Consider the following 115,702-nt stretch of genomic DNA (forward strand, 5'->3'; position numbering starts at 1 on the left):
TACACCCTTCTCCCTGGCAATCCAATTTGCCATTAGAAAGCTAGCAAGATTGAGGTGCCAGGGTGGTTCATTCCATTGGGTGTCTGACTCCTGATTTTGGCTCAGGTCATGATCTTGGTCATGATCGGGGCTGTAAGTTTGAGCCCCACATGGGGCTTTGCACTCAATGTGGAATCTGCTTGAGATTCTCTCTCTCCCTCTTCTCCTCCCCCCAACACTGTCTCTAAAATAAATAATCTTAAAAAAAAAAAAACAACTAGGCAGATCAAATCATGTTGTACACTTTGAACTTACACCAGTGCTGTATGTCAATTATATCTCAATAAAACTAGGGGGAAAAATTGGCCAGAAAAGATGGTGGATTGAATTCATCATCTACATTTGCTGCCTCTGTAAGTCCACTAGAACTATGACAAGAGGATTTTCGGGCCTCTAAGTAAGAATGGAGACAATGAGAGGAAGAAGTAGCAACACGAATGTGGAAGGTGGAAAGTGAGTAGATCCAGTGTCACTGATTTGGGAGACACAAGAAATGGCAGCTGAGAATCAATCCCATTTACTCCAGTCAGCTATCAGTAGCAGCATGGTAGGGCTAAATCAAAGGAGGGAGGGTGAACATCTAAGAAGTTGTTCAGAGTGCCCATCTCTCCCAAGGCCCATCTCTCCCAAGGCCCATCTCTCCCAAGGCCTGACCGCCATGGCCCATGGCTGTACTCCTCCCAACCCAAGCAGAAGTCTGCAGGGGTTTTCTCTAGAAAAGTTAAAATATATAGTCTGGAATGGGCCACACCAAGCCTGGCTGCAGGAAAAGAAAGAAATGTAAAAATTTCTAGAGGAAGCAGAGACATGTCCTGTCTGCCCAAGCCAGCACTGCTCTTCCTCAGCTCCCAGGATATGGGCAGCCAAGTCCTTACCCCCAGACCAGGGGAATTCTCTGAGAACCCCCAGCAGCCAAATCCCAGAGATTCTCTTCCCCCACCCTAAGCCTGATCACACTGAGCAAGTCACCCAGCATCCCAAGAGTTTGGTGGGCCCCCGTTACATAGGTGCAGGCAACCAGAAAACAGGATCCCAGGAAAGCCACTAACCTCCAAAAGAGAGCCCAAGACAGCAGAAAAAAAGAGGTCCAGAGAGACTAGGCAGCCAGACAAAAACTTAACTATGGCATTAACATCTTCAGAGATTCAAAAACTATATCATGGGTGGCTGGGGTGGCTCAGCGGTTTAGTGCCTGCCTTCAGCCCAGGGTGTGATCCTGGAGTCCCGGGATCAAGTCCCACGTCGGGCTCCCTCCATGGAGCCTGCTTCTCCCTCTTGCCTGTGTCTCTGCCTCTCTCTCCCTCTCTCTCTCTCTCTCTCTGTCTCTCATGAGTAAATAAATAAAATCTTAAAAAAAAAAAACTATATCATGACTATGAAACCCAATAGGATACTGTTTTTTAACAAAAAACATTTGAGGACAGAAAAGAACTTGACATGAAAAATGTGATAGCAGAAATGAAAAACCAACAGAAGTGTTGGAAAATCAAGCTGAATAAAAAGTCGGAGATGGAGAATAGGGTAGAGAAGATAAGAAAAACTAGACGATCCATCCAGGAGACTCAGTATCAGAATAATTGTGGAGTCCAGAGAACACAGAAAGGAAGAAAAAAGTAAGGATTCCAGATTTCCCAGTAACATGGGACATGTGGCGCCAGATAGAAAGGATCCATACCACCAAGGGCCCCATACAATAGGCAAAAACAGACACACACACCCTTTTTCTCAACAGTGACATTTCAGAATCCTGGGAACCAAAAAGCAGATCCAAAAAGTTTCAAGAGGAATAAAAAAGAAATAGGTTACAATTAACTTTTCTTGCAACATGAGACCAATGAAGCAATGCTTTCAAATTCTGAAGGAAAAATGTTCTCCAACCCAGAATTTTGTGTCCAGCAAAACTATCATTTGAGCATCAATGAAGAACAGACCATTTCAGAGGTTTACAGCTTACACCTCCTTTCCCAGGGAGCTCCTGGGACTGGGCACTGATGAGAGAGCTTCTTGATGAAAGAGGGAAGTGTGGGGATGCAGAGAGCAGGAGCCTCCCCGGGGGTGGGGAGGTGCAGAGAGAGCAGAGTGGTGCATGTGCACCAGGTGTGGCTGGGCAGGAGCTCCAGGAGAGGCGCCTCTGACAAGATGGAAGTGATGAGATACCCGAGCACCTGAGCATTTGCATAGTCTTAGAGATGGCAACAATTAAGGGTGAGTTACTAAAACATGGCGGGGATGAGGTACCTCCATGAAGGAGGGCACGTGATGTGCATATAGCACCCAGCACCCAGTGCCCATGCTAATGCTATATGCTAATGAGTCACTGAACTTTACCTCTGAAACTAATAGACTATGTTAATTGAATTATATAAAACTAAAAAAAAAGTACTTGAAAAACTAACAAAAGCAAATGAAAAAAACTTGTGCAGAGAAATAAAGGAATCTTTTTTTTTTAAAATTATATTTGAGAGAGGAAACACAAGCAGAGGGAGGGGCAGAGGGAGAGGGAGAAGCAGACTTTCTGCTGAGCAGGGAGCCCAATGCAGAGCTTGATCCCAGGACCCTGAGATCATGACCTGAGCAGAAAGCAGATGCTTAACCGACTGAGCCACCCGGGTGCCCCAAGAAATCTTTATTATACAGCTCATCTGATAAGAGCAGCATCTACCCAGTCATAATGATGTAAATGCTGAATACTGCACAAAAACAAAATCCAATGTAATTCTATTGGAGGCATAGAAGGAGTTCAGGGGTGGTAAGAAGTCAAAACATTTTTTTTTTTTTTCAAATACGCTCCACACCCAGCGTGGAGCTCAAAGCAGGGCCTGAACCTACAACCCTGAGATCAAGACCTGAGCTAAGAATCAGACTAACCGACTGAGCCACCAACTGAACCAGCCAGGTGCCCCTCTAATGCCACTTCTTGATTTTCAGTTCTTGAAATTATGTTTTGGGGCACCTGGCTGGCTCAGTTGGGGGAGCCTGGGACTCTTGATCTCAGGGTGTGAGTTCAAGCCCTACGTGGGGAATAGGAATAACTTTTAAAAATTAAAAATCTTAAAAAAAAATCTTAATAAATGGCAGTATAGGTATATGATTTAGAGACATCGAGGTAAACACTCCACCCACCCAAAACCACCTAAAGTTGGAAGTGGCTGCCTCAGGACAGGGAGAAGGCAGAGGGAAAGGATGGGAGACAGACTCTTAGAACTATTTGACTTTATGACAAAACTGCGGCTCTGCCCCCGTCCACCGGCTCTTCACGCCCTTGGCAGGACCCAGCCCAAGCCCCCGGGGCCCCTCCAGCCCAGCCCGCCTGGCAGCCTTGTTCACACCTGTCTCCACAGGCCACTCCTGTGCACCCTTTCCCCTTACCTTCTATGTTCCTGTAGAGATGTCTTGCCTACTTATGTGAAAGCACCATTTTCCTGGAGTTTAAAAAACAAAGATGCATGATAATGCCCCTTACAACTATTTTGAGTCCTTGTGCAAAGCCACATTCCTGAAGATACCTGCTGGGTGATTTAAGTACAAAAATGGTTTGCATTTGTGCAGGGGTGAGGCAATAGCTCTTTTGAAAATTGATACACCATTTAAACAGGCCACCTGATACTTTTAACCCTCTCCTGTTTCATGTTATGTTGGCATTAAACCTTGACATTTTTCTAATGGGTTTCTCTTCAACATTTTAATCTCATGTTTTCAGACAGGAGTCGGTTACTTGCTTTAGAAACACACACATACATACACACAGACACACACACACACAAATTTATACTATTTCCTAAATGGATTATTTCACGGATGAGTTTGTTTGGGTCTTCTAAACGGTTTCTTAGACAAAAAGTATAAAATGTTTTACTTAAAAGGTGAAAAAAGTTCCCAATTTAAAAGTCAAACCTAACCTGGTAAATATAAAACATCTTGTAACAGACTTTTCTGGGCACTAACGAATAGAAATTACAGCAGAAATTCTACAATCATATAATGAAAGCCTAGGAAAGTTATTTCAAGGGAAACATCTAAAAAAACCATCACAATGTTTCTTAGGATTAGGGAGATCGCTTTCTGGAATTTCTCACAGCCACTTTTTATCCTCTCTTTTTCCAAAAAAATTTTCCAGATTTCCCAATGAAATTCAAGGCAGCTCTCTGCTCTGACCCAAATAACTGGCTCCTCCTCACCAGTTCCCTCTCTATGCTCAACATCCGCGTCATCCTACTTCAAGACAGATAACTTACTTTTAGAGAGAGTTTTGGTTGTTACTGCTTGCAGTTATTGGAGGATCATAAAACTAAAATACCAAGTTTCAGGGGAAAGGTGGTGGAGAGTGATCAGTAACTGGGCGTTTTAAAAATTATTTTTGTCAAGAGCAACATTTTCTAAAAAAGTTTCAGATGACCATGTTGTGTTTACATTTCAATCTTAGCAAAAGTCTCATAGATATATTTATTAAAGCAATTCATGAAAACTCACCTAAAAGAAGATAAAACTGGGGGAAAAAACTTTCTCTGAAAACTCAGTTGAGAAGGAGAAGTGCCATCAAATAGCAATACTTTATTATTTTTTAAATATTTTATTTTATTTATTTATTCATGAGACACACACACAGAAAGGTAGAGACATAGGCAGAGGGAGAAGAAGGCCCCATGCAGGGAGCCCAATGCAGGACTCGATCCCAGGACCGGGATCACACCCTGAGCTGAAGGCTGAAGCTCAACCGCTGAGCCACCCAGGCATCCCTAAATAGCAATACTTTACATGTTAGTTAACTGAAGCTACTTGCAAGCGGAAGTCAGCATCCTAAAAAGGAATGAAATAGATCTGCTCTGTACTGACAGGGTGAGAGCTCTCTAGAGGGTGGGGGTGGGGGTGGGGGTACAGAGTACCGCGGTATGATACCACTCAGGTAAAAGGGCAAAAGACCCCCTGACATTATGTATGTGCAGGTGTTTATGGATGTAAATGCATTAAAAAAAAAATCTAGGCAGCTACATCCCAAAATATAAAAGTGGTTGGCTCTGGGGAGCTAGGTGAGATGAGAGGGTAAAGGGCAACCAGATCCCTTCATTTAGATATTTAGGTATTATTTACACTTCTTCACAATTAGTTGAGAAATTTAAGTAAATTCACTGTGTCTGGGCAGATGGACAAAATTATCCTGTATATTCAGTTCGTTCTCTATTTTACTGTTTAAGAAACTTCTGGAATGCTAACAGGATATTTTGATTGTACCTTTTTTTTTTTTTTTTTAATAACATTTCCAGTCAATATGCAAGAAGAGACCAGGCCAGAGGGGCAGGCTGGCTTTACCAGCCAGTTGTCTATAAACTGCTGAGCTACTCTTCCCTCCAACTCGGCTTGTGATGATCTTGAAGCAAACTATCCAGGGTTTTCTTCACTACCACTCAGCTGGGTTCCAGGCAAGCACCATCCGTCCAAGTCCTAGGACTGCCACTCCTCCCTCAGGAAAACATGCTCTGGTTGCACTTGGTTATGAACTCAGCTTCTCTGTTCTTTGGAGAACCATTTTCATTATTCTATTGTAAGAGTGTGCACAACTTGTCGATCCACAAAACCTATGGTCAAGTATTTCAACTTCTTAGGACGGCAAGCATAACCCTTTGCATTAAAGCAAAGGATAGAACTAGGTTGGTATTTGGGAATAACAGACTATAGGGGATTGGTTTCATTCCCGCAGTGGCTACGGAGGAAGCAAAGGCTATTATCGTTGGCTAGGACCCGGGCAAGAGAAATACAGCATCTCCCACTCCACTACTGGCTTTAAAAAGGCTAAAAACGCACAGAAATGCTACGTACAGGAAAAAAAAAAAAACCTCTCATCAGTTTTAAGAGGGCCACCTTTAGAATTACAAGATAATTTTTTTAATAGCCACTCAAGTTTTACATAAAGGTTCAAACCAGAGGTTCTGAAGATAAATGAAAGCACAAAGCCTTTATTGAATCGCAGATTATGAATAATAAGCCCAATGGTAAGCCCTGGGGGCAGATGTGCGTAGAAATGCAATTTATAAAATTTTCGAGGCAAACAATTGACATCTTTGAAGAAAGTGTCATTAGCTTAAAAAAAAAAAAAAAAAAGCTTCCAGGTGTGCAATTCATTCATAGTATTGATAACTGGTGCCCAGGATATGACCTCAGGAAATGTCGAGATTTCATATATCATTTGTATCAAATCTCTTTTTCTGGTAAATTCCTTAGTGCCTCTGCAGCGGTAACTAGACAAGATTGGAAAGCTTTCAAGATGATTCAAACCTCCAGCACCTCACAGGAGTCCGCATTTCTTAACACAGAAGGCAATGCTAATCAAAGAAGGAAATAAATGAAAAAGTTATTACAAACAAACACTAGCTCACCAGACTTCTAAATATATACATCTATGTATATTCCACTAAAAAATGTTTACCTCAATTGCCCTTCACATTTTATATCCAGAAACTACGCTTTCACTATTCATACCATGCGGTAAGACAGTGTTTTTTAGTGGTGAGTGCAGTGAAGACTCTGATACTTGTCATAAATCTTCGGATTATTTTCAGATTACAGGACTTTGGAAAGACTTTTTTTTTTTTTTTAAGTGACTCCTTTACATTTAAATATATAAAAATCAGAGAGGGATCTTAAATTTTAGAGATTGCGGTTTTTAGGGACCAAGAGACAGGACTAGGAGAAACTGTAACCACATATAAAAGGTAATTAAGAAACGATGTAGGGAACAGCCATGGACTGCACAGAACCCAAATGGAGAGGTGAGATAAATTTAAATTCTAAAAAATCTGGCTAATGACCAGTAATCTCACTCCCTTCAGAAGGTACGGCTGACTCATCCATGAGAGGTGAGGGCTAAATTAGCTTCACCAAGTTACTGATTTAGATCATGCTTCTCCTAGGCCTGTCTCCCCCACCCACCCCACCCCACGATCCTGGTAATGACCAGCTTGTGATACTTCGTAATCTGTCATTACTACAGCATCTTTAAGGTTGAACACCACTCCTAACAAATTCATCCAGACTGTCTCCTTAGCGGAGCCCTGGCCTTGTAGCCACATGGAAGCTTCTGCAACAAGTAGCCAAGGCCGTATAGAAGCACAAGGACTTACACTGAAATGCAAAATAAACACTTGTGCTGAAATACACAAATTAAGAGATTGCCTGTTATCGTCTGTTCTTAGTGATGTGGCTAACATCCCTTTCAGTAAACCCAGGAGATACCTCAAGTTCCTAACTACAAATGGGATGCGTTCTCTCCTCTCTCCCTCTCTCTCTGTCTCAATCTCTCCTACAGCGTTACCTCTTCCTGCCTAGCAGACTATGGACTAGGTTACATTTAATAAGGCATATACTTAAGTAGAAAATGTAAAGGCCAAACACTTAAAATCACAAAACCTGCGTAAGAGTAAAACAAACATTAGCAGCATATGAACTAAAAACTGCTCTTAGATAAATATTTAATTCTGGGCATCAAATAGATCAGCAGAGCTTATACTTGGAGAATTCTCCAGGTTAATAATTCTGTCAACATTTGATTTATACAGATATTTAGGTCATTATCTTTGATTAAAAAAAAAAAAACAGTTGCCCAAGGCGTCAAGTTAAAACAGCTCCCAAGAAGATGGTAGAGAAAAGTTGGCCTCTTGGGTTACATCGTTTTTGAGTCACACAAGTAACTTCCATGGTAAAATCGGACTTGTCTCTTAGTTATGTTAAATATCATGTAGCATATTATAAATTTGTTCTTGTAACATTTTCTCCGCCCATAAATGTATTGGCAAAATAGTCTTGAAGTTCAGAAGCTGAGGCACGAGACAGACACTTTTCCAAGGAACAGCTTTTACATATCTTTGTTTCCACTGTGATGCTACATCATTCTCTAAGTATTTCGCTACATGAATTATGCCACTGGTGAAAACTAGAATAAAGAGGGACTATTAAGTATAACTTTCTACTCAATTAAGCTCAATAGAGCCATTTATGGAATACTTTGCTGACGAAATAGTTGATGAAGATGTTGCTCACTGCTAATCAAAGCAGTTTAATGAGCTTGGAGAGCAAGAACTGATGGATAGGAATACACTTTTCTGATCGTTAATTTAACGCTTCCGTATTTATCACAGCAAAATCGGGAATGTCTTTATTATATGTTACCACTTAATTTTTGAAAAGTTAACTGAGAAGCAACTGATCCCCTAATCAACATTCCCAGTTTGTGACTGAGACGTTACGAAATCAACAGCATGTTTTAACTGAAGGAACCGAACAGTTTCAAACCGTATGTCAACATTAAAATAAAACAGACACATAGCCATGAACAGTACGAATATCAACACAATTTATCAGTAATACCTGATAATGGTGACTTCTAGAGATTTCTACAGAGTAACCTTGGTAACTACATCCTAGCCAATGGAGAGGTCTTTGCATTGAGGACAGTGCAGAAGCAAGAGGGTCTGCAGCTCACCGTGGCCTCTCCTGGCCCACCTATAGCTCTGGAAACCCCAGACACCAGTCCATAGTTTAAGACAAACACAGCTCACACTTACCAGGATGCGGGGAAGGGAATGAGAAAACACTTGGAGGTACAAGACTTTAGAGGAAAAAAAAGGACTATTAGTAATGCTCTCCCTAGCACGTATGTTTTTACCCTGTGAAGACTTTAAACCCAGGGCTATCTGGAGCCATAAAGCAAAGAACCCAAGTTTGAATGACGGGCTCAAAATGCAAGTAAAGGTAAAACACACTGAAGTTAGGACAAAAAAATAGTATGATCAGCTGTTGAAGCTTGGAAGGCAACGCCACATAAAACCGGGAGATCCCAAGATCAAAGCTAGATTTGAAAACCACATCCAACATCTCCAAACAAGACAAAGACACTAAAAACCAGTCACCTTCGGTGGACACCTTAAAACTCGAGGGCAGAAATGCATTTTTACCTTCATCATCAAAACCTAACCACTCAGGTTTGGTGCTGACATGTCCACGACCCAACAGCACTTCTAAAACCAGTACTGAAATGTTTTTTATGACTCTTCAAGGAGCTTCGACACCAACCAGGCACAATTATATGACTGCCAGAGGAAATGTCGCCACAGCGAGGCAGCATTTGTAAGGTCCCGTTCTATAAGTACGAGCAAAGGAAGGTTATGACTCATGAATATGGATGGACTGTAATATTTAAATGACACGTTTCTGATATATTCACAAAATCTTTATAGAAAGTGTTGGAACTCAAAAAAGAAAAAAGACAGGAGTCAAATACAGAGATGAAATGTACAAAAACAAATGAGCAGGCAAACTAGATGTTCTTGAAAGTATTTTTACTTCAGATTGAAAAATGAACAGCTTCCACACTGTTCATTGCAAGATACACAGTATTCACGAATACAATGCTGGTCATTTGAGGATATGTACACACCTCAATTTCTCCTTCATGCTTTTTCTTTTAGAAAGATACTGTTTACCAAAAAGAAACTTCAGCAGTACAGGAAAAACTATTTTCCCAATAAATTTACGAAAACCTAAGATTCCCAATGGAATCAAGATTATCTTCCCGCTACCACCACCTTAATATAATCACATGCTTATTGGAACGCTAATATCTGCACCCTAAGAGTACATTTACTTTCAACAATGAGGGTGATTCTTGAAACAAAACAAAACAAAACAACAAAAAAGAACTTCAGTGTGGTAAATGTAACAATGGATCTCTGCAAGTATTAAGTGTCTGAAATAGGCAGCTAATACTGGATTTAATATTATTTTATAAATAATTGTTCCCTTAGCGGTAAACATCAGTCTACATGTTCGCAATAGTCCTAGAAATAAATACTGTGATTATGCACAATATGTTATGACAAACTAGTTTCAAAGAACAAAAGCTCAACATCTTGATAAAAATTCTAATCAGAATAAAATGTGACTCGAAAATTTAAAACATTGTCAAAATAACATCACATTTAAAATTTTCCACGGTTTACACAAGTATTAGGAGTTTCCAGTTGTGGAACATATTTTTCTGTTGTGAATTAAAATACGAACATATTGAAAACTGTTAATTTCAGTGATGACATCAGTTTTGATCTTACTTTAGCATTATTTTCTTTATAAAAAGTTGCACTAAGTGTCCATTAATGATCTGATTGGTCTTCAGTATTTCATAAATGTATACAAAAGAAATTCCTAAAAGCCAATAGTACTTTATATGTGTGTATATATATATATGTGTGTGTGTGTATATATATATATATGTATATAAAAAGAATCTCATTTCAGAAATGGCTATAATTAACAGAGCCACACACACTGATGCTAAAACATAAGAGCTTTCACATTGAAAGAAAGCATTTTCAGAAATGTCACTTACATCCTATTATATTCAATATTCCCGAGTTTCAAACTCAACACGTGATGGATAACAGAATTATACATCTCATTTGCGCTCAAAGCTGACCACAACCAAAATTTACAGTATGATTGAAACAAGCCAATGTTTTAAAAAGTTTTAATTAAAGATAACAATTCCATGGAAGGAGAGGATAAAGAATGGGATGACAAGAAGTATTTGGTCTTAATAAGGCAATACAAAATAGATCCATTATCAAAGACCATTTAATTTTTAAAGATCAACAATACCAAAAGCATAAAGTGGAGTATAAGAAAATAGTTTTTTATAAGTATGATTTAATTAAAGCTGTTTACAGTTATTCTCTCCCACAGTAGTTAAGCATGAATTTAAAAAAGAATAAGAGATGAGAAAACAAGCACACACAGCACGCAGGGTTAGAAGAGCCAGCATGCAAAGTCTGTGGAACTCGGGGATTCACTGCAACAGGAATGGGACTGGACGCGGGTGGCTTTTTTTTTTTTTTTTTCCTATTAGGAAGAAAAACAAAACAAAACAAAAGACTGCAAAGGAAACAAACACAAAGTCATGTAATTGCCCATTGCCCAAGACGACAGCACTATAGAAAACAGTTGCAAGGTAATTCTTAGAGAGGACTAGAGATTTTTCAGTGTTTACACAAAAGTACATAGTACATTTTTTTTTCTTTTTTTTTCCTTTTTTCCTTTTTTCCTTTTTTTCTTTTCTTTTTTTTTTTTTTTTACAAAATAAAACATCATTTGCCACCATAAACCTTTTCTTTAGAGAGGAAAAATTTTTGCAGCAGGTCACAAGGGTTCTAGTAAGTCATTTCAATGCTGAGGAAAACAAATTGAGTAATAGAACTAATCACTTCCCTATATATGGATGTTAAGATGACAAGTCAGATTATTTTTCAAACTAATCCTGAGAAAAATCTGTTTACAATTTAAACAGTAATGTTATGTAAAAAGTATTAACAAATCCACTATTACAAATATCAATTTCCTATATGGTCATCTATATATACACACAATAAAATGGTAAATATATGCAAAAATATTAAAAAAAAAAAAAAAGAAAACATGCACAGATCACTTTCCCCTTTGGAGTCTGGACTTCCTATGAGATAGTTTTGTTTTCTTTCCCCACCCCATCCTCTGAAATCGATTTTTGTTTCTATCACCCTACCCACACTGAATACTATCCCCTAGAACTCTGCATAAAGCCAATGAGAAATAGATTTATTTTACATTCAAGCTTTAAATCTTAAAATGACCCTGTTGTAGCATAGGACTTATCAAATGAGCAGCCTTTTTTTTTTTTTCCCTCTTTTTTGCTTGCTTTTTGTTTTTGCAGTTGTCAGTCTTCATGATCCATTCCGTGGCGAGCTGGGAAAAAACGCAGTTGCTAAATCAGAGTCTGAACAGTGTAAGGCTCCCGAATGCCAGGAGTCCCTATCCAACTGTCCTGAGCATGAGATCATTGCACACAGAAGACAGTCCATCGTACGATGCCGACTATCTACAAAGGTCTGAGAGGGGGGCATCCCTCTTGTGTTTCCTCTTTTTGCCATGGTAATACTGATTATTTGATTTGCCTTGATGCTGTTTGTTTGTCATCAAGGAACCATGGCTTGTTTGAGTTGTACCTTGGAAGCCTTTGCTGGAAGAACGAAAGAGCCTTGCTGATCCATGCTGCAGAGAAAGAGAGTGGTCAAAGAGACATTAGTATTGTGGATGCAACAGAGCGCTTGATAAAACCTCACTTGGGGACCCCACAAAACTAGGAATATGCTGACTTATCTGGCAGGCAGAAAACAATGCCCCAGGGGTTCACCCTCTTGAGCTCTAAAACTTTTCCATTCTTTTTTAATGGAAATATTGGAATACTGCCTTGACTTAACAGAGGACATGGAATGTAAAACTTTTTTCAAGGAACCTATGCACCAGTGTACCACATAATAAATGGCATTACTGGAAGAAGTGCCTAAACCCACAGGTGCGCTGCCAGGTCAGGGGTCATCATGACTCGCTGCTCCTTCCCCTTCTCTGTCCCTTTCATTGTCATTTCTAAATGGATCTGTGTGTGGTGCACCTGACGAAAGCTGTATAGGTAAAGTGGATTCTGCGAGTCAAGTCAGACACGAGGTGACCAACAACATTAAGAGACCATCTCTACTGCCAAGAGGCCTTCTGCGGGGTCTGAGAGTCAGAGCCTAGTACGAAATGGCTTCTTTCCTCGTTTTGATTCATTATTCATGATTAAGAAAATTTTAGGCAACCATAAAACTGAAAACAGAGTATTCTCTGTGGCCTTTTCAAGTCAAAGCTGATACGAATCGGCTAACCATGGTGGACCACTCACTTCCTGATCATTTCAATAAAGCAACTGAATACTGAACATTAAAACATAAACAAGGATCTGTTACTTGCAGATACATACAATGTTGCCATGAGGTCATGCACCAAGCTTCATGTGAGCTTAATTCAAAGACAACTGAATCTTTTTAGAACTCAATGAGATTTTTTTATTTTTATTTTTATTTTTTTATTATTTATGATAGTCACACAGAGAGAGAGAGAGGCAGAGACACAGGTAGAGGGAGAAGCAGGCTCCATGCACCGGGAGCCTGACGTGGGATTCGATCCCGGGTCTCCAGGATCGCGCCCTGGGCCAAAGGCAGGCGCCAAACCGCTGCGCCACCCAGGGATCCACTCAATGAGATTTTTTTAAATGCTGAATCTGTAATCAGGTGGGTTTGGCTGGGACACCTGATAAGGACCAATCATTAAATTCCCACAAAGGTTTAGGTTACAATGGTGTCTCATAACAATCTCCAGGACATCCTGTTACTAGAATCACTGTGCTTTGGAACCTCTTAGAAAAAACAGGTTTGTTCTTTAAACCCAGAGTTTTCTTCAAACCCATGTATGTATGTATACATATTCATGTGTAAGAAATTGTAAATATTTTGTATTGAATACTATCAAAACACACATTCCACACACCTGAGATTTGTTGGTGCTGTTGGAGGTGTTACTGGTTTGGGTGCTCTGCATTTTCCCAACTGCCTGAGAGGACTCCAAGGACACATCTTGTGACCCTACTCGGTTCCCAGTGGATGGACGGCAGAGCAGCTGTTTCGGGGTTTTGCATGGTGTCGCATCGGAATCCTAACACAAGTCACATGAGTTATAATGTGACATATTAATAATTTAGAAATTCAGTATCAAGAAAGGGAAAACAACTTCACCTAAGTACTCTCTGGACTAAATTTAAACATCTGGGAGTTAAAGAAAGCACCCCAAGGAATTTATAAAATTAACTGCTTAAGCTTTCCTTCACAAATTTTCCTCCAAACATTCAAAGTGGCTTTCAAAGCCATAGGTCTCTGTTCGTTACATCTATTGCCCATGCCCGGACCTTGTTCATTGGCCTTGACGGGGCTCATGGAGGTCCAAGTTTATCTGCACATCTATTTACAGGAAATGAACCATGGTACAGTGGAAGAGCATGGCAAAGACCCTTGGTCCCTGACTCAATCAAAACCGAAAGGATTGGCTCAAAGGGCTCGATTTCTCCAAGTCTGTGATAACTAATCAGTGAGCCCTCCAACCAGACACCCCACATGGTTAAGGAGTTCCTAGAGACAATGGGCCGAGCCCCACCTGTTTCTGAGCTACCAGGGCCATGACTGGGCTACATCTCCCTTCAGGTCTACCCTTCACTGTTACACTCTACCCAGCGTCTCAGAGGTACAAGCTCTTAGGCCCTTCCAGCTCCCTCTTGAGGCCATCACTATTCCTGCCCCACTGTGTCTGTGACATCTAGCTCAGTTATGTCCTCTACCATAGCTCTGCTCTAGGAATCAAAAAGGCATACAGCTAGATTGTGCCAAATGAGGACTCCATTATGACACATGGTCATCATCAACAACATAAAATTATGTTCCTTCCATAGATTACTCTTTATGTCATACACTTAATAAAGTCAAAATTCAAATAACGGTAAGCCTATGTTATTTCTCAATTAAGTAAACTCAAAATCAACCCTGATAAGGAAAAATAACTGCAGGTATACCTTACACTAAAAATTCATCAGGGCTAGGGTCAGACAGACAGCAAAAGCGAGGCTGCCAGGGGCCTTGGGGAATGAGGACTTGTTAAGGTCTGCTAATAGGTTTCTTTCTGGAGTCCTGGGACTCAGACAGTGATGATGGCTGCGTAACAACGTGAAGACACTGAAAACCACTTGACTGCACATTCTAAAATAGTGAACTTTATGATACGTGAATTATATATCTCAATCTTTAAAACTTCAATCAAGAAGCTCAAAAACATTATTGAGTGGAAGAAACCTTATGCAAAAGGTTATGCATACTAAGTCCACTTATGTGAAATTCTGGAACAGGCAAAACTAACCTGTAGGCATCAGAAAATCATAACAGTGGTTACCTCTGGGGTAGAATTCGGGACTGACGGGAAAGCATCATGAAGGACTTCTCTGGGATGAAGGTAACAGTCTATATCTTGTTGGGGTTACACACATGCATACAGTTGTTAAAATTTAGTGATGCATCACTAAGATTTCCTTGTATTTCAATTTTATATCAAAAGGAAAAACTAAATACTGAACCCTGGTTAATGAACCCTGCTTAATGAGGAGCACATTGCAATACTTTGGAGGAAGTGCACTGATGCCTGTAATTTACTTTGAAATGTTTCGAAGAATAAGATGAATTAGCAGACACAGGGATGGGTGAATGGCTAGCTATAGGATAAGCAAGCAACAGGTTAATGGTAAAATCTGATGGTGATATATATGGATGCTCACTAAAATTCTTTCATTTTTGTTGTATGCTTGAAAATTTTAACCCAGTGTTAGAGACATGTACAATCAGTGCAGTCACTAAAATTTCCCAGTAACAAATGAGAAAAGAGTTAGGCCTAGCCCCTCTATACATAGTTACCCCCCCAAGAGAACTCCTCAGGGTGTAGGTTCAGAAAAGCCATGTCCTCATACTTACGACATCACTAGAGCTGGACTGTGTGGCAGAAGAGGAAGACACTGGACCTGATGAAGAGTTTGAAGAGTGTTTACTAAGAGATTCCGAAGTTTTACTTCTACATTTTCCAAGGGCTTCATTTTCTTCAGATAGATTATTATTACATTTATCTAACTGCTGAGTATCTACTATCAAGGTAACACCATTTCCTGAAAGAGTGGCAAAAGATTGGAAAACGTTTCTTCCCATTAAACGCACACAACACAGAAAAGCCGCTGATGCTCGGTCGATCGATCAAGGAGAGACTTACCATTGCACGAGGGCTCGGGCCCGCTCTGCAAGCCCCACTGCTTTGATATCCAATCCCTGTACGTGGCAACTTCGTCCGTTACTCTAATTATTCTGCCTAATATGCTGCATGCATTTAAAGAAAAGAGAGGGGGTATGTTAATTTGGAGACAAGAAGCCACACGCAATTCTGACCCAACAGGCTGAAGTAAGTGAAGCCTTTACCTCTCCGTTTCGTTGTTGGGATAATACTTGGCTATTGGTGATACAGCATGACTCAACACAACATAGGCATAATCAAAGGCCTGTTTCACCTGCATGGCCCCATATGAACTCCTTCCAACATCATTACCTTTAAAAGAAACACATATGGATGAGCGTAGGCATGACCACTGCTTAATGAGAACTAAATGCTCATGGGCCCTCTTCTGGAAGAACAAGGGCAATTACTTTCCTGCTACAGTTGCACAGAGAGTCTGGGCAGGCAGTCATCCCCACGACTCCCCAGGCTCTGAACATGTGTACCATGCAGTAAGTACGTCATAGCATATAAATTGTCTAAATGAATCTTGGCCCAACAGGGACTATCCCACACACAGTCACGCAAACAAAGGGAGTTAACTGCCTGCCCAGTCTCCTACGAGTGAAACCAAAAAAATGAGACATCCCTATCTTTTGTTTCTATTAGCTACCTGAATAGAAAATTTCTGGCATGAAATTATGAGCTCCTGAAGAGCAAGGACCATCTTGGTGAAAATCGTTGTGCCCTTTATGTAGAGAAGCCACTCGATAAAAATTTCCACAATGAATAAACATGCCGAACTATCAATGTTTGTAATATGGTACAATAAGCCTGCAAAGAGCCCTAGACAACTACTCTCTTTCATAACTCCCTTTCCTTATCCATTTTCAAAGTTAACAGTTAAGCAAATGACTCAAAGCATCTCCTTTCAAGTCTGGTAACATAGAATTTAAATATTTTACAATTACAGCAAGAAACAATATTGCTCAGGGAAACTAGGGTACAAGCAAACAAACATAACCCCCTAAAAGCAAGGAAGGGCTCTGCTGTTCCCTTTAACGCCAATGGGAAGCTGGGGAAAGGCATAGGGAGACATAAAATTAAAAGAGGAAAGAAAAAAAATTTAAAAAAATAAAAGAGGAAAGAAGGGGGCCCAAAAAGAAAATAAATGGTCTCTCTGAACCCTTTCACTCATCCTTTCTGAGCTGGCTTATTACCATGCTCACTGCCTTGGAGGACTTCAGAAACCTCACTGAAACCCTGGTTGACAACTGGCTGGACTCAGGGGCAACGAGGACACAAGAAAACACAATGACCTTCAAACTGGAGACGGGCCCAAATCCATCCAACAGCTAACACCTTTGCTCCTTTGCCTCTCGGGGTCAAATGGACTCTACTCCCAACTCCCCAGAACTTCTGGCATGTGTGTGCTTTCATATGTTTTCTTACAAAATATTTTGATGAAAAAGAGTAAGTACAATTAGAAGTTTCATTCATCATCTAAAGAAAGAGGTGGTTTTTTTTTTTTTTTTTTTTTTTTTTAAGATTTATGTATTTATTTAAGTAATCTCTACACCTCCAACCTCGGGCCCGAACTCACAACCCCGAGGATCAAGAGTCACACGCTCCAACGAATGAGCCAGCCAAGTGTCCCTCCTCTAAAGAGAGTTTGTAAAAGGACAATACTGACAGTGCCCTTTCTTTGAATGCCCACAAATTTACCTAATTTCAATACCTGGTTGTAAAGGATCTTCAATATAAAGCATCGATGGCCTGTAGCCATCGAGCATATTTTTCTGTACTTCATCTTTGGCCACATATGAACCACCATCCTTTATCCGGATGCCAGTCTTTAAATAATTGAAGTGTCGTCCATATAATTCAAAAAATTCTATTAAGAGAACACCATAGTTTGTATTGGGGATGCAAGCATCTTCCCTGGGATGTAACTAAAACCAGGAAAAAAAAAAAAAAAAAAGAAATTATATTGGATTTTCTCTAAATTATCAAGGTGGGGATAATAAGTGACATCCTAACTTCTATAAAAACAGTACTATTATGATTTTGATTAAGATGCCCCAGGATGCTGACATGGCTGATGAGGTCCAACACACCAGGGAAGTCATTCTGATGAGCAGAGTCAGGCAGCTGGCAACACCGTGCTTCATAAACACATTCAAGACAATATTAAGACTTCAAACTCATTCTACCCAGATAGCAGACTTCAATTCCAGCTGAACTTCCAGGATTAGTTGCTTAAAAGATATTCTTATTTTTGGCATTTATACTACTATTTATCTTATGAAAATCATGTCATACCTATGCGTGTCAAAATTTGAGTGAAAATTCTCAAAACTACTAGAACGTATGAGATTAAAAATATTCTTTCCTGGGATTTAAAAATACTTATTTGTTAAATTATAAACAGGTACTCAGCTTAAAGAGAAAAGTCATAAGTAATTAAAGGAAGTATTCCAATTAGAGCTTGACTTAAATTTTTTCCAAAATGATTCTGAATTGATTTTTAAAAATTTTATTTTAGTGTACACTAAACATGGTATAATCAAACAACTTACCTGAAGGAAACTGACTGCCATTAAAAAGAGACTATAAGAACCAATTCCACCTGTAAATACTTCATTAAGGTCCCTCTGTAATAAGAATTGCTTCAATACTAAAACCAAGTATGGTAATACAGGATATTTCTGAAAAAAGAAAATTATATTTTCAGTGAATCCCTATTTCAGTAATTGTGCTAATAAGCATTAACAGGAGCATAAGCTGGTCCTAACATTACAAACTTTAGTGGAGATATCCAATACATTTAATTTTCTATTTTAAGAGCAAGATAGAAAAAAAAGTGTAAGTTATCAGTAATTAAAGATTTTCTCCTCACATCTAAAAATCTACAACATGTAGACATAAACCATGGCATCCTAGCACTCACCATGGGACAGAAACACCAGCGATATATTTTTGATGACACTTCTTTACAGCCATTACCATATGCTATTCACCTGTAAACAGGTAACAGAGTACAGGACAAATTCTCAACCCGTAAAGCACTAAATCAGTGGGATTTTGAGGAATCCTTTTTCTTAGGTGGCACTCCACCAAGTAGATCAGGGTCCTTCAGATGACTGTGCACAGCCCAGGAACTTTCCTGCCTGCTGTCTTCCCTGTGGGCAGATGACCACACACAGACTCAACTTCCACGATTTACAGAGATCGGTGAGAACACCCAAGCTGGCAAACATGGGCCAGTGTGAGTCCATCTTTCATTCATGCATGTACTCATTAAGTATTCTCCACAAAAAAAAAAAAAAAAAAAAAAAGTATTCTCCACAAGCCAGGCCCTAGGCTAAGGATGCTGAGGAAACACAGCAGACCCAACATCTAGAGAGAAGTCTTAATAGTCATTACCTAGGAGTGGGAGAATTACTAGTAATTTCTAGTTTGTTCTTGACATCTAGAATGAACACATTCTGTTTCCATAAGAAAGTAAAAAGTCTATACTTTTGCAAATCATGTCAAAGCAAGCAAGCCTGAGGAATAACAAATCTATGGAGAAATAATCATTTTTAAACATTATGGCTGAAGCCATAAACAGATGGTCTCTTTAAAGAACAATAAGGTAAATTTCCAAAAGAATCTGATCTGTATTATACTCTTTTTTTTTTTTTTTTTTTTTTTTAATTTTTATTTATTTATGATAGTCACAGAGAGAGAGAGAGAGGCAGAGACACAGGCAGAGGGAGAAGCAGGCTCCATGCACCGGGAGCCTGACGTGGGATTCGATTCCGGGTCTCCAGGATCGCGCCCTGGGCCAAAGGCAGGCGCTAAACCACTGCGCCACCCAGGGATCCCTGTATTATACTCTTTGACCCTGAAACTCCACTTCCAGAATCTTCCAACAATTTTACAAGTGTAAAGAAAGATGCACATATAGAAGGATGCTCTTTTAAGCACTTTCTGTAATAGTAAAAAAACCCTAGAAACATCACCAGGGGAGAGCTACACAAAGCATGGTATTTTCTGAGAAAGGACTGTTATGTCATCAATGAAAAGAATGAAGGAAACCTGTCTGTGCTGATATGAAAACCTCCATAAAAAAATAATAATAATAAATAATAAATAAATAAATAAATAAATAAGTAAAAGAAAACCTCCAAAAAGTATGAGACGATGTGTACATAGCATGCTATTCTGTTTGTTAAAAATTTCAAGGGGAAAAAAAAAAAAAAATTTCAAGGGGATAAACAAGCCAAAAAGAAAGGTTGGTGATGGCAAGTCCCATGAAACTGATCTAAGCATAAGGTATCTTTTGTTTTCCTTTGATATTAATAAACTATCATGCATATCGTTCTCAATTTTAAAAAGATTTCTTTTCTGGGAGAAAAAAATTTACACATACTCAACACCTCCAAAAGAGTAGGATAATGGATAATCTCTTTCTTTCTCTGTTTTCCTATACTCTGCACATTTCTAGGAGAATCTAATGTTTACAACATGATAAAGTAGCTCAATTTTTTTCTTACAAAGAAAAGAAAAAGGTGAATCTGTAGAGTTGATAAAGAAAAGTACTGTTCTGAATGGACAGAAAAGATATTCTACATGAGCCAAAGCAGTTAACAGTGTTCAGCTTAAGGCGAAAAATGTTCAGCTTAGGCTGACATGTCTAAGCACGTAAATGTTCTGAAGATGCTGAAAAATTCTTCCCTGTCTTGGAAGAACACCTAACAAAGGAAAATAGATACTAAATCACCTCATGACAAAGTAGGGAAATCTGCAGGAACTACCTTACAACTGCCTGGGGGGCCTTGGAAAAGTTTTTAACCTAAACTCTTAAGAGATTAAAAGCAGACAAGAATGATTACTCAGCATTTCAGCCCTTATCTCCCATAAAAGGAATGATCTAGAGCAAAGAAGTTCTTCAAAAGCTTTCCGAACCCTAACCCTTGAGCTTTCCGAACCCTATAATCACATTATAAATTACTGATTATTACAAGCAGATTCAAGGAAAGGCAGGCCACTGGACAGAAAAGAAGCACTTGTCGGCAAAACATCCGTAAAAATAGTTTAGCAAAGCGAATCAGAACACTATCACAACAGAATCTCAAAACAAAACTCCATTTCTAACAGTCTCACTGAATAAACACTATGAATTCTCTGACCTTGGTAAAATCTTTGATGAGGTCAGCTGCTCTCACGCCATTCTGTACATTAAAGCTGATATCAACTTTCACTTCAGTAAAAGAATCTGTTAATTTAATAATAGGTACCTAGAAAGAGAAGAAAGACAAAATTAAAATACTTGAACCAAATTAAACAATACAATCGGGATAGAAAGGTTACTTGACTTGAGGCCTCGACCTCCTCCTGAGGACATAAAAACTCTTGAGTGTCCTCAATACTACATACCATAGTCACTTGGCCTTTTAGATACTTATGTATTTAGCATTGAACTTCATACAGTGTACTTTTTTTATTTCTATTGGTTGAGAGTTTTTTTTTTTTTTGAAATATTTTATTTTTTTTTAAAGATTTTATTTACCTACTCATGATAGTCACAGAGAGAGAGAGAGAGAGGCAGAGACACAGGCAGAGGGAGAAGCAGGTTCCATGCAGGGAGCCTGATGTGGGATTCGATCCTGAGTCTCCAGGATCGCGCCCTGGGCCAAAGGCAGGCGCCAAACCGCTGCGCCACCCAGGGATCCCGGTTGAGAGTTTTTAAATCAGGAACAAAAACCTCTCTCAATATTTTGTACTTTGGAGAACAGTTTCCAATTCAGTGTAACATCAAGAATTACGAATGTCAGGCCTTTCAGCAAACTGTTCCTAATTAGAAAGTTGCTAGATTAGGTCAAACACAATAATTCACTGGTATTTATTGGTCAGTTTTGCAAACAGCCCATAAAACAACCTAGAGAAGACATAAGAATTATTCTCAAAAAAATGACTGAATGATTTACATGAGATATTAGAAATTCTTTAAAAAAAAAAAAAGGCAAACCAATAGATATTCTTAACTCTCGGAAACAAAATAACGGTTGCTGAAGGAGAGGTAGGGGGATGGGATAACTGGGTGATGGGCATTAAGGAGGGCATGTGATATAACACCGGGTGTTGTGTGCAACTGATGAATCATTAAATTCTACCCCTGAAACGAATAACATAAAACTAATATTATAGTATACGTTAACTAAATTGAATTTAAATTGGAAAAAAAAGAAAAAAGGCTCTGAGGCACCTGGCTCAGTCAGAAGAGCACGTGACTCTTGATCTCAGGATTGTGAGTTTGAGCCTGGTTATAGAGATTACTTAAATTAAAAAAAATTTTTAAAGGCTCTATTCTATTTGCACCATGTATTAGAAAAAGGCCAGCAAACACTATGTGCAGAACTGGTTTTTCAAATTAATAGCTTTTTATAAGAAATAGTAGGAGTTCTTTTGTTCTAAGAAAACCTAACATCAAAATTCCAAACCTTTTTTTTTTTTTTTTTAATATTTTACTTATGTATTTGAGAGGAAGCAAGCAAGAGACAGAGAGAAAGAATGTCAGCATGGGGAGAGGCAGAGGAAGAGGGAGAAGCAGACTCTCCACTGAGCAGAGAGCCGGATGCAGGGCTCAATCCCAGGACCCCAGGATCATGACCTGAGCCTAAGGCAGACACTTCACCTGAGCCACCCAGGCACCCCCAAAACTCCAAACTTATAAAATAGATAAATTCATTTCTATAATGAGCGTCCGTGAAGGTTCTTTAATGGCCATTCTAGATAGAATTAAAATATCAAGTTATTTGATCTACAAAATTTCAATTTACATTTGACCCTTGAACAACACAAGTTAAAACTGTGTGGTTCCACTTTTACACAATTTTACACAATGCTGTAAGTGCATTTTCCTTATGATTTTCTTAACATTTTCTTTCCTCTAGCTTACTTTATAAGAATATAGTATATAATACTTATAAATACAAAATATGTGCTAATTGTTTATGTTATCAGTAATCCTTCCAGTCAACAGAAGGCTCCTAGTAATCTTTAGGGTGTCCCAAGTTACAGGTGGATTTTCAACTGTGTAGCAGGACCCCCGTGTTGTTCAGGACTCAACAGTACATACAACTTCTCAAGGACATAAAGATAGAAGAGCAACATCTTCTGTGTAAACTGTTTATTTTTTTTAACTGTTTAATAGATATCCATATTTCTATTTATTCTTAATATCTTTTTAAAGATTTTATTTATCTGACAGAGACAGAGAGAGAGAAAGAGAAAGAGAGAGAGCATGAGCAGGGTGAAGGGCAGAGGAAGAGGGAGAAGCAGACTCCCCGCTGAGCAGGGACCTCCATGTGGGGCTGATCCCAGGACCCTGGGATCATGACCTGAGCTGGAAGCCAACCGAGCCATCCAGGCGCCTCTAAACTTTTTTATATTTAAAAACTCTACAGTGAGTATTATGCATGATAAAATTGAGTGTTTTTTTATTTATTTATTTATTCGTGAGCAACAGAGAGAGAGAGGCAGAGACACAGGAAGAGGGAGAAGCAGGCTCCCTGCAAGAAGCCCAACGTGGGACTCAATCCCGGGTCTCCAGGATCACGCCCTGAGCCAAAGGCAGGCACTAAACCACTGAGCCACCCAGGAATCCCCGAGTATTATTTTTTTTTATTTTTATTTATTTATGATAGTCACACACACAGAGAGAGAGAGAGAGGCAGAGACACAGGCAGAGGGAGGAGCAGGCTCCATGCACCGGGAGCCCGATGTGGGATTCGATCCCGGGTCTCCAGGATCGCGCCCTGGGCCAAAGGCAGGCGCTAAACCACTGCGCCACCCAGGGATCCCCCGAGTATTATTTTTTAAAGAACTATGTAACCACAAGTTCCTTTGTTTCACAGATCAAATTTATATATGAGGACTGTGATCACTAATGGAAGGAAAGAATCTTTTAGTGAGAAGCCAACTATGCTCACCAAAATTAAATTTGAATTTTTAAGTTTCATGCATAAGTAACTGGAGATGTGATGAAATGTTGGAAGAACTTACTGTTGCTTTGTCTAGAACTTTCACCGAATCCTCATCTGCAACTTTGTGTTTCCGCAGGGCTTCTTCCAGGGTCCAGAGGGGAAGGTTCTCCCACTTCCCAAATACCACAAGATCAATGTCACTGAACACAGAACACAAACACACAAGTTGTTTGAAGAAGAAACTGTACTTGTATCCACTTACATTCAGGCTTCCAGACTTCAAAGTAGTGCACTTAAAACCCACTGGTCACAATGCCTAGTGAAGACCCAACATGTCTTTAGAGGGGAAGTGGAGGCTGGTGACTTTTAACAACCATCTCCTCCTAGTCATTTCACGAAGTCAGGCCTCAGGAAACAAGGTGATTTTGAAAGAAGTAAACCCTCAAAAAAACAACACTGAACGTTTCTTGTTCATAAAGTTTCTGGAACTCGAACACTTAAGATGTGCCTATATGGATGAGATTCACTGATTAACTCTGATTTAAATAATTAAATGTAAAAAGTAAGTTGCAAACAATGCAGGTAGGATGCCACCACTTGGGTGAAAGGGGGAGAAGACACACACACATTTCCTTTCATATGTATAGAATGTTCCTGCAAGGATGTACGAGAAACTGGGACCAGTGCCTCCCCCAAGGAGCAGGGGACACAGGTGGGGTCTGCACTTTTCACTGTAATTATTGTCATACCCTTTCCATTTGAACTATGTGAAAGTACCTACATATTCAGAAAATTCAATTAAATTTTTTTAGAGTGACTCAGGGTTTTGTTGAAACTCAGAATCTAAATAAGGAAAAACATTAATGAACTCACAGTTGGATACTTTATGGCTTTTATAGGCCTATGATAGCAATGGGCAGAACAGAAATTGCTAGGTTCTCTCCACATCAATACATTTTAAGTTTGGGTAAAGTAGATCAAATCAAGCTCAAATCAAAAACATGATGGATGCCTATAGTTAAAATCATACTGTACAGTGCAGTCAAAACTTTGTTAGAAGAGTAAATCTCACAGTAAATTTCTTAACCACAATAAAAGCAAAAACAAACACATGCTGAAATTTCAGTTTATAGAAAACAGGTATTCACCCCTTGGGCAAATCTCATCATCCCTCAAAAGGCCTGCCCTGCCCCAGGCAGTGGGCCATGACTGCCCTCATTTAAGAAGATTAAAACTAGTAAGAGGCCTTCCTCAGAGAAGTCTATACCCTGAAGCTTGGGGTCAGGATGCTGAAACAACTGCTAATAGTATGAATTCTTAAAAAGAAACGACAGCCCTGGCATTCCAGAGTATACACAGCTCTACCGTATAGCCAGGTGTTCTGCCATAATATGACATCAACATCTGCATTAGTGGGTTAAGTTATGGAGATGAACAGTTCTCTGCAGGCAAGTAGTCAATTGCTGAAATTGTTATCTGAGTCCATTGCTACATCTCTCCCAGATGATACAGGTGTCAGTTTGAGAGGATCATCTGAAGTGATGTTCCACCCTCAAGGTAATTCAAATATAAAGTGAATTTTCATTTCATAAATTTATTTTGTTTCTACTCTTCCACCTTCAATAGTCAAAATATAGAAAAAGGCACAACAACCCCCTGAAAGCTTCATAAATGTACTAACCTAGTAGGCAAATACAGGCCAGTTTTAAAACTTCCAAATATCTGGACCTGAAATACAAAAAATCATTACAACATTAAAGTATCTATCAGATGAAAAGCCACCATGCTATAGATAAATATCAGGGTTTTGCTACCCTCTGTTGGTAGTTTTTAGTACTACAAGAGCATTTTTTTTTTTTTTATAATATCATTTTCCTGAAGCAGAGATGGGATGCTGGCTCTCATATGCAGACAGTAGGAATATAGTTTAAACTTACCAGGTTAAAACATCAAATGCACAGATTGAAATAGAAAACTTTCAAAAGTAATATTTAAGCCACTCCTGTTCCTTATAAGCTAGAGATGTGTTCAACAAAGGCTTAATTTTGGTTCCCTGAGCAGGAATTTTTTCATGGGTCCCTGAGTTAGGGTCATACTACTCCAGCAGCAGACCAGCTCCACAAAAACAGCATCCTAACATCGTGGTGAGGCATAAAACCAGACCCATCCTATCTCAGCCAGTGAGCACAGTGGAAGACTTGAGGTAGGTGAGGAAATGCAGTAAAAACTAGTGAATGACCAAAATGCTCAGCCTCGGAAATGAGATGGACCCAGGAACAGAATCGCAGCTACATGTCTCTCTTCTGGGAACAAAAATATGGATAAAACCTCCCACCTCCAAAGGAGGATGATTAATTTAAATCAGAGTTTCTCAACCCCAGCATGACCGACATTCACAGCAGACAGCTGTCTGCCAGGGGCTGTCCTGTGCATTGTAGGATGTTTAGGAACATCCTTGGCTTCTACCCACTATAAGCTAAGAGCACCTTACCAGTTAACGATAATCAAAAATGTCTCCGACATTGCCAAGGGACCCCTGGGCGGCTAACGCCCCTGCCACTGAAAGCCATGGATTTGGATCACACAGGAGAATCAATGTCACCACACAACTGCTCAATAAAACAGCAGTTCCCCACCCTCGCCCCCAACATTTCCCCTACAGTATCTTATTGGAAGCCTTTCTGTTTTGCCAACTGGACAAAAGGAACTTCCCCAGCTCCCTCATCACCATCCTACAACAAAGTCTCAAGAAAAGCCATTAACACAGAGTAATGGATTCTAACTTCTTTGAATTGCAGAACAGACTCTCATTAAAAAAAAAAAAAAAAAAAAAAAAAAGCCCAAAAAAGTATTCACTTAGTTTCAACAACAGGAACCACAAATAAGCAAAGAGGAATTCTCAGGCCAAGGTTCTGTTCACTGGGTAGGACTGCACAGGGAGACGAGGAAGAGCCAGAAAGGAGGAAACAGCAACGTTAAGAAAGGAAAACAGACTTAGGCCTGCATTAGCCTAAGAAACTAAACTCCTTTTTTTTTTTTTTTTAAATTTTATTTTTATTTATTTATTTATTTTTTTTAATTTATGATAGTCGCACACAGAGAGAGAGAGGCAGAGAAACTGAACTTCTAATGACACAAGAAACGCCTACTTGACATTTTCATTCAGCTATAAAGAATGACATAACATTTACACTGGCAGGGTGAAACAAAACAGTTATGGGATTTTCATACATCAGATCCAGAACATACTACTATAAGAAAGCCTGGTCTTTCTGTCTTCTCTGTAAACTAATGATTCCTAAATATAGTTACCTCTAGTATTGCTATTCAGCACTGCAAAGAAATAGTTTTAACTAAGTCATCCCATTCATCACAAAAAATTAGGATGCTCCAGATTCTAAAGTCTAGAGAAAACGGTTTAAAATTCAACTGGACCCTGAGTGTTCAGATGCAGAGAGACCTGTGTGTGAGGACTCTTGAGATGCTCTCCATCCTGTGGTCAGGCACATTACCCTCAGCAGCCTACCATCCACACAGGTACTCACGTCAGCGCTGGGCCAGAGCTCCTTAATCACACTCTCGATCCTGTTCACCACTTCCATCCGCATCTTCTCCTCCTCCGGTCTTGGAGACATATATTCATAAAAATCACTGATTTCTTCATGCAGACTGAAGGAAAAAAAAAAGTCAGAAAAGTTAATACAGGCAAGGCCGGTCTAATGAGAAATCACTATCTTAAATAACCTTATCTAATTAAGTCTTTTAACTTCACTGAAGACTTTATGTTCCTGGATTTCTACCTTAATTTTAATGTTACAACTGATGCTAGGCTAAAATGGGAATATACAGAATTTAATAACTTAAAAAATGCCAAAACAGGTAAATAAGAAATTCCAAGCAGTCTTAATGGAGGTGGACTAGCAGCTCTCATGGCAGGTCAGCCTGTACAGAACACTTGCCGGGTGGACATGTGCTGCTGACTTTTTAATTCTTAAATTTTAATACATTAGGCTGGGCCTCTGCCTTTACACTTCCAATCCAGTAGACACAAACACAGAAAGATAGAGTCCAGATGACATAGGTGAGCTTCCTGGCCACAGAGACCTGACTCTCTTACACCCTGTATACTCCACTCCTCAGGCACAAAACAGCATGTCTTTTTTAATATTTGCTTAGTGAACTGAGCGTCAGATGAAAGAGTGGGAGAGCCAGTGACCATCAGCAAAGACCTGAAAAGAATGGCTGGCAGACAAGGCTCCAGGAAGGAGCTAAAGACTTTGAGACTAGGAGGAACAAGGGTGACCCAGGAAGCACTAAGCCGATGACACGGGCTGCAGCCCATAGAGGAGAGAGAGAAGTAGCCAAGGAAAGCAGGCACCTGCCCACAGTGGGCTCCGAATGAGGAGCTGAAAAGTTTAGACTTTCCTAGGAGAACGAGGAGCTAATTCGATGTTTTTGAGATGGACCAGGGATGCCTGACTTCAAAAATGCAGCATTTGAAGAAGCTTCGTCTGGCAACTGTGCCAACAATGGACTGGCAGGGAGACAAGATGGATACAGGCAGAGAAGTCCATAAATCACTGCAACTGCAGAAGGGCTGGGTGAAGGCCTGGGGATGGTGCAGGAAAGGAACGGGCTCCACAAACACTGCGCACACACATACACATACACATACACATACAATGGCTGTGCTCGCAAAACTCACCCGGCAGTGGAAAGAAGGGAGGGAGGATGCTTGCAAGGGCTGAAGCCTGAGAGGCTGGGGAATCAATGAACAAGATGAAAGGAAAAACCCACCAGGCTGGCTACTGAGTTGAGCGTGGTCGATTATTACCGGAGGACAGAAGGAACCTGGAGGTAGCAGGTGCAGCTGTGAGGAGCTACCTTTGGGAGGGCAAATGAGGGGGAAATGGATGGAAATCTGCTAAACTTGCACTGAATGCTGGCAACCCGGGGGGCCGGCTGCAGGCAGCTGTGGGTGGCCATGTGAGGGTGGCTCTGACAGGGTGTCCTCGGACAACGGTGGTGGAGCAGGAGGCCAGGAGAAGAGCATAATCAATCAGCCCTGGCTGCCAAGTGCCTGGAAGCCAGAGGGGCGCACTGGGTGGGCGGCCGAGGGGCACGCAGGGTGGCCTCGCAGGAACATGGTCCTGAGGGACCCTGGCTTAGAGCAGCTACAGTAATGGCAGGAAGCGGGAAGCACCAGGAAATGAAAAATGATTTTGAGGAAGGAAAAAAAAAAAAAAAGCCTAATTCCCAACCCCCACTTGGCTGTAACATTTAAAATGTGGCCAAGTACACAATCAACAGTCTCTGCCTCTTCTAATGTTTTATTTTTAGACTAAGTAAAAAAACTTGAGTTCTAGACTCAGGTTCTGCCTGAGGGCATCTGTGTTCCTTCAGAAAGTGACTGGTGCTTTAGAGCCTCAGTGTCCTTAAGCACAAACTAGGGGCTGCCAACCAGGATCCTTTTCAGGCCCTTAGTGTCAAACCCTGAGCCATTTGGTAAGGAATGATTTGTAGCAATGTTCAGCTGGTATACCACATAATACTGCAAAAAAAAAAAACAACAAAAAACAAAACAAAAAAAAAAAAACCCTGGGATTTTAAAACCCCAGAGAGTTCTGCACATGAATCCAGACACTCTCAGTGGGGGCAAGTCTTCCTGGGTATACCTCTGGGTACATAGGATCACCACTTTCTGAGTTTTCTTTGTCTTAAAGTTTCCCAGGGTTTTTTCCTAAGGGCATCCCCCAACTACTCCTTCAGCTTCTTGAAGACAACAAGTAAAATGATTAGTATAGGAAGTTCATAGCTTGTGCTGCTCTTTCAGAAGGATGAGGTCCACAAATAAAAAGGAAAACAGATTTCTTCTTATCTAACAGGATCATTTGCTATGAATGCTCAAAGTGTATTTGTGGTCCGAAAGCACTGGGGAATTACTTCCATTTTAACCAATGGGGAAAACCCGTAATCATGACTATCTATTCCACAAAGGCCCATTTACACTGTTTCTAATTCAAATACAGGCAAAATAATATTTAGCCCAACTTCCAGTTAATCATAAAATCACAAGAAACTGAGTTAGAATTTATTTCCTAAACATTATTGAGTGCCTATGTTCAATGCACTAGAAGGAAAGTAGGTTAGTCAAACGTGATCCCTGCCCTGGGTAATTTCCATCTAATGAAAAGAAATACTCATTTAAAATAGTTGAGTCATGAAAAAAAAATAGCTTAGTCATGGGTGACATATAAGTTCCACACTGTTCCACCACAGGCAGGCCAGAAGGAGAGCTTTCCAATGATCATAGCTACAGGGATTAGAATGGGCTGCCTTAGAGTGTAGTGAGGTCCCTATCATGACAAGTGTAAAGAAAGAAAATAAATGACCATGAGGCAAAGACCTAATAAGACCTTTCTCTTTTTTTAAAGATTTGAGGGGTCCCTGGGTGGTTCAGTCAGTTAAGTGTCCAACTCTTGATTTCACCTCAGATCATGATGTCAGGGGTCGAGCTTCATGGGTTCAGCACTCTCCCTCTGCTCCTCACCATCTGTATTCTCTCTCTCTCTTTAAAAAAGAGACACTCAGTGGTTGAGCATCTGTCTTTGGCTCAGGTCATGATCCTAGGGTCCCAGGATTGAGTCCCACATTGGGCTCCTTCCAAGGAGCCGGCTTCTCCTTCTGCCTGTGCCTCTGCCTCTCTCTGTCTCTCTCTCACAAATAAAATCTTAAAAATAAATAAAGGTTTTATTTAGAAGTAATCTCTACACCCAACATGGGGCTCAAACCTAAAACCCCAAGATCAGAGTTGTATTCTTCACCAACAGAGCCAGCCAGGTACATGGATGACACTTCTGAACTTGGTAAAAAAAAAAAAAAAAAAAAAAAGGAAAAGATTCTAAAATTCCATTTATCACTAGGATTCTAGGTTTCTTCTTTTTCTTAAAAAAAAAAAAATTATTTATTCATCAAAGACAGAGAGAGGCAGAGACACAGGCCATGGGAGAAGCAGGCTCCCTATGAGGAGCCCAATGCGGAACTCGATCCCAGGACCCTGGGATCATGACCTGAGCTGAAGGCAGACACTCAGCCACTGAGCCATCCAGGTGCCCCAGAATCTAGGTTTCTAATTAGCAGCACATTAAGTCAGATAAGCTTTTAAAATAAGACCACCTTACACATTAATACTCTATGGAACCATCTCCCTATGTAGGAAAAACTGGTTCCAGAGGTTATCCTAATTCTTTTGCTGATTTGCATGTGTGATAGTGGAAGAGGGGAAGAGGAGCAGGGGAGGAGGGCTACTGGAAGCTAAAACATACCTGAACAGAAAGAACCCAACAATTTATCTCACATCGGTCAGGGCCATCTCCTTCCCCCACGGGTGAACATAAATATCACCACCACTCTCGCCTATATACATGCAAAATATATCAAGAATTGAGTGAGAAATCTTCGTACATTGAGGGAAAGAACTTCCAGTATAGATTTTTAAATAATCTTGAGGTAGCTCTCTCTCCGTGCACTGTGTAATTTTACTGGCACGGTGCCATGTATATCTAGGTGCTTAAAGGATCCCGAAGGAACAGGCTTTTGGAGTGCCCACTATACGCCTGGCATACTTTATTAGGTCAGCATGATGACCTATAAAGCTTGGAGACTAGAGAAATTTTGTAAGCTTGCTTTCACAAATTAATGTAACTTATACCCCTGAAATCCTCTAACTACACAGGGAAAATTTCAGTTTCTCCTAACATCTAGATCAAAACTCATTATGATTAATTAGTAAATAGGGCTGAATGTCTCCTACTCAGGCTTACAGATTCTCATTTGAATTTGAAAACATAACTCTTGATCAAAACTCAAGTGTGTACCAAAACACAGTGCCTTATCTTAGGGCATCAGTGTTTTTCTTTCCTTTTTTTTTTTTTTTTTTTTTTTTTTTTTAAGATTTTATTTGGGCAGCCCCGGTGGCGCAGCAGTTTAGCTGGGGTGTGATCCTGGAGACCCAGGATCGAGTCCCATGTTGGGCCCCCTGCATGGAGCCTGCTTCTCTCTCTGTCTGGGTCTCTGCCTCTCTTTTTCTCTCTGTGTCTCTATGAATAAATAAAATCGTAAAAATTTTTAAAAATAAATATTTTATTTATTCATGAGAGACACAGAGAGAGAGAGGCAGAGACCCAGGCAGAGGGAAAAGCAGGCCCGATGTGGGACTCGATCTGGGGTCTCCAGGATCATGCCCTGAGCCCAATTGCCGAGCCACCCAGGCGTCCCAGTGTTTTTCTTTTTAAAAGAAAAAGTGGGGATCCCTGGGTGGCACAGCGGTTTGGCGCCTGCCTTTGGCCCAGGGCGCGATCCTGGAGACCCGGGATCGAGTCCCACATCAGGCTCCGGTGCATGGAGCCTGCTTCTCCCTCTGCCTTTGTCTCTGCCTCTCTCTCTCTCTGTGTGTGACTATCATAAATAAATAAAAATTAAAAAAAAAAAATTAAAAAAAAAAAAAAAGAAAAAGTGAGCAAGAAAGCACATCACTCTCTGTTTATAAAGGAAAAGTATATAAAAGCAATATGATAAAATAAGTGCCACTGTGTAACTGGAAAGTATGCCCCCCCAAAAGAATGCAAATCAGAATTAATCTGCTGGGATAAAATATACATTAACCTCAAAATTAACGATACTACAACAATTAAATGTGACAAGGAAGAGATATAAACAAAAGCTTCTGCATTTTAAAAAGTATAATGCACAGATCATTCAAATCAAATCAGAGAAGTGAAAAAAATAACTTTTGGTCTGAGATAAGCTCTACCAGTGAAGTGCGCTAGCCTTTCAAAATTATACAAATTTCATAATGCTCATCATAAGGGGGGAAAGAATGTAAAGAAATGGCCCCAGAAGGCTCAACTTCTCTGGCTATATAAGAAGGAAAAACTTGGGATGCCTGGGTAGCTCAGCGGTTAAGCATCTGCCTTCAGCTCAGGGCGTGATCCCGGGTCTGGGGATGGAGTCTCTCATCAGGCTCCCTGCAGGAAGCCCACTTCTCCCTCTGCCTTATGTCTCTGCCCCTCTCTATGTATCTCTCATGAATAAATAAAATCTTTTTTTTAAAAAAGGAAAAACGTGTTTCCCAACTTTTCAGCTGGGCTGCCCAGGGGGTAGATATGAGGAACTAAAGAGGTGGGCATCCTTAAAGCCACAGGCAGCCTCCCTGATGCCTCCCACGTCAAGGCAGACAGGTAAGCCCCTGCTGGCCTCACTGAGGTTCACCCAGCATCTGTTCTGAGGCTAACACCCTCTTCTTCCTCAGGGACATCTGCCAGGCCTGCAAATTGTCTGGGTCACCTCTATGCCAAGGTCAAGCTTTCTGGTTTTCATAACTGAAGTCCTCACTGCCAGTGACTTCAGACTCACATGAAGGCACCTACAATGTTCTATTCGATGACTGTCCAAAACAAGATATTTCCTCACAAAAATGTTAAGATTAATAATAACCAATTTTGACAAAGATATATGGAAAAGGCATTTGCATGCTATGTGTGAAAGTATAATTACTACAACCTCTCTGATGGTGGTTGTCTGAATAAATAATAAACATCTGTATGAATAATTTTTAAAATTCTCTTTTCCTTAAAGATTTTATTTAGAGAGAGAGCTAGAACAAGTGAGTGCACATGCAAGCAGGAAGAGGGGCAGAGGGAAGAGGAGAGAGAGAATCCCAAGCAGAATCTGCACTGAGGGGATCCCTGGGTGGCACAGCGGTTTGGCGCCTGCCTTTGGCCCAGGGCGCGATCCTGGAGACCCAGGATCGAATCCCACATCAGGCTCCCGGTGCATGGAGCCTGCTTCTCCCTCTGCCTGTGTCTCTGCCTCTCTCTCTCTCTCTCACTGTGTGCCTATCATAAAAAAAAAAAAAAAAAAAAAGAATCTGCACTGAGCATGGAGCCCAATGCAGGGCTTGATCTTGCAACACAACAAAAGCCAAAACCAAAAGTGGGACACTGAACTGACTGAACCACCAGGAACTCTTTAAATTCCCCTTCTTTCATTAAAATCAGGATCTTAAAGAGACACCTGCACTCCCATGTTCCCTGCATTATTCACAATAGCCAAGATATGGAAACAACCCAAATATCCACCAACAGATGAATGGATAAAGAAAATGTGGTATATGTGATATGACATTATTCAGCCTTAAAAAGGAAATCTCTGAAATTTGCAATATAGTTGAACCTGGAGGGCACTGTGCTAAATGAAATAAACCAGTCCAAGACACTATCTAAAACAGTCAAACTCATAGAAGGAAAGAGTAGGATGGTGGTTGCCAGGGGCTGGGGCTGGGGTGCTGGGGAGATATTCTATGGGTATAAAGTTTCAGTAAAGTAAGATGAATAAGCTCTAGAGATCTGCTGTACAACACAGCACCTATAGGCAACAACACTATGTTTATTCACTTAAAAATGTCTTAAGAGGGTCGGTTTTATGTTTTATTCTTACCACAAAAAGGGGGAGATAGACACATGGAAACTTTTGGAGGTGTGGGATATGTCTATTACCTTTTTTTCCCCTAAAGATTTTATTTATTTATTTATTTGAGAAAGAGAGAGAGAGAGCACAAGTGGAGGAGAGGGGCAGAGGCAGAAGCAGACTTCCTTTTTTTTTTTAGAAGCAGACTTCCCAACTAAGCAGGGAACCTTATGCGGGGCTCAATCCCAGGACCCCAGGATCATGACCTGAGCCAAGGTAGACACTTAAGCAATTGAACCACCCAGGCAGGAGCCCCCATCTATTACCTTGATTGTGGTGATGGTTTCAAGGGTGTATACATATATCCAAGCTCATCAGGCTGAATATTTGCATTAACTATGTACAGTGTTTTGTATACTAATTATTCTTCAATAAAACTGTTTTTTTAAAAAGTCCCTTTCTTGTCATCCTTCAAAAGTATTGAGGGAACAAAGATATTCACCACAGGATTATCTGGAATACTAAAAATTAAGAAACAGCCTCAAAAAAAAAAAAAAAGAAACAGCCTCAATGTCCATCAATGGAATCCAATGAAATAATCACAGCGGCACTGACCTTCCCTTAAATTATAGCCAATAACCCATTAAAAAGAAGGAAGCAGAGCTATATGAGCTGATGAGAAAGATCTAAGATTTGTTCAGTTTAAAAGAAAAAACACAATGTATTTAACAACATCCATTTCAGGTGCATTAAAAAGACACAACACACACATACACACACACACACAGAGTTTCTATTTTCTGGAAGGAGAACTTAACAGTGATTACCTTCAGGACAGGAAACGACAGGAGAGTTAGGGAGACCAACACTTTATTTTACATCATGCTGTGCTAGTATAGAATTCTTTTAAAACCATCAGCGTGTATTTGTTTGTTCGCTTTTTTTCTTTGTTCGCTTTTCTAAAGAGGTTATTATCTATTTAAAGAAATTACAGGCCATTTGTCATTTTCTTTATATTTTTCCACATAAAAGTGTGTTTGTGTATTTCTCCCAACCCTCAGAACAGGGTCTATGTACCATACTGTTTACAGTGATTAAATGTAGTGAGTGAATTGGGGGTGGGTGGGGACTGAATTTTTAAAACTGTGTATATTTAGGGGTGCTGGAGTAGCACAGTTGGCTAAACTTCCAACTCTTGGTTTTGGCTTAGGTCGTGATCTCAGGGTCATGAGATTAAGCCCTGTGTCATGCTCCATGCTCAGGAGTCTGCTTGAGATTCTCTCTCCTCTCATTTCGCCTCTCCACCCCCACCCTCTTGTTCTCTCTCTAAAATAAATAAATCTTTAAAAAAAAATGTATGTATTTATTCATTCTACCTTTTAAAAATGCATGCATGTCAGGGCTGCCTGGGTGGCACAGTCGGTTGAGCATCTGACTTGATTGTGGTTCAAGTCATGATCTCAGGGTTATAAGATCAAGACTCATGTCAAGCTCTGCACTCAGCATGAGGTCGGCTTGAGAGTCTCTCTCCCTCTGCCCCTCTCACTTGTGGCCTCTCTCTCAAATAAATCTTTTTTAAAAATGCATACAGGGGTGCGTGGGTGGCTTAGTCGGTTAAGCATCTGCCTTCAGCTCAGGTCATAATCCCAGGGTCCTGGGATCGAGCCCCATATGAGGCTCCCTGCTCAGCGGGGAGCCTGCTTCTCCCTGTCCCTCTGCTGTTCCCCCTGCTTGTCCTTGAGCGCTCTGTCAAATAAAGAAAATCTTTTTTAAAAATGCATACATGTTAATCACCATAGTTAACCATTTTTTTAAAAGTAAGCTCTATGCCCAATGTGGGACTTGAACTCACACCCCTGAGATCATGCTCTACTGTGAGCCAGCCAGGTAGTCCACCTTTGTATATTTTTATAACAAGATCTTTATAACAACAATGAATACTCTCTGAAGAAAACTAACATTTAAAGAAGAAAAAGACTCAAGCACCTAGCCTCACAGACTGAAAAGTTACATAGTTGGCCCCTAGAGAACCCGAGCAACTATAAAAGGAACTCAGGGTCAGCCTGTGAAGAGCACGGACCCCTCAGGACATAGAGGGACTCCAAGCCCACACTCACAGCAACAGACACACGACACAACATTTGGAAAGTTCCTGCGTGCCTGACACGCTATATGTACTGAGTTTCTGTTGGTGTCTGACTCACCCTTTCCAGAGATTCATGGACTTGGACACATATGTACATGCAAGACAAATTTCTGGAAGCATATATAAAAACTGCTGGCAACAATTTCCTCTGGGGAGTAGGACTGAGGTCTGAGGTGCTGGGATTTCTACCCTTCTGTACTGTTTGATTTTTTTCTCAAATGCACGTATACACCAAGAGAAGTGAGTAACAACAAGCCCTGGGGCCGCCCTGGTGCAGTCTATACAACATCTTCAGGAGGCTCTACAATTCAATTTTTACAAAGAAATTCATGCACACATAAACACACACACCCGTGCTCTTGTATGTTCAGCTGCCAACTAGACACCTCTACCTAGATGTTACCTCAAAATCAATAAATCCGAACTAAATTTCTTATCTTTCTCCAAAACCTATTCCTTCTTCTGTTTCCTCCCTGAATTACTGTTTCCCCAAATGGTAATTTTAGTCTCCCTTGGTTCAGCCTCCTTACTCATCCTCAGGAGCTAACAGATCTCCATATTGTGTCCCTCCTACAAACGAAAATAAAAAACAAAAAACTGCCAAATCAGACCATGTCCTGCCTGAGAGCTCCAGTCTTTCATCCTTCTCTCCTCTCTCTCAGTATGACACTGCAGTGGCCTCCAGACTGGCCTGCCTGGCCCTGGCTTCTCCCTTTTCTAGGTCATCTTTCACCTCCTCAACCAACATGTGTCACTTGCAAACTCCTTATCAGGGCACTCCCTACCTTTAGGCTCTTCACCCCAGGATAGCCACCAGACCTGTGCCAGCACTGCCAGGCCTTCTCAAGAACCCAGGTCCCGCAAGGGCAGGCCTGTGCCTTGAATACCTTCTCTCTCAGCCTTTGGGGTCTCAAATATTACCTCCTCAATAAACTTTGCAGATGCAGAACTCCTTTAGACCCTCTTCGGTGCTCCTGAACCACTCTGGTCCAAGTCCTGCCTCCCGCGCCTAGTGGTCAATCCCAGAGCCATTTCCCACCTACAGGCCTCCCCACTCAGACTTGGTTCTCTCAGGTTCAGCTGTGTGCCCAGATCAAGGATGCAGCCCAGAAGCGCTTCTTCAGGAAGAGACCCTCAGATCACAGGTGTCCATCTAGCCACACCCATATCTACAGGGGACGCCTGGGTGGCTCAGTGTTTAAGCATCTGCCTTAGACTCCGGGCATGATTCCGGGGTCCTGAGATCTAGTCCCACATCGGGCTTCCTACATGGAGCCTGCTTCTCCCTCTGCCTATGTCTCTGCCTCTCTCTCTGTCTCTCATGAATAGATAAATAAAATCTTTTTTTTAAAAAAAGAAAACAACAAAAGGGAGGTTACATCTTTAAAATGAGCTCAGTACCAGGATACAAGGAAATGGACACTCACACATTGTGGGTAAACGTGTCAGGACCAGAAAGGAGGGCAATTTGGCCCAAGAGCTAGAGCTGCCCATCAGAGTTAAAGATGGCTCTTCCACTTCTTATTTTCTAGCCTAAGAAAATAAGACTGCATGTGTATAGAGATATGGCTGTTAAGAAAATATCCACAGTTAGCATGTAATTTTTTTTAAGATTTTATTTATTCATAGAGACAGAGACAGAGAGAGAGAGAGAGAGAGGCAGAGACACAGGCAGAGGGAGAAGCAGGCACCACACAGAGAGCCTGACGTGGGACTCGATCCTGGGTCTCCAGGATCACGCCCTGGGCTGCAGGCGGCGCTAAACCGCTGCGCCACCGGGGCTGCCCAGCATGTAATTTTTTTAAAGATTTTATTTATTTGAAAGAGAGAGAGCACAAGCAGTGAGCAGAGGGAGAGGGAGAAGCAGATTCAATGATGAGCAGGGAGCCTGATGCAGGACTCAATCCCAGGACCCGGGGATCATGATCTGAGCCGAAGATGGACACTTTAACTGAGCCATCTAGGTGCCCAGCATGTAATTTTTTAAAAAGCCAAGATTTAGAAATATTTCAAAAATAGAATGCCTTATTATCTTTATATTTAAAGGTCTGTACCATGTGTATAATTTTCTATAGTACTGATAAAGATACAGTAAGCTCATTTGAAAAAAAGCCATGCCTAACTGAATTAGGGAGATCACTAGTATCAAAGCTAAAGGAGAAAGCTTCCTACTTTTCTTCAATGTACAGACAAGAAACATACACCCCCAAATAATTCTAACTGTAACCTAAGATTTAAAAGTAAAGAGAAAATATGGATGATGACATAAAAATTAAAAGGAAAAACAGACTACAACCTTACTTCTGCAAATTCTGTAAGCATTTAAAACTGTTATTCATAGTTAAGGAATGTTTTGTTTGCTATGCCAACCCTTCCTTGGTTAGGACACAAGAGTACAAGTGCAGAGAGTAGATCCTGTCTCTGGGTCCTAGATTATAAAGTCTTCATTTTCTTCTTTTCTGAGGTGCTAATACTCGCTTTCCTAGAAATGAGAACATTCCTTTTCAAAGCCATCGTCTGTTGCTCTCAGTTTCTGGACCACTGCCTTATTATTAAGCCAGTGTTTCAGAAGGATGACTTTTTCATTTTATTTCCTCTCTGTCCCTTTGCCCTTTACTGCTCTGAAGAGAGATAATGCAAACCATCTGACTTCTTTCCCCAAGACTCTTACTTTTGACACCCAACCCAGACACTACTTTCAAGCAATTATAAGGTAAAGCAGAAGAAAGAAAAGAGGAAAGAAACTGCTTTATCTAATTCTAGTCATTAATTCTTTTCCCTTCAGGTAAAAATTCTGAACTCCTTTGTGACTCTGAGTACATCTAAGAAAATCTGGATAACCCCAGGAAGCTCAAAGAACAGTTGACAGCATTCCCCAACTGAGATCAAATATCTAGAAATAAAGGCTTAGTTATTAAGTTTACTCCCCAAAGGGGAGGTCCTCAAATATTTGCTGAGTGGAAAACACAAATAAATGAGGCTGAATCTTTCCTTATCAACAAGGTCCAAATGCCAATAAAAAAAGTTCACTCTAAAGTTTGTTATAGGGATCCCTGGGTGGCGCAGCGGTTTGGCACCTGCCTTTGGCCCAGAGCGCGATCCTGGAGACCCGGGATTGAATCCCACATCGGGCTCCCGGTGCATGGAGCCTGCTTCTCCCTCTGTCTGTGTCTCTGCCTCTCCCTCTCTCTCCTCTGTGTATGTGTGTGTGTGTGTGACTATCATAAATAAACAAAAATTAAAAAAAAATAAAGTTTGTTATATTCTTAAATAGGACAACAAAATGGGGATGTGTTTAATCTATATAACTCTACTACCAAAATCTTATTTTTTATTTATTCGTTTACATATTTATCTTTGGTGGAGGGGCTGTTAAGACCAAACACTGCTCTATATAAATACACAAGCATTTGGAATGTCCTCTTTCCCTGTGTTGAGGTTCTGGTAAAAGAGGCACAGAACCAACACAGGGATACCAAGGACCACTACTCACGAAAATCCAGACATCCAAAACATAGTAGAAGTGACTATTTGCTTAACAAATAATTTATACTAAATAGGGTAAACTCTCAATGTGTATTTAAAATACTTTATAACTACTGATAATGATTACCTTGGATAACGAAAGGGAACGAGCCTAACTTGGAGAGAGAGAGGCTTTTGTAACCTACTGCTTTTTCCCTGGGCCATTGAGATCTTTCAGATAAGTGCTGGTATTGTTTACAGAACTTTTTAAAAAAGATTTTATTTATTTGAAAGAGATAGAGATAGAGAGAGACAGAGAGAAAATGAATGCAGAGGAAGGGGCAGAAGAAGAGGGAGAAGCAGACTCCCCACTGAGCAGAGAGCCTGACGTGGGGCTCGATCCCAGGAACCTGGGATCATGACCTGAGCCGGAGGCAGCAGGCAGTCGCTTGACAGAATGAGTCACCCAGGCACCTGTTTACAGAATTTTTAAAGCTGAAGTGAAAGAATGGAAAACAGATTCACAAAAAATTTTACACATTCACAAAATACATAGTTCGTTAACCTAGGATGACTTTATGAGGTCCTATATTCTTTCAGAATGAACATCATAAACTCTGAAAGAAATATGGAAATTTACAGCTGTTTGGAAAAGTGCATGGGGGGGGGGGAACTCTGTAAAAATCACCCATAGCTCCACCTCCTCTAACAGCAGGAAGCACAGCCAGGGGTGCATATGTGCCAGACACACACACTGTCCAACACCTGCTGCCAACTGCTTTCTTCAACATAGTATTTTAGAGTCAGTGGACAAACACAGTGGCTATATACTGGTCATCTGATACCATAAAAATGAATTTTCAATGATTACATATTATTCCAGCATATGAATATACCATAATTTATTCTACCAATCCTTTATTGTTGGGCATTCAGGTTGCTTCCCATTTTTCAGTACTATAATTAACATGACAACGCTATCTTTGCTCATAAGTCTGTAATCAACTATAATTTTTCTCTTAGAATAAATTCTTATTAGTGGAATCCTTTAGTGAAAAGTTATGAACAGTTAATACTTCTGAAAATAAATTCCCAAAATGGTCTCCACCAGAATGGATGCTGACATGGCCTCCCACAGTAATGTATGAAGATCCTTCCCCAACCTCCACACCAATGAGAGGCATTTTTTTATTCTTTCCATTCTTTTGTTCCTGATATGGTTAGAAATTTTCTCCATGTTTACTGGACATTTGTAAGTCTTTCTTTTTCAACTCATTTCAATAAGCTATTTGATGGAATATATAATATAAATATGTATTTTATACACACACACACACACACACACACACACACGTATGAAATACAGTATAAAGAGCATGAGCTGGAATCAATGCTCTGCATCACCACCACTTACTTACTGGATATACCTGACTGGGTGCTTTATCTCTCCAGGCCCATTTCCCACCTGGGCAATGAGGATCATAGTACTTATCCTGGAGGGTTTCTGGACGGATTAAATGAGAGTATGGGAGGGATTTAGCAGGGTTTACTGCTTACTTAGCACACAGTAAACCCTCAATACATATCATCTATCGTTAATTATTATGAGCAAATATTTACTGAATACTACAAAGTGTGAGGCACTAAGCTAGGCCCTAAGACACCACACTGAACAGGGCAGACATGGTCCCTGTCATCAGAAAGCTGATGACCTACTCGGAATTAATCTCTCTCTCTCTCTCTCTCTTTTTTTCAGTATTTATTCTTATTTCTTGTGTTTATTTTCTTCCTGGTTCATTAGCATTCTTTCTATATTATGGCTATTAACCTTTTGCCATAGACAGTAAATATACTTTCCTGTTAGTTTTTCCATTTTGTGAAGTTGTTTCGACGTGCATAGATTCTTTCTGTATTTAGATGGACTTATATTTAGGAATCATTGCCTAAAAGGAACAGACAGCTAAGGTAAAAGAATGTAACTCTAACAAGACAGAGCAACTCAACATGCAGCTTCGCTGCTGGGATGCATAAGGGAGCAGCAGAGGAGGCAGTACCTGATAGCCCCAGACCCCATCTAAATAAGTGGCTGCCCCTTAACACCAGCTAGTTGCTGCCATGTAGGAATCCAAGTCCAATGTTGCCAACATTTCCCATTTTTGCAAGATAAATAAAAAACCTAGACTTATAGGTAAACTTTCTATTTTAAAATTCTAGCACAATTTTCAAAAGATAAATTAAACAAGACAAAACCGTGTAGGTGAAATAGAGCGCTTGTGCAGGTCTGCTCCAGCCAATAGGCCATCTGCCTGCAGTCTCTGCTTTTAAGTCCTCCCTTTTCATAGGTCCCAAAAGACTTTTTTACCTTGAGGTTAGAAAAACAGCTGTCAGGAGAATGAGAGGACAAGCTACAGACTGGGAGAAAATATTTGCAAAACATACAACGTGATAAAGGTAAGGTATCTAAAATACACAATACAAAACTCTTAAAACTCAAGTATAAGAAAACAAACAATCCAATAAAAACAAAAAACGATACCAGATGCCAAAGGAGCATATGAAAAGATACTCGAAGTACATCATCAGGGAAATGCAAATTCAAACAAGATACCACTAGACACCCAACAGAATGGCCAAAATCCAGAACTCTGATACCACCAAATGCTGGTGGGCATGTGGAGCAACAGGAACTCTCGTTCACTGCTGGTGGAATGCAAAATGGTGTGGCTACTCTGGAAAGCAGTTCGGCAGTTTCTTACAAAACTAAACACTCTAACCGTTAAGATCCAGCAACCATGCTCCTTGGTATTTACCCAAAGGAGCTGAAAACTTCCATTCACACAAAAACCTACACACAGATGCTTACAGAAGCTTTATTTGACAATATGACAACTGTCAAAACTTAGAAGCAACCAAGATGTCTTTCAGTTAGATAACCAGATAAACAAATGGTGCTATATCCCGTTAATATTAATCCAGTGCAAAAAAGAAATGAGCTATCAAAGCTGTGTAAAGACCTTCAGTGCATATTACTACGTGAAAAAAGACATTCTGAAAAGGCTACCTGCTGTATGATTCCAACTTCATGACATTTTGGAAAAGGCAAAACTATGGAGACAGTAAAAGGATTAGTGGTTGCCGAAGGCTGGGGATGAGGAAGGGATGAAGAGGCAGAGCAAAAGATTTTTAGGGCAGTGAAACTATTCCGTATGGTATTAAAATGGTGGATACATATCATTCTACATTTATCCAACCCAGAAGATGTACAATACCAACAGTGAATGCTAATGTAAACCATGCACTTTGGGTGGGTGATAATGATGTACCAGATTCACTGATTTTAACAAATGTATTACATGCTGGGGGGATATGGGAAGAAATTGCTGTACTTCCTGCTCCATTTTGCTGTAAACCTAAAACTGCTCAAAATATAAAGTCTATAAAAAAATCTGTTGATATTTCTTCTAGTTAATTTCTTTTTCTATTTATCAAGCATTTATTCATTTGGAATTTAACTGAATATGGTAAAAGTCAGGGATGTAACTTTTTTTTCAAATAGTTAACCAAGTGTCCAGTACCCTTTATTGAATACCCTAGTAATTCTATCACTTCCCTGCATCCTCCCACCCCTCATTCTTGGGAACAACTCCTCTCGGACTATTCCATGTGATTCCAGTGAGGCTGCATAGCACAGCCAGCTGGAGTCCTGACAGGAGCAGCCATGGGGGGACCCTGTTAGCGCAGCATCTTATGGTCATGGCCGAGGGATGGACACATGACCCCAGCACCCCGCATGGTGTCCTTCCTTAAGACTTTACATACTAACACACCAGGGAAGGGCATTTTCTTCTTTGACCCTAAGCTATAAAACTAGAAGGCTGGAAGTATCAACAACCACACCTCCTTTTCCTCTAGCTACAGAAAGGAAGCCCATGAGCAATAGGAGAGACAAGAGCCAATCTTGAGAAAGAAGCAAAGTCAGGAGAGATGGGGCATTTGAGCTTCCCCTAGAGTCATTGAAGCAAATATCACCAAGGGTACTATTCCAGGTACTTGACAAAATAACTGCCTTTGTTTTCTGCTTGAACCAAGATGATTGTGGTTTTTTTTTCTTTTTCTTTTTTCTTTCTTTTTTTTTTTTTTTTTTAAGATGAAACACAGAGAGAGAGACAGAGACAGAGACACAGGTAGAGGGAGAAGCAGGCTCCATGCAGGGATGAGGGACTCAATCCTGGAGCTCCCAGGATCACATCCTGAGATGAAGGTGGCACTAAACCACTGAGCCACCGGGGCTGCCCTGATTTCCTTTTACTTGCACTTGAAGAAATCCTGATTTATATACAACGCCTTTGCCTATATATTTAACTCTTATGCACAGCTGAGTCAGGTGTTCGGCTTTCTTTTCAGATCTACTGCTATTTCTATCTATTCTAGGACTCAGATTACTCTTTAAAACTCTTGTATAAATCTATAAATAGTAGATAGTACAAAACCAAACTCCCCCAAACTCATCTTTAGTTTTCAAAATGTTCTTGGCCATTTATTCTGCCTGTTTATTCTTCTAGATGCTCTTTAAAATCACTGTAACAAGACACTTACCCTCTCTGAAAAAATTCACTGGAATTTTTATTTGAACCGCATTAATTAAAAAGTTAATGGGTTGATTTAACCTCTTCAAGTCTTTTATGCCACACACTATAACATATTTTGTTTTCTTCACATTTCTGGCTTTGTTTTCAATTATTTTGGGAGTTTTGATGTGTTAGTAAAATCTTTTTTTTTTTAAAGATTTATTTATTTATTTATTTATTTATTTATTTATTTATTTATTTATTCATTCATGATAGACATAGAGAGGGGGGGGGGGCAGAGACACAGGAGGAAGGAGAAGCAGGCTCCATGCTGGGAGTCTGACGTGGGACTCCATCCCGGGACTCCAGGATCGCGCCCTGGGCCAAAGGCACTAAACCACTGAGCCACCCAGGGATCCCCTCTCCTTTTTTTTTTTTTTTTTTTTTTAAGATTTATTTATTTATTCAGAGAGAGAGAGAGAGAGAGAAGAGAGAGGCAGAGACACAGGCAGAGGGAGAAGCAGGCTCCATGCAGGAAGCCTGATGCGGGACTTGATCCCGGGTCCCCAGGATCACACCCCGGGCTGCAGGCGGCAGCGCTAAACTGCTGCAGCCCCACCGGGGCTGCCCTCTTTCTCCTTTTTTAAATTGTATTTTGTTACACAGAAAAGCTATTGACTTTTGTATGTTTATTTCATAGCCAATCAGATAATTTTCTAGCCCTACTTCATTGTCTAGAAGTACCAAGGTAAGGCCAAATAATACAAATCACTAACAGATTTCATTTTAAGGCTTCTCTCGATAAAGTTATTTTCAACGACCATGTGTTATACATTTTGCCAGAATAAAGCAACACGATAGCTTCTTTTTTTCATGATGATAAAGATGATGACTAAAGTAAAAACCACAACTCTAAGTATGTGGCCTCCCTCTAAACAAATTTCGTGAACAAGCCAGTAAAATATAGTAACAAACAAAAATGTTTAAAATCAAATTGACACCCACAAATCTAATTTTAAAAAAATAAAAATAAATAAAAAGTTGGTTTACCACCATTCCCCCCCTTTCCCAACTAGGTATTCTTAACAGAATAGCAAACAAAACAAAATAGAAACAATACATCTGATACTTTCATTGAGTAGCCAATTAGCATATCACAGGAAGATAGATTTTTCTGGATGTGCACAAAATTTAAAACACTGATTATGGGCAGCCTGGGTGGCTCAGCGGTTTAGCGCCGCCTTCTGCCCAGGGTGTGATCCTGGAGACCTGGGATCGAGTCCCATGTCAGGCTCCCTGCATAGAGCCTGCTTCTCCCTCTGCCTGTGTCTGTGCCTCTCTCTCTCTCTGTATCTCTCATGAATAAATAAATAAAATCTTTAAAAAAAAATAAAAATAAACAAAAAATAAAACATTGATTATAAAAATGATCTGGACCGTATACTGTTTCATGATGTTAAATCTCTCAGACCAAATTGATTTTAAATACATGAGTCTCATTTACCACCTAACTTCTTAAAAACCTGCATAAGTCATTAGCAGTCACATCTCTCTGCAATGTACTGTGAAATTCTTCCACACTACTTCTCCACTCCAAAGTGAGGCCTGAGACGATTACTATTTTAGGAGTATTTCTAATATGTCTATACTGGGCCACACAGACTTTATAATAATAATGCTTACTCACCAACCTTCTAAAGACTCTCACTAAATTTATCTCTAATCCCTGAAAAATAGTTTAGCATTTTTAAGACCTACAGACCAAATAAGCAATCTATTAGCCTATGAAACTAGAATATCTATATTACATACACTTTTCACATATACACATATTTTGAAAGACACTGTGAGCACTTTGATCATTTTGAAGAGGGCCTGAGTATAATAATAAAATAATGCTTTATTTAGTTGTCACTAATAGAAGATGAAATATGTAAGTATTAGCAGACTCTCCTCTCTACATGTTAAAAGTTTAATAATGATAAAAATATGCTATGGTACCATACCAGACATAAATTAGAGCTTTCTTTTTTAAAAGAAAAGCTCTGGGCCATCACATGCACACCCATAGCTGTCCAGCAACCTCTGGAGCAGCATGGAGTCTGAACGTGGGCTCTGCTGCTCTGCTATCAGCCCATTCTTATCTTCTCTTTTAGCTCCTATTCCACTTACTACGGGCACGAAAAAAAAAAAAGTGAACTCACCAAGAGCTTAAGGGCTTCTCCAAAGAATCAAGTTCCCAGGTCTGAGAGCTACACTGTCAGGACAAGAGGGCCATCTGGAGGGGGCTGGCCTCAAAAAAGCATCTTACTTCTGTATGGTACTTCATATTTTTCAAAGATCTCTTATCTATTCCCTAATTCAATCATCTACAATAATTCTGTGAGACAGGCTTGGTAGAAGTTACTCTCGAACTACAAGAAATTTTTTTTTTCTTAATGGAGAATAATTTCCCTAAGCTCACACAGAAAGTCAACAGTAGAACCATATCTGAAAAACAGATCTCCTCACTGGACCATGCCAACCATTGGGATCACAGAGGTAAAATTACTTTCAAATACCAGCTATGAGTTTTCCAGCTGAGTGACCTTTCAAGAGTTACCAACTTCCCCCAGCCTTAGTGCCTATATCTGTAAAACACGGACAGTAATGCCCACCTGGCAGCTCTGTGAGGCCCCCAGCCTGCTCCCCAGCATCTGGTACACTTTAGGATTCTACTGACCCCAGATTCGAGCTGCCTCGGGTCTTTTTTTTTTTTTTTTTAAGATTTTATTTGTTTATTCATAGAGACACAGAGAGAGAGAGAGGCAGAGACACAGGCAGAGGGAGAAGCAGGCTCCATGCAGAGAGCCATGATCGATTCAGGGTCTCCAGGATCACGCCCCGGGCTGCGGGCGGCGCTAAACCACTGAGCCACCCGTTTTTTTTTGTTTTGTTTTGTTTTTAAGATTTTTATCTATTTATTCATGAGACAGAGAGAGAGGCAGACAAACAGGCAGAGGGAGAAGCAGGCTCTCCGAGGGGAACCCAGTGTGGGACTCGATCGACCTGAGCCAAAGGCAGATGCTCAACCACTGAGCCACCCAGGCGTCCCACACCTCAGGTCTTCATGAACACACACACACACACACACACACAAAGGTGATGAGAGGATGTGACTAGTCACTTCCCTAAGACAGATCTACCCAAACACCATAGCCACTTGATATGGCAGCCACCAGCCACCCTACCCCCATCTTCAGATCTCCCTTCACCCTCCTCAGCTTCCATTCCCACAGACGCTTATGGAAGGTGATGATGTGCCAAGAACTGTGCCAGAAGTTAGTCAAACCACTTAATCTTTGTTACATAAGACACATATCCCATCTGGAATTCCAGGATCTGCTACTCTGAGCTTACTACTCCTCTTTTCCAGAAGCCTGACTCCCTCAGCCCTTGGCCCTTTGCCTGGACCAAGAGCTGACTCCAAAGTATTTCACAACAAACAACCCAAGTATCACACAGGTTCCACACCACCGCTATTATCCACTAACTCCTCCATACCACAGATCCACAAACCATACAAACAGGCCAAACACAGCCTACTCACTTCCTACTTTTGTACAGCCCACAAGGTAAGAATATTTTTATATTCTTTAAATGGTTTCAAGTCAAAAGATGAACAACATTTTGGAACAGCTTTAAGTTACATGTAATTCAAATTACAATATACATACACAAAATTTTATTAGAACTAGCCATGGTCATTCATTTACATATTGCAATGGCTGCCTTCAGTCATTACAACAGCAGAGCTCTGTGGTTGAGACAAAGACCTAAGAACCAACAAAGCTTAAAATAGTTACTCTCTTTACAGGAAAACTTTGCTGACCCCTGCTCTATATGTAAGCTCCATATAATCTCCAAGAGTAACTTGATCAAGTCTACCAACTAATATAATGTGTGTTGCTGTGCATTACCTTGTCCATGACTTGGGGGTAAATAAATCTGTACAGTTAGACCTATAATTTTTAGAAGTACTATAGTAACAACTGTCTCCTCAACATCTTCCATGCTCCCATCCCAATTCATATCAAAGGGTCAATTAAGGTCGTACTTGTTACAACACAAAAAAGACTTAATGATAACTATGTGCCTATGTGTACACTGAAATTTAGACATATTATAATTTAAAATACATTTTTTAAGTTGTCATTAGGATGGCACTTATCCAAAAAAAAAAAAAAAAAAACCCAGAAAATAAGTGTTGGCAAGGATGTGGAAAAACTAGAACTCATATTGCTTGGGTATTGCTGGTGGGAATGTAAAATGGTGCAGCTGCTATAGAAAACAGAATGGCGGGTAGCCCGGGTAGCCCAGGTGGCTCAGCGGTTTAGTGCCTGCCTTCAGCCGGGGCATGATCCTGGAGACCCAGGATCAAGTCCCACATCAGGCTCCCTGCATGGAGTCTGCTTCTCCCTCTGCCTGTGTCTCTGCCTGCCTTTCTCTGTGTGTGTCTTTTGTGAATAAATAAATAAAATCTTAAAAAAAAAAAAAAACAGTATGGCAGTTTCTCAAAAAGTTAGATATAGATGGGGCACCTGGTAGCTCAGTGGTTGAGTGTCTGCCTTCAGCTCAGGTCATGATACCAGGGGTCCTGGGATCAAGTCCCACAGTGGGCTCCCCATAGGGAGCCTGCTTCTCCCTCTGCCTATTTCTCTGCCCCCTCTCTCTGTATCTCTCATGACTAAATAAATAAAATCTTTTTTTTAAAAAGAAGGTAGATATAGATTTACCATATGGCCAGCAATTTCACCTCTGGGTATACAGACAAAAGAACTGGAAGCAGGGACTCAAACAGATACCTGTACATTCATGTCCCTAACAGCGTTATTAGCCATATTCCAAAAGGTAGAAGCAACCCAAGTGTCCATTAATGGATGAATGGAAAAACAACACATAGTGTATACATGCGATGGAATATTCCTCAACAGCTAAAAAGGAAGAAAAATCTAACACATGCTGTAACATGGATGATCCTTGAGGACTTAATGCTAAGTGAAATAAGACAGGCACAAAAGGGCAAATACTATAGGATTCTACTTTTCTTAAGGATCTAGAGTAGCCTCTATCATAGAGACAGTAAAATGGTGCTTACCAGGGACTGGGGGCAGGGAGAACAGAATAGGAAGTTAGTATTTAATAGGTACAAAGTTTCAGTTAGAAAAGATGATAAAATTCTAGAGACAGACAGTAGTGGTGAAGACTGCACAACAGTGAGTACACTGAATGCCACCTGAACTATACATGCTTAAAAATGGTTAAAATGGTAAATTTAATGATGTGTATTTTAACATAATTTTTAAAAATTTAGCTAACTGGGGGCTCCTGAGTAGCTCAGTGGTTAAGCATATGCCTTTGGCTCAGATCATGATCCGAGGGTTCTGGGATCAAGTCCTGCATCAGACTCCCTGCTCAGCAGGGAGCCTGTGTCTTCCTCTCCCTCTGCCTGCCACTCTTCCTGCTTGTATTCTCTCTCTCAAATAAATACATAAAATCTTTATATATATAATTTACCTAACTGAAAGCTTGTCATTAGTAAGATATATTCAATACAACAGATATAAAAAGTAATGAAGTACTGATTTATGTTACAACATGGATGAACTCTGAAAACACTGTGCTCAGTGAAAGAAGCCAGTCACAAAAGACCACGTGTTGTATGATTCCATTTATATGAAATGTCCAGAACAGGTAAACTCATAGAGACAGAAATCAGGTTATTGGTTGCCAGAGGCTGGGGGCGAGGAGGGCAAAGGGAGTGACGACTTCATGAGTATGGGGTTTGTTTGGGGGATAAAATGTTCTGACATAAATAAATAAATAAATAAATAAATAAATAAATGTATGTATGTTCTGACATCTGGCAATCATTGAACATTGTGAATTATATACCACTGAACTATACCCTTAAAAAGGTTAATGATAGTGAATTTTATTTTTGTGTATTTTACCACTATTTTTTAAAAAAAACATTAAAAACTGCACTGTTCAGAAAAAAAAAAATAGTCAACAGCTCACCTAGACATCATGTAGTTAATCAGCAGAGACATGTCACTGAGAACTAGGCCTTACCCTACTACCAAGCACAGCAATGTTATTTCATATAAATGCTATTAATCTGGCCAAAAAAAAAAAAAAAAAAAAAAGACAAAACCAAAAAAAAAAGGGGGGGGGCTTTTCCCCAATAAATATAATTCCCTGGTTATTTCTTGACATGAATTTAGAAAACGATTACATTTTTAATAGAAATATTTCATCATGTCTTGGAATAGATCAAGGTACTACTTCATGTCATGCATAGAAGAGAACAGTTTGATTTTTAAGTGCTATATATAGGAGTTCACACTAATAAGAAACACACTACACCCGGGAACATTGGAGAGAGAGCATGAAGATGATCTCCTGACAGGAGGCAGCCCAGGGCCTCAGTTCAAATCTTAGCCAGTTGCCCCCAGATCTGTCTGAAGAAGGGAGAGGGTCTTTTCCTCAAAAAAGGCATTAGGAAAATGTGATCTCCAAGTAGAAAGAAATGCCAAAGGCACTTATAATCAAAGGAACATGAAGGTTGTTTCTTTGCAGCTTTGTCTCACCATAACTCACTTCCAGTATTTTAAAATCAAACTGGCAGTGTCACACTTTAAATAGGGACAACTCAGTGGAGAATTTCACAGTCAGAAGACTCGGTATTCAAGGGTCGTGTTAACCACATCAAACAAAACTAATGTAGTAAAAGCCAACTTAACATATTCTTGGCAGTAAAATTATTTGTAAACACATATATCATGATCTAAGATAAAGAATTTAAGCTTTGATTTTGGTTGCATTTAAGGGAAAAAGCAGTAAGATAAACACACTAAAAATATGCAAGAAGAGAAACTGGTTACAATGAGAATAATTAAGGCTGGGGTGGCTGGGTGGCTCAGTTGGTTAAGTGTTTTTCTTAGGCTCAGGTTGTGATTCTGGGGTCCTGGGATCGAACTCTGTATGGGGCTCCCTGCTCATTGGAGAGCCTGCTTTTCCCTCTCCCTCTCCCTCTGCTGCTCCGCCTGCTTGTGGTCTCAAATAGATAAATAAAATCTTAAAAAAAATAAATAAAGTTAATGCGATTAAGAAAAAGAGGCAGACCCCCAGCCAAAAGGAAGGAACCTAACCACTACCATGTAGGACAGCAGAGGCATTTCAGAAAGCAGATGGCAGTGAGATGCCCTCTAAAAGGTTCCTACAGGAAAAGGAAAACAAAGAGGCAAAACAAGCTCCTCCTGCCAAACTTGAATGTCAGCATCCCTACCTTAATTGTTTGAACTTGAGGGGGAAAAATTAAATTTACAAGCAGCAGAGGAAATAAAGCAATGTTTGTCAAACACTGGGAAATGTGTTTTAAATCGGGTCTGTGGATGCTTCTTCCAGTCCATACATTCTCTACGACAATTTTTAAATTGTGTTTTCATTTCAATATTACTCTAAAAACATGAACATAAGCCTGTTCTGGATCATCCAGATGCTTCCCTGGAAACAGTGCTGCCCAGGGATTTCCCAGCCCACGTGTGTGCTGTTGTGTTTACCATCAGGCTAAGGCCAAATAATAGGATTCTAATCAGTCTGTACTAACAGTCAAGAACACTTAAGAAATATAAGTGTGTAAAATACATATGCCATGTAATGGTCAAATGTCACCCCTGTGTAGTTGTACTGTTTTCAGAATGGATAAACGAGGTGAGAGAACAGAGCAGCCACTAGGTCAGGTAATACAGGCATTCCCAAAGAGCTCCCAACACCACAACAGACAGTATTACTATATTCACACTAGCGTATAAGTTGAGTAAAACATCATTTGTCCCATAAAATAAATTTTAATTTTACTGGGTTTGTCATTTTATCGGTAATTTGTTAATCTGTCTTGTTTTTATCTTCCTTTAAGCATAAGAAATGTATCTTTGTGTGCATTCTTACACTGCAATAAAAACAACTGAAGATCCTGTACCAAGGGCCACCTATGGGGGAAGGACAGTCTTTCCAACAAACAGCGCTGGGGAAAAATTGGAGTGGACATTTATTTCTTCAAAGAAGATACATGGATGACCAGTAAGCATATGGAAAGATGCTCAGCACCATTAGTTATTGAAGAAAAGCAAATTAGAAACCACAAGATATTATTTCAACCCATTAGGATGGCTGATATCAAAAAGAAAAAGAAAAAAGAAACAGAGTAACAAGTGTTGGTGAGGATGTGAAAAATCAGAACTTCCTGCACCGCTGGTGAGAATAAAAAAGGATTTAGCTGTGGTGGAAAATTGTCTGGCAGTTCCCCAAAAAGTTAAACACAGAATTATCATATGATCCAGCAATTCCACTCCAAGGTATAAATCCAAAAGAACTGAAAGCAGAAACTCAAGATACTCATACACCAATGTTCAAAGCATTGTTCACAATAGCCCAAAGGTGAAAACAACACAAATGCCCATCAACAGATGAATGGATAAACGAAATGTGGTGTAACTATACCACAGAAGATTAGTCGGCTGTAAAAAGGAAATTCTAATACATACTACAGCACAGATAAACCTTAAAAACACTATGCTACTGGAATAAGCCACCTACAAAAGGACAAATATCATATGATTCTCCTTATATGAGGTACCAAGGATAGGCAAATTCATAGAAAAAGTAGCATAGATGGTGCACCTGGGTGGCTCAATTGGTTAAGCTTCTGCCTTCAGCTCAAGTCATGATCCCTGGATACTAGGATGGAGCCCCACAACTGACTCTCTACTCAGCCTCAGCAGGGAGTCTGCTTCTTCTCCCTCTGCCCTCCCCCACCTGCTTGTGCTCACACTCTATCAAACAAACAAACAAATAAATAAATAAATAAACAAACTTACTTTAAAAAGGGGGGGGGGGGTGCCTGGGTGGCTCAGTGGTTGAGCATCTGCCTTTGGCTCAGGTTGTGATCCCAGGGTCCTGGGATAGAGTCCTACATCAGGCTCCCTGCAGGGAGCCTGCTTCATACTCTGCCTGTGTCTATGCCTCTCATTCATTCATGAATGAATGAATAAATAAATACATAAATCTTAAAAAACAAACAAACATAGAATAAATGTTAGTTACCAGGGGTGGGGGAGGCAGAAATGGGGAATAATTGTTTCATGGGTACAGAGTTTCCACTTGGATGCTAAGAAAGTTCTGGAAACAGATAATGGTGATGGCTGCACAACAATGTGAATGTACTTAATGCTACTGAATTGTATGCCTGAAAATGGTTAAAATGTAAATTTTATGTTATGCATATTTTATCACAGTAAGAAAAACTTAGTAATGCTGGATATCATATCTGCCAAAAATATTTTATGAAGTTCGTAATTTCAGAGACATTGCTACAGAGTTAGAATTAAAAACTAAACTATTTACATAATGTTTAAAAATACGGACATAAATGATATATATTGCTATGGACATAAACAAAGAAGCATAAAAGTGTGGATGGAGAGGACGTATATTTATCTGCCCTGCAAGAGTGGTTACCCCTGGGAAAGGAGGGAGGTAAGTGACAGATGTACCAAAGGGTGTTCAAGTGTATCCGAAAAGCTGTATTCCTTAAATTAAAAGGGATGCCTGGGTGGCTCAGCAGTTGAGCATCTGCTTTCGGCTTAGGGCGTGATCCCAGAATCCAGGTATCAAGTTCCGCATTGGGTTCCCTGCGAGGAACCTACTTCTCCCTCTGCCTATGTCTCTGCCTCTCTCATGAATAAATAAATAAAATCTTAAAAAAAAAAAAAAAAAAAAAGGAAAGAGAGGAGGAGGGAGGGAGAAAAAAGAAAATAAGTCAAATTTGTTAATCCAAGTACTCTGGAGTTCATTATGGCACTTGGTATCCTCTCCAGACCTTTAAAGTAGTCACTGGTAAAAACCTGAAATGACTAAGAATCAAAAGTTTACCTAATGAAGAGTTAAAACTTTCTTTAGCCATCCTGCACACTGATTAGCCCACTGACAGGCCTTGCTCCCCAACATACCATACGAGCATCTCTACTTCCCTCCTCTCTCCCCACACATGTAAGATGCTGCCGACTGTCAGCACTCAACTAGCCAGCCTGACCTCTCACTAAGAATACAATGGGTTCTACAATTTTTGCTTGCCTTCAAGTTGCAAGTTATTTTTTTAAGATTTTATTTATTTATTTATTTATTTGACAGCGAGAGAGAGGGAGGGAGTGCATGCACAAGCAGGGGGAAGAGAGGGAGAAGCAGATTCCCTGCTGAACAGTGACTTGATCCCAGGACCCCAGGATCATCGCCTGAGCTGAAGGTAGATGCTTAACCAACTGAGCCACCCAGGCACCCCCAAGTTGCAAGTCAAATAAAGACTAGTTCCCATTAGAATTCATGTCAAAACTGTAGCACTTTACCAATGAACAAGGAAATTCGTATCAGACTAACAATACAGTTAAGACTGTTTTAGGGCGCCTGGGTGGCTGAGCTGGTTAAGCATCTGACTCTTCATCTCAGCTCAGGTCTTGATCTCAGAGTCCTGAGTTCAAGCCCGGTGTTGGGTATGGAGCCTACTTTAAAAAAAAAAAAAAAGCTTTCATCATCACTTACTGCAGGTAACTGAAAATAGTCATTAATAAAAACCTGAAAGCAACTGTAACTTTGCCAGTTTATATCAAGACTGTACAAATAAGATCAGGGTGGAAATAACCAAGTCATCCCCCTACACACACACTTGAGAGTAGGTCGTTTCTTCTTTTTAGCTGAAACACTATTTCTAGTTCACTAATAACCCTATTTCTCATACTATGTAAGTATGGGAGATGTGAAAGCATACCAGGTCAAAATGATACTAAGAACCAAAAGGGGAAAACTCCTAGATGTCTACCCAAGAGAACTGAAAATGCAGCCCACACAAAAACTGTTCATAGCAGCATTATTCACAGTAACAAAAAAGTGGAAACCCATGTCCACCGGCTGATGAATGGATAAACACAATGTGGTACATCCATACAATGGAATGTTATTCAGCCACATACAGGAACAAAGCTCTAATACATGCTACAACATGGATAAACCTTGAAAAACACATGCTACAACATGGATAAACCTTGAAAAACATTATGCTAAGTGAAAGAAGGCAGACACCACATACACCGTAGGATTCCATTTATAGGATGTGTCCAGAAAAGGCAAATCCATAGAGACAGAATGTAGACTGCAGATTGCCTAGCGAGTTCTGGGGAAAGATCAAAATAACTGCTAATGGTATGAGCTTTCTTTTTGGGGTGATAAAAATGTTCTAAAACTTATTCTGGTGATGGCTGCACAACTCTCTCTGTGAATGCACTAAAAGCTAGTTGAACTGTACATCTTAAATGGGTGAACTATATGATTGTGATTTTTAGCTCAATAAGGCTGTTATCTAAAAAAAAAAAAAAAAAAGGGCAGGATGAGCTGCCATCACAGCCCTAAAAAGATTCTACCTTAATCTGTATGCTACCACAAGGCAACATAAGAGGAACAGAAGAGTCTGTAAGTCAATAAAAAGAAGATTTATATAGATCCAGGTAATGAATGACTTATTCAAACCAAACCAAAACAAAACAACCTGACATTTTAGTTAGCATGTGGACCAAGAGAACAAATTGTTACATCCTTTTTGAAATACTGAAAACCCTTGCAGACCACATTATATTAGGACTCAAAGTGTCTAGGAATCCCAGGGTCGACATCTAAGGCCAGTCAGAGGTTTTTTGTTTTTGTTTTTAAAGATTTTATTTATTTATTCAAGAGACACAGAGAGAGAGAGAGAGAGAGAGAGAGAGAGAGAGAGGCAGAGACCTAGGCAGAGGGAGGAGAAGGCTGTGGGGAGCCCAATGAGGGATCGATCCCAGGATGCCGGGATCACAACCTGAGCCTAAGGCAGACATTCAACCACTAAGCCACACAGGTGCCCCCATTCAGAGGTTTTAATGTAAAAACAATCTAATGGGGATCCCTGGGTGGCACAGCGGTTTAGCGCCTGCCTTTGGCCCAGGGCGCGATCCTGGAGACCTGGGTTCGAATCCCACGTCAGGCTCCCGGTGCATGGAGCCTGCTTCTCCCTCTGCCTATGTCTCTGCCTCTCTCTCTCTCTCTCTCACTGTGTGCCTATCATAAATAAATAAAATTAAAAAAAAAAAACAATCTAATGCTAGAGTCCCAGTAGCTTCTCCACATCACTGGAGAGTCCACTTATCTGCCTCTGCCCATCTCAGCTCCATCCTGGGCACTGCTGGTTTCATAAGACAATCTTCAAGCATCCACAAAGGTAAAACAACAAAACAAAACAAAACAAAACAAACAACAAAATAGGACAAAAAAAAAAAAAACAAAAAACTTTTTACCGCGAACTTCCTTACCAATGAGCACATATCACACATCCTTAAGTTTACATTACTTAGGGAGCCTTGTCACATTCCATGGAAAAGTACATAGACCCATATAATTCTTTGGCATTCTTCTCCACTGCACGATACAACCACCCATTTCTGGAACTGCTGAATCCATCACCTTACCTCGCTCCTGGTCATATGATCTTCTGCCAAGGACAAACAGCCACTGTTCTAAGTCAATGGTGCCAAGTCCACCATCACCTCACTTTCAGATAAGAGGGTGATAAGCGTGAGAAAAATGAAAACATTAACACACTAGTGTGACTTCAGAGTAGAACAGCAAAACAACACACACAGATAACAAAACACCAACACTCGTATCACAAGCCCATGGGGCAAAAATCTCATAACCACCATACCAAGATAAAAATAAATAAAATGATAAAGCCTAATCCACTTTGGGGGGAAAAAGAAGAGTCTGGGCAGCCTTCAGAAAAGTGGTGAAGTTGCCCTCCTTTACTGTTAGCCTCATAATCTTCCTGGCAACATATACGAAGAAACCCGGTGTGAGGCGCCTGGCTGGCTCTGTCAGTAGGCATGCGACTCTTGATACCAGGGTCATGAGTTCAAACCCCACAATGCGCAAAGAGGAGGAAGATGACAAAGACGAAGAAGAAACAAACCCAGTGTCTGATTTTGAGGAACACAGATGGAGACAGTGCCTGAAACGCAAACAATACTTTCCATAAGTATGCTTCCAGTGCTTTCTTCACAATAGAAAATAAAAAGTGATTTTAATGTCTAACAACATGGGAGAGCTTAAGTAAACCCTGGTATAGTTGCATAGAAAAATATATTTATCCCCCTCCAAAAAAAGGCTACATTTGTAGACTATGGATATATATGGAAAAGACCATGAAAAATGTAAACTAGGGGAAGCACTAAGATCATTCATGTTGATGGAAAAAAAAATGTTTTAAGGGGTGGAGGGGTAGAGGAAGAGGGAGAGAATTCTAAGCAGGCTCCATTCCCAGCACGGAGACCAACCCAAGGTTTGATCCCACCACCCTGAAATCATGACTTGAGCCAAAATAAAGAGTCGGAAGCTTAACTGACTAAGCCACCCAGGCGCCCCAATGAGAATTATTTTTTAAAATGAATCTTTACAATGACACAAATAAGAGCTTATGGAGACTAATAAACAGTTGATACTTTATAATGAAAAACTCCTTTGAGATGGCCATGTTTGTTATTTTATAGCCAAACAGATCAAATATACAAGAAAAATCATTATAGACATAATCTAAAGTTTCTAACACTGTTAAAACAGGCAAGCACCAAAGAAAATGCAGAACACATCAAATTCTCTTGGTATTTCTTGCTGTTTTGACACAATTATTCTGGCTACCATTATCTGTTAATCATCTTCACATCACTAACCTAATTCAGCATTTTTTACAGAATGTTTCGAAGTCAGCACCCAGCACGCTGGCACTGGGCACACAGTTATTAGCAGACATTATCAGGAGGTGGGAGGTCTGATAGCAAACCCAAGAGACTCCTCATATTTATGACAATTACAAACAAATAGTGGACATTTGCTCTATTTCATGTCTTCACTCAAATACCTGCAAGTTCAGTGACACCCAGTAAATTCTCCTGAGTCAATTCTATCAGCTCCTGCAGCTCTGCCTGGCTGGAGGACAATTTAGTGCTCAACTGTACACCCCACCACCCCCACTCCCACACCAGCAATCACAGAGCACATGTGTACACGAAGCCTTGCACCAGAATGCTTACTACCGCCCTAGAACACCCTCTGTGTTCATCAATAGGAAAATGGCTTCAAAAATTATGGTACCAAAAGTAAATTATGGTACAGCTTTACAGCTGAATTCTACATAGCACTTACACAGATGTGAACACATTTCTAAGAAAAAAGCAAAAGTTAAAAAAAAAAAAAAAAAAAAGCAAAAGTTACAAAACAATAGGTATTTTCTTTTCTTTTTTTTTTATTTTTTATTGTTTCATTTATTTATGATAGTCACAGAGAGAGAGAGAGAGAGAGAGAGAGAGAGAGAGAGGCAGAGACACAGGCAGAGGGAGAAGCAAGCTCCATGCACCGGGAGCCTGACGTGGGATTCGATCCCAGGTCTCCAGGATCGCGCCCTGGGCCAAAGGCAGGCACTAAACCGCTGCGCCACCCAGGGATCCCACAATAGGTATTTTCTTTGGTCAGTCTACCCAATTAGGAAAAGTTCGCGGAGGATCCACAGGACCCTGGAAACAATCACTACCTCCGAGGAAGAGCTGGCATTAAGAAGGGCGGTCACAGGAGACTCTGGACATTTCTGTAATGTTTTCAGTTTTTATAAGGAGAATAAATGCATGTCTTACTTATATAATTACAATTTAAGAAAAATCTAAGTTGTAAAATGCATCTCGCATTCCGTTAAGGGAATGCACACATCTATATGAACATAGGTGGTTTGAATCGAAGGAAAGGCACACCGTCTTCACATTTAAATACGCAAACATTCCCCCTCTGTACCTCTCCAACAATATACTCTTCCACGCTTAAAAGCAAATGCAGACCCCTTCCTCTTCCACAAAAAATATGGGGGAAAAGTGCTTTTAGTACAAAACCAAATATTTTTTTTAAGATTTTATTTATTTATTCATGAGAGACAGAGAGACAGGCAGACAAGGGCAGAGAGGGGATCCCTGAGTGGCTCAGCGGTCTAGCACCTGCCTTGGGCCCAGGGCATGGTCCTGGAGACCCAGGATCGAGTCCCACATCGGGCTCCCTGCATGGAGCCTGCTTCTCCCTGCTTCTCTGCCTATTTCTCTGACTCTCTGTCTCTCATGAATAAATAAAATCTTTAAAAAAAAAAAAAGACAAGGGCAGAGGGAGGAGAAACAGGTTCCATGCAGGAAGCCCAATGTGGAACTAGATCCTGGGACTCCAGGATCACACCCTGAGCCAAAGGCAGATAGATATCTGCTCAACCACTGAGCTACCCAGGAGTCCCAGCAACTTCTTAAAAGACCTTACACATCATCTCAAATTCTTTAATAAGCATTTTTACTTTTATTAAGATTTTATTTATTTATTCATGAGACACACAGAGAGAGGCAGAGACACAGGCAGAGGGAGAAGCAGGCTCCCTGCAGAGCGCCCAGTGTGGGACTCGATCCTGGGATACCGGGATCATGACTATAGCCAAAGGTAGATAGATGCTCAACCACCGAGCCACCCAGGTGCCCAAGCATTTTTACTTTTAATCCAAAAAATAACAGCATTACAAGGCCTGAGCCAACAACCTTCACTTCACTAAAATGATGTCTTTTGCCCATGTAACTATTTTGAAATTGTTTCACTTGGTCTGGTTTTAATCACCACAGAAAAATCAGGGGGCACCCCCCACTAATTTCACCTTTAGTGCAGCTGCAGACCACTTCCAGGACCCTGTCTCCCTCCAGGACCAGGAGTCCCTCCACAGCACTGGGGCCTTAGGGTTCTGAGCCCCCAAGAGACTTGGGGCATTAGCCAGGTTTGAGAACCCATGCTTTAAAGATGCTTTAAGCAGTACTTCTCAACCTGTGCTGCATAGGATTATTATTTTTTTAAAAAGACTTTTTTACTTATTTGGACAGGCTCCCTGCTGAGCAGCAAGGACTCCGATGCAGGGGCTTGATCCCAGGACCCTGAGATCAAGACCTGAGCCGAAGGTAGATGCTTAACTGACTGAGCCACCCATGTCCAGATTATTATTTCTTAAAGTAGGATAGGAAAGCCACCCCTCCCCCCTTCAGACCTATTAAATCAGAATCTCTGAAGAACAGGTTCTAGTCATCAAATTTTTTTTTTTAATTTCCTCAGATTGAGAATGCTGCTTTAAAGTAACTGGTTTAGGAGTTCCTCTTACAGAGCTCATTAAGCAGAACAGCTCTGTCTGCATGGGCTGTAGGAAACAGAGGCATGCGAGAGCAGGAGGTAAGATACCAACATTGGTTTTATCTGAAATCACACAGTCTGGACTGATAGGGTACAGACTCTCAATACACTGAGACCCATTACAATGTAGGGCTAAGCAGTTCTGATTTCAGGTAAAGGTAAAGACATTCCATTAGCTGGGAAACTTTGTGAAGTCATTTAACCTGAGGTTCAAATGATCAAATTTTCTAAAAAGGACTGGAATCAATGACCTCTGAAGATCCTTTGATCTCAAATCCCACAATGATTGTAACCACATGGCTACAAATCAGTCAAGTCCATAAGCAGAGTGATCCTTAAATAAATGCATGAATATCTTCTACAAGTATCAGACTCATCAGATACACATTTTTCTGTGCTTGTCTACGTAAAAATCTTATTCTTCATCATACCATAAGAAATCCTGACTGGGTGTTATTCTGTATGTTGGTAAATTGAACACCAATAAAAAATAAATTTATTTAAAAAAAAAAAAGAAAAGAAAGAAATCCTAACTCTCCTAACTGAACACAATTACATTCTATCAGATCAATCATAAATGAAAATTAAGGGGGATCCCAGGGTAGCTCAGCGGTTTAGCGCTTGCCTTCGGCCCAGGGTGTGATCCTGGAGTCCCGGGATCAAGTCCCACGTCGGGCTCCCTGCATGGAGCCTGCTTCTCCCTCTGCCTATGTCTTTGCCTCTCTCTCTCTCTCTCTCTCTCGAATAAATAAATAAAAATATTTTAAATAAATAAATAATAAATGAAAATTAAACTAGCCAAATAAGTCCCAAGATAAATAAAAACATTTGGCATAAAAGAAAAACTTCAAATAACATTCACCTTTTCCTTGGGAACATTCTAATTTAAAAAAATTTTTTTCCATTTGGAATCCCTGAGCAGCTCAGTTGGTTAAGCGTCTACCTTCAGCTCGGGTCTTTCATTATCCCTGGGTCCTGAGATCGAGTTCCACATTGGGTTCCTTGCTCAGTGAGGAGCCTGCCTTTCCCTCTCCCTCTGCCTGCTGCTCCTGCTGCTTGTGCTCTTGCTCACTCTCTGACAAATAAATAAAATCTTTTAAAATAAATAGTTTCTATTTTTTTAAATTGTAGTAAAATATACAGTAACATAAAATTTACTATTTGTACCATTTTTAAGTGTATAGTTCTATGGCATTAAGTACATTCACAATGTTGTATAACCATCACCATTATCCATCTATAGAACTTTTTAAAAAACCACCTTATTAATTATATTTAATTGACATAAAATATTTACTATACAACTGGATGAGTCTCGGGAAAGTACATACTTGTGAAACTGTAACCATGATCAAGGCGAGGAACATCCATCCACCACTTTCCCCAATTTCTTTCTGCCCCCTTTATTTACTTGCTACTTAACTTTCTAAGTGTGTGATAAGAATACTTAATGTAAGATCTACTCTCCTAGCCAGTTTTAAGTATATGTAAGTATACTTATATGTTATATACAGTATAATATGTATACAGTATTATAACTTATAGGCACTATGCTGTACAGATTTCCAGAACTTATATTCATACTGCACAACTCTAAGTTTACATCAGATCTGTAATCTTCCCCAAATGAAAGTCTGTACCATTAACACTAAAATTCCCCACTCTCTTGTGGCAATCACAATTCAACTTTCTGTCTCTCTGAATGACTACTCTCTAGGCACCTCACAGAAGGTGAATCATCCAAAATCTGTCCTTTGTGACTGGGTTTTTCTCACTTGGCATGTCATCAAGGCTCATCTGCGTTGTAGTACATGTCAGAATTTCCTTCCTTTTTAAGGCTAAATAATATTACATTGTATATATATGCCACATTGTATTTATCCATTCTTCTATCAACAAACACTTGAGTTGTTTCATTCTGATTTTTCTAACCAGGTGGTATTTTGAAGTCACATACAATAAAGAAGACTAAACCTAGTATCACCAGCATTTCTTATGAACAAATAAATATGCAAGCAGACCACATTCTGGAACATAAAACATATCTTAAGAAATCTAGAAGACTAGAAATCATACAAAGTATGCTCTCAAATTAAACTAGACATCAGTAACATAAAGATAGATGAAAAATCCCAAAATACAATATATGAAGATTAACACAATACTTGGAGATTAAATAAAACATAGGTCAAAGAAGTTTCAAGAGTTATCTCTAACTAAATGAAAATACAAATTAACAAAAGTTGTGAAATTTACAGAAAGCACGACTTATTAAAACCTTTACAGGGACACCTGGGTAGCTCAGTGATTGAGTGTCTGCCTTCGTCTCAGGACCTGATCCAGGTCCAGGGATCAAGTCCCACATCAGGCTCCTTGTGGGGAGCCTGCTTCTCTCTCTGCCTGTGTCTCTACCTCTCTCTGTCTCTCATGAATAAATAAGTAAAATTAAATTTTAAAAAATTTATAGCAGTGAAAGCAAATACTGGAAAAGACATATAAAAATCAATTATCTAAGTCTCTATATACCTTATAGAACTAGAAAAAAATGAACAAATTAAATTCAAAGTAAGAACAGGAGGATAAAGTTAGAGCAGAAATCAGTAAAAATAAGATCAATAGAGAAAAAAATCAATGAAACCAAAAGGTGATTCCTTGGAAAGATCAGTAAAACTGATAAATTTCTAGCCAGATTAACTGAAGAAGAAAAAGAGAAGACACAAATTACTGTATCAGAAATAAAAGAGGGGGTGCCTGGTAGCTCAGTAGGTTGAGCATCTGACTTTTTTTTTTTTTAAGAAAGTATTTATTTACTTACTTATTTGAGAGAGAGTGAGTGAACACACAGAGAGAGAGGGAGAGGCAGACTCTGCTGAACAGGGAGCCCGACATGGGGCTCCATTCCAGGACCCTGGGATCATGACCTGAGGCAAAGGCAGACACTTATCCAACTGAGCCACCCAGAAGCCCCAGTGTCTGACTCTTGATTTCAGCTCAGGTCATGAACTCAGGGTCATGAGATTAAGTTCTATATCAGGCTCCATGCTCAGTGGGGAGTCTGCTTGAGATTCTCTCCCTCTGCCTACCCCCAACCTGCTTGTGTGCTCAATGTCTCTCAAATAAATAAATAAATCTTAAAAAAAATAAAAAATAAAAAATAAAAAATAAATAAATCTTAAAAAAAAAATGAGGGGCATTTGGGTAGCTCAGTCAGTTAAGCATCTGCCTTCAGCTCAGGTCATGATCCTAGGGATCTGGGATCGAGCCCTGTATCAGGCTTCCTGCTCATCAGGGAATCTGCTTCTCCCTCTCACTGTAACTATCTCTGTCTTTCTGTCTCTCTCTCAATTAAATAAATAAAATGTTTGAAAATAAAAAGTTTTTTTTTTTTAATGAAAGAAGGACCATCACTACTATACCTAAGGACACTAAGAGGATAATAAAGGATTATTATGAACTACTCTTTTTGATAATTTAGAGGAAACATACCAATTCCTTGAAAGAGACAATCTATCAGAATTTGCACAAGATGAGAGGTGCCTGGGTAGGTCAGTTGGTTAAGTGTCTGACTCTTGGTTTTAGCTCAAGTCATGATCTCAGGATCTGGGGATCAAGTGCTGTGTGAAGCTCCCTGCTCAGTGAGGAGTCTGCTTGTCTCTGCCTCTTTCTGCACCCACCCCTGCAAGCAAACTCTCTCTCTCTCTCTCTCTAAAATAAACCTTTAAAAAATTTAATAGAGGGGATAATCCCTGGGTGGCTCAGCGGTTTAGTGCCTGCCTTTGGCCCAGGGCATGATCCTGGAGTCCTGGGATTAAGTCCCACATTGGGCTCCCTGTATGGAGCCTGCTTCTCTCTCTGCCTGTGTCTCTGCCTCTCTCTCTCAGTGTCTCTCATGAATAAATAAATAAAATCTTTAAAAAAAAATTTAATAGAAAAAAAGGAATTTACATAAGGTGAAAAGAACCTGAATAGGCCTGTATCTACTAAGGAAACTAAATCAATAACTAATAACCTTTCATATATATATATATATTTTAATTTTTATTTATTTATGATAGTCACAGAGAGAGAGAGAGAGAGAGAGAGAGAGAGAGAGAGGCAGAGGGAGAAGCAGGCTCCATGCACTGGGAGCCCGACGTGGGATTCGATCCCGGGTCTCCAGGATCGCGCCCTGGGCCAAAGGCAGGCGCTAAACCGCTACGCCACCCAGGGATCCCTTTCATATATTTTTTAAGATTTTTATTTATTTATTCACAAGAGACACAGAGAGAGAGAGAGGCAGAGACACAGGCAGAGGGAGAAGCAGGCTTCATGCGGAGAGCCCAACGTGGGACTCGATCCTGGGACTCCAGGATCATGCCTTGGGCCAAAGGCAGGCTCTAAACCGTTAAGCCACCCAGGGATCCCCCTAATAACCTTTTAAAACTGAAAACAGATGGGTTCACTGGTGAAATCTACCAAAAGTTTGAGGATAAAGTTATCTCAGTTCTCTACAATCTCTTCCAGAAAATAGAAGAAATATTGTCAACTCATTCTATGAGGCCAGCATTACCCTAATCCCCAAACCAGACAAAGACATTAGAAGAAAGAAAAACTAGACGTATCTCTCATGAACACAGATGTAAAAATCCTCAACAAAATACTGGAGAACTAAATCCAACAAGGTACCAAAAAAATAAAAAATAAAAAAGATACATCATGACCAAATAGGAATTATTTCAGGTACATAAGACTGGTTCAAGATTCAAAAATAAATATATATATAATCCATCACATAAACAGGCTAAAGAAAAAAAATCTATGATCATATCAACAGATACAGAGAAAACATTTGAAAAAATCCAACACCTAATCAAAAATTCTCGGGAAACTGGAAACAGAGGGGAAGTTTCTCAACTTGATAAAGAACATATACAAAAAAAACCCAAAATACAAACAAACAAAAGAACATATACAAAAATCCTCCAGCTAACATCATACTTAACAAGGAGAAATTAGATGCTTTCCCACTAAGATTAGGAATAGGCAAGATGTCCACTCTCACCCGCTTATTCAACATATTACAAGCCTTGGCAGAGGGGCGCCTCGGTGGCTCAGTTGGTTAAGTGTCTGCCTTTGGCTCAGGTCATGATCTTGCCACATGAGGCTCCCTGTTCAGCAGGGAGCTGGCTTCTCCCTTTTCCTCTGCTCCTCCCCTCTGCTCCTGCTCTCTTGCGCTCTCTCATTCATAAATAAACAAATAAATAAATAAATAAATAAAATCTTAAAAAAAAAAAAAAGCCGTCTTAGCAGATGCAGTAATACAAAGAAAAAAGTGTACAGACTGGCAAGGATAAAATAAAACTTCCTTAAAAATAATAATAATAATAATAATAATATATAAATAAAAATGCCTTTGATTGATGACATGATTATCTACATAGAAAATCCCAAACAACAAAAAAAAAATTCCTGGAATTAATAAACACAAAGTTGCAGGATACAAAGTTAATAAACAAAAGTCAACTGCTCTGTTACATGCCAACAATAAACAACAGGAATTTGAAATTTAAAATGCAATACCATTTATATTAGCATCAAAAAAGGGAGAAATACTTAGGTGTAAGTCTAACAATGTATGTATAAGGCCTTTATGAAGAAAATCACAAAACTCTAATGAAAGAAATCAAAGAAGATCTAAAGAAACGGAAGGTGGTCCCAGGTTCATGGATTGGAAGATTCAATGTTGTCACGATGTCACTGTCATTTTTTGCCAACTATATCTACAGATTCAGTGAAGTCCCAATCAAAATTCCACCAAGATGTTGTGTAGGATCAGTTTGATCCTAAAATTTATATGGGAAGCTGTAAAAAAGACCCAGAATAACCAACACAACACAGAAGGAGAAGAACAAAGTTGAAGGACTGACACTACCTGACTTCAAGACTTATTATACAACTAAAGTAATCAAAAACATACAAGCAAACAAAAAACCCCACTAAAGTAATCAAGACAGTGTGGTACTGGCAAAAGAATAGACTAATAGGGGATCCCTGGGTGGCTCAGGGGTTTGGCGCCTGCCTTTGGCCCAGGGCGCGATCCTGGAGTCCCGGGATGGAGTCCCGCATCAGGCTCCTGGCATGGAGCCTGCTTCTCCCTCTGCCTGTGTCTCTGCCTCTCTCTCTCTCTCTATCATAAATAAATAAATATTAAAAAAAAAAAGAATAGACTAATAGATCATAGAACAGAAGAGAGAGCCCAGAATGAGACCTACACAAAATATAATCTACTGATCTTTATTTGGGGGGGGGGGGGGGCATGCACTCAGCGCAAGCACGCACATGCGTACACATGAGTAGGGGGAAGGGCAGAGAGAGAAGTAGGTTCCGTGCTGAGCAGGGAGCCTGACGCCGGGATGATGACCTGAGCCATAGGCAGCTGCCCAACAAGTGAGCCGCCCTGGCTCCTACAGTCTACTGATCTTTAACAAAGGAGCAAAGGCAATTCAACGGAGAAAAGACAGTCTTTTTAGCATGGTGCCAGAAGAACTGGATATTCACATGCAAAAAAAAATGAATCTAGACACTGATATTCCACCTTTCATATTCCACCAGTTCATTTTTAATGAACTCAAAATGGATCACAGACCTAAATGCAAAACACAAAACTATAAAATTTCTAGAAGATGACTTAAGAGAAAGTCTAGGTGTCCTTGTTTGGCAAGAACTCCTCAGACACAATACCAAAAGCACAACCCATCAAAGAAAGAACTGCTAAAGCGGATTTAACGAAAAGTAAAAACTTCTACTTTGCAAAGGACACTGTCAAGAGAATGAAAAGCCAAGCCACAGCCTGGAAGAAAATTTTTACAAAACACATATCTAATTAAAGAACTGCTATCCAAATGTAAAAAGAACTCTTAAAACTCAACAGTAAGAAAATAACCCAATTAAAAACCAAGCAAAACACCTGACCAAAGAATATAAAGAGGCAAATATGCATATGAAAACATACTCGACATCATCTGTCATTAGGGAACCTCTAATTAAAACAAGATACTACTACACACCTATCAGACCAGCCAAAACCAGAACACTGACAATACCAAATGCTGGCAAGTATGTGGGACGGCAGGAACTCATTCAGTGCTGGCGCGAATGTAAAATAGTACAGTCGCTTTGCAATACAGTTTGGCAGTTTCTTAAAAAACGAAACATACTCTTTCCATATGACCCAGCAATCTTCTTTCTTGGTGTTTACCCAAACGAGCTGAAAACTTACGTCTACACAAAAACCTGCATGCAGATGTTTTATTCATAAATGCCAAAACTTGGAACAACCAAGCTGTCTTTCAATAGGTAATTGGGTAAATAGTGTTACATCCATACAATGAAGTATTATTCAGCAATAGAAATACCAAAGTAAAAACAAAAGAGCTATAGAGCTGGGAAAAGATACAGAGGAAGCCTAAATTAGGATCAGGGAAAGTAGTACATACTGCATGACATTCTGGAAAATGTAAAACTAGGAAGACAGTAAAAAGATCAGAGATTGCCAGGGGCTCAGGGAGAGGGAAGGATGGATAGGGAAAGCACATATTTTTAGGGCACTGAAATTATTCTGTACTAATGCTACAATGATGAATAAGCATCATTTGCCAAAACCTATGAGATATTCAAAGACTGAATCCTAATGTAATCCTGGACTTTAATTGTAATGCATTGATACATGGCTTATCAATCATAACAAATGTAAGATGTTAATTATAGGAGAAATGGGATAGGAGTAGGGGAGTGAGGGAGTATACAAGGATTCTGTACTTTTGCTCAATTATTCTGTAAATACAAAACCGCTCAAAAAAATTCTAACACACACACACACACACACACACCCCTTGTGGTGGAGGAAAAACAGAACAGATACCTCAGAAGAGCAAAGTCCTTGACTCTCTCTGTGTTGCCCGGCTTCCCAGATGACCTTACCTACTGACTATCCCAGAAGAGGCTCCCACAAACTCCTAAGGAAGCTGAAGCCAAACTATGGCCTAGAGGTCGGAGCACTCTTTTACCAATGCCCAACAGCCCTTTCTTTACACAGCTGCCACCATGCTTGCTATATGGTTCTTACAGTAAATAGTGGCTTTTAAAATAAACATTTGATTGGGGGTAAAGAAAAAAAAATCACTAGATTTACTACTGGTAGGAATCCTTTTACTATTATGATGTAGAGTTTACATTAGCCTGAGGGCAGGAATGCTTCTCACAAAGGTTTAAGAATATTAGAACAAGAGGAAGAAATATAATCAAAGTTAATTCCAAGGACAAATAAGTGTGTTACTCCTGGTTGTTGCATTAAGGCTGTGAGAACTCGGGTCTCCTAAGCAGAGACTCACAGGTCACTAGATCCACCATGGTTTTGTTCAGCTAACACAAGCAGAAAGCAAAGGTCAGGTATGGCTGTGGATGAACGGCTTCCTTGGCAGTTCCCAGCCACCCACTGAAGGCCAAGCATAGCTCACTATGCTTGGAGAATTAACTGCCTTTTCCAGACATCCTGCACTAGTCAGCCCAAAGACCACTTCAGCTTTTTGCATGCAACCCACCTTGCTTCTTTCTGCTCATTCACAAAGTCAGTTAGAATTTATATCCGCCTTCTCCTCTTAGCCCATGTTCCCATGAGAACTGTGCCCTTAAGGGACGTCTGGGTGGCTCAGTGGTTGAGCATCTGCCTTCGGCTCAAAGCGTGACCCTGGAGTCCTGGGATTGAGTCCCACATCAGGCTCCCCTAGAGGAGCCTGCTTCTCCCTCCGCCTATGCCTCTGCCTCTCTCTGTGTGTCTCTCATGAATAAATAAATAATCTTAAGAAAAAAAAAAAAAACTATGCCCTTAGGATAACCGAAGAGCTGAGGAGAAAATGTTTTTCCTTTCAGGAGTATTGCAGCTGACAACTGATAGAGGTTCAAGAGAATAACAATATCACAAGTTTACAACCTTAATAATGAACTAATAAATACAGGCAATGATCCTTAATGGCTACTAATATCACAAAAGAAAGATACTTAGACATTGTGTGTCTATTCGGAAAATTACAGATCATCATCTATGAAGTATTCTACGTTTTAAGATTTTATTTTATTTGGGACACCTGGGTGGCTCAGCAGTTAAGCGTCTGTCTTCGGCTCAGGGCATGATCCCGGAGATCGAGTCCCACACTGGGCTCCCCTCAAGGAGCCTGCTTCTCCTACTGCCTGTGTCTCTGCCTTTCTCTCTGTGTGCCTCTCATGAATAAATAAATAAAATATTTTAAAAAAAAGAATTATATTTATTTGAGAAACAGAGAGAGAGAGACAGCACAGAGGGAGAGGGAGGAGGGAAGAGACTCCCCGAGCAGGGAGCCGGATGCCAGGCTCAATCCCAGGGCCGTGGGGTCATGACCTGGGCTAAGGTAGATGCTTAACCACCTGAACCATCCAGGTGCCCCTCTATGAAGTATTCTTGAAAACAAAACAAAACATAAACAAACCTCTAGATCTAATTACAACTTTATAGAAAATACAGGGGGACAAAGGAACATATTAAATTGACACCAAGGGAATGTAACCAGCAAAACTCAGCAGAAAAGTCAACAGGAAAAACAACTCGATTTCTTCAATGAATACATTAATGAGGGGAAAACAGATGGCTGACAAAGCTGTAGATTAAAAGATTTAAAAGGCATTTCAACCAATAGCAAGGCAAAACCTCATATGGATTCTGATTTTAACAAACCATTAAAAAGATAATTATGGCACAACTGGGGAAATACGAACACCAGATTTTTGATGCAATTCAGGAATTAATGTTAATTTGTTTAGGTGTACTTACGGCATTGCAATTATGACTTTTTTTAAAGGCCTTATCTAGAGACACAAAAAATGATGTGACATCCATAATTTATTTCAAAGTAATGGGGGTGGGAATGAATATAAGGTGGGCTGGTGAAATAAGTTTGGCCAAGGTTTATCACTGTCAAATGCGTGATGAGTACATGGAGGTTCATTATTTTATACTCTGCACTACCACATTGTTTGTAGTTTTCCTCAATAAATAGGTTTTATAAAATTAACTTGAATAATTTCAGACTCCTTTAGTTGAGGTCAACCATCACGGTAAACTAGATCCTGTTCACTACCCACCTCAATTATGCTAAATACTACATATCCAACTTGTCCCTTTAGAGCTTATCATTTGAAACCAATACAAGCAGTTTTTCTTTTCCAACCCTCCACAACCTAACCAATCTTTCAAAACCATAGCAAAAATCTCCACTCAAGGCTTGTCCACCTTATGCACTGTCTATCCAACCAGAGCATCACTTTCCAGGAGGCAAGGAACATGTTCTACTGTCATTATGTCCCACAAAAGTCTTGCACAACAGTTTGCATAAAGCAGTTGATCATCCAACCAAAAAATGTGTGCATCAGTTCTGGCCTATACAGGAATGAGCGGCAAAACCAGCAAGTAATACAATACCAAAAGCAGAGGACACATTTACAAATTCTATAGACCACAAAGAATGAACACATTGTGACAGATCCATACAATGGAATACTACTGACATTAAAAAGTAACACCAAGGGCTCAGCGGTTTAGCGCCGCCTTCAGCCCAGGGCATGATCCTGGAGACCCGGAATCGAGTCCCATGTCAGGCTCCCTGCATGAAGCCTGCTTCTCCCTCTGCCTGTGTCGCTGCCTCTCTCTCTCTCTCTCTCTCTCTCTCTCTCTCTCTCTCTCTCTCTCTGTATTTATTCATGAATAAATAAAAATCTTAAAAAAAAAAAAAAGTAACAACAATGTACCCAACAGTATGGATGTCCCAAAACATAATGGTAAAAGAAGTCAGGTACAAAAGACTACAAAGTATATATTTCATTTATATGAAACCCTAGAAAAGGCAAGTGGTAGCCTAAGGCCAGAGACAAGGTAAGCGGACTGACTGCAAGAGCACAAGGTTACTTTCTGAGTGACAGAAATGTTCTGTATCTCTTTCTGTATCTCAACTGTTACAGTTACACAACTATATATATTTGCCCAAAGTCACCAAACTGTACAATTAAAATGAATACTATAATGTTAAATTATGCCCTAATAAAACCATTTAAAAATCATAAAATTAGAATTAAAAGTTGTAAATATTTGTAATAGACAAAGAGCTCCTACAAACATCAGAAGAAAGTTAGCAATGTTCTTTCCACCATCTTTCCACGCTGCCATAATGGTATGCTTTGAATGTCCTGGCAGATGCTTTCAGAAGCATTAACAATGCTGAAAAGAGGCGAACAGCAGGTTAGGCCATGATCCAAAGTCAGTGGCTGGTTTCTCACTGGGATGAAGCATGGTTACATTGACAAATTTGAAATCACTGATGATCACAGAGCTGGGAAAATTGTTATGAATCTCACAGGCAGGTTAATCAAGTGTAGAGTGATCAGTCCCAAAATTTGACATACAACTCAAAGATCTAGAAAAATGGCAGAAGCATCTGCTCCCATCCCACCAGTTTGGTTTGGTTTCATTGTATTGACAACCTCAGCTAGCATCATGGACCATAAAGAAGCAAAACGAAAACATACAGGAGGGAAAATCCCGGGATTCTTTTTCTAGGGATGTAATACACACATAAATAAAATGCTTCAATAAACCAGAGAAAGAAAGAAAAACAGGCAGGCAAAGAAAAAGAGAAAAAAGCTAGGTAAGGGAAATAAGCAATTCAAAAAAGAAAATAGCCAATTAAAAAAAAATAAAAAAAAAAAAGAAAATAGCCAATTAGTATGAAAATATGTGCAAATTAAAATAGGAAAATACTATTTTTCACCTATGAAATTGGAAAACTGTTTTCTTTTGTATTGGTTTTGGATATAATATTTAGCATTGGTGAGGGTTTAGGGGAAACTGGGATTCTTGCACACTGCTGACATAAGGGTAATCCGGCCGAATCTTTCCACAGGTAAGAGTGGTAAAAGCCTTACAAGATACAAAAACCTCCTGTCTAAAACTTTATGTGCCAATACAATTCTTTTTTTTTTATTTTTTTTTAATTTTTATTTATTTTTTCATGATAGTCACACAGAGAGAGAGAGAGAGGCAGAGACATAGGCAGAGGGAGAAGCAGGCTCCATATAGGGAGCCTGACGTGGGATTCGATCTCCAGGATCGCGCCCTGGGCCAAAGGCAGGCGCCAAACCGAAGTGCCACCCAGGGATCCCACCAATAAAATTCTTGGAGAGAGAACAGTCTTTAAAAAATGGGAATGAATAAATAAAATATTTAATAAAAAAAAAAAAAGTTTTAAAAAAATAAGGGCAGCCCCAGTGGCGCAGCGGTTTGGCGCCGCCTGCAACCCAGGGCTTGATCCTGGAGACCCTGGATCGAGTCCCACGTCAGGCTCTCTGTATGATGCCTGCTTCTCCCTCTGCCTGTGTCTCTGCCTCTCTCTCTATCTCTCTGTGTCTCTCATGAATGAATAAATAAAATCTTTAATAAAAAAAAAGTTTTTTAAAAAAATGGTGCTAAGACAGCTGGATATCCACAGGCAAAGGAATGAAGTTGATCTCTACCTCGTATCATATACAAAAATGAACTCAAAATGGATCCAGGACCTGGGGCACCTGGGTGGCTCAGTCTGTTAAGCATCCAACTCTTGATCCTGGCTCAGGTCTTATCTCAGGGACTTGAGTTCAAGCTCTGTGCTTAAAAAAAAAAAAAAAAATTGGATCTAAGACCTAAATGAAGGAGCACCAGGCTGGCTCAGTCAGTAGAGCACATGACTCTCTGTCTCAGGGTCATGAATTTGAGCCCATGTTAGGCAGAGATTACTTAAAAAGATAATAATAAAATAACTAAATGTAAAAGCTAAAACTGTAAGACTCTTAGAAAGAACATGGGTTAATTTTCATGATATTGAATTAGGCAGTGGTTTCTTGGACATAACACTTAAAGCACAAGCAACAGAAAATAATATACAAATCAGAATTTATGAAATAGGGGAAAAAAAAACCTTTGTACTTCAATGAACACTATCAAGAAAGTAAAAAGACAATCCATAGAAAAGAAGAAGTATTTATAAATCATTTATCTAATAAGAGTCTAGTACTAGAATATACAAAGAACTCTTACAACTCAACAAAAAGTCAACCCAAGGGGCACCTGGGTAGCTCAGTTGGTTGAGCATCTTACCTTCAGCTCAGGTCATGATCCCAGGGTCCTGGGGCCCGAGCCCCACATTGGGCGCTCTGCTCAGTGGGGAGCCTGCTTCTCCCTCTCCCTGCCACTCTGCCTACTTGTGTACTCCCTTCTCTGTGTCAAATCAATCAAAAATCTTTAAAAAAAAAAAAAAAAGTCAACCCAATGAAAAATAATGGCCTATATGCACATGCAAAAATGTTCACCATTAGTTTTGGGAAAATGTAAATCAAAACTATGATGAGGGATCCCTGGGTGGCGCAGCGGTTTGGCGCCTGCCTTTGGCCCAGGGCGCGATCCTGGAGACCCGGGATCGAATCCCACATCGGGCTCCCGGTGCATGGAGCCTGCTTCTCCCTCTGCCTGTGTCTCTGCCTCTCTCTCTCTCTCTCTATGTGACTATCATAAATAAATAAAATTTAAAAAAAAACAAAAACAAAAAAAAAACTATGATGAGATACTACTTTGCACCCAATAGGATGGCTATAATCAAAAAAGATAATGAAAAAAGTTGACAATATGGAGAAACTGGAAACCTCATACATTACTGGTGGGTATGGAAAATGTTACAGCTGCTTTATGTGATTTAGCAATTCCACTCCCACAATGTATATTCCACTTAGAGGTGTTTATCCAAGAGAAATAGAAACATATGTCCACATACAAACTTGCACATGAAGTTCAGAGCAGCATTATCTATAACAGCCAAAAAGCAGAAACAACCCAACTGTCCATCAACTGATAAATGGTAAACAAAAAGCCACATATTATGATTTCATACATATTTTTTAAGATTTATTTATTCATGAGAGGCAGAGAGAGAGAGAGAGGCAGAGAGAGAGAGAGGCAGAGACACAGGCAAAGGGAGAAGCAGGCTCCACACAGGGAACCTGATGTGGGACTCGATCCTGGGTCTCCAGGATCACACGCCGGGCCGAAGGCAGCACTAAACCGCTGAGCCACCAGGGCTGCCCTGATTTCATACATTCTTATGAAATGTTTAGAATTGTAAATCCATAGACAGAGAAGGGCTGTATGAGTTTGCCAGGTGCTGAGAGTGAAAGAGCAGGGAGTGATAATGTGTACACGGTTTCTTTCTAGGGTGATGAAAATGTTCCAGAATTAGATAGTGGTGATAGTTACACACTCCTGTAACATTCTAAAACCCCTAAACTGTATACTATAAAAGGGAGAATGTGATGGCATATGAATTACATCTCAGTAAAAGTAAGAAAGAATCCAAAGGTTCATCTAAAAACATGTTTTTTATAAATAACAAAAAACTAAAAACAAAGTAAGATGTCAGTAGTTATACCCTGGAAGTAGTTTAATGGGGCTATTTTTTTTTTAATTTCTTTGATTTAGCTGTATGTTCTAGTTTTTTGAAAATCAGTATTAATTAGTAGTATTTAAACTGTATATTGTTTTTGAAAACAAGTATTCTGAAGGACAGTGTGGTAGGGACGCCTGGGTGGCTCAGTGGTTAAGCGTCTGCCTTTGGCTCAGGGTGTGATCCTGGAGTCTGGGATCAAGTCCCATATCGGACTCCCTGCATGAGCCTACTTCTTCCTCTGCCTGTGTCTCTGCCTCTCTGTGTGTGTCTCTCATGAATAAGTAAAATCTTTAAAAAAAAAAAAAAAAAAAAAGGACAGTGGTATTAACACCTCATACCAAGAAGGAAAGAAAGGTAGAATAACTAACTTTGAGGAAAAAGACATCCAAATTCCAAACCTCATCAGACACCTAATACTTCATTAAATCCAAATTATCAGAAGTTAACTTTTGAACCTCCTCAACCATGATGCTAGTGGATTCTTCCTCCTGCTGTGGCAGAAATTTATAAACACTTGATGGTACCGAAAGTTACATTATTTTGACTAAATCAAAACAGTAAGGGAAACACATGAGGTCCCAGTTCTCAGTCCAGAAACTAGTTCTGCTGAAACACGGTTTACTCCAGGACAAGTGTGAAGGTGAAGCACAGTCTGAAGGCATTGTTCAGATATAAAAATACTATAAAAAAGGAGGCACCTGGGTGGCACAGTTAGGCATCTTGACTCTTGGTTTCGGCTCAGGTCATTATCTCAGGGTCGTGAGATCCAGCCCTGCACCAGGCTCCATGTTTGACAGGGAGTCTGCTTGAGATTCTCTCTCCCTCTCCTGTCTTTCTCCTCCCCCATGCACAAATCTACATGCACTGTCTCTCTAATAAAATCTTAAAAAAAAAAAAAAAAAAAACACTCTAAAAAACACTTCACCATCACCAATAAAAACCACCAAGGAGTGTTTACTTCCCAGAAGAGAGCCAAGCAGAGAGAAAATAATACTCATACGAAAGGAAAGGACACTAAATTCTGAAATCTTTTCTGCAGTTGTCTTTTTACATGTTTTTAAAAAAGTGAAAATAAAGCTCTACTTCATACTAGTTTATAAGAAAAAGCAATATGTAAAGGAAACACTGCAAAGTACTTCAAAGATAAAGAGTTAAAATGTGTTTTACTTAGAAATTTTTAATTAAAGACATTCTCAATACTGTCAAGAAGTTTCGGAAAAAAAAAAAAAAAAAAAAGAGTCGGAGCGCACCTGGGTGGCTCAATTTGCTTTAGCCTCAGACTCTTGGGTTTTGGCTCAGGTTGTAATCTCAGGGTTGTGAGACTGAACCCCACATCTGGCTCTGCGAGTTCTGCATCAAGTCTGCTTTAGATTCTTTCTCCCTCTTCCTCTGCCCCTTCCCCATTCCCACGCACATTCTCTTTCTAAATAAATAAAATATTTCAAAACTAAAATTAAAGTTAAAATTAGGTGAGGCTATTTAGGAGGTTAATTTGATAAAAGCACAATGAGGGGATCCCTGGGTGGCTCAGCAGTTTAGCACCTACCTTCGGCCCAGGGCGTGATCCAGGATCAAGTCCTACATCAGGCTCCCTGCATGGAGCCTGCTTCTCTCTCTGCCTGTGTCTCTACCTCTCTCTGTCTCTCTGTCTCTCTCTCTCATGAATAAGTAAAATCTTTAAAAAAAAAAAGAAAGAAAGAAAGAAAGAAAGAGCACAATGAACCATCAGTACCTTTATTAAAACTAAAATTTTAAAAAGTGATAATGCTGGGATCCCTAGGTGGCTCAGCGGTTTAGCGCCTGCCTTCCGCCTAGGGTGTGATCCTGGAGACCCAGGATCGAGTCCCACATCGGGCTCCCTGCATGGAGCCTGCTTCTCCCTCTGCCTGTGTCTCTGCCTTTCTCTCTGTGTCTTCTCATGAATAAATAAATAAAATATTAAAAAAAAAAAAAGTGATAATGCTAAATGCTGGCGAGCATGCAGAGAAACAGGCTTACACACATCACGATATGAATAGAATATGATACAATCACTCTAAAAGAGAGTTTAGCAGGGCCGCCTGGGTGGCTCAGCGGTTGAGCGTCTGCCTTCAACTCAAGGTGTGATCCCAGGATCTGGGATCGAGTCCCACATCAGGCTCTGTACAGGGAGCATGCTTTTCCTTCTGCCTCTGTCTCTATGTCTCTCATAAATAAATAAATAAAATATTTTTAAAAATAAATAAGAGTTTAGCAGTTCCTTTCAAAACTAAATACATAGTCGGGGTGTCTTAGTGGCTCAGTCAGTTAAGCCTCTGGTTCTTGGTTTCAGCTCAGGTCATGATCTTGGGGTTGTGGGATCAAGCCCTACATCAGACACTATGCTTGGCAGGCAGCCTGTTTGGGATTCTCTCTCTCTGTCCCCCCGCCCCCCCAACATACACTCTCTGTGTCTCTCTAAAATAAATAAATAAAAATAAATATGTATTTACCATATGATCCAGCACCTTTATTTATTTATTTTTAAAGATTTTATTTATTCATGAGAGACACAGAGGGGCAGACATAGAGGGAGAAGTAGGAGCATGCAAGGAGCCCCATGTGAGACTCAATCCCTGAACCCCGGGATCGTGCCCTGAGCCGAAGGCAGATGCGCAACCACTGAGCCACCCAGGCATCCCTATTTTTTTTTTTTTTTTTAAGATTTTATTTGACAGAAAGAGCACAAGCAGGGAAAATGGCAGAGGGAGAGGGTGAAGCAGGTTCTCAGCTGTCCCGAGATCATGACCTGAGACACCCAGGTGTCTCGACCTAGCACTTTTAAGGCATTTACCCCCTAAAGATGAAACTTTATGTTCACATAAAAATTTGTATGCCTAAGTTTATAGCAACTTTATTTGTAATAGCCAAAAACTGGAAACTCTTCTGGTATGTCCTTCAATGCATGAATCATTAAACAAACTGTGGTACATCCACACATTGGAATACTACTCAACATTAAAAAGGAATGAACTATTAATACACGAAACAATCTGGACAAATCTCAAAGGAATTATGGTAAGAGGAAAAAAGCCAAAGTAACATACTGTGTGATTCCATTTATCATTCTCAAAATAACAAAATTATAGAAATGGAAAACAACTTAGTGTTTGCTCGGGGTTAGAGATGATGGTGTGTGTGAAAACAAAGGGGTAGCATAAGCGATCTCTGATTGTAGTGACGTCACACAATCTACACATGATAAAAGTGCACTGGACTACATACTACATGCACAAATGAAAAAAAAAAAAACAAATGAGTGCATGTCAGACTGGTGAAATCTAAATCAGGCTATGAAGTGTAACAATGTCAATTTCCTGGTTTTGATATTAAACTATAGTTATATAAGATGTTACCATTGCATGAAACTAGGTGAAGGAAACATGGGATCTCTCTGTACTGTTTTTTTTTTTTTGCAACTCTGTGAATCTGTATTTCGAAAGAAAAACAAATGAGATGGGGCAATGCATGAACAGGTTAATATAATAAATAGAAAAAATTTAACATAGCATTTGGAACATGATACAAAGGCTACCACGAGCACTTTATGATTTTATTGAGCACTTTTAATAATAAATCAACTAATTTGAAAACACAGGTTTCTGCAGACTATTCAAACTACTGGAGCAGGAAGCATGATCAGAGGTAGAATTCCTGAGTTTAGTCACTAGATACTCCATGAAATCTCTTACAGACATGGCAAGATTTTTTTCAGACTTGAAGCTATTCAAGTGAACAGGAGCCAGTGCACAACATAAACATCTTCACATTGTTTCTCCCCCAAATCTCCCAACTTCAATCTCCATACGGTCCAAAGCCCTTAGTATACAAAAGTCTCTTATATCATCAAATAACTTATAAGATGAAAATAAATATATTGCCTGTTTGGATGCAAATTAATGTACAGTCTAGTTCAAAGCCATCCTCCATTTCAATATTCCCTTAGGAAAAAAATTCCATGTCATGTTAAAAATGGTAAAATGGATTTGAAGCCTTTATGGTGTCTGCAGCAGCTGAGTCCCTAGCAAATATTCTGAAGGATGGAAAGAACATTCTACTGGCAGTCTTCTGAATTCCTCAAGCAGGCTCTGAGCTGTCCAGTCAGCTCTGTAGGAAAGAGCAAAGACAGGAGTCTCAGACTAGCTGCTGGGAAGTGGACCCTAACTCTTCAAATAAGCATCCTCTTGGGCCTAGAGCCCCTCTTCGGGATTACTCCACACCTATGTTATGTGTGTGTAAGTGATTAATACATACAGTCTCTAGTGCCGTGGGTGTGATCCTGAAATAGTTTCCTCCACTAAATATTACTCTAACGGATTCAACAGAAGGGAGAATAGAAAGCTGAGTGAAATTATACAACAGCTTGCTTTTCTATCTTCCATAGAAAAAGCAGCTGAAATTTTTCACAGCTTCAGCAGGTATAAGAATATCTAACTACAACCATCTGACCAGTGCCCATATCAGCAAGGGAGCCCCTGAATTTTCTCCCCATGGACTTTTCTGGGTTCCTAACACTAGGATGTTTTGGTAGGGGTTTCATGGAAGAAGCTGTGCTATAAGGCCATCTATCACACCAGGACCAGCACTGTTTTAACACACACACACCCTCCCCATCTTGGGTTTTTCTAGTATCCCTTTCCTATCCCTCCTTTACTGCAATATACTGAACCTTCTGTGTGAACCCAGGGTAGACTCCAAAAAGCTCTATCCACTTGCTGGTTCCTTTTGCCTTTCAACAGCTAAAAACTTAATGGGGTTTAAAAAAGACTACACACCCTGACATACCAATGATCCTCAGTGACAGTCTTCACTGGTCACAGATTTTAGACAAAAGACGAGTTATGATATGAAAATATCTTAGGTGGGGCAGCCCCGGTGGCGCAGCAGTTTACACCACCTGCAGCCCAGGGTGTGATGCTGGAGACCCAGGATCGAGTCCCACATCAGGCTCCTTGCATGGAGCCTGCTTCTCCCTCTGCCTGTGTCTCTGCCTGTGTCTCTCTCTGTGTGTCTCTCATGGATAAAAAAATAAAATCTTAAAAAAAAAAAAAAAGAAGAAGAAGAAAGTATCTTAGGTGAACATAGTATATGAGATTTGGGGAAATTCTTCAAAATGAATTACACTGTTAGTGTAGAATGTACCCTGGAAGAAACCTAACATCTTCTCAAAATCACCTTTCAGTACTCAAATGCAGTAGAATTCAAGGACCCAAGGGTTCTAGTTCACCAAAGAATTGCTGGGGCTACATTAGTAAATGCACAGAAACTAATATTTAGAGCAAGCACTTGGAATACGGCCTCTAAATTCTTTCATACTCAACGCCATGTTAATCTGCTGGATCACTTACTTTGGAGCCCAGCACCAACAGCAAGCCTATTGATCACATCGTGTAGAAATTAGCAGAAAGAAATCATAATGCCGGTGCTGAAGAACAGCGTCAGCATCTTGGACTTACCATGATCTAGAGCACAGGGCACATCAGGAAGGACATTGCCCCACTGCAGCAAAGATGACTATGCCGTGGCCCCCAAATTTCAAGTCACTGCCAGACAGCTCCACCTTAACATCACCATATTTTTTTACTCCAAATCCACAATCCCACCCCTTATTTGCAATAATAACAGCAACATTTCCACACTCTGGTTCAAAGCTATAGCATGATTATTTAACCCAGGAAGGGAGTCAGGATCCTCTCCAACCTTACCCTGTAGCATCACACACACTCATTCATTCTTTACTGTTCCCATCCCCATCAGCCCAGGTTAAGAAATTATTCCTTAAACCTGAGTTTCCCAGCAGGGTCTTCCTGATTCCCACACTCAGATTCATGCTCCAAAACACTACTTTGAACAAGTCATCCAAGGCTTGAAAAAAAAGTATCTATAGATCTGGCAATGCAGCCAACACAAACCTATCCTGATGAGCTTGGACAAGCTCCAAGCACCTTCCACAAGAAGTTTCTAGACATAGGGGGGCTCAAGACCAAGGACTCTGAGTCTCCATAAGGTAACCGTGTTCACTACTTTTTGGACATCACTTCTTTCTCCATGGTAATCAACAATTAAATCTTTGAAAAGGGTTTATAGCTCATTTTCATGGACAACCAGAAGGAGCAGGTGGACTGCTTCCTACACCACAGCCAGCCTTGGAGGGAAATGAATTGCAAGAAATAGAATAGTGAAAGCAACTTTAAAAAGAAAAAAAAGAAGGAACACGAGCAAATTCCCTGAGTCTGTGGGTACACAAAGGCTAGGTGGTAAGCAGATTTTTTTATTTTTTTTAAAGATTTTATTTATTTACTCATGAGAGACACAGAGAGAGAGGCAGAGACACATGCAGAGGGAGAAGCAGGCTCCATGCAGGGAGTCTGACGTGGGACTCGATCCTGGGTCTCCAGGATCACGACCTGGGCCAAAAGCAGACACTCAATCACTGAGCCACCCAGGCATCCTGGATTTTTAATTTAAAAAAAATTTTTTTTTTTTTTAAGTAATCTCTATGCCCAACATGAGACTCAAACTCACAACCCTGAGATCAAGAGTCACATGCTCCACCAACTCAACCAACCAGGCCCTGTCAGTTGTATTCAATTTTGAAAGAGAATATGAAGCTTTCAGGATGAAATCCAAATATCTTACTCTACATTTAAGAAATTTCCAGGTGCCCGGGTGGCTCAATTGGTTAAACATTTGATTCCTGATTTCAACTCAGGTCATGATCTCAGGGTCGCAATATTGAGCCCTGGATCTGGCTCCATGCTCAGTGGAGTCTGCTTAAGAATCCCTCTGCTCTGCCCCTCACACCTCTTACGTGCACGCGCACACACACACTCTCTCTCTCTCTCTCTCAAGTGAAAGAAAAGAAAGAAAAGAAAAGAAAAGAAAAGAAAAGAAAAGAAAAGAAAAGAAAAGAAAAGAAAAGAAAAAAAGAAAAGAAAAGAAAAATTTCCACCCTAGGGGCCCCCGGGTAGCTCAGCTGGTTAGGCAACTGACTCTTGATCGCAATTCAGGTCATGATCTCAAGGTCCTAGGATTGAGCCCTGCATGAAGCTCTCTCTCTCTCTCTCTCTCTTTCTCCCTCTGCCTCCCTAACTCTCTGCTCATGGACGCTCTAAATAAATAAAATCTTTATTAAAAAAAAAAAGTTTCCATCTTAACTAGTGACCTAGTGGACTAAAGGAAACATATACATAAAAGGAAAAATAAACATAAGCAGGCTATATAGCAAGAGCGAGAAGCAAGTAATTCAAAAGTTCAAAGGAGGAACGACAAAAGTGAAGGACCCGGACAAAAGAGAAGTCAGGATTTTGAACTGTATCTTGGACTGTTCAGGAAGTATGTCAACCAGTTTGGTGGAGGCAGAGAACACAGAAACCAAAGATACAAGAGAGAGTATATATACAGCAGTCTCCAGTTCCAGTCCACTGTTCATGTGCCTTCCACTCCTCTCCCCTATCTGGACTGTCAGTTCAGAGGCCAGGAACCACTACAATTTGTTGACCTATTAGCTAAACATCGGTTCCTGGAACTCAGAATGCTAGTAACAGTTTTACTAAATAGTGTAACTTTGAGGTGCACCATGAATTCAGATTTTTAAAAACCTGTACTAAAAATAGCAAAACTTCTGTAAAAGTCAGGACATAAGGAACCATAAATCAAAACACGAATTTTTAAACACCCAGACACTCTTACAAAAAGTTAGGAACTGCTTAATAACACAGGAAATTTTTGCTACTGACAGCCTCTAAAGGAAAAGGCAAAAGAATGAAAAGTCTTATGAAGTGATAAACAGTTTTAAAAACAGGTTTACAATCAGTTTTTAAACAGTAATCCTGCTGGGAAATGGAAATTCCTCTCCCTAATCCCTTCTGAGGGCAATATATTTGAATCGGGAATAAGAACATCCTGACTCTATCGAAGTTCAAATATGAACCTTTTACAGTATCCCTATCATGAAAGAGCAAGTAGAGGAGAAAATAATTTCTTATCTGTCAAAAAGAAAAGCAGCCACTATTTTGGATTTATCACCTCTCTTTGCCAGACACACATGCAGAAGCTTCAGTAAAACGAAACTAGAGAACTTCAAGGTTTTAGTTGACAGTGATTACTTAACTGGAGCTTATTTCTGTGAAATGAAACTACCAGAACCTTTAAATATCAATTTGCTTGTCGCTAAACCACCGCTTTATGCTTCATCTTGGAAATGCTAACAGGATGGAACCCATGGGTCTTTTATTAAAACGTGATGACCATGGAGAGCGCCCTTGAAGCTTAGCAACAGAGGACTCAACCCTAAAAGGTTCCCCTCTGGAAAGCGAGGACAGGTTTGACATGTAACCCAGTGCCAGTCCTGAAACGCCTGACTGCATTTTCCATAAAAGGTGGGAGTTGTAATAGTAGCATATAGCAGACACCAGCCCACTAGAAGCAGATGGAACCCACCAACTCATTTTACCCAGACCTCCAAAAAGGTACACAGAACTATCTGTGCTTGCCAAAGCAGGGCAGATCTGAATGGGTGAATCTAAGAAAATGTTTCACAAAGGCTTACTAACGGTATTACATTTGCCTACTGTAGCCCCCAATGTAAAACAGGATCTGGAAAATGAAAAACAATTTGAAAGCTCATTCTTCATACTCAAGCTAAACACACGCAGACATACACATACATACATACATACATACATACACACACACACATACGGCCCGATTTTTTATTTTACAAAAAAAAAAAAAAAAAAAAGACTCAGTAACCTATTCCAGCACAGGGGGGCTCTTCTAGAAGGGAAATCTAGCTGGAAACATTCCCTGCTTATGTACATAGTTCACTAGGGGTCAACTAAGATTCCATTTTGTAACAGCTGAACTTTAACCAGAAACTCATTAATGGTGCAACATTCACTCATTAGCGTGAAGTTACCCTCTAGAACGAAAAGCACTGGCTGTATCTGCCAGAATGACAACTTTACAGTGAGAAGCTGGATCCGAGGACCGTGAACTCCTAGAAAGTTCTATCAGCCTCAGAAGAGCTCACTATCTCCACCAGCCTAAACTCAGCTGTCACCCCATTTTTCACCCACAGAAAAAAGGCATCGCTAATACAGGAAAAAAAAAATTTTTTTTTAAATAAAAAATTAAAAGACGGGCCAAAGGGTTAACAGCAGGCAAAACCTTACAGGGTTGACAGGATTCCTGTTTGGGATTGGGGGAGGGGGAGGGGGAGGAGGAGGAGCTTTCTGGATGTTTCTATTCTTGGCAAGGAACGCACCTCCAGGTCCTGTACCATCAAAAGGCACTAACACAGGAATGTTCTCAGGGAATCAATGATTTGCCTGTGCTAACAGACTTCATCTTGGGGTGTGCTGATGCGGAGGGCTGGAGGGGGAAGCCTGGGGAAGGCGTGTTTGATTGGGGGAGGGGGGATGGGAGGAAAGAGTAGATGGATGTGGTGGGGGTGGGGGTGGGGGGGGGGTGGGGGCCGGGAAAGGTGTGGACTGTTAAGGGGCCAGAGTGTGGATGACTAAGGGAGGTGAGGGGAGGATGTGGATGGTTGAGGGAATGTCCAGAAAAGGCCTGGAAGGCTGAGGGGGAGGGGGCCAGGTGTGGATCGCTAAGGAGGAGCGGGGGAAGGTGTGGATGGTGGAGAGATGGAGGAATGGAGGAACGGGCATCAGCCCCGGGGGGGCAACGAAGGCAGGCCGGCGGGGGGTGGCCTCGCCCAGGCTCCCCCCAAGCCACCGTCTGTGGGCGTGTGCCCGGCTGCGCGTGTGCAAGGGCCGGGCCGCGGGGCCGCGGGGCCGCGGGGCCGCCGAGCCGCCAGGCCGCAGGGCCAGCCAGCACTCACCCCACGACTCCCTGGTTGTAGTTCCTCCGCTTCCACGGGGTCCCGCTGTACACGCCCCCGCTGCCGTCGGCCCGGCCGCCCCCCGCGGCCCGCCCTCCGCCGGGCTGCAGCAGGCTGTAGTTGAGTCCGTAGGTGCTGGCCTTATTGTCGCGCTTCCGCTTATTGCTGCTGCCCGAGGCCGGGTCCGCGGGCTCCACGGCGGGGACGGGGACGGGGACGGGGACGGCGGCGGCGGAGTGTGGGGACGGGGACGGGGACGCGGACGGGGACGGGGACGCCGAGGGGCCCGCGGCAGCCCGGCGGGCCCAGGCCGCGGGCTGGTGGTGGTTGTTGTTGTTGTTGGTCGTCTCCAGGGGCAGGAAGTCCCGCTGCTCCGCCGACGGCGCGTGGCCGCCCAGCAGGCGCTCCCCGGAGCGGTACATGCCGGCCGGGGCCGGGGCCGGGGCCGGGGCCGGGGCCGGGGCCGGGGCCGCGCCGCTGGGGCTGCCGGTGCTGCTGCCGCTCCCGCCGGTGGCCGTGCTGCTGCCGCCGCCGCCGCCGCTCGCGCCGCCGCTGCTGTGACAGTGGTGGTTGAAGTAGAGGTTCCTCAGCCCCTGGGTCGTCTCCCAGATCTGCATCCACAGACTGTTGGACGGTCCGAGCTGCTCTGGCTGGAACCAGGCGATCCTCGGATCCATCAAACGGCGGCGGCCGCTGCCCCCGCCCCTCCCGGCCGCCCGCAGGGCCGCCGCCGCCGCCGCGCCTCAGGCGCACGCCCGGCCTCGGAGGCTGCTGCTGCTGCTGCTGCCGCCGCCGCCGCCGCCGCCGCTGCTACTGCTGCTGGGGCCCGCCGCGGGCGGCGCGGTCGCGCAGGGAGCCCGGCCGGCGCCGGCGGCGTCGCTCCCGCCCTCGGGGGCTCCGCGGGCCCTCCCCCCCTCCCTCCGCCCCTCCGCCGAGCCCCTGTCACTGGGGTCCCCGTGCAAATGGCGGCGGCGGCGGCGGCGGCTCCGGAGTAGAGGGCGAGCGGCGGCGGCGGCGGCGGCGGCAGCGCGGGCGGCGGCGGGGGCGGCGGCGGGGGCGGCGGCGGCGGCGGCGGCGGCGGCGGCGGCGGCGGGGGCAGCAGCGGCGGCGGCGGCGGCGGCGGCGGCGGCGGCGGCGGCGGCGGCGGGACGCGCCTGCTCCGTAGCGTCCTCGCTCCTCCGGCCCCGGGGCGGGGCCTCCGCCGCTCGCCCCGCCCCGCCCCGCGCTCGCCCCGCCCCCGCCGCGCTCGCCCCGCCCCGCGCTCGCCCCGCCCCCTTCGCGCCGCCCGGTCGGCCCCGGCAGCCGCGCCGTGCGTCACAGAGGCCGCGGTGTGGAGCTGCGGGGGCCGCAACCGCCCGGCCCAACCGTCCCGCGCCGCCCGAAGAAGAGGCTGCATGTACCTGGGCGTCCAGGCGCCCCCGACGCGCGCGCCGGCCCCGGGCTGGGCTTCCCGGTCGCCGAAACCGGGCCGGAAGGACGGACGGACGGACGGACGCCGGCTCCGCACCGAATGGATTGTGGGAGGCGCCGCCGCCGCACGCCCTGCCCTCCTCCTCCTCCCCCTCCGGCCGGCGGCCGCGGGGACCCCTCGGTTCTCGCGACCCCTCCCGAGATCTCCGCGCCGAGCCGCCTCGGGCCAGCTGCGACCCGCGGCCCCGACGCTGCGTGGACGCGGGCTGCGCGGGCGCCCCCCGACCCCGACCCGCCCGACCCCGGCCCGGCCCCGGCCCCGGCCCCGACCCGGGGCCCCTGCGCCGCCCGCGCGGCCGGACGCGCGTCCTGTGGAGCGTGTGAGCCCGCGGCTCGGAACCCCCCGCCCCCGCCCCCGCCCGGAGCCCGCCCGAGGCGCGCGCAGGTGCAGGCGCGGCGGCCCACAGGCTGCGGGGCGTGCAGGGAACCGTCTCGCCTCCAGGTGCGCCGGCAGCCGCGGGCAGGTCTCCTCCACTCCGGATTCAAGAAAACCCCAAACCTTTTAAGCCTCGGAACGAGGACCGTATCGTTGGCATCAGTCGAGATTTCCCAGAGTGGTTACTGGCCTGTCTTCCCTTGTCCCTGATTAACAACGACAAGGAAAGGGGAGTTTTAAGTATTTTAAATCCTAAAGAGAAAAAATAAAGAGTGAGCTCGTTTCCCGCGTGCCCTCGGAGGTTGGTCCAAAGTCCAGAAGGAGTCCCTGATGCCCTGTTGGGGCCGTTTGAGGAGCTCGATATTCCGGAAAGTTTGGGGGTTTTTTGGCAAAGATGAAAAAAATATTGGTCAGATTACAAAGCATTGCTCTACAGTTTTTCTTGCTCAGAGAAGAACATGGACGTAAATAGGAAAACACACCCTAAAAAACCCTAAAGAATTTTGGTTCATCCTCTTTGGTGATTTTCTACAAGTCAGTATTAAAAGTGCTCGCAGAATGCAATTTGATCCATACTGAGAATTACCAAGCCAGGAAAACGAGTAGTGGTATTCTTCAGGCTATTTACACGGACAAATTATACAAAAATAAAGCATTGTATAGAAACAGGTTTCTTTTGGGGGCCCGTGGCTGGTTCGGTTGGTGGAGCCTCGGACTCTTGATCTGGAGGTTATGAGTTTGAGCCCCTGGTTGGGTGTAGAGATACCTAAAAATTTTTTTAAAAAAAGGAAAAGGTTTATTCTGACAAACTTCAAACTTGTTTTAAGATTCAAACAAGAGGTTCGCCTGGTGGCTAAGCGGATTAAGCATCCAGCACTTGATCTCAGCTCAGATCTTGATCTCAGGGTCCTGAGTTCAACCGTGTGTTGGGTTCTATGCTGGGCATGGAGCCTACTTAAAAAAAAAAAAAAAAAAAATCAAACAAGACAATTGGAAAGCTGAAAAAAAGTAGACATTATCAAAATCCCACCATCTAGAAACAATCTCCAAAAAGACTTTGTTAAAACATTTCCAAAACTCTGTCCCTGCACATGCTATGTGTCAAGATAGCCTTTTTTATTTTAAATATTATTCAGTCTTTAAAAATATTTTTTCAGATATCAAAGAACACATTACATGCCACTGATAACTAAGCCAAAAAAAAGTATTCAAAGTTAGTAATAGTTCATGCCAGAAATTAACATTTGTTATATTGGAGAGCCCATTTGTTCAGGCAAACCTTAAAAATTACTAAAGTATTGGCAAAATTATCAAATGAGTTGATATAAATAAAAGAACTTCATGAAATGTGGGCTGAGAGGGAAGATATTAGTTTGTTCTCCTGCAGGGAATGCTGACTAGTTAGCCCCATAACACATCCATGTTTCAGAGCATTCATTCAGTAAATCGTGGCTGAATGTCTACCATCGATGCAGAGCTGAGCTATTGCTTTAGAGAGGATAAATAAGCAACCAGGGTGTTTGGCTGGCTGCCATTAATTTACTGTCTGGTTAGGAAGGAAAAAAGAGGTAAATATTTAAATTGCAGTTTATTAATTTCAGCAAATATGTACCATTGTTGGGGATATGGCAATGAACTGATGAGGTCCCTTCCTTCATGGACCTTACATTCTAGTGGGTAAGGTAAGCATGTAAGGTCAGACAGTGGTTAAGTGCTACGAAGAAAAAGAAAGCAGGCTAAAGGGATAGTAACAGCCTGCTATTTTAAGATGGGCTAATCAGGGAAGGCTTCTCTGAGGAAGTGATATTTGAGCAGGGACTTAAATGCAGCAGTAGGCCATAACCATCTAGGGAATGATCTATCAGGCAGAGAGAATAACAAGTGCAAAGGCCCTGAGGCAAGAATATACTTCATGTGCAAGACAGCAAGGAAATGCAATTGAGTGTTGAATATATGCCATGCTATAAAGTTGTAATGAGTGTTGAATGTCAACCATGGTATAGAATTATAAATATTTCTTGTGGAAGTTCCCTCAAAAATCATTCAGTTCAACATAAAACAGTGGAGAATTTTAAATACACAAAAATGTATTCATTTTCCCCAACATATCTGCAGTGTTTTTTCTCAAAATAATCTACTATTGCATTCAAAGAGATAGACTACACTAATTTCAATAAATTTTGATTACTCAACCTTTTCATTTTGCTATTTAGAACAAAAGAACAGACACTTATTACAGTCTTCAAAACCATCTGCATTAAATTGATGAGCCAAAAAACACGGTTATCACAAACTCAGACATTTTGCTCCATAATCTAATCTCCTATTCATTCTCAGTATTCTTATTCTTAGGGGGGAAAATGTTGAGTCAATGGTTTTAACTTGGAAGATTTACTGAAACATCAAGATTCTGCAGAGTAAAAATCGAGTGGAAAAATGAGAAGAAAGTGAATTACCCAAGAATCAAGCAAATTTAAATATGATTTCATTGATTTATTAACTTGAATAAAACTGAAGGGAAATTGCACACACACACTACTACATGGTATTATTAATAGTTATAATTAAATCTTGGGCAGTTTGTGATTATATTACTTCACTCCCGAGTTAACAAGAAACACAAACGATAAGTCATATAGTTAAAGTTATTAGTATCTTCAGTGTTTAGGTCATGAAGCATTTGCTCCAGGTATTAATAATCTTGGATGTAGGGCACATTTACAAACCTTCCCCTTTTGCACACAATATACATCCTTGTACTGTGGTTTTTTCTCCCTCATGAATTCAAACAGGATTCCAAGTAGGAGCATCTTTTTCAATGACATTTCAAAATAATTGGCAATGTGGAGGCCTGTATCTTGTTCTGGACAGTCAAAATTTCTTCCATTCCTATTTTAGAAACAAAATTGCTTAAATTCTGTGCCATTCTGGGATCTTTGGTGTGAGTGTGTGTGTGTGTATACGCATGTGTACGTTTAGGAGCTTTTTAGTATATATGTTATAAAATTCACCCATTTTAAGTGTACACTTTAATGAATGATTTTTAGTACATTTACAGACTTACGCAGCTATTGCCACAATCTGATCTTGGAATGTTTCTAACACCAAAAAGATCTCAAGAGCTTCTTTGTAGTCAATCTGTTTTCCCAACCCCATGCCCAGGCAAGTACTAATCTACTTTTTTATCTCTATAGATTTGTCTTTTCTGAATAACCTCTATTCTGGTTGGTGTTTCTATAGAATTTGACCATGGTAGCTGTTATAGCCCCCACAGAGAATTGCTTGCTTAGCCTAATGACAAAACAAAACAAAAAACACTGCCACAATGAGTGTATTTTCTCAAATTTCTGACCAATCTGTAAAAAAAGTTCCAGACGTTTTTTCAGAGTCAAGTTTATACAAGGCTGTTAAGGCAGCTCTTGCTACCATCTTTCCTCTTGTCCAGGAAATAGCTTCCTTGGCCATGAAAGCCCAGAAACTCAGCCAAGTTCCAACACCAAAACAATCCTCTGCATTTTACCATTTATTTTTATTTTTTTAGATTTTATTTATTCACTTGAGAGAGAGAACATGAACAGAGGGAGAGGGAGAAGCAGACTCCCTGCTGCGCAAGGAGCCCAGTGCAGGACTCAAGCTCAGGACCCTGAGATCATGACCCAATCTGAATAACTATTTCTTTTTAATACATCACTGCAGGGCAGTCTGTGGGAGAGGATGAAGACCCTAGATAAGGTGGTCTTGCCTAAGCAGGTGCTCACTCACAACTGCTTTTGTCAACTGTCATTGAAATTGCATTTCTAAAGACAAAGGTTCTTACTATCCATCAAAATCTCACTCTAGAATATTGCTAGAACCTTATATTACTTGAAATGCAGTCCAGACATTCTCCTTGAAAAAGTTACTTGGTATGATTGTTAATTTATCACCTTGATTGCCCATGGGGTGCTCAGATTGAACATTATTCCTAGGTATGTTTGTGAGGATAGCTATAGGTGAAACTAGCATTTCAAATGGGTGGACTCAGGAAAGTGGATTGCCCTCCCTCATGTGGGTGGGTCTTATCCTATCAGTTGAGGACCCAAATGTAAACAAAGGTAGAGGAAGGAGGAATTTGTCCCTTTTTTCTTGCCTTGCTGATGGAGCTGGGCCATTTCATCTCATCTTCTCATTTTTACACCATTGGCATCCCTGGTTTTCAGGACTTGAGACTCAGACTCAATTTTATCACCAATTTGACTGGGTCTCCAGCTTGTAGATAGCAGACTGTGGTACTTCTCAGTCTCCATAGCTGCATGAGCCAATTCCTCATAATAAGTATTCATACAAATCTCTACAAATGGATATATATTATGTATACAATAAATCCAAATAAGTCATACATATGAAAATGAGAAGTGGGGGTGGTGCTGTAATACCTAAAAATGTGGAAGTGGAGAAGTATCTTTGGAACTGGGTAATGGGTAGAGAAATGGAGTTTGAAAGTTCATGCTTGAAAAAGCCTACATGCCATGAATAGACATTCACTCATTCATTCATTGATAAGATTTTATTTATTTTAGATAGCATGCAAGAGCAGGAGGAAGGGGGATCCCTGGGTGGCGCAGCGGTTTGGCGCCTGCCTTTGGCCCAGGGCGTGATCCTGGAAACCCCGGATCGAATCCCACGTCAGGCTCCCGGTGCATGGAGCCTGCTTCTCCCTCTGCCTATGTCTCTGCCTCTCTCTCTCTATGTGACTATCATAAATAAATAAAATTAAAAAAAAAAAAAAAAAAAAGAGCAGGAGGAAGGGCAGAGGGAGAGGGAGAGAAGCAGACTCCCCACTGATCAGGGAGCCCAACATGGGGCTGGATCTCAGAACCCTGAGATCATGACCTGAACCAAAATCAAGAGTCTGCGCTTTAACCAACTGAGCCACCCAGGCACCCCAAGATTTTAGGTAATCTCTACTCCCAATATGGGGTTCAAGAGTTGTACGCTCTACCAACTGAGCCAGTCAGGAGCCCCACTAATAGATCTTTAAAAGTAATTCCGGTTGGGATGCCTGGGTGGCTCAGGGCATGATCCCAAGATCCGGGATCAAGTCTCACATCAGGCTCCCTGCAAGGAGCCTGCTTCTCCCTCTGCCTGTCTCTGCCTCTCTATCTCTGTGTCTCTCATGAATAAATAATTAAATCTTAAAAAAAAAAAGTAATTCTGGCAAAGGGCACCTGGGTGGATGGATAAGCTTCCAACTCTTGATCTCAGCTCAGGTCTTGATCTCAGGGTCCTGAGTTCAAGCCCCATGGTGGGCTCATGCTGGGTGTGGAGTTTGCTTTAAAAAAAAAAATAATAATTCTGATTAGAGGTTAGAAAGAAAAGATGAGAACTGTAGAGAAAAGCCTCAGTCTGCTTAGAGATCCCTAAGTGGTCATGAACAGTATATTGGTAGAAATATGGACAGTAAGGCCCTTCTGAGGAGGTCTCAGATGGAAATGAGAAACATGTTACTGGAAACTGGACAAAAGGCAGTCCTGGTTATAATGTGGCAGAGAAGTGGCTGCATTGTGTTCGTTGTCTTCTAGTGTTTTATGGAAAGCAGAAATTGCAGACAATGAAACTGGGTATTTAACTGAAGTGATTTCTTTAAAAAAAAAAAGGGGGGGGGGGTTGAAGGTGTGGCTTGGCTCCACCTGGCTGCTTATAATAAAATTTGAGAAGAAAGAAATGACTTAAAGACAGAATTGTTAAGCAAAGAGGAAGTAGAATTTAATGATTTGGAAAATTTTCAGCCTATGCATATTGCAAAAAATGAGAACATTACGGACATGGCCAAGCAGCCATTTGAGTTATTGGGTAATGAGTGTGGGTGTGAGCCACAGATTAATCAGCCACCCCAGGAGGATAACTGCCAGGAGTAGGAGATGGGAAAGAACGAAAGAAGGAAGGCTGTCAGACCTCAGGGGTTTCACGGGATGAGCCCATAGAACTAGTTAGCTGAGGTCACCACTATTCTTCAAGGGAAGAATGACCCCAAAGGCAATCAGGACCCCGGAGGCCATCAGGGCTTTCTCCCTGGTTTCAAAGTCTTTAATACTTGAACACATACATACAATCCAACAAAACAAAATAGCTCCGTGACTTCATATTTTAATGATTTCCAGAGTAAAATCACTTCTTGAGTGCTCAGGTGCTTAGTTGGTGCTCTGCCCTCTATGTCCAAACACCTAGTTTATTATTCATTTCCATCTGACTCCCCTCCAGTATGTTTTGTGGCAAGCAAATTCAACAAGAGAATTGCAACAAACAGCAGTAAATATGTTTGGAACGTGTACATCATGCTTTGCCTCAAAAGAAAGCAGAAAGGCAAATTTTATTTCTGGATGTGTTGTAAGCCAAGCCACAGGGGACTTTTCTAGGTAAAATGCACAACTACGGGTGCCAAATTTTCCCTTACTGTGTATCTAGCCCAAAAGGCATTTCATTCAAGAAAAACTTGAGTAATTTAAGTTACAGAGTTATCCTAAAGTCTTTAGACAATCTGATAGGCTTTGAAAAGTGCAGCCAAAATAGCGAGGGGCAACTTCTGTATTTGTTTGGTAGAAGTGCAAAAAAGCCAACTAAAAATTTGCAGGCTCAGGACAAATGGACAGAACCCATTATACAGCAAGGAAAAGCAAGTCAGAGAGTAGAGCACAGACCTCGGGAAGCCACATACCATGTGCCACACATAGAAGCTGCTGAGGTTACTACTTAGGAAAAAATACTATGACACCCTGCTAGTGGAAAAGTTTCAAATCTGCAGCCCCAATCTGCTTTGAAACTAGTCTACATAACAAATTTAAGACATAGATACTGAAAGTCATTTCTCCGAGGGCTGGAGAGAATATTTGAAACTCGGTTATTCACTGTCAGTAATCGCAAGGAACTGTGACCACAGCAACATGAGATTTTTGACCTTGTTCAAAGTTCTAAAACTGGACCTGAAAACACACAACCATAATGAATGTTCAATGATTAATCAGGATCTGTGAACTGATGGTTGAAAAACAGTGAGTTATAAGATACCACTTCTATCTCGTTTTTTAGATTGTAATTAGGGGTGTGTGTGTATGTGTGTGCATATATAGCATTACAATCTCACAGGTGACACTAAGGCTGTATCAGCTTGACTGTTCAATCTGGTCAAGCCACGCATCTTGCCAACGTGGCTACAAGGTCGTGATTTTGACTCCTAGGAAGATCAACAGCTGCACTCACCCTCTTGGCTGAAATAACACCCTTCCCAGGAAACACCTGGATACTTAACCAGTTGGTGTCTTTGCCATTCATTCATACATTCCATCCTTCATTCCACTGTAACTCTAGGGTACAAAGATGATTAAGTCAGGGGAGTTGGTCACAGTCCAGTTGTCCATGGGTGTGTTCATGTGTTTTCTAGTTAATACATGTCATCTTTTTCCAATCGGCTGACGCACAAGCACCTGGAGGACAGGCTTGAGGGATATAATTCAAATGGGGCACCTGGGAGGCCCTGGAGCAGAGTGTCCTGGTGGCACATCTTTGGACTCCCAAGTGGTAAGAAGGAAAAAAGAAGAATGATCCAGGAGAATCTAGTTCAGCAGATTTCAAAGACCAAAGAGTACACGCCCCTCCTGCCCCTACTTGTAATAGTGCTGTGGACACATGTAGTAACCACCCCTGTTCTAAAGTTGTTCAAACCCATTTTGTTGGGATCAGGCAGTTGAGAAAATTTGACTGCAGTGGAAGATTATGTTCATCTACGATACTATATGACCTATGGCTCATTCCCCAAAAATCACTGTGAATTAAATATCTTGCTATGAAGTATGAGAAACCCCAAAATAACATTCTTATTTGTATTTTTCATAGCCATTCCAACTCATAAAATATGCAAAAAGCAAGAAAAAGTGGAAAGTGCATAAGAAAGTTTCTTTTAAAAAAAAAAAGATTTTATTTATTTATTCATGATAGAGAGAGAGAGAGAGGCAGAGGGAGAAGCAGGCTCCATGCCCAGAGCCCGACACAGGACTCGATCCCGGGACTCCAGGATCATGCCCTGGGCCAAAGGCAGGCGCTGAACTGCTGAGCCACCCAGGGATCCCCCATAAGAAAGTTTCTTGAGGGGAGCTTGGGTGGCTCAGTTAGTTAAGCAGCCAACTCTTGATTTTGGCTCAAATCATGGTCTCAGGGTCATGAGATTGAGCCCTGCCTCAGGCTCCTGTGCTGGGCGTGGAGCCTGATTAAGATTTCCTCTCTCTGTCTTCCTCTGGACCCCCATCCCTGAAAAAAAGAAAAAGAAAGAAAGAAAGATTCTTGAAATGTCCCTGTGGTTGGACCAGCTTTTATGTAGTACCTACCACATAATGGGCTTCCAGGAAGAATAAAATAAATTCATTGTTCACACACACAGTTGGAAAAAATTCAACTTCATGCATCCCTTTGAATTACAATACACAAAAATCTGTGTTTCTCAGATTGATAAACATTAAACAGTATGTTACGCAGTACTGGTGAAGATATAGAAGAAACGAGTCTTGTTCACTGCCTGCAGAAGGACAAAGTGGAGAAAAGGCTTTGGAGGATTATTTGGGTCCTATCAAATTCAAAATGCATATAGCATTAGTCAGCTCTAGCTGTAGTAACAGAAAACCACAGACCAGGTGGCTTCAACAACAGAAATGTATTTTCTCACTGCTCTGGAGGCTAGAAGTCCAAGATCAAGGTGCCATCAAGGCTGGTTTCTGGTGAGACCTCTCTCCCTGGCTTGAAGATGGCATCTTCTCCCTGTGTGCTTTACATGTGCACATGCTGACAGAGACAGAAGTCAGGCATCTCTTCCCCTTCTTATAGGAACAGCAGTCATATTGGATTAGAGCTCTACCCTATGATCTCACTTAACCTTAGCTACCTTCTGAAAGGCCCCGTCTCCAAATAGGGTAGACAGGGAGGCTAGAGCTTCAACATATGAATGGAAGGGGGGGGCGGGGCACAAATGTGGTCCACAGCACCCAGCAAAGCTACTTTTAGAAATGTATTTTAGGGGCACCTGAGTGGCTTAGACGGTTGAACACTTGCCTTCGGCTCAGGTCACAATCCCAGGGTCCTGGGATGGAGTCCCACATCGGGCTCCCTGCTCACTGGGGGAGCCTGCTTCTCCCTCTCCCTCTGCTGCTCCCCCTGCTTTGTTCTCTCTCTCAAATAAATAAAATCTTTTTAAAAATAAATTTATTTTATATATTTTCATATGTGCATATAGATCTTTGAATAAGAATATTTAAAGTTGCTTTGTCTGCAGTAGCCAATATAAGCATCCATCAAGAGGAGTCTAGTTAAACTAAGGTACACTCAGTCAATAAAATACTACTATATGCCTGTTAAAATGAACAAACCAGCACTAAACATGTTGACATAGAGAAATCACTAAAATGTATCATTAAGTGGAAAAAGCAAGGTGAAGAGCAGTGTGTAGAATATGATCCAATTTCTATTAAAAAAAAAAGCTTAAGTACCAATATTTTCTTTAAGGACTTGTAAGAAACCACCGACAGTTACTACCTCAGAGGAGTGGACTTGGAGCATGGGAGGAAGCACTTGTTCCTTCTAACCTTCTGTACTGTGTGCACTTTGCCCACCCTCTCTGTTCTGTGGAGGTATGTTACTTTTGTTAAAAAAAGAGATTGAGATAAATTTCACAGAGTAAAATCTTCACCATTTTAATTACTGAAAAGTGGTACTTAGTATGGTCACAATGTTATGCAACCATCACCTGTAGCAAGTTGCAAACGTTTTCATCACCCCAGGTGGGCAGGAAGTCCTCTTTCCCCCCTCCCCAGCCCTTGGCAGCCATTAATCTGCTGTTTCTATGGATCTACCTATTGTGATGTTTCATACACATAGAATCATATAACAAGTGGCCTTTGTTTCTGGCATCTTTTACTTAGAATAATGTTTTCTTTCCTTTTTTTTTTTTTTGTTGTTGTTTTTAAAATTTACTTATATGCACAAAAGAGAGAGAGAGAGCATGAGCAGGGGGAAGGGCAGGAGAGGGAGAGAGAGAATCTCAAGCAGCCTCCCCATCAATCGCAGAGCCCGACACAGGGCTGATCCCCACGACTCCAAGATCACAATCTCAAGATCAAGACCCCAAATTCATGACCTGAGCTGAAATCTGAGTCAGATGCTCAGCTGACTGAGCCACCCAGGTGCCCCTCTTTTCAAAAAAAAAATTAAAGTACTTTCCACAGGGCAGCCCCGGTGGCTCAGCAGTTTTAGCACCACCTTCAGCCCAGGGCGTGATCCTGGAGACCCGGGATGGAGTCCCACATCGGGCTCCCTGCATAGAGCCTGCTTCTCCCTCTGCCTGTGTCTCTGCCTCTGTGTGTGTGTGTGTCTCCCATGAATAAATAAATTAAAATCTTAAAAAATAATAATAAAGTAGCTTCCATGACCAACATGGTGATCAAACTCATGATCCTGAGATCAAGAGTCTCATGCTAGGGGATCCCTGGGTGGCTCAGCGGTTTAGTGCCTGCCTTTGGCCTGGGGTGTGGTCCTGGAGTCCCGGGATCAAGTCCCACGTCAGGTTCCTGGCATGGAGCCTGCTTCTCCCTCCTCCTATGTCTCTGCCTCTCTCTCTTCTCTATTATAAATAAATAAATCTTAAAAAAAAAAAAAAAAAAAGAGTCTCATGCTCTACCGAGCCAGCTAGACACTCCTAGGATCATGCTTTTGAGGTTCATCCATGTGGGATATGTATCCCTTTTTATGGCTATATGAATATAACACACTTAGTATTTTTTTTTAATTTTTATTTATTTATGATAGCCACACACAGAGAGAGAGAGAGGCAGAGACATAGGCAGAGGGAGAAGCAGGCTCCATGCACTGGGAGCCCAACGTGGGATTCGATCCCGGGTCTCCAGGATCGCGCCCTGGGCCAAAGGCAGGCGCTAAACCGCTGCGCCACCCAGGGATCCCCCACACTTAGTATTTTCATTCATCCATTAATGAACATTTGGGCTGTTTCCTTTTGGCTATTGTGAATAATGCTGCTATGAACATTTGTGTGCATGTTTTTATTTGAATACTGGTTTTCAGTTCTTTTGGGTACATACCTGGGAGTGGAACTGCTGGCCCATCAGGTAATTCTATGTGTAATGTTTTGAGAATGAATATTGGTTTTTCTTGTGCTTAAATGTTTAATTTCATGCCATAAATGAAACTGTATAAGACAGGATTTGAAAGATCTTTTAGTAGAATCTCTAGAACAAATAGACATTGACAACGGACATTATCTGAATTAAATTAGTAACTTGGATTTAACAATATATTTTGACTTAGGGCCTGTTAGATATCTTGTATAAAGTGAACACTCTAATGTTCTTGCTATTGAAAACAGCGTATCTCAAAAGCATGTAAGTGGGATCCCTGGGTGGCGCAGCGGTTTGGTGCCTGCCTTTGGCCCAGGGCGCGATCCTGGAGACCCGAGATCGAATCCCATGTCGGGCTCCCGGTGCATGGAGCCTGCTTCTCCCTCTGCCTCTCTCTCTCTCTCTGTGACTATCATAAATAAATAAAAATTAAAAAAAAAAAGCATGTAAGTATTCTTTTGATAACACTAATATCTTAAAATATAATGCAACAGGTAGTAGTTATTTTAATTTAAGAGATATTGTTTGTTCATTCAAAAAATAACTATCAGCCACTTCATGCCCATTAGGATTGTTGTTATAAAGAATATAGAAAATAACAAATGTTGTCAAAGATGTAAAGAAATTGCAATTTTTGTGCACTGTTGGTGGGAAGGTAAGATGGTACAACTGCTATGGAAAACAGTATGGTGGTTCTCAAGAAATTAAAAATAGAACTACCATATGATCCTGCAATTCCATTTCTGGGTATCTAAAGAATTGCAATCAGAGATTTGATTTTATATATATATATGTTCATAGCACCATTATTTACAGCCAAGAGGTATAAATAACCCAAGTGTCCATCAACAGATGAATGGATAAGTAAAATGTGGTGTCTTTCTCGATAGATAGATAGATATAGCTATATGGAATAATATTCATTATACACCCACACACAATGGAATAATATTCAGCCTTAAAAAGGAAGGAAACTGGGGCAGCCCTGGTGGCCCAGCGGTTTAGCACTGCCTTCAGTCCAGGGTGTGATCCTGGAGACCCAGGAGGATTGAGCCCCATGTCAGGCTCCCTGCATGGAGCCTCCTTCTCCCTCTGCCTGTGTCTCTACCTCTCTGTCTCTGTGTCTCTCATGAATAAATAAAATTAAAAAAAAAAAAAAAAAAAAAGAAGGAAACTCTGGGGTGCCTGGGGGGATCAGTTAGTTAAGCACCTGACTCTTGATTTTGGCTCAGGTTGTGATCTTGGGATCACAAGATCAAGCTCAACCCAGGCTTGAAAGAAAGAAGCAAGACTACACTGTAGTGACTTAGCCATACCACTGTGAGAGGGACATTTAGGTAGTTGGCAATCTTTTGCTGGTATAAACACTGCTCTGAGGAAGATCTTCAGAGAAGCTCATGTCATTCTACCTCTTTTAATAACAACTTTATTGTTACTTTTTAAAATTAACCCCCAGACCTACCCAAGCAATCATCAAGGTGATTCCCCTTTTCAGAGGCACAAATGCAGGCAGTGTGGATAAGCAAGTTCTTGTAGTTTTTATACCTGTTGTCTCTCCTAAATGAAAACATTGTTTTCCAAACTGGGGTGTATTGCTCTAATTTTCCAGTATCTCATTTCATCTCATGCCTGTTAGGTAAGAGCTTAGCAATTATCTTATTGGGCTGCACTTTCACACGTAGTACAGCAAGAATTTCCATCCACACGCTAATAGATGAGATCTTGAAACAGCCTTGAAGTTAGATGTTTGGACCTCAGAACCCAAACCCAGGCATCTGTGGGTTTAGAGTTTTAGAGTGAAATATTTCCCTCTTGAATTTGCTTTTCATATAACTGGCAGTGAAATGACATGGCAAATGTGGGGGTGCCATCATATTTTTCCACGAGAATTTTTTAACATGTTGCTTTCCCATTTCAAATAACTATATTGTTCTGATCCTAAGTAGACTGAAATATAATTTAATCTAGCATCAAATTAATTTCTCTAAGAGATATAAACTGACTTAAGCAATTTTTGATATCTGCAGAAGGAAATGGAAATGAGAATTCTCTTCTATCCTAAGGCAAGAAATTTAAGATAATCACCTTGCACACTGACAAACATTATTCCACGAGTATGGCTAATGCACAAAGCAATGACACACCCAGAATATAAATTTATGAATTTACAAACTTTTACACACATACACAATTCCCCCCACACACACACAATGCAACTTTAATATTTCTTGTGTTGCTTTGGGTTTTCCTGAAAGCAAACACTGAGCCAAGGTGTCAAGTGCCAGCATTTTATGTGGCAGGTGATCCCAGGAGACACAAGTGGGGAGAGGAGAAATCAGATAGACAAGAGAGGGCAGCAATGAAGGTTTGTTTTCAAGCAAGGTCTAAGACTTAATCCTGCTGGAGAACTCTGGGACCTCCGAGTCTCCCCACAGAGTGGGCAAGAGTCTTGGGTATTTACACACTTCTTGCCAGTCATTGATGGAGGGATTCTGGTGGGGGAGGGGTGGAGTTTCCTCCATTCCTTATACTTCTGAGCTGTCATGTTGGGGCCAAGCAGGGACCCTGGAGCCAAAGAAAGTCAGCAAGCAAGGAAATTTGGGGACTGGTAGTTGGAAGTCTGCTGATAACGCACCAAAGTGGTAAGCATGAGGGTAGATGTGTGCAAGGCAGCATTGCCACATCTTTCTTCCTGAAACTTCTAAGTAAAATTAATGGCCTCTTCTTTTTCTTCCATAATTTAGTTGGCTGTCCATATCATTATACATATGACAGACACTCACATTCTCTTTCATTCTCTGCAGAGACTCTGCAAGCCCCCTCCCCGCCACCTCCCACAGATTGGGAGGAACAGAGACTCCCTCACCTCTCATCTCCAGCAGGAAAGAGCACGGTGACCACCATGTAACATGCAGCTTCCAGATGCTCAGTTCTTTCTAAAGCCCTCTTTAAAATTCTAGAACACAGGAGGTTTCTCAGGTTTCTAGTTGTCATTTTTCTTTTCAAATGTTAAGAGAAGAAATGTGGGCCAATTTATGGAATTAAAAATACTATGTTCTAAATGTATATGTCAAATGGTGTTAAGTACTAAAGAAGAAAAATACAGTAGAGAAAGGCAGTATATTTTTTCTTTTTACCATTTGGTGATTCAAACTCTAGGATCTTGTGCACAGTCACACAAATACTAGAATATTCAGCATTGTCTGTAGCAGCAAGAGACTAGAAACAATCTAGACATCCATCAATGTAAGATGCATCTGTATAGCATTTAACATGTGTTGGTCACTGTTCTGTTTCACAAATATTAACCCACTTAACCCTCAACAACAAACCTGTTCAGTGGCATGGTCTTTATTTATCATTCCCTTTTTCAGATATGAAAACTGAGGCACAGAAATTAAGTCATTTGTCCATGTTTACACAGTGAGGATAGGGTAGAGTCAGGATTCAAATCCACACTATCTAGCTCCAGAGTCTAATCTCTTGAGCTGGATGCAGGGCTGCCTCCCTCTCTATGGAAAAACTAATTAAATCATGGTTCCAACCCTTCAATAGAATTCTGTGGAGCTGCTGAAAAGAATTGGGGCAGTTGTGTACACATTGATGTGGAAAGATCCCTAAGATAAAACAACATCAAGGAGTAAGCTACCATTTGCATCCCAAATGGGAGAAGAACACATACATTTGCTTCGTTATGCAAAGAGCATTTCTAGAAGGACACATGCAAAACCAATAGGGGTACTTTCTGGAGAGGAAACGGAAGACACAAAAACTTTTCATGGACGTTTTCTGGCATTTTTTAATTGTTTATCATACACATGTAATACCTGTTTTCTAATATATAAGTTAAATATAACTTTAAAAGATTGAAAGAATCTATAACTTCTTTTATTTTTTTTAAAGATTTATCTTTTTTTAAAGATTTAAAAAGATCTAATCTTTTTAAAGATTTATTCATTCATGAGAGACAGAGAGAGAGAGAGAGAGAGAGAGAGAGAGAGAGGCAGAGACACAGGTGGAGGGAGAAGCAGACTCCATGCAGGAAGCCTGACGTGGGACTCGATCCCGGGTCTCCAGGATCATGCCCTGGGCTGCAGGCGGCGCTAAACCGCTGTGCCACCGGGGCTGCCCCCCTAACTTCTTTTAATAGAGCAATGAAAAATGTCCTGTTTTGAATTTTCCAAACTTATTTAAATTTATAATTCAAGGTGAAAGACCAAAAGCCCAGTCGGTTGAGTGCTCAACTCTTGATTTGGGCTCAGGTCCTATTCTTAGGGTTGTGAGGTCGAGCCCTGTGTTGGGCTCCACGCTCAGCATGGAGTCTGCTTAAGGTTCTCTCTCTCTAAAATAAATAAAATCTTAAAAAAAGAAGACTGTGCTGATTTTAGACATTTTCTGACTTTGTTAGTAATCTTTGAACTAAAAAAGGAAAAAAGGCAGTCAACTATTTCAAACAGCTTTGTGAAATCATTTTGGCTCCATGGCCTATACCTGTTCCACCGTCTGCAATTTAAAATCTGATGGCCCTAAAAATGATCCACTCTTCCTATTAATAGCATATATTTAAAAACATCTTCATTTCTTCCTATTTTACTCGAATAACTTTGTCTTTTATGTTAAATAAACTCAAGAAATTGGTCCCTACAAATGAGAGTAGCAAAGTGTTTTTCCTGATTTCATAGTAAATGGAAGTAATTAAAGAAGCTCCTTTACTCAAAAGGAATTTTTTCTTTTCATGGACAGGCATACATTGCTGAAAATGTTAAAATTTTAGGGCAGCTGTGTTCTCAAAATTAGGATTCCTATATAAGATTAGGGAAGATAAAAATACATTTAAACAAATATTGGAAACCACTTGCTTATAATTTCTCACTCTGCATAGAAAAAGGATAACTCAAGTTAATTCTGTTCATTAAAATAAGAAAATACTCAAGTGGGCCAAATAGTTTCAATTAAAGATATAAATTTCTCAAATAAAAATAAATAAATAAATAAAATAAAATAAATAAATTTCTCAAGTAGAGCAAAATTCGAGACTCTTCTACAGAATAAAGACATAACACTTTTTTTGGTTAGGTAGTAAAACTAAGGTGAACTTTTAACTGGAAAAGGGGAGAAGATAAAAAGCGTATGACTCAAGACCGGAAACTCTCAATGCTTCTTACCAAGAGAAGTAGTAAACGGGCTTCAAGGTATAGGAGGGAAAAAACCAACATGCTTAAAAAGGAAATTAAAATCTCTTAGGGAAATGCTTCCTCAACTCAAACTACAGGTATGTTTATCTAACTTGGGCCTGAACTTCCCATCTCAAGAAACAGACCATTATTTGATCATTTCCAGAAACTGGAAACCCAGTGCCCTCCTGGGGCTTTCTTTCTCTCCGTCCTCCACATCCAGTGCATCACCAATTCATTCATTCATTCGCTGAAAGTCAACGAGCAATTGTGACTCCATCCCTCAGCTCCTGTCTCTTTCTGTCCTTGACAAGTTTCCCCAGAAGCTTCCCCTCCCTGTCCCACACACTGTCCAGCCCCCTTCAATCTGACTTGGGAAACTGGAATCACTTCATAGAGTGATTGCTAACATCATCAGTGACATCTACATCCCTAAACCAGTGGACCTTAATACATGTTCCACATGATTGGCCCCGTCCACCTTCTGAAAGCATTTCCTACCTTTTCACTTTTCTGGATTTTCTCCTACCTCTCAGGTCATTTCTTCTGTTTCCCTTCAGGTTCATCCTCCAGCCAGGTGACCAAAAATGAGATTTCTTCAAGGCATAGTCTCAGTCTTCCTTCTATTCTCTTTTTACTTCTTTCTAGACGAGCAGTCCTCAAAGTGTGTTCCACAGATCCTTTGGGGGTTCCCACAAGGTCAAAACTATTTTTGCAACAATACTAAAATGTGACTTGCCTTTTTTGCTGTGTTGGCACATTGGCCTGTGGGCACAAAAGCATTGGCTCATAAAACTGCTGGTGGTTAGTATGAATCAAGGCATTGGCACCAAACTGTACCAATACTCATTGTATTCTTCCCTATTGTGCACTTACAGGAAAAAAAAACTGTACTTAGGATTGTGATTGATGGAGGTGCCTGGGTGGCTCAGTTGGTGAAGCATCTGCCTTTGGGTCAGATCATGAAGCCAGGGTCCTCGGATTGAGCCCTATGTCAGGCTCCCTGCTCAGTGGGGAGCCTACTTCTCCCTCTCCTGATTCCCCCTACCCTGCCGCTCATGCTCTCTCTCAAATAAATAAAATGTTAAAAAGAGAATGTGCTTGATGTTGTATGTTAAGTATACTGAAAATTTTTTTTAAATGTGCTTGATGAATTAGTAAAAAATATTTAATTTTATTAAACCTTGACTCTTGAATATGTCTCTTTCCATACAGGTATCAGTTATTCTAGCACATTTTACTAAAAATATTATTTTTTTATTGAATCAACTTGGCATCTTAGTGGAAAAGCAATTGGCCATGTAATTATAGGTCTATTTCTGGACTTTCAATTTTGTTCTTTTTTTTTTAAAGATTTTATTTATTTATTCATGAGAGACAGAGAGAGAGAAAGAGGCAGAGACACAGGCAGAGGGAGAAGCAGGCTCCATGCAGGGAGCCTGTTGTGGGACTCAATCCTGAGTCTCCAGGATCACGCCCTGGGCCAAAGGCAGGCACTAAACCACTGAGCCACCCAGGGATCCCCTAATTTTGTTCTTTTGATCTCTGTGTCTTACTTTAATCCCTGTACTTAAAATCAGGTTGTGTAAGTTCTCCAAATTTGTTCACCTTTTAAAAAGTTGTTTTGGATATTGTAAATCCTTTGTATTTCCACATAAATTTTAGAGCCAGCTTGTCAATTTCTACAGAAAAGCTTGCTGAGGTTTTAACTGGGATTGCTTTGGATCTACAGACCAATTTGGGGAGAAATGTCATCTTCCAATCCATGCACATGGTATCTTTCTCCATTTGTATAGGTTGTAATTTCTCTCAACAATGCTTTGTAGTTTTCAATGTACATATCTTTCTTCTTTTTTTTTTTTTTTTAAGATTTATTTATTTTAGAGAAGAGAGGAGGGGCAAAGGGAAAGAAAGAATTCTGAAGCAGGGGCAGCCCTGGTGGTGCAGCGGTTTAGTGCCGCCTGCAGCCCAGGGCATGATCCTGGAGACCCTGGATCGAGTCCCACGTCAGGCTCCCTGCATGGAGCCTGCTTCTCCCTCTGCCTGTGTCTCTGCCTCTCTCTCTCTCTTTCTCTGCATCTCTATGAATAAATAAATAAAATCTTAAAAAAAAAAAAAAAAAAAGAATCCTGAAGCAGATTTCCCACTAAGCATGGAGCCCAAGATGGTGGGCCTGATCCCAGGACTCTAAGATCATGACCTGAGCTGAAATCAAGAGCTGGCTGCTTAACCAACTGAGCCACTGAGGTACCCCTATCCTGTGTATCTTTTATAAATTTATTCCTATGTACATTTTTGGATGCTATCATAAATATGATTACCTGAATTTCTGTTGGATTCTTCATTACTAATATGTGACTGTGATATATTGATCCTGTATCCTGTGATCTTTTTAAACTTACTAATTCTAATAGCTTTTTTTGTATGCTTTTAAGGACTTTCTATATATATATCAATTGCAAATAAAGGTAGTCTCACGTCTTCCTTTCTAGTACGTGTCTTTTACTTACTTTTTTGCTTTATTATACTGGTTAGGATTCCCAATATGATATTGGATAAAAGTAGCCAGAGTGGAAATCCTTGCCATGTTTCTGATCTTAGGCAAAAATAATTCAGTCTTTCACTGTTAAGTATGATGTTAGCTGTAGGTTTTTTTTTTTTTTAATGTTCTTTAAAAGATTGAGAAAATCTCCTATTCCTAGTTTGCTAAGAGTGGTAGGTTTTTGTCAAATGCTTTTCCTGCATCTATTAAGAGGGTCATATGGTTTCCACATCCATTCTGTACAAGTAACAGAAAATGTGAATCACTGGTTTAAATCATAATGACTTTTTTATCTCAGAAAAAATCCAATGAAGGGGTTGGTTACCTCCCTTCTGTGGCTGAAAGATGGATCCAGTAGTGCTGCTTTTGCATTCAATCTGTTGCAATATGTTGTCATGATTGAAGTATAGGAGGAAAATCTAGACTCACACAGATATTATTAATATAAGCCAATCACAGTAATTCCATTCCCCTTATCAGTGGTTGAAGTAAGGTATTTGACCCAATTCTGGCCACTGATAATCTGAGGCTACAGCAGGCTGGCTGCATGCTGACCAATCTTGGCTCCTCTTTTGGGGCACAGACTAAGATTACATTTCTCAGCCCCTTATGCTGTTAGGTTAGGGTGGGAAATAGTTCTAGCCAATGCAATGTGGGCAGAAATAAGACTTGCCACTTTGGAGCTTGGCCCTAAAATTTCAAGTGATATCCCTGGGTCACTCTCTTTTGCTCACCCATAAGGCTAAAAAGACTGGACTCCAATATTGTGGAAGCATGTCAAAGAGTTTACAGTTAAGTCTTAAAATCAGGTTGTGTAAGTTCTCCAAATTTGTTCACCTTTTAAAAAGTTGTTTTGGATATTCTAAATCCTTTGTATTTCCACATAAATTTTAGAGTCAGCTTGAATCCCGAAGAGAGCCACCCAACTTGCACAGAACTGTGATGTAAGAAATAAATTTTTATTGTGTTAAGCCACTTGGTGATTGAGATTGTTAAAGCGTATAACATTAAGTACTCTGATACAGAGATCTGCTATGAGGGCTTCTGGGACAGGTATTCAGCTCTTAAAGACACAAGAGGAGGGGTGCCTGGGTGGCTCAATCAGTTAAGCATCTACCTTTGACTCCTGATCTTAGGGTCCTGGGATCAAGGCCCATTGGGACTCCCTGCTCAGCGAGAAGTCTGCTTCTCCCTCTCCCTCTGCTACACCCCCCTCCCAACTTGTGCTAACAAATAATAAAATCTTTTAAAAAGACAGAGACATAATGAGGAGAAAGTCCCCTTTCTGGCTCTGGACTAGTGTCTACAACCACAAAAGGGAACTAGCCTACGTGGCGGAAGAAGGCAGAACAAAAATTGGAAAGAAACTGGGTATTTGATGATGTCAATGAGCTGCTGAATCAACCAGCCCTCTCACTGATTTTATGTGAGACAGTAAGTTCACTACAATTTTAGACAGTGGATCCATGTTTTCTGTTGTTTGCACTAAAAACCATCGTATCTGATACATAACAAATAAAAAACTCATCAGTTTTCCCCTAGCCTGCTCCTCTTTTGGTGTTTCCTATTTTGGTAAATGGTAATACCATCCAACAAGTTATGTAAGCCAGAAACCTGACTCAACCTTGACGCTTGCCTCCATCTTACTGTTTTCCCCATGTGTCTAATCCATCACCACCTGCTGTTTTATCTTTCTACTTCATCAAACACCACACTGATCAAAACCAACACCATCTATCTCCCATACCACCCCAGTAACCTCCTGGCTGGTCCACCTGCTTCTCCTCTGGCTCACCTCTAATCTTTTCTTCACACCATAGCCAGAGCAGAAGTTTCCAAAATTTTAGCCTGATCATATCACCCTCTTTGTTAAAAAATACTTGAGGGACTTCATTTTCCCATTACTTGTAAGATAAAGATGGAACATCTTAAAAAACCCTGGCAGTCTGAACCCCATCCTGCCTCACTAGTCACACCTTGCAATGAACACCCACCACATGGAAGCTTCTACTGACCCCTCATCTTTGTCTCACTCTCTCAGGCCCCACCCAGGATCTTTATAGATGCTGTTCCCTCTCGCTGGAAACTATTTTCCTTGCTTCTTCTCCTAGTTAACTACTTCTATCACTTCTCCAGGAAGTCTTCCCTGGTCTCCAGTGGCCTCAGCTTTAGGTACCCTCTCTTTGTAGTACTTGTCACTTGCAATCTTACATAGATTATATCTGTCTCCTACTAGCCCACAAGCTCTGTAAGACAAGGACTATATTTGCTTACCTTGGCATCCTCTATAGCTAGCAGAATGCCTGGCACACGGGAGCTTCAATAAATCCAATGAAGAATGAAGTGCTATATGAAGAAAGAGTAAATATATGGTACAAGACACTCTGAGTGTCTAGAACACGGATTCCTGATCTTATCTAAATGGTTAGAGAAAATTTCCCTACGGAATTACTGATTCTATTTTTTTAAGATTTTATTTTTAAGTGGGGATCAAACTCACAACCCCAAGATCAAGAGTCACATGCTCTACTGAGTCAGCCACATACTGTACTGAGTTTTAAAGGATGACAAGGGGACAGCCCCGTGGCGCAGTGGTTTAGCGCCGCCTGCAGCCGGGGGGGGGGGGGGGGGTGATCCTGGAGACCTGGGATCGAGTCCCACATCAGGCTTGTTGCATGGAGCCTGCTTCTCCCTCTGCCTGTGTCTCTGCCTCTCTCGCTCTCTCATTCTGTGTCTCTATGAATAAATAAATAAAATATTTTAAATAAATAAATAAATACATACATACATACATACTAGGGGGGAAAAAAAGGATGACCAGGGGTTAACTAGATGAAGAAAAGAAGCCTGGCAGTGGGTATGCATATGCACGTCAAACAAAGGAGCATGGCACACTCAAGCAACTGCATAAAGAGCAAAATGGCTGATGCTGAGTGAGGCAGCGAGCAGAGCAGACCAGAGGGCCAAGCAGAACCAGACTATGGTTCTACACTTGAGCATTTGCTTTTTCAGCCTTTTAAATATCAGTTTCCTACGTTTCCATTTTCATAGAATTTCAAACAATGAGAAGTTGCAAGAATAGTTCAGAGAAGCCCCATGTACCTTTTCTCAAGTTACTATCTTTCTTTTGCCCTATTTGCTTTATTATTCCTTCTAATTTTTTTTTTCTTGAATCATTGGAGAGTAAATCAGAGACATCCTGTCACTTTACAAAGATATTCTCTTCCATAGTGATTGAATCAGGGAATCAAACATTGAAAAATTACTGTTTTCTACTTGTTTTTGCAAATTCCACCTGGTCAGTTGTCTGTTTTATCCATTATAGCAGTTTCTATCCTGGTCTCACACCATTCCTGAATCTCACATTGTCTCATCAATTCATTTTGATATTCATCCAGGGCCATTTTGGCAGTCAAATAGAATGCTATTGATAATTATGCTGGGCTAACAGGCACAAATCCAGACTCTATCAGGCAAACCTGGCCCTCGGGTCATGCTACTTACAGGATAAGGTGAGGATTCTAAACCTTTTATCTTGTGGGTAATGGGAACCATTGAAGTGATTGAGCATAAAAGCCAGGAAGAAACTTGAGTAAGTTCGTGTTTTAAGAAGACTACCTTCGGGGGATCCCTGAGTGGCCCAGCGGTTTAGTGCCAGCCTTTGGCCCAGGGTGCAATCCTGGAGACCCAGGATCGAATCCCACGTCGGGCTCCTAGTGCATGGAGCCTGCTTCTCCCTCTGCCTGTGTCTCTGCCTCTCTCTCTCTATCATAAATAAAAAAAAAAAAAAAAAAAAAAAATCGGGGATCCCTGGGTGGCGCAGCGGTTTGGCGCCTGCCTTTGGCCCAGGGCGCGATCCTGGAGACCCGGGATCGAATCCCACGTCGGGCTCCTAGTGCATGGAGCCTGCTTCTCCCTCTGCCTGTGTCTCTGCCTCTCTCTCTCTGTGTGACTATCATAAATAAAAATTTTTAAAAAAATCTATCATATATATATATATAAAGACTATCTTCGCTCTATTGTGAAGAAGAAAATGGGAGCAATATTTGCGTAATAAATGTTGAGTGAATAAAGAAATTTGTTAAGAAACAAATGCATCTAAAATTGCTCAGAATACTGATTTAAAGTTTGAAGAGTAACCAATGCAATACATGGGCAGCCCAGGTGGCTCAGCGGTTTAGCACTGCCTTCGGCCCAGGGCATGATCCTGGAGACCCGGGATCAAGTCCCACATCAGGCTCCCTGCATGGAGCCTGCTTCTCCATCTGCCTGTGTCTCTGCCTCTCTCTCTCTGTGTCGCTAATGAATAAAATCTTTAAAACAAAAACAAAAAACAAAAAAACCCCAATGCAATACAAAATTGCAATTCTCAACCTGATGTCCATGCATGAATCAAAAAAACCCATAAACATTCTGAACTCTGCTGATGCAGAATGCAGGTATGTGCACGTGGCGGTTTCAAAAGATGTCCACTGGGGTGCCTGGTGGTTCAGTCAGTAGATAATGAGACTCTGGATCTTGAGGTTCTAAGTTTGAGCCCTCACATCATATAGAGATTACTTAAAAACAAAATGTAAACATATGTGTGTGTGTGTGTACCAGTTATTTGATAACCCTCGCTTCAAGAAGTGGAACTGAATTTTCCTCCCCGAGTGTGCACTGGAATCAGTGACTTGCAACAAATTAAATGTGGCAGAAGTGATGGTGTGTCACTTCTGAAACTAGCTTTCTCCTCTCTCTCTCAGATACTGATTCTGGGGGCAGCCAGGTGCTATGTCATGATGACATTCACAGTGAGGAACGGAGGCCTCCTGCCAACAGCCATGTGAGCGAGCCACCTTGGAAGAAATCTTCCAGCCCCGGTCAAGATTTCAGTTGACTGCAACTGTGGCCAACATCTTTCCTGCAACCTTGTAAGACTCTGAAGAAGAACCACTCAGCTAAGCTGCTCCTAAATTCCTGACCCAAAGAAATTAAGAGATAATTTTTTTTATTTTAAGCTACCAATTTTGGGATAATTTGTTACACAAAAGATATTTAATGAGGTACATTTGGATGAGGAGTCTATGATTTTCATTAGATTCTCAGTAAAACTGATGATCTGAAAAAGGGTAAAAATTACTACTCCAAAGCAGGTACTAGATTTTTAAAAATCTTTGGTCTATAGTTTCTACGGGTTAATTTTTATACAAGTTTGGGATTAGGTTCAACAAATGAGAAAATTCAATTCTCCAAACCACTGGAAGACTCAAAAGATTGTTTAAAAATGCTGTTGTAGGGGGACTCCTGGGTGGCTCAGCCCTGCCTTTAGCCCAGGGCGTGATCCTGGAGTTCTGGGATCGAGTCCCAAATTGGGCTCCTTGCATGGAGCCTGTTCTCCCTCTGCCTATGTCTCTGCTTCTCTCTGTGTGTCTCATAAATAAATAAATAAAATCTTAAAAAAAAAAAAAAATGCTGTTGTAGGGGTGCCTGGGTGGCTCAGTCAGTTAAGCATCTGACTCTTGGTTTCAGCTCAGGTCAAGTCTGGGTCCTGAGATTGAGGCCCACGACAGGCTCTGCACTCAGTGGGGGAGTCTGCTGGAGATTCTCTCCATTTCCCTTTCCCCCTCCCCCCACTTGTGTGCGGGCATGGGCACATGCTCTCTCCTTAATAAATAAATCCTTTTTTAAAAATATTTTATTTATTTATTCATAGACACACAGAGAGAGAGGCAGAGAGACAGGCAGAGGGAGAGGGAGAAGCAGGCTCCATGCAGGGAGCCCGACGTGGGACTCGATCCCCGGTCTCCAGGATCACACCCCAGGCTGCAGGCGGTGCCAAACTGCTGCGCCACCAGGGCTGCCCTAGATAAATAAATCTTAAGAAAAAAAAAGGGCAGAGAAAAGCAAACTTTACCCCAACCTATCAAACTAAGATCCAACAGTATATCTAATAGAAATGAAGTACTTTTTCATTTTCTAAGGAAAGTCTACCATTAGACCTAACCATAATTCTGACATAATAGATCTATAAATTATTGCTAAAGAAAAAGCCCAAGTTACAGAACACAATGTTCCCATACAGAAACAGTATATTCTTATACATATAAGTGGATATGTCCAGAAAAAGTTCTAAAAGGATACAATATTAATCAGGGATTAAGCAGCAAAAACTCATCATGGCTGTCAAAAAATAGTTTATGAGGCACCTGGGTGGCTCAGTGGTTGAGCATCTGCCTTTGGCTCAGGTCGTGATCCTGGGGTCCTGGGATTGAGTCCTGCATCAGGCTCCTCGCAGGCAGCCTGCTTCTCCCTCTGGCCAAGTCTCTGCCTTTTCTGTGTCTCTCATGAATAAATAAAATTTTAAAAAAAAAGTTTATTATAAAGTTCTAGAGTAGGTGACAAAATTGATGACAGGGAAGGAGGTTCTGCAAGTGGACAGGAAATACAGGCACAGGGCACCAGGGACCCAGTACAGCCATAGGAATGGTCTAATAAGAAGCTGTCCCAGAGGGGGGATCCCTGGTGTCTCAGCGGTTTAGCGCCTGCCTTTGGCCCAGGGCGCGATCTTGGAGTCCCGGGATCGAGTCCTGTGTCGGGCTCCCAGTGTGGAGCCCGCTTCTCCTTCTGCCTCTGTCTCTGCCTTTCTCTCTCTCTCTCTCTCTTTATGTCTATCATGAATGAATAAATAAGTAAATCTTAAAAAAAAAAAAAAAAAAACTAGATTAAAAAAAAGAAGCTGTCCCAGAAAAGAAGTCACCATTTGGCCACAGGCCTCTTGTTGCCACCATGAATATGTCAACTAACCCTTGAGATGTGTTGGTGCCACAACACTCTAAGTCCTATGGCAGAATCATCCAAAAGACCAAGAATTTCTTTGTAACAGATAATCTATTGGTATCATGGTCTATTTAGAAGAAGACTTAAATCTGAGCAATATTAAGACAGAGACAGTGACAGACATTCTTTTGAAGGGGACAGAATGCATGCAGTAGGTAGATACTAGAAATCCATATTTTATAAAAATAAAATGGAAGAGAAAGGGAGCCTTCTGCTAAAAGTGGATGTTTAAAATACTACAGAGCAATTTTACTATTGTTGCTGAAAATAAAGAATTTTTGGATGTTGCAAAGTGAGTCCCAAAACTGTTCATGTCCTACAATATTGGTTAAATTCAATCAGATACTGATTCATGCAACTTCAAAAAGGCAGGAAACAAGCCTACAACAGAACTGAGTAAACAGGGGACGCCTGGGTAGCTCAGTGGCTGAGCGTCTGCCTTTGGCTCAGGGCATGATCCTGGGGTCCTGGATCGAGTCCCACATAGGGTCCCCTGCATGGAACCTGTGTGTCTCTGCCTCTCTATCTCTCTGAATAAATAAACAAAATCTATTGAAAAAAAAAAGAGAGTATTAAAGAAAAAAAAGAACTGGATAAACAGGACCACTGAAGAGATAAGAATCCTTCCCTATCTTGACAACTCAAAAGGTATTTCTTTGAAAGGCTAAATAAAAGCAAAAGATAAAATTGCAAATAAATGTAATTAAATGACTATTTCAAAATAAATTCTATTTTATTTATTTATTTATTTATTAAATTCTATTTTAAAATGAAATGAGCTTCCATCTTAAAGCATCCCCCCCAACGTTAAGAAAATGAAAAGTGAAGCAGTGATTTTCATTTCCTTGGGCAAATATGCCATGGTAGTTGAATACTTAAGAAAGATCTCCTAAAACAAAGGATCTCACATGCGTTCATACTTCAACACTTAAAATAGTACATATTCCTAATGGATTATTCTGGATGATTTACAAAAAAATACACTTTTAAAATAGATTTTCTCCTACAGTCATACACAAAAAAAAGTTTCTATTATACTGTGCTATGAATAATATTCGTATGATCTACTGAGCTATTATGTAAACAGAGCCATAAAGTATATTTAATCTTTTCCTATCTTTGTTGTTTGAAGAGCAAAATTAAATGTAGCAATACAAGCCAAACTATCAATGCCTCAGAATCTAAAATTTCTGGATGGTTCATTTTCTTCTTTTATTTTTAGGGAGGTAGGCAGGGGGAGGGGCGGAGAGAGAGGAAGAGTGAGACTCAAGCAGGCTTCCTGCCCATCCCAGAGCCCAATGCAGGGCCTGATCCCACAGCCCTGAGATCATGATCTGAGTTGAAATCAAGAGTCAGACACTTAAGCCACTGAGCCACCCCGGTGCCCCTGGAGGGCACATTTTCAATGTAAGAACTCACCTTCTACTATTCTATAGGACAATTCTGAATTCAACAACTGCTTTAGAGGCTGCTTAATAAAACAGAAACACACTAGTATCTATTAATTCAACAAATATTTATCAAAAACCAACTAGGTATTAGTCTCTGTGCTAGAACTGGAAATTTTATTCTCCTTGAAAACAATTATATTTTCTAAAAATCTCAAGCAGGCAGAACTCTGAAACTTTTCTTCATTGGAAGACTCTTTCTTTCAAAACCATAAGATACCACTTCACACCTACTGAGAATCACCACTATCAAAAAGACAAGAGATAACAAATTTGGTGAAGATGTAGAGAAAAGAATACCCTTCAGCACTGTTGGTGAGAATGTAAGTTGGTACAGCTACTCATGAAAACAGTACGGACATTCCTCAAAAATTAAAAATAGTACTACCATATGACCCAGCAATTCTGCTTCTGTGTATATATCCCAAGGAAACTAAAACACTATCTCAAAAATATATCTGCATCCCTCATGTTCATTGCAGCATTTATGATAGCCAACATACAGAAACAACCTAAGTGCAAGAGTAAGTAGTGTGTGCGCATAGGAATATTATTCAGCCACAAAGAAGACAGAAGGAAATTCTGCTATTTTTTTTTATTTTTGTTAAGATTTTATTTATTTATTCAGAGAGACAGAGAGAGAGAGAGAGGCAGAGACACAGGCAGAGGGAGAAGCAGGCTCCATGCAGGGAGCCCGACGTGGGACTCGATCCCGGGTCTCCAGGATCACGCCCTGGGCTGCAGGCGGCGCTAAACTGCTGCGCCACTGGGGCTGCCCAAATTCTGCTATTTTTGACAATATGTATGAACCTTGATATGTTATGCTAACTGAAATAAGTTAGAGAAAGTCAAATTGTGTATGATCTCACATGTATGGGGAATCAACAACAACAAAATAAGCTCACATATACAAAGAACATATCGGTGGTTACCCAAGGGGGGCGGGGGATGGCAATATGGGTGAAGAGAGACAAAAGGCACAAACTTTCAGTTATGAGACAAATAACTAAGGGATGTAATACACAGCATGGTAATGACAGTAATATTGTACTGTATGTTTGAAAGTTACTAAGAAGGGATCCCTGGGTGGCGCAGCGGTTTGGCGCCTCCCTTTGGCCCAGGGCGCGATCCTGGAGATCCAGGATCAAATCCCACGTCGGGCTCCAGGTGCATGGAGCCTGCTTCTCCCTCTGCCTGTGTCTCTGCCTCTCTCTCTCACTGTGTGCCTATCATGAATAAATAAAAATTAAAAAAAAAAAAAAAAAAAAGAAAGTTACTAAGAGGGCAGCCCGGGTGGTTCAGCAATTTAGCACCGCCTTCAGCCCAGGGCATGATCCTGGAGACCCAGAATTGAGTCCCACGTCGGGCTTCCTGCATGGAAGGGTTTCCTGCTTCTCCTCGGCCTGTGTCTCTGCCTCTGTGTGTGTGTCTCTCATGAATAAATAAATTAAAAAAACAATCTTTGAAAGTTACTAAGAGAGTAAATCTTGAAGGTTTTCATCACAAGAGAAAAACATTTAACTGTGTGAGGTGATGGATGTTAACTAGATGAGAAAGGTAAGCTCTACCCTGGGTACTGGGCCTTTTAACAGGACAACTGAGATCAAGTGTGGAAAATTTTTA

At 41.0% G+C, this 115,702-nt stretch overlaps 1 protein-coding gene and 1 long non-coding RNA gene across 5 annotated transcripts; one reads left to right on the forward strand and one right to left on the reverse strand.

The window, feature by feature from the left end:
• Positions 1–5,961: 5,961 nt before the first annotated feature.
• On the reverse strand, positions 5,962–85,828 carry TENT4B (terminal nucleotidyltransferase 4B). Of its 4 annotated transcripts, none has more exons than XM_038531082.1 (13): positions 85,101–85,828; positions 27,245–27,368; positions 25,381–25,427; positions 23,779–23,899; positions 20,904–21,011; positions 18,306–18,434; positions 17,465–17,678; positions 15,933–16,059; positions 15,730–15,833; positions 15,441–15,628; positions 13,423–13,587; positions 12,063–12,108; positions 5,962–6,356 (listed from the first exon to the last, which is right to left on the reverse strand). In XM_038531082.1, exons 1-13 carry the CDS (start codon positions 85,775–85,777, stop codon positions 6,304–6,306), a joined length of 2,103 nt encoding a protein of 700 aa, XP_038387010.1. In that variant the 5' UTR covers positions 85,778–85,828; the 3' UTR covers positions 5,962–6,303. The 4 variants fall into 4 exon arrangements, with proteins under 4 accessions (XP_038387010.1, XP_038387011.1, XP_038387013.1 ...); XM_038531083.1 differs by lacking the exon at positions 5,962–6,356 and adding an exon at positions 9,352–11,802; XM_038531085.1 differs by lacking the exon at positions 5,962–6,356 and having other exon boundaries at positions 9,352–12,108; positions 15,441–15,487.
• An 8,022-nt stretch (positions 85,829–93,850) lies between these two features.
• Positions 93,851–111,097, forward strand: LOC111092908. Its single transcript, XR_005355816.1, has 3 exons — positions 93,851–93,974; positions 96,472–96,596; positions 110,558–111,097. It is a non-coding gene; the product is annotated as an uncharacterized LOC111092908 (long non-coding RNA).
• Positions 111,098–115,702: the final 4,605 nt, after the last annotated feature.

The sequence above is a fragment of the Canis lupus genome, chromosome 2 (assembly GCF_011100685.1).
Source record: "Canis lupus familiaris isolate Mischka breed German Shepherd chromosome 2, alternate assembly UU_Cfam_GSD_1.0, whole genome shotgun sequence".
Classification (NCBI taxonomy): Eukaryota; Metazoa; Chordata; class Mammalia; order Carnivora; family Canidae; genus Canis; species Canis lupus.

Coding starts and splice junctions, on each gene's coding strand:
- TENT4B (XM_038531081.1), bottom strand. CDS start 85,777: ATGGATCCGAGGATCGCCTGGTTCCAGCCAGAGCAGCTCGGACCGTCC. Junction 27,369..85,100: donor TACAACCAGGGAGTCGTGGG/GTGAGTGCTGGC, acceptor TTTTTCCTTCAG/TCTGCATGAAGAAATCAGTG. Junction 12,109..13,422: donor ACAGCACCAACAAATCTCAG/GTGTGTGGAATG, acceptor CTTTCTCTGCAG/CATGGATCAGCAAGGCTCTT.